This window comes from Medicago sativa, chromosome 5, assembly GCF_051527215.1.
Source record: "Medicago sativa cultivar Bolivia chromosome 5, Bolivia_mono, whole genome shotgun sequence".
In the NCBI taxonomy this organism is placed as follows: domain Eukaryota; kingdom Viridiplantae; phylum Streptophyta; class Magnoliopsida; order Fabales; family Fabaceae; genus Medicago; species Medicago sativa.
Genome location: NC_140753.1, coordinates 56,530,783 through 56,674,961, shown reverse-complemented (window position 1 = coordinate 56,674,961; position 144,179 = coordinate 56,530,783). Strand labels below are relative to the sequence as shown.

Below are 144,179 nucleotides of genomic sequence, written 5' to 3'. Positions count from 1 at the left end.
TAGGAGTGACGCTGAGATGCCTTTCATCAATCATTATACTAATTGTGTGAAAGATATATTATTGTTCATCAATTTCGTCTCATTTATCTTTGATTTCTCAAATACTCAAATATCATTAGCTTTATAATAAATATAATTTTGCTTGTTCAAAAAAAATAATAAATATAATTTTTTTTTTTGCTAAAAAAACTATATTTAAACTAAACAATTATATTGATTATTTTTTTTTTTGGGAAGGATTTATAATGATTTGTGAAAGATATTGTTCATCAATTTCGTCTCATTTATCTTTAATTTCTCAAATACTCAAATATCATATTAGCTTTATAATTTGGTTTCATTTATGGCGCAACATCTTAATGAAAATATCCTCTAAAAAAAAAATCTTAATGAAAATATACAAGTGATGAAAAAAGTGATGACACATAAAACAAAAAAAAAGCATCTACAGTTACCATTTTTTTTTTCATTTATAAATGAATATATTTTGCATCCTTACGTGGAAAGGGTGGACTAGTATCAAAACTAAGGATGCAAACCGACCCATGAGTTTTATAATACAAAAATTATATATAATTTCAAAGTTACCCTCGTAATTGACATGTATTAGTATTTTTTTTTTAAAGAATGTATTAGTATTTTTTTGAAGGAAAAGAATGTATTAGTATTCTTATTTATTAGATTAATAAATTAACGATTATTTTTATGAAATATATATTTATTTATCTATATTTTTATTTTGAAAAATAGAATTTAATTAAGAAAAATAGAATTTCATTATTTATAATAATCATATTTTCTTCAAAAAAAATAATCATATTAAATTTTTTTTCATTTTATCGTAAAAAATACTCAATATTCTCAATTATGAATATATATTTTTTTTTACAAAAGTTTTATTTCATTATAATGAGATTGAATCTAGAAGATTTATTATATTTTTTAGGGGGAGACCTGTTTAACTTAACAATGTATGTACAATAATTCAATAAACAAATGTACAACAGAAAAGTCCCCACTAAATCCAACAATCTTGTGATACTAGAAACAAAAAAAGCCACATAAGTCCAACAGAATCCATCATATCATATAACTTCAACTCTCCAACAGTTACTATGTGATTCAGCCATCGACGATCTATTCCAGATACCTTGAATCATTGGTGAAAGTGAAACCATAGCTATCTGTGAAGTTTGGTTTGATACGTATCTATTATTCAATTATGTAATGACATGTTATATTTTTGTATCAGTTTATTTGAAAAACAAATCAAATTTTGAATGAATTTTACTAAGATACTAATATTCAACCAAACATTGGATGCCTAAAAATTCTCCTATAAGTTTTGGCAACGAGAAATAAAAATGAAGAAAAATGTAAAAACATTTTTTGACGGCCATTATACAAGCTATGACGTGTGAAGGAAACGTGTGTAAATTGCGAAATTTTTCTTTCATCAAAAAGCTGATGTTATTTTATGGTATGTTTGGTTCAGTAGATAGGAGTGAAGAGATTTTAATCGAAGGAAGGGGAGGAAATTCTTTAAAATTTTGTTTTTTAAACAACAAATGTTAATATGTTAATTAATTAGTATTTGTTTGCGATGAAAATTGAACTCGAGATCATTCGTATCACTTTACTCTTTTTTTTTTTGGGTACAAAAGAGGGCAAAAGCCTACGTATCACTCTACCTTTAATTCTTCAACAAGAGCAACCAAGCCAATTTTTTCATGGACCTTTTTTTTTTTATTTTTTTTTATTTTTTTATATTGTATATGTTTGCTTTAAGGCACTGTTTGGTAAGGCCACATAGCTAGCTTATAGCTTATAAGCTCGTTTGACAAAATAAGTTCTGTTTGGTAACATTTTTTACAACGAGCTTATAGCTTATTTCACGAATTTCCATGAGCTTATAAGCTATTTTTCAGAAGCTACTTCAAGTAGCGTTTGAGCTTATAGCTTATAGCGTCTCACTTTTAATTCCAGTTTTACCCTTATGTTTTTATTTAAAGTCCACTTTTATCCTTTTAACTCAAACTAAAATAGTTATGAAATAATTATCAGTTGCGCTTCCGTCTTTTTTTTCTTTTGAGAAAATGCCTTCCATAGTTTTTTTTATAGAGTACGTTTCGATTTTTTTTTTCCTATAAGAATGTTACTTTCATTTTTTTTAAAGCTGAATATTACTTTCGTTGTTAAGTCTTGTTACGTAACTTCCTTCAAAAAAAGTCTTATTAAATAAATGAATCTAAAATGTAGATTTTTGCTTATAATAGTGACCGGAGGGTGTAAATGCATTAGTTGATTTCAACGTAAGCTAATTGTGATACAGATAGTCGAAAACCTATGTTTTTGACTTTACCAAGGTTAGATCACACTTTCTCTAGTCACATTTATAAACATCTTTTACTTTTTCAGATTCATTAAATAAATGATTTATCTGAACTATATTATGTTTTAGATATACCAATTATTTAATTAATTTAAAAAAGCAAAAAATATTTATAAATATGATGGAAGGAAGTACTCATTTCTTTAATGACGGTTATATTTTCTCCGCTGGGCATGTCACAATGAATCAAAGAGAATCTTGAAGTGTTCACTACCTTTGAAAGTTGAGACATTATAAAATCCATAGTTGGGAGCGAAGAGGCGGCTAAAATAATGTTGCAGTTTTAAAAAAATAATATATCTTAATTATTGGTTTTAATATAATGATGAATATTAATGAAGGTACTTTTCATTTGAAAAACTCCTTATTAAATGTATTAGACGAACGTGGAATCAATCTCATAAACAATATTTCTCGTGAGCTTAGCTCAGTTGGTAAGGACAATGCATAATATATGCAAGGTCTGACATTCAAACCTCGACCACCACAAAAAAAAATCTCATAAACAACAAAAAATGATCATAAAAAAATTGATTACGAATCAAAGTATAGTTTTTTATTTTTACTAGAAAAAACTATTAAGTTTTGAGTAAATAGAAAATTAACCCCTGAAATTGTAAGTTTCGTCAATTAACCCCGTGAAGTTAACAAAACATCAATTACCCTCCTGAAATCGCACAACCTTAATCAATTTACCTCCTCCGTCAAATTTTTCTGTTAGTCAACATGACATTTTGTAAATACCCCCTGAAGTTTTGCACTTATGTGCAAAATGCCCCCTAAACTTAAAAATTTGTATGTTTTTTTTTCTTATCCTTGACTCAAAAGATATTAAAGACAAACAATTAACAGTTATCTTTAATATTTAAGGTTACAATAATAATATATCCTCTAAAAATAATGCAGAATTAATAACTTCATATTACTTTAGCAAAATGCATGTTTAGTTCAATTTTTAAGATAGAATAATTTTATTCAAACTTATCTTAAGAAATTGCTAGAATTAATTATTCATGAGGAATGCGTGTCTCTAGCTTACTTTGTTGTGAATTGGCGTGTCTCTATTTAAATAAGTCATAAGTTATGGAGAATTGAACAATCAAATGACACAACAGAAACAAAATAAAATAAATGAAAGAGCAATGTAAAGTATTAAAGTTAACTGTTAATTGTTTGTCTTTAATATCTTTTGAGTTAAGGATAAGGAAAAAATATAAATTTTCAAGTTCGGGGGGAATTTTGCATATAAGTGCAAAACTTAGAGGGGGGTATTTGCAAAACATCATGTTGACTAACAGAAAAATTTGACGGAGGGGGTAAATTGATTAACATTGTGCAATTTCAGAGGGGTAATTGACGTTTTGTTAATTTCAGGGGGGTAATTGACGAAACTTACAATTTCAGGGGGTAATTGCCTATTTAGTCATTAAGTTTTTATTGGATACATGTATTACAAAACTGGCTATTAAAATGAAAATTATATGTTCCTATAAGCTTAGCTATACATAACATATACAATGTTCGAAGTTTGAATGTCGGAAAAAAAATTGAAAATTATCTTCTAAAATAATTGAATTAAAAATTGTCATCATATGTAATTATATCAATGAAATTTTACATTAATCTAAAATCATTCGTTGAAAAACGTAAGATAACATCACAATAAAAGTGTATATGGTGAACTTGTGCTAAAACAAAGTGTATAAGGTGAACCAATGGGAGTTAGGTCAGTTGGGTCTAGAGGAAGGGCATAGGCTCTTATTGTGTGGCGAATCAAAGTTAAAAATTCAACTAGTAGAAATACCTATGTTTAGCGATTGACACACCTTAAAAAAAAATTACATAGTTTAAAGAATCTATAAAAAAATGTATATAAGACGATGATCATTCTTGACATATACCAATAATAAATCAAATGATTTTAGACCATCGTAATATAAATAAGTATTGTAAACCAACAAATTTGATTTTACCCAATACATAATTTTACATTTATAATTTAAGTGATCATAATCTTCAATGGAACAATGAGTTGTGTAATGCATCCCTTAAAAAATTATTAAGTGATATATTATCATCCAAATGTTGCCTCTCTCAACTCTGACATAGCACCCTCCACTCCCTTAATATTTTCCATAAATATGTGTGTATTCACACACATGCTCATAAGATTACCATAGCTGAATAGCTATCCCTAATTCATGAACCAAAACATGTCACCCCTTCTTCTTTTTCCTTTTGCTCTTTTGCTATTCTTCTTCTTGTTCAAAAAACACAAAACATCTAAGAAATCAACAACTCTTCCACCAGGTCCTAAAGGCCTTCCTTTCATTGGAAACTTACACCAACTTGATAGTTCAGCTCTTGGTTTAAACTTCTATGAACTCTCAAAGAAATATGGCCCTATAATCTCCCTTAAACTTGGTTCAAAGCAAACAATAGTTGTTTCATCAGCTAAAATGGCCAAACAAGTAATGAAAACACACGACATCGAATTCTGTAACCGACCCGCTTTAATCAGCCATATGAAATTCTCATATGATGGATTAGACCAGTTTTTTTCACCATATAGAGAATATTGGAGACACACCAAAAAACTTTCCTTCATCCATTTTCTTAGTGTCAAACGTGTCGTAATGTTTTCCTCGGTTAGAAAATACGAGACAACTCAAATGATCAAGAAGATATCAGAACATGCTTCTTCCAACAAAGTTGTTAATTTGCATGAGCTTCTCATGTGTCTAACAAGCGCGGTAGTTTGTAGGACCGCGTTCGGTAGAAGGTTTGAAGATGAAGCAGCTGAACGTAGCATGTTTCATGATTTGCTTAAAGAAGCTCAGGAAATGACGATTTCGTTCTTTTACACGGATTACTTGCCTTTTGTTGGAGGGATTGTTGATAAGTTCACCGGATTGATGAGTCGTCTTGAGAAATTGTTCAAGATTTTGGATGGTTTTTTTCAGAGTGTTGTTGATGAACATCTTGATCCAAATAGGAAGAAGTTGCCTCCACATGAAGATGATGTAATTGATGCTTTGATTGAATTGAAGAATGATCCTTACTGCTCAATGGATCTAAAATCTGAACACATCAAACCCTTGATCATGGTTAATGGTTTTTTTAATTTTGTTTTCTTCACTCTTATTAAGCCTTAATCTTGGATCAATTTTTAAAAGCTTTTACTTTTGCTGAACACTTCATGATCTCTACTTCAATTTTAAGCCCTAAACTGTTGAGTTAATCTAATAACTTGTGCAAGATCTCTACTTCAGAAAGTTTAATTATTGACTGAAATTTAAGAAAGAAAATGAAATTAATTTATGTTCAATTTTGGCATTTTAATCTAATAATCAGCGAAAAATTCATTTTTATATTGTTTGTTTTCGTCGATAATTCAATTTTTTCTTATAGTTGAGATTTGGTTAGAGGGGATGGAGAGCTGGAGAACCAAGTTTGTTATGTTTGTTTACATTGGTTTTGCTTTCTTCTATTTGTTAGAATTTTGATCTCTATGGCCTGCATCTCTTTCCATCAAAATCTCTAGTTTTAATCTAGCAGCAGTTGATCATGATCAAAGTTGCTATTTATTACTAGGTAATATAAAAATGATATTGATTTGTCTCTTTTGTTGTTTGGTTATTTTATTCATTTATATAATATCATAATATGGTACTGTCTTGTCTCTTTTTTGGTTCTAGCCTTGGCACATCTTGTGCTTGGAGTTAGTCACTATCTTTTTTTTTTGGGAAACTCTGTATCCGGTCAATGACCGACTAATTCGAGGGGTCTAATCCTACCGTCCACTTGATCTATGGAAATTTCTCTTGTTAATATTTATATTTGGTATATTTACTAATGAAACATATTGTTAAGATAGTTAGAGTTAGTTAATATCAGTTGGTTAGTTACATTAGTTAGATTTAGTTACTCAATTAGTTAGTTTAGCTGAACTCCATAAATATTAGTATTATGTACACAAATCACAATCTTTTGATCAATACAATTTTATATGAATTTTATTTCCACTTGAGCTATAAGCCTATAATACTCTTTTTTCTTCTTATCTCAAAATCTAAATACATGGTGAATATTGCAGAATATGTTGTTGGCGGGAACAGACACAATTGCAGCCGCGGTAGTTTGGGCTATGACTGCACTAATGAAGAATCCAAGAGTGATGCAGAAAGTACAAGAAGAGATTCGAAAAGCATATGAAGGGAAGGGTTTTATAGAGGAAGAAGATGTCCAAAAGCTTCCATATTTCAAGGCAGTTATAAAAGAATCAATGAGATTGTACCCGTCATTACCCGTACTTTTACCAAGAGAAACGATGAAAAAGTGCGACATCGAAGGGTATGAAATTCCAGACAAGACATTGGTGTACATTAACGCGTGGGCAATCCATAGAGATCCGGAAGCATGGAAGAATCCAGAAGAGTTTTATCCCGAGAGATTCATAGGTAGTGATATAGATTTAAAAGGACAAGATTTCGAGTTGATTCCGTTTGGTTCGGGGCGAAGAGTTTGTCCTGGCTTAAACATGGCAATTGCTACTGTGGACCTTGTACTTGCTAATCTTCTCTATTTGTTTGATTGGGAAATGCCTGAAGGAGTAAAGTGGGAAGATATAGACATTGATGGTCTTCCAGGACTTGTCCAACATAAGAAAAATCCTCTCTGCCTTGTTGCTAAGAAGAGGATTGAATGTGTTTGATCTTTGTTTTTCAAGTTATGTTATATTTATGCTAAGAAAATAAAGCATGCTTGTTGTAACTAAGCCATTACTATATATACCATTTCCCTTGTATTATATGTTCAAATCATTCCTTCCTTGGGGTTCAAGGAAGTGTTACATAGAACATATTTGATCTGACATGTTGTGTACTGTGGGCAGTGTGAGGATCAAGTAGGGGATTAGGAAGAATGGTGTATAACATTAATGTTTTATTCTATCAATGGTTTTTGACTTGGTCAAAGCCGAGTCTTTTTTTGAAATGAAACCAATTTCATTAAACTGGTTGAGGCAATAAATCAAAAGCCACAACCGTCAAAATACACGATGGAGTTTCTTCAATCCAAACAAAGTCCGAATTGGATGAAAGAGCAAATTTTGCTAAGTGCTGCGCAGCTTGGTTAGCTACACGCCTAACATGAGCAAAGCTAATAGAATTAAAGCTAGGACTTAGTTTGATGCACTCATTTACAATTGTTCCTAAATAGGTCGATACATGAAGCTCGTCTTCAATTGCGGTAATCACACTCGTTGAATTTGACTCTTCCTATACATTCAAGAAGAACAGATCCTTTGCAAACTATAAGCCTTTCAACAATGCCATTGCTTCTGCAACATCGGAGTCGGGTAGAATCGGCATATACCAACAACCAACCAGCTGCTGCCATAAACTCATCAGCTGCTGCCATTTTCCATTCTCTGAAGGGCCCGCAGCGTCAACATTAAGTTTGTTGGATCCTGTAGTCGGAAGACACCATCTGATGTTACTGTTTGGAAGTGATACCTGTTGGTTTTTTCATCTGCAAGATTTGAAATTCTGCACTATTGTAGCAGTGTATAACTTTTAAGGCATTATTGTAGCAACTGACAGCACAAGGAATATCACTCCCCTCAAAGCATCTCTTGTTTCTATCCACCAAATTTCATTACATATAGATAACACCAATTGAATCACATCATCTTCTTCATTACAAATTATTTGTTCCAACCATCCAAATAAGGACATCACTGCGTAACCTCACACCTAGTTTTGATGCAAACCACTGTTTTTACCCAATCACAATGCATATTGGACTGCGTAAGTGTTCAGCAGTCTCATTATGTTTATCACATAAACAACATATTGGACTGCAGTGAACCCCTCGATAAAAAAGAGCCATTCTGACCAGAATGCGGTTATGTAAGGTATGCCACATCAAATGAACACTGTCTTTTCTTTGCTTCAAGAAATGATATGCTAATTTCACCGAGAACTCACCATTTTTATTAGCCCACCACACAAATTCATCTTTCTGATTATATACAACGGGTATTTGAGCTATCTGTTGCGCTTCAAAAGGTAGAAACATATCATTTACAAGCTGCATATTCCAACCATTGTGCTCCTCATTCATTGATTCTGCCACGTATTCTACCTCACAATTAGCTGGTTTTGGCGACCAGACCTTATATCCATTTTGGTAAGGGAGCCAATTATCACTCCAAATTCGAATATTCCGACCATCTCCTATCTTCCCCAATCCAGCATGATCAATAACCTCATGTCTTGCTTGAAGGATACTTCTCCAGGTGAAGCTCGGATTATATCCCAGGGATGCTTGAAGGAAATTATTTTTCAGGAAGTACCTTGCTTTTAAACAATTGCTTAGCACAGTTTCTTCATTCTGGATAATCAGCCATCCTTGTTTAGCTAACATAGCCATATTGAACTCTCTCATAGTCGAGTCTTTGTTTCTATGAACGATGTGTTGATCCTGAACGTTATTTGATGATGTTCTTCTTTTGTTTCAGTTGTTGCTTTCTTGCTTCAAGACTATTTTATTCTTAACTTACTTCCTCTTACTTCTCAGTAAAATCTCTTGCCTCTCAGTATTGATGATTTGAAAGAGAAATTCTATACTTTCACAAGAAATATGAAATGAGAACAAACATTAATTAGCCTGTTACATGCACAAGCCAGATTTGATGCAGTCTAATGAAGTTAATCAAAGCAAATAATGGAGCAATTTTGATTGGGACTAGTCAATATAAAATATGATCATACAATTGATTAAGAAGTACAAGATTATGATTATTTAGCCTTTCCATATTTCCTATTTTTCCCACCTTTATTCTTGTGCATCCTATTTTCAACTTGCTTTCAAGTCATTAGCAGGCTAAAATATCTCCAAGTTGAATCAACACCTAGTTCATGGAGGAAAAGTAAATTGACATCCATTAACATCTGAAAAATTGTAGTTTGTTCTAATTTTGCGACATTACCGTGCTACATATCCGCTATTTGAAAGAAGACGAAAAAATTGTACTAAATTGCGTATTGCAGAAGAATAACAATTTCTTCAAATTTCGCTACACTAGTGTCATTATAGCTGCTATATGACAACAACAATGATTCCAATTAAAGGGCTATTTGGATTGACTTATTTGAACTTATTGAACGACATAAATATTATGAGACTGATTGGGAGAATTTATGAAAACAACTTATGATATATTCATAAGCTGTTTTCAGCTTATTTGCTTAAATTCTCCAAGATAGCTTATGAAAGCAGCTTATAGGTTATATTTGTTATAGAAAACAATTTAACTTTTTTTTATCTTTTGAAATTGAATTAGCTTATACATAAGCTGCAATTAAACTGTTTATCCAAACAAGGCCTAAAACTTACAGTGATGGTACCAGATACTCCATGTTAATCTCCAACTACTCAAAGAAAAAAATCAGATTCAATAAAATATATAAAAATACAGATGTGATAAAAATCAAAAGTAGCTTTGATATTTCAAAGCAAGAACACCATCATATTAGTGTAAAGTCCAAGAATATAACAGTAATTATTAAAGAATTGCATTTTCAGATCAATATTTGCATAAATTCTCAAAGAGATTGCATAATTTGTGCAAAAAAATAAAATAAATAGATTGCATAATATTCTGAAAAACCAAACTCAGACACAAACTTATAGATCTTATACATCAAAATGTAAGAGATCACCAATACTTCAGTTCAACTCAAACCCTGGGAACTATCAAGCAGCAATATCAAGATTTGTATTCCAGTGCAATTGTGGCAGTATCAAAAGTATTTCATCGCAACTTTTCGCACTATCAATAATAGCAAGCGCAATTGTGGCAGATTAAAAGTATTTGATCACAGATTTTCGTAATATCAACAATTATGATTCATGATCACAGTTGTGCCAGGCAACATACAAGGTTTTAAATAATAGTCATGGTCGTGGTCGCGTTAAGGTTTTTGGTTTTCCAATAACAACAAGAGCTCGACAAAGTCGAAACACATTGACATCTAGTTCTTTGTGCTAGAAAGAGTTAACAGTGGACATGATTGTGGATCCGCTTACTAAGAGATTGATGTGACACCCACATCCTAGACCCCAGATCATAAAAAATTAGAAAATGTAAAGGTTTTTCAAACAATGTAGTGGCTCAAAGCAGATTATAAAAATTTCTTTTTGACTACTCTTCATTTTTATGTGAATTTCCATTAGCTTTTAGGTTTAGCACTTAAACTGAAATAACACCTATTTAGGGTTAGCACTAAGGAGTTTTAGTCAACTATGGTAAAATAATTCAAGTTTGGGAAAAAAAATTACAAGGGGGATTTGCCAGTGTTTCATCACACGGCTGGCAGAGGACTGGCCACGCAAGGCGAAAACTTGAACTACTTGCCTCATTGCACCTGGTGGTGAACTTGTCGCATCAGGCTTGAATTCAAACGTCTTATGTTGTTTATTAGGTACTATGGAGGGGGTATCTCTACAATGAATATCCTGCAAATCTTATTTATGTGTATTTATAGGCTGATATAGAAAGAATAACAATCCATTTATAACCTTGGTTGGAGAAACCATCCTAGCCTTTTGTGGTTCAACCAGAGTAATACTTTGCAAGGTGGACAAGGAATGCAAGCTAGGGCTACTTTACCAGCAAGATTTAACACACCTACCCAAACATCAATCGCTGCACAAAATCAAGGAAGCTGCTTCTCTAATGGCTATTTTAAAGGCTTTTATGAATGAATCCAAAACATTTTTTAGTGAGACAAAAGCTCATACACAAAATCAAGGAGTAAGTATGAAGAACTTGGAGGTTCAAATGCACTAACTAACTTCTTCCCTAACTAAAAGACCAAGTGGTATATGACATAGTTTAACAAAAACACAAGGTCATGTTAGATAAGAAAATTGCTTTTCTCACCTCAATAGTTTCTTAAACACATATCGAAATGATGCAAATACCCCCCGGCGGTAGTTAACTACCGCTGAGCAAACCGGCAGCAGTTAACTACTGATGGGTCAACTACACTTAACCACCGCTGGGACAGAGCATCAATTGTGAATTTGCGCGTTTCGGTCGAAAAATCAAAATAAATCGAGGCTTATTTGGAATGCTACGAAACTTTGCAGACCCTCTAAATGTATTTTTATAGAGTTGTCTATAACGTTTTGTAGCATTCCGACTAAGTCTCGATTTATTTTGATTATTGGACCCAATCGCGCAAAATTACAATTTTTTTTCCAAGTGCGCGTCCGAAAAAAGTTACCTTGAGGTGTGTAATAAAGCGGGGATCTTTAGGGAAAAGGGTTTGCGCGGCTATGTATAATTACAGTGACTTTAGAGTAACCCAAAAATCTAGAGCACAAATAGTGCCGGTTCTGGTCTCACCACGTTACCATGGAATCTCATGGGAGCCGACTTGGAAGGCTCTGCCAACGGATCGTAAGCGACCTGGTCAGTCTCGCTGTTTTCACGATTTTTTGCGTGCATGTTTAGGACAAAAAAAACATCTCCAACAAAAAAATTAAATTTTTCGACAAGAGACAAAAAAATAAATTAGTGTATTTCAATGCCAAATTGTGTAAAAAAATAGTTAAAAACCGGCAGTAGTTAAAAATTCATATTTAACCTGTGTGTTGTCGGAAAATTCAATTTTTTGTGGGAGTTGTTTTTTTTTCCTAAACATGCATGCAAAAGATGGTGAAAAAATTCAACTTCTAGGTCACTTTTCCAACGTGCACTTGGAAAAAATTGTGATTTTGTGCGGTTCGGTAAAAAATCAAAATAAATCTAGACTTGGTCGGAATGCTACAACACTTTACAGACAACTATATAAAAATACATATAGTGGGTCTGCATAGTTTCGTAGCATTCCGAATAAACATCGATTTATTTTGATTTTTTGATCGAAACATGCAAAATCACAATTGATGCTCTGGCCCAGCGGTAGTTAACTGTAACTGATCCAGCGATAGTTAACTGTTATTGGTTTGCTCAGCGGTAGTTAACTACCGTCAGAGGTATTTGCGTCATTTTGATGTGTGGTTAGGAAACTTTTGAAGTGAGAAAAGCAATTTCCGTTAGATAGTAGGTTAGTATGGGCCTATGATATTGAACCCTTTAAGTTTCTAAGTTAGTAGAATTTGGGGGTTTTACTACATGACTATTTCTTTTTCCACCCTATGCTATTCTCGCGCGCCCTATTTTTCTTCCAAAATTACCCTTTGTTCGGATTTTAGAACCCGAATTCAGTTTGGATTCTAAAATCCGAAATGTGTCAAAAAAAACTGGGGAAACTGAAGGCCATCATAACATACAGACATCCTTGACATAAATAGGGTGAAACAACCTTCAGATTATACAATCCAAATTTTATTTATACATTTCAAAATGTATAATCCGAAATATCGACTTTTATAAAGTGGGAAAAGTATCAGATTATTTTGAATTCTATAATCTAAAATATATATATATATATATATATATATATATATATATATATATATATATATATATATATATATATATAAGGTGTGTCTAGGACCTAGCTGAAGTTCACTACCTTTATCACCAAACACTCCCTACCCCTCTAAAAACACACCATTTTGAGCGAAAACGTGATTTAGAGTAGCAATCTGGTCATCAAGAGGCGTTTACAACAACATTTTCATTTGAATGCTAAGGTAATGTTTATATAAAACCTCCCTCATTCGATTTCTAGGTGTTTTCCTTTTGATCACGTCAATGAATCTGTACAGACACATATTGGAATATCCAATATGAAAACCAACAATCTGTTTAAAATAGTATAATCCGAACAACACCAGTACAGAAAGTGCTTGCATTTTCTGACCATGCTTTCGCACTATTTCAGTAATGGATGTTTCTGTTGATGCCTCCAATGAATTGCCACCTAATATTGAACCACCTAATGTGTTGCCGGTTGTTGCACTTGAAGTTATAGATGATTCCGAAAATGCCAAACCCGAGGTACCTCCACCGAAAGTTGACATTCCTTTCGGCAATGCGAAAGCAGAGAATTCTCCTTCGATTGTTGTACCTCAAGATGTTGTTGTTTCTATTGATCATCAAGAAAATTTTACCATCAAACAAAAGTTTGCTACGCATAACGATTTTTTGAAGTGGCTTCGAGAGGAAGCAAGGATTTTCAACTGTTATTGGTAAATTAGATAGAGGCGGAAATGGGAGAAATGCATTTGTTATTGTGATATGTGAAAGAGGAGGTTCATACACGGAGTACAAGAAGTTGACGAGGCACAAAATATCTGGTTCGGTTAAATGTGAGTGTTTTTTTTCGGCTGAGAGGTTATTTGTTGATTGTTGGTGATTGAAGCCTCCAAGTTGGTGACGGTAGACACATCCATGACATGGAAGAGGTGTTGAAAGGTCATAAAATCGTCGGACGTCTCAACCCAAATGAAAGCCTATACCTTCATGAGTTGACGGACTCAAATGTTCATCTGAGGGAAATTCTTACCAACTTAAGGAAAAGGAACAGTAAAACTTCAACAATTATCGAGCATATTTATAATGCTTGTCACAGGTATAGGCAGTCCATTAGGGGTACGAGAACGGGCATGCAACATCTTTTGAAATGATTGGTTGAGAATGAATACATTTATCACGTAGGAAGTATCATGATTCCGATGATGTAAGTGATATTTTCCAAGCACATCCAAATGGTATCAAGTTGTTTAACACGTTGTCTACGGTGCTTGTGATGGGTTCCATTTATAAGGCCCACACGTATCGTCTTCCGTTACTTGAGTTTGTTGGTATCACTTCTACCGAGTACATGTTCTCTATTGGATTTGGTTATATGATGTATGAGAAGGAAGATAATGTTACTTGGTCTCATGACAGGTGTCGTGAACTGTTGCATTCCAAAGATATTTCACCCAAAGTAGTTGTCACTAATCAGTAAAATGCTTTGATGAATGTTGTGTATATTGTTTTCCTTGAAGCTACTGCTCTCTTGTGTGAGTATCACATTGAAAAAAATGTTAGAGCAAAATGTAAGATGGATTGCAAAGTTAAGGATTTCAAAGGCAAGGATGGGAAAGAGATCAAGTCAAGAGAGGTGGTGAAGACGGTTATGGTTGCATGGGAGGATATCGTTAATTCTGATACAGAGCAAGCATATGTTGATAATTGCAACCGGTTCAAAGTTGTATGCCACAAATTTCCTAAGTTTTTGGAATATGTTGAAAATACAATTTTGGGTTGGGTGAAGGAATAGGTTGTGAAGTTTTGGTTCAATAAAGTCAAGCATATGGGGAATACTACAACAAACAGAGCAGAATATGCACACAGACGGTTGAAAAAGTATCTTACTATAGTAGTATGGGTGAATTAAGTACAAACTGGAACTCCGTTCACAACATACTAGAGTCGCATCATACTCAAATACATGCTTCCTTCCAGACGAGCATGATCATGCTTGAACATAGGTTCAAAGGAAAGTTGTTGTAGCTAGGTTGATTCGAAACATATCAAGGAACACTTTGCATTATCTCGCAATCGAGGTTGATCGAGTAGTTGGTTGTAGTACAGATAAATCCAAGTGTGGTTGTTTAATTTTCATCGCTTACAGATTTCCATGTGCGTGTACGATTGCAATGAAGATCAAGAACAACAACCCCATTTGTTTGGATGACATCCACACTCACTAGAAGAGATTGAGGTTCGAGTAAGAGGGTGATCTTAAGGATAGGAAGGCAAACATCTCTATGTTACCATAATGAGATTTGCTTCAGGTATTTTTCTATAAAAATTGTGTTTGGTTCTACCCAGGATTTTACTTCCTGTTGCTATACTGGTTGAATTCAGATTATATAATATGAAAAGCAATTAAATGAATTTTGGATTATATAATCCGAAAATTTTCATTTAAGCACCATGCAGACGTACTTGGTTTGCATGATTTTGGATTACATAATGCATTATTTTCTTAGTTTTCAACAACATTCCACCTGATAGATTTTTGTACGCATTGTAGCCCGATTCATGGACGTTGATTACAACATGAAGGTGCGTATCAAAGAACAATTTCGACAGTTTGCTTTGCAGGAGATGACCTCTATTCGTCCACCGCAAAAAAAAAGTCACCTATAAAGGAGCTCCAAAGAAAAATAAACATATCATTTAGTCAAATAAGTGATCGCCTTTGCTCTGGGAGATTGTTGACTCCTAGGATCAACAAACACGTGCTTCTCATACAAATTCAACAGGGACAAGTAGAGAAAGTGCACCGAAAAGCAACATGTCTCCTAATCCTCCTAAGCCAATTCTGTTTAAAGTCCACATACCACAAAGACCAAATCCCACATTGGATGCATGAATTTATTGAAAAGGAGGTGGATGTAGCTGGTGATGGCCATTGTGTGTTTCGTGCCGTTGCGGACCTACGTGACATGTATGTTGATGATCGGCAGATGATATGTTACCAACTTCACAAAGAGCTTATCGATGAAGAAAATGCGTGCTATCGACAGATGATTGGGGTAGATAGGCGATATAAACAGGTCTTAGGCGCTCTAACTTATTCTGATATTGGTCCTGCTCCACCGGATAAATGGATGGCCATGTCGGATATGAGTTTCCTCATTGTATAGAGATACAAACATGTGGTGGTTCTACTGTCTATTGTGAAAGGGTGATCAGAAACCTATTTCCCTCTATGTGGTGCACCGTCACATAGAGGCCGATTGATGTTTCTGACACATGTGAATGACAACCATTTTATGATAATATATTTGAATGATGGTTGTCCATTTCCTCCCACTTGCCCGCTATGGAGACAACACTCTCGAGATGATGCAAAAAGATGGTCTGATAGATATATCAGACGGATGGTTAACTATAATGAACTACCTCGGGCGGCAGGTTATGAGGTGATAAGAGATGACGAAGATTTGTACATTATTGAAAATCTTGATCCTGTAAAGAAGCTTGTTGCAGAGAAGAAGGTTGAAGATGGTGTAAAGATTGAAAAGGATAAAAGCTATAACCTTGATGATGTTAGCATAGATCTTGGGGCGGATTAGATTAAATGTATATCGTTAGTTGAAATGTATATCATTAGGTGAAATGTGTAAAGATATAAATTCAACTTTTTTGGTATAATGATATATATATATATATATATATATATATATATATATATATATATATATATATATATATAGGGTTAATAGGTATATGTCATTTCCGGTTTTCCCCCTGTAAATTTTTTTTTTCGATTTACCCCTTTGTAAATTTTTATTTTGTTTTGATTTACCCCCCTAATAGGCCAAACAAAAACCAATTTTATTTTTCTTTTCAAGAAATTTTCGTTTTTGTTTGGCCTATTAGGGGGTAAATCAAAAAAAAAATTACAGGGAATATATATATAGGGTTAATAGGTCTTTACCCCCTGTAATATAGGTCATTTCCGGTTTTCCCCCTGTAAATTTTTTTTTTCGATTTACCCCTTTGTAAATTTTTATTTTGTTTTAATTTACCCCCCTAATAGGCCAAACAAAAACCAATTTTATTTTTCTTTTCAAGAAATTTTCGTTTTTGTTTGGCCTATTAGGGGGTAAATCAAAAAAAAAAATTACAGGGTATATATATATATATATATATATATATATATAGGGTTAATAGGTCTTTACCCCTCTGTAATATAGGTCATTTCCGGTTTTCCCCCTGTAAATTTTTTTTTCGATTTACCCCTTTGTAAATTTTTATTTTGTTTTGATTTACCCCCCTAATAGGCCAAACAAAAACCAATTTTATTTTTCTTTTCAAGAAATTTTCGTTTTTGTTTGGCCTATTAGGGGGTAAATAAAAAAAAATTACAGGGGAAAAATCGAAAATGACATATTTTACAGGGGGGTAAAGACCTATTAACCCTATATATATATATATATATCTATATATGGTTTTGCTAGAAGACACACTTTATGAAGGTATCTTTTAGCAAGTTATCCTATAGACATTTGCTAAAAGACACCAACTAATTTTTATTAAAGTTTCTTTTAACAAGTTATAACTAAAAAGTTGATAATCACACCTTAAAGTGTGGATTGCTAAAAGACACCTTCATGAGTGCTTTCTAGCAAAACCCATATATATATATATATATATATATATATATATATATATATATATATATATATATATATATCTGTGTGTGTGTGTGTGGGTTCGCTAACTTAGACCAACAAAAAACATGAATGTCCAAGTTAGCAAAAGTGCACCTTTTCATTTGGACAAAAATATCATTCATTTTTATTATTTAAAACTAATAGCTTGAGAGTAACTTTAGTAATTTTCATTAAAACTTATTTGTTAACTTGCACCAATTTGCTAACTTAGACCCACTTTTCTTTTATTACAAATAGTTTGAGGGTTACTTTAGTAATTTTCATTAAAACATGTTTGTTAACTTACACCAATTTGCTAACTTAGACCCACTTTTATTTTATAACAAATAGCTTGAGGGATATTTACTAAACTATCCCTTACTTTAAATTTGTTTACACTAGTAGATATTTAATAAAAAGAGAAATAATATTTGTACAACAATTTTTAACAATTTTTGAAACAATTGTTATTATTGCATTGGAAACTGAAAGTGACATTCATTTTGAAACAATTTTTTTGGCTAAAACGACACTCATTTTGAAACGGAGGGAGTAATAAATAGTATTGACTGGCTGATGTTTGCTTTTCGTGTCTATATTCGTCCCATACTGATGTATTCAAAAAGTTGTTTACTCATTTCAAGGGTAGTAATAAATAATAATAAATAGTATTGACTGGCTGATGTTTGTTTTTCATGTCTACATTCGTCCCATACTGATGTATTCAAAAAGTGGTTTACTCATTTCAAAGGTAATAATAAATAATAATAATAATAATAATAATAATAATAATAATAAATAGTATTGACTGACTGATGTTTGCTTTTCATCTCTCTCTCTCTCTCTCTCTCTCTCTCTCTCTCTCTCTATATATATATATATATATATATATATATATATATATATATATATATATATATATATATGGGTTCTCTAACTTAGACCAACAAAAGACATGAAGGTCCAAGTTAGCAAAAGTACACCTTTTCATTTGGACAAAAATATCATTCATCTTTATTATTTAAAACTAATAGCTTGAGAGTAACTTTAGTAATTTTCATTAAAACTTATTTGTTAACTTGCACCAATTTGCTAACTTAGACCCACTTTTATTTTATTACAAATAGTTTGAGGGTTACTTTAGTAATTTTCATTAAAACATGTTTGTTAACTTACACCAATTTGCTAACTTAGACCCACTTTTATTTTATAACAAATAGCTTGAGGGATATTTACTAAACTATCCCTTACTTTAAAATGGTTTACACTAGTAGATATTTAATAAAAAGAGAAATGATAAATGTACAACCATTTTTAACAATTTTTGAAACAATTGTTATTATTGCATTGGAAACTGAAAGTGACATTCATTTTGAAACAATTTTTTTTGGCTAAAACGACACTCATTTTGAAACGGATGGAGTAATAAATAGTATTGACTGGCTGATGTTTGCTTTTCGTGTCTATATTCGTCCGATACTGATGTATTCAAAAAGTTGTTTACTCATTTCAAGGGTAGTAATAAATAATAATAAATAGTATTGACTGGCTGATGTTTGTTTTTCGTGTCTACATTCGTCCCATACTGATGTATTCAAAAAGTGATTTACTAATTTCAAAGGTAATAATAAATAATAATAATAATAATAATAATTATAAATAGTATTGACTGACTGATGTTTGTTTTTCGTGTCTATAATCGTCCCATACTGATGTATTCAAAAAGTGGTTTACTCATTTCAAAGGTAATAACAAATAATAATAAATAGTATTGACTAGCTGATGTTTGCTTTTCGTGTCTATATTCGTCCCATGCTGATGTATTCAAAAAGTGGTTTACTCATTTCAAGGTAATAAATAATAACAAATAGTATTGACTGGCTAATGCTTGCTTTTCGTGTCTATATTCATCCCATACTGATGTATTCAAAAAGAAATGAGACAAAAACAATCAATCCTTATCCCAATAAGTACAGTCAGCTGCATGGATCAAATTATGACGTAATGTTCTTATCCAAAACTATAAGTGAAGTGCCTTAAAAAGAGTTGGTGGTGTCTATATATTACAATAGCTGAATAGCTATCCCTAATTCATCAACAAAAACATGTCACCCCTTCTTCTTTTACCCTTTGCTCTCTTGCTATTCTTCTTGTTCAAAAAACACAAAACATCTAAGAAATCAACAACTCTTCCACCAGGTCCTAAAGGCCTTCCTTTCATTGGAAACTTACACCAACTTGATAGTTCAGTTCTTGGTTTAAATTTCTATGAACTCTCAAAGAAATATGGCCCTATAATCTCCCTTAAACTTGGTTCAAAGCAAACAGTCGTTGTTTCATCAGCAAAAATGGCCAAAGAAGTAATGAAAACACATGATATCGAATTCTGTAACCGACCCTCGCTAATCAGCCATATGAAAATATCATATAATGGATTAGATCAAATATTTGCACCATATGGAGAATATTGGAGACACACAAAAAAACTTTCCTTTATTCAATTTCTTAGTGTCAAAAGAGTCTCAATGTATTACTCAGTTAGAAAATATGAGGTGACACAAATGATCAAGAAGATATCAGAACATGCATCTTCCAACAAAGTTATGAACATGCAGGAACTTCTTACTTGTCTTACAAGTACTATAGTTTGTAAGACCGCCTTCGGAAGAAGGTATGAAGGAGAAGGAATTGAGCGTAGCATGTTTCAAGGTTTGCATAAAGAAGTTCAGGACTTGCTGATTTCGTTCTTTTACGTGGATTATTTGCCTTTTGTTGGAGGGATTGTTGATAAGCTCACCGGAAAGATGAGTCGCCTTGAGAAAACGTTCAAGGTTTCAGATGAACTTTATCAAAGTATTGTTGATGAACATTTTGATCCTGAAAGGAAAAAGTTGCCTCCACATGAGGATGATGTTATTGATGCCTTGATTGAACTGAAGAATGATCCTTACTGCTCAATGGATCTCACTGCAGAACACATCAAGCCCTTGATCATGGTTAATGTTTTTTTTAATTATTTTTATTCTTCACTCTTATTAAGCCTTCATCTTTGTTCAATTTCAAAACATTTTATTTTTGCAGAACAGTTCATGAAACATATTGATCTTTTCCAATATTGCAGAATATGTCGTTTGCTGTGACAGAAACAATTGCGGCCGCGGTAGTTTGGGCTATGACAGCACTAATGAAGAATCCAAGAGTGATGCAGAAAGTACAAGAAGAGATTCGGAAAGCATATGAAGGAAAGGGTTTTATAGAGGAAGAAGATGTCCAAAAGCTTCCATATTTCAAGGCCGTTATAAAAGAATCAATGAGATTGTATCCAATTTTGCCTATACTTTTACCAAGAGAAACAATGAAAAATTGCAACATTGCAGGGTACGACATTCCAGACAAGACATTGGTGTACGTGAATGCATTTGCGATCCATAGAGACCCAGAAGTATGGAAGGATCCAGAAGAGTTTTATCCAGAGAGATTCATAGGCAGTGATATAGATTTAAAAGGACAAGATTTTGAGCTGATTCCGTTTGGTTCTGGGCGAAGAATTTGCCCCGGCTTAAACATGGCTATTGCAACCATAGACCTTGTAATTTCTAATCTTCTCTATTCATTTGATTGGGAAATGCCTGAAGGAGCTAAGAGGGAAGACATAGACACTCATGGTCAAGCAGGACTTATTCAACACAAGAAAAATCCTCTCTGTCTTGTTGCTAAGAAGCGAATTGAATGCGCGTGATCTTGAACTTGCATGTTATAGTTAAGTGAGTCTTCATGTTTAATATTATAATAAAAGACTCATAGAAATAAAATTCATCTTTCAGTATAGACTGTTCCTTTGTAATTCAGGGGAGTGGTAAGTAGGACGAGTTTGGTCTGATATGTCGCGTTGTATGAAGTCTGAGAGTCGAGAAATGGTGAAGAACATTAAGGTTTTATCCTATAAATGACCTTGTTCTCTGTGTTGATTTTGAATGTTATTTTACAAAGTAGTTCCCTTTGATTTCAGCAGTTGTTTTTCTTTCTTGAATCTCACTAGATTTTCCTTCTTTCAATAAAAGTTGTATTAAATCAGCCTCTCAGTATTTGATGATTTGAAAAAGAACCTGTAAACATTCATAAGTGCTTTAAATTGAGAACAAATATTGACATTATGAAGCAAACAACTAAGTGACTAGAATAAGTTGATGGCTTGTGTAAGCTTATAGATAATCACTTATCGTGATAAGCACATGCGCTATTAGCTGCAAATAAGGGGTATATTAGCATGTACCAAAACAATTTAATTTTATCTTTTGCCATCGAAACAGCTTATGTAAGCTTATAGATAATCACTTATCATTATATGCGCTCGTGTTATAAGCTACAAATAAGTGGTTTAATAAAACAAGGTTTAAATGATGGCTTCTATAAAAATAAATGGATAAAATGATGTCACTGGAGCCTATTGAAAACCCAACCAAAATTTTAAAATTTATTTAGAGCAGTATTTTAAAAAAAAAAAATTATTATTCACTAGTCTTCTTTTTAGTCAATTTATATTTCCCAATGATTGGTTTTTTAGTCAAGACAGCACTGATGTATATTTCCCAATGAGAACAACTTGCTTTCGGAATATCAGTTGAATTTGTAGCATTACAATCAATAGAGAAGAAATCTGTTACATCATTTGTTTGTCTTTTATGTATGTGCAGCCACCTGAAGTTCACTGCATCTGTCTGTTTTGCTCCTTATAGCTCTAGCTATATTGTTTATAATTTCTTCTGCAATCATTATGCATTGTATATCCACAAGTTTAATCAATCATTATATTTGAACAACTCATATTTTTCTACGCTCTTTGAACATCTCATTTTTTCTCTATCTCTTCCTTCCTATCATATCATCAATATATCATATTTATCACGTCTCTCTCTTATCACTTTATATGTCAAGGCATATACATTCAATATAGATGTACACCAAAAAATTTCCAATTTTAATTACTACATATTTATTGAATAGTGGTGATGAACAATATTCTTAACTTTGGGGTGATCTTAATACTTATGTGTGTGATATCACTAGGATTTCTCTAGCTGAACATATTGGTTGTGACAGTGTTTGTTTAAAAATAGGGTAAGGCTGCGTACAATACACCAAATGGTGGGACCCCTTCCCAGACCCTGCATATGGGGGAGCTTTAAGTGCATCGGGTTGCCCTTTTTTAGTGTAGTTTTTCATGATATTCTATATGTTGATTGTATGGGTTTCTTACCGTCACTTTTTGGTTATTTTTTTACATGAAGTTGCATACAATTTTCTATGAATAAAATTAATGAATTAAAGAGATATATAGTTTGCCTCATATGATTTTCAATAGGAATTTGCCTGAGCTCGACTCAGTAAAAAATGGTTCATCTCAAAACTCAACTCGAATTCGAACCAAACCTTTTTTTAGTTCGAGTTCGACTCGTTTAAAGTTCAAGAGCAACTCGGTTCAACTCGTCTAGTCGAGTCTAAAGGCAAATCCAATGTGCCCTAAAATATAAAAAAAATTGCACTAATACTGTTATGATAATTGCATTTGACAGCCCTGCTTTTTTTATTTAGACCTCAAGGACATAATCAAAACGATTAACATATAGCAACGAGTCATTCCCTCAGCTAAAAGATAATGAAAGTTGACAACTCTCTTATTATATAGCCAAAGCATCCTCTTAATTTCTTATACCTGCTCGATGTAGGACTATTACAACTTGTTAGTTTTATAGCTTAAACAAAAGAAAGTTTTATAGTTTTATAAATTGGTTCATGAACCAAAAGAAACTTAGTGACTAGGTAATACGTTTGTTTAGAGAAAGTAGCTGGGTAATAAACTGTTGTATTTGTTCGGTTATTTGTATACAAATACAAATTATTCTTAGTTGCTGGATTGTTGTTTTTGTTTATTTTATATACAATAATCGAGCTAAACTCAATCAACAAGTCAAACTATATATAGTTCAAGTTTAACTTATTTAGTTAACGAACTTAACTTTCAACTCAAGTTCAACTCATTTGGTTCATGAACCAAGTTCAACGACTTAATTGCTGAGTCGAGTTCCAAACTATTTTCGAGTTGTCTTAGTTCATTGTCATCCCTAATTGTCAAGAATAATCTGTATTTTATTACCTATCTCTATTACAAAAATAGTTTGTCTTTTATTAAGATTTCATCCAATTTATTTGCGAAAATAATATGTATTTTGTACACACAATCAATCAAAATATTTAAAATCTTTATATCAATTTATATTTTTAATTTAAGTGGTAATTCAAAATATTTTGATTGATTATGTGTGTGCAAAGTTGTTTTGAACCGTAAACCTACCATCATTAAACTCATAATAAAATAGCATTAATATGTTTTTTTTGAGAATCAAATAATAAAAAAGTGTGTTTGGACTAACTCTGGTGTCTTTATTCAACCGCTATTACTATTACCCAAAATCACACGAGTTGGAAAAAAAATTAAAAAATATTTTATTTCAATAACAACAAAAATAACATAATAATATTGTAACTTTTGTGTTCATGATTTGAAAAGTTGATATATATGAGAAAGTCTTTGAAGTTCAGATACATCAAAATGGATGACGTACTGTAATCGATATGTATTCTACATCGATACCTGTCGATACGTCCTGATACGTATCAGAAGAATATTCGAAGAATAAATATTTTTTTAATAAAACAATTATCTGATATTTTTCTGATACATCGAGAATACACTAGGGATAGGCGGTGGGATACCGATATGCGCGGGCTACCTGATGTTTTTATTATATTTGGTATATAATAGAAACATCAGGTAGCTATTGTTGATTGTTGTGTGAAGACAATTTAATTGTTGTGCATTATCGTATTTTTATGTCTGTTTGGTCTAGGTTTTGCGCCATTTTTTTTCTTTTGAGTTCTACTCCATATTTTTATTTTGAGTTTTAATATGTAGTTTAAATTTAATTTTTAATTGAAGTATACTAATCATATTGTATCTTGAATTTTAAAAAAATTATGTATTGATATCATGTATCTGTATCGTATCATATTAGGTATCATGGCTTCATAAGAGAAAGTGTCTTAAAAGAGTTGATGGTGTATACATTAAAGGATTTGAAGTGTGATAAATAAATAATAAATGTATTGATATGCTGATGTCTGCTTTTGAAGTGTGACTGATCAATATCAAATAATAAGTGTGATTGGATTGCTTTTGGTTCTATATTCGTCCCATACTTGTGTATTCAAAAATGGAATGAGACAAAAACAATTTAAAAATTATATTGTAACTTTTATCTTATGTTAATGATATGAAAAAGTTGACACATATTAGAAAATGCTTTAAAGAAGTATGAGGTGTTGTTTCATCAGCAAAAATGGACAAACAAGTAATGAAAACACATGACATCGAATTCTGCAAGAGACCCTCGTTAATCAGCCACATGTAAATATCATATAGAGAATATTAGATCAAGTATTAAGCCTTAATCTTGGTTCAATTTTGAAACATTTTATTTTTGCAAAACACTTAATGCCTCTCCCGAAAAATCTTAATCGTTGAATTAATTTAATTTATGCAAGATCTCTGCTTCAGAAACTTAAATTACTGACAGAATAATCTTCTATGACCTCAGTGAATAATGACTGGCAAAATTGGGTGGTGCTACGTGGAAGTGAGGGGACCAAGGTTGAGGACATACAAGTAATTGGTAAAGCTATTGGTGTCTCTTTTGAGGAAATTACTCATAACAAGTTTAGTGTGCTATCTCGGCCTAGAAACATTGCGGTAGGCCCGGTGTTGACGCCTGTGGAGGATGGGGGAGGTGCAGTGGAGGGGGATGTGTAGGGGGCGGTGTGTTAGTGGAGGTTGTGTAGGGTGGGTGTGAGCAATGAAGCTTGTCTCTTGGAATGTGCGGGGGTTGGGTGGTGTACTGTAGAGAAAAGGAGGGAAGTTAGGAAGTTTGTGGGAGAAAAAAGTCCTTTAATTCTTTGTCTTCAAGAAACAAAATTAGTTGTTTGTGAAGAGTCCTTGTGTACTTCGATGTGGGGTCATTCAAATTTTTCTTTCTCTTATCGCCCGTCATTGGGGGCGTCAGGGGGGTTGTTAACTATGTGGGATACTGAGGAAGTGGAGGTTTGGTCATCTGTTAGTAAGGATCATGTGTAATATCCCGCTTTTTATGATATGATGATTTACCCGACGACGATAGATTATTCGCGTTTAAGACTAAGGGTAATTTGGTAAATGTTCATGGAAGGGCTATAAAAGAATTTTAGGTCCAAAATTCCTCATTATTCTCTTCACTTTCTCTCTCTAGGGTTAAGACATAAATTTTGCTCTCCCTTCTCTCTAAGAAATCGGTCCACTCTCTCTCTCTCTCCTTGCTTGATTTTTGCTTCAAACTTCTCCAAGTTGGAATTCTTCCAAGAGTTGGTGGTTGTAGCAAACTTCTCAACTTGTTTTCTTGTTTGCTAGAGGTGTAAATAGTTAGGGTTTGGTTGTGTTGAAGCTTGGCAGCAACTACAACTATCTAAAGGTGAGTTCTAGGTTAGATTCTACCCAAGGGTTTAGTGTGTTTATGCTAATAAGAGAGTGCTTGAACTTTTAGGGTTTTACATAGTGTTATGTTACCCCTTTTCATTATTATGCTTTCTATACTTGTGTATGCTTGCTTCAAGACTGTTTTCAGGATTCCTATGGTTACTAGAGATACCATATGCCTTGGGTCACTTTGTGATGAAGATTTTTGGCTCAAAACATCTTTTATGCAGGTGTTGTTCTGCACCAACTCGCCACAGCGAGCATGGAGCTCGCGAGGCGATCAAGAAGAGCAGAAAAGGGGGGGGGGGGTTGCTCGCCCCAAGCAGGCACGGATCTAGTGTGGGGGCAATGGGGTCAAGCGACCCCACTTGCCTCCACATGTGTATTGTATTTTTAACCCAAAAGTAGATATATATATATATATATATATATATCTAGTTTGACCCCTGTTTATATAGTATTATTGTCTTCACATAGTCTATTTATTACATTATAAAAATTACAAAACTAAGAAGGATCATAATGGGTGTTCTAAGAGCACTAGTTAATAAATCAAAAAAGTAGTTTTTTTTTGTTTTATAAAAAGTTATAATTATTATATCGATCCAAATAATGCTTATTTTTAAGATAAAATTTTCTTTTATGAAATCTTTAACCAATTATCTCAGAGCATATCGTTGGCAAGACCATACAACTACTATTATAATATAAACTATTTTTATATTTGTTGAAAAAATGTTGTGACTGACGCTACGCGTTATAAAGTTTTATATGATTTTCGCACGCTTACGCGTTTATAAAATTTTATATAATTTTTTATGAGATAACTTGACCCCACTGATTAAAATTTCTGGATCCGTCACTGGCCCCAAGCTCGCCAAGGCGAGTAGCTACTCGCCACTGCGAGTAAGCTCACTCGCGAGGCGAGTGAATGGTGGCTTCTGCCCTGTTCGCTCGTTTCATCTCTTTTGTCGTACTTTGGTTCGGTTTTCGCTCATGCAACCTTTTATAAACGTAAACCCTTCATGACTAGTCCCCAAGGCATATGTTTTTAAAATAGTCTCTTGTAGGGTGAAGCAAGTATTCAATCATATAGTAAAGCATGGCTTGTGGGATATAAATCAAGTAATGATTGGGTAGCAAGCAAATATCTAGCAAGAGGGAACAACTAGAGCCTCGACTTAGTTGTCGAGAATTATACTGTTTAGCCTGAATGTTAAGTATGTGTAAGTTGCAAAGAATTTATTCTACGCCCATGAACAAGAAAAACATGTATGTGATTTACCCTAGGGGATCGATCAAGGATCCGAGGTAAAGGAATTAACTTGAATAGTTTAACCTTTCATGTATGCATATGAATTTGATTATTACAAGACGTAGGTGCTCGTGTCTCTTGTTATCCACGCTAGGGGGATACGGGAGGTTCCCGAACCAAGGGGAACGATTCAAGTCGTAAGGGACCCGTACGACACCGAGGGAGTCCGATGTGCGTACATCGGTCATGTATGGGAATGTTCTCGGGGTTACTCCACCCGGGGCTTTCCGTAAAATGAATCAAGATAATGTTTGTTTTAGCAACGCTAACATAATGATTTAATGAATGTATTCATGCATGATTATGATATGTAGTTAGTTATGAAATATGCCAATGACGAACTTATGTTTCCCTAATCGTCTGGCTCAGGTTGTGTCATGAATATGTTATGTTTAGGCCTCGATGCGTATAGTGTATCTTGGTAACGCGGTATTAGGTTCCCCTTATCCACCATGACACATATGTTGTTATTAAAGCCTACAACATGTTACAAAGAATTTAAGACGGATTCTAGTATGCACATCCATCTAGATAAGAATGGCCACACACGTATAATCAACCGGCAGGTTGTAATTTAGACACGTGATAACCATAGGTTTCTCCCCGAGGTTATCACTAGCCTAGGGCTAGAAAGAACTCACTGAGGCATTATGTCTCACCCAACTCCTTATTTGTTCAGGTTCTCAGGTTGTACGAGGAAAAGGTAAAGAAAAAGTCTTGGATTGAACGAGTCTTTGTGGAATCTTCTGGTTGTGGATTAGAGATGCATATGTTATATTATGTGATGTGATGTTCAAACTTTGTATTTACTACTTCGTTTGACAAACTTTGGTGTAATAATGTAACATATAGATACTTTGGGATGTTGATGTACCTAAACTCTCGACTTAATGTCGTTTTCTGTATTGTATAATTAATGTATCCAATATCAGTTCTAGCGCACATTAAGTCTCTCGTCATATGAAGAAAAAAAACATAGAAACATGGGTTTAATTGAGAAACTTTTTACAAAGAAAAAGAAATAGCCTATTATTTTTTGTGATGGCCGGGGTTCGAACCCCGGACCTTGCATATTTTATGCATTGTCCCTACCAACTGAGCTAAGCTCACGAGGACAAAGAAATAGACTATTTTAAAATATTGTCAAAAATTTCTCAATTAGACTCATGTTTCTATTTTTTTTTCACATACGAGGAACTTAATTGAGAAATTTTTGACAAACACAAGGACTATTTTAAAATATTAATAGAGTCAGAGACTAATTAGAGAATCACTTATAAAGACTAAGACAAAATTGATGGTTTACTCGTTTAAACTTATAAAGATTAAGACAAAATTGGTGGTTTACTCATTTAAAGTGTGATAAATAGATAATAAATAGTATTGACTTGCTGATGTTTGCTTTTCGTGTGCCTATATTCATCCCATACTGATGTATTCAAAATGGAATAAGACAAAAACAATTTAAAATAATATTGTAACACTTTAATGGTGACGGCACATATTATAAAGTGCCTTAAAGAAGTCAATGGTGTGTATATCTTAAGGATTTAGAGTGTGATAAATAAAGAGTAAAATAGTACTGACGCAACAACAACAATAATCAAGTCTATCCCATTAAGTACAGTCAGCTACATAGATTAAATTATGGATAATGTTCTATCCAAAACCAAAGCAACAACAACAATTGAGAAAATTGTTTAACTGAGAAAACTTTTCATATCAACTCGTTAACCTCTAAATCTTTTCTAATAGTTGATAATGTCTATATATTAGCGGATATACATAACACACATACCATGAGATTTCAATAGCTGAATAGCTATCCCTACTTCAAGAACAAAAACATGTCACTCCTTGTTCTTTTACCTTTTGCTCTTTTGCTTTTCTTCTTGTTCAAAAAACACAACATCTAAGAAATCAACAACTCTTCCACCAGGTCCTAAAGGCCTTCCTTTCATTGGAAACTTACACCAAATTGATAGTTCAGTTCTTGGTTTAAATTTCTATGAACTCTCATGGGCGCTTTCTAGCAAAACATATAGGTTCACTAACTTAGACCAACTAAAAACATGAAGGTCCAAGTTAGCAAAAGTGCATCTTTTCATTTGGACAAAAATATCAATCATCTTTATTATTTAAAACTAATAGATTGAGAGTAACTTTAGTAATTTTCATTAAAACTTATTTGTTAACTTGCACCAATTTGCTAACTTAGACCCACTTTTATTTTACAGCAATGATAACTGAACACAAAAAACTATACACAATACAGACACTATGGGTAGTTTGGACATTTCAGACTTAAAAGCAGGGGCATTTTTGTCAAAACAGCACATTCAATCTTCTTCCTCTCTTTTCTGCGTCCTTCTTCCCTCAATATTCTTCCACCGCCTTTTTTTTCTGCGTCCTTCTTCCCTCAATATCCCACCACCGCCGTCCTCTGTTTCATCACCACCGCCATCTCCCACCACCGCCGTCCTCACCACCGCACACTTCTTCCCTCGGATATGGAACTGACTGCGTCGGCGATCTCCTCTTTTCGCTCACGCCGCCGGAAATCTGTTCAGATCATCCTCATCAGTCGCGAATGTCGGCGTCCTTTTGATCCGTCCAGATCTGGAAACGTCACGACCATCCTCACCACCATCGAATCGTCACTGAGAAAACAGATCTGTTCAAAACTCCGACGAGCAGATCCGTTTTCGCCGCTGCAGATCTGTTCATAACTCACGATTTTAAGACTGACAGAAGTTACGACGGCGGTGGCTAGAGAACCGGCGAGCAGCGGCGTTGAACAGAGATAAGCGGAGAGATGGTCTTGAAGAAGGAGAGAGAAGGAAAGGAAATTAAAAAAAATAAAAAAATTGAAAAAAGATGTATAAAGCTACAGTGACATATGGTGTCTGTATTGTGTTTAGTTTTTTGTGTTTGCTTATCATTTCTGTTTATTTTATTACAAATAGTTTGAGAGTTACTTTAGTAATTTTCATTAAAACATGTTTGTTAACTTACACCAATTTGCTAACCCACTTTTATTTTATAACAAATAGCTTGAGGGATATTTACTAAACTATCCCTTACTTTAAATTGGTTTACACTAGTGGATATTTGTTTTTTTGTCCAGATGAAAAAGTGCATTTTTCTAACTTGGACCATCATGTTTTTTTCGTGTCTACATTCGTCCCATACTGATGTATTCAAAAAGCGGTTTACTCATTTCAAGGGTAATAATAATAATAAATAATAATAATAATAATAATAATAATAATAATAATAATAATAATAATAAATAGTATTGATTAGCTGATGTTTGCTTTTCGTGTCTATAATCGTCCCATACTGATGTATTCAAAAAGTGGTTTACTCATTTCAAAGGTAATAACAAATAATAATAAATAGTATTGACTGTCTGATGTTTGCTTTTCGTGTCTATATTCGTCCTATACTGATGTGTTCAAAAAGTGGTTTACTCATTTCAAGGTAATAAACAATAATAAATAGTATTGACTGGCTGATGCTTGCTTTTCGTGTCTATATTCGTTCCATACTGATGTATTCAAAATTGAATGAGACAAAAACAATCAAACCTTATCCCAATAAGTACAGTCAGCTGCATGGATCAAATTATGACGTGACGTTCTTATCCAAAACTATAAGTGAAGGGCCTTAAAAAGAGTTGGTGGTGTCTATATATTACAATAGCTGAATAGCTATCCCTAATTCATGAACAAAAACATGTCACCCCTTCTTCTTTTACCCTTTGCTCTCTTGCTATTCTTCTTGTTCAAAAAACACAAAACATCTAAGAAATCAACAACTCTTCCACCAGGTCCTAAAGGCCTTCCTTTCATTGGAAACTTACACCAACTTGATAGTTCAGTTCTTGGTTTAAATTTCTATGAACTCTCAAAGAAATATGGCCCTATAATCTCCCTTAAACTTGGTTCAAAGCAAACAGTCGTTGTTTCATCAGCAAAAATGGCCAAAGAAGTAATGAAAACACATGATATCGAATTCTGTAACCGACCCTCGCTAATCAGCCATATGAAAATATCATATAATGGATTAGATCAAATATTTGCACCATATGGAGAATATTGGAGACACACAAAAAAACTTTCCTTTATTCAATTTCTTAGTGTCAAAAGAGTCTCAATGTATTACTCAGTTAGAAAATATGAGGTGACACAAATGATCAAGAAGATATCAGAACATGCTTCTTCCAACAAAGTTATGAACATGCAGGAACTTCTTACTTGTCTTACAAGTACTATAGTTTGTAAGACCGCCTTCGGCAGAAGGTATGAAGGGGAAGGAATTGAGCGTAGCATGTTTCAAGGTTTGCATAAAGAAGTTCAGGACTTGCTGATTTCGTTCTTTTACGTGGATTATTTGCCTTTTGTTGGAGGGATTGTTGATAAGCTCACCGGAAAGATGAGTCGCCTTGAGAAAACGTTCAAGGTTTCAGATGAACTTTATCAAAGTATTGTTGATGAACATCTTGATCCAGAAAGGAAGAAGTTGCCTCCACATGAGGATGATGTTATTGATGCCTTGATTGAACTGAAGAATGATCCTTACTGCTCAATGGATCTCACTGCAGAACACATCAAACCCTTGATCATGGTTAATTTTTTTTTTATATTTTTATTCTTCACTCTTGTTAAGCCTTCATCTTGGTTCAATTTCAAAAATTTTATTTTTGCAAAACAGTTCATGAAACATATTGAACTTTTCCAATATTGCAGAATATGTCGTTTGCTGTGACAGAAACAATTGCGGCAGCGGTAGTCTGGGCTATGACAGCACTAATGAAGAATCCAAGAGTGATGCAGAAAGTACAAGAAGAGATTCGAAAAGCATATGAAGGGAAGGGTTTTATAGAGGAAGAAGATGTCCAAAAGCTTCCATATTTCAAGGCCGTTATAAAAGAATCAATGAGATTGTACCCAATTTTGCCTATCCTTTTACCAAGAGAAACAATGAAAAACTGCAACATTGCAGGGTACGACATTCCAGACAAGACATTGGTGTACGTGAATGCATTTGCGATCCATAGAGACCCAGAAGCATGGAAGGATCCAGAAGAGTTTTATCCAGAGAGATTCATAGGCAGTGATATAGATTTAAAAGGACAAGATTTTGAGCTGATTCCGTTTGGTTCTGGACGAAGAATTTGCCCCGGCTTAAACATGGCTATTTCAACCATAGACCTTGTACTTTCTAATCTTCTCTATTCATTTGATTGGGAAATGCCTGAAGGAGCTAAGAGGGAAGACATAGACACTCATGGTCAAGCAGGACTTATTCAACACAAGAAAAATCCTCTCTGTCTTGTTGCTAAGAAGCGAATTGAATGCGCGTGATCTTGAACTTGCATGTTATAGTTAAGTGAGTCTTCATGTTTAATATTATAATAAAAGACTATAACCTTGTATTATATGTTCAGAGAAATAAAAATCATCTTTCTGTTTAGATTGTTCCTTTGTAATTCAGGGGTGTGGTAAATAGGATGAGTTTGATCTGATATGTCGCGTTGTATGAAGTCTGAGAGTCGAGAAATGGTGAAGAACAATAAGGTTTTATCCTATAAATGACCTTGTTCTATGAATGATGTGTTGATTTTGAATGTTATTTTACAAAGTAGTTCCCTTTGATTTCAGCTGTTGTTTTTCTTTCTTGTATCTCTATAGATTTTCCTTCTTTCAATAAAGTTGTATTAAATCAGTCTCTCAGGTTTTGATGATTTGAAAGAGAAACCGTAAACTTTCATAATTGCTTTAAATTGAGAACAAATATTCACATTATGAAGTAAACAACTAAGTGACTAGAATAAGTCGATGGCTATCCAATAATTTGCCGATGTTGCTCTTTACTCCTGTATGCCCGCAATTCTGCAAAAACATAATACTCAAATTGAATTTTGGAAATTGTTACCATGTTCTACACACAAAAGCCAAGCCTATGGGGGCATCTGTGTTAGTCAAGAAAACAGTTCGGTTCGCAAAGGTAACATCTCTGTTCTATAAAAGCTGCTGGGCTGTGGCCGATGTGTGGTCTGTTTTTGAGGCTTTTCGGGAGTGAGGTGGGGGTATGCTTGGTTCATGCAAGTATACTTCAGCCTCATTGCTTGATGCCATATTGGTTTTTGGGGTGGTTAGGTGTTCCGTATATATGCGGCATCTTGTTGTATTTATTTTTCGGTCTTTCTGCGAGTTTCTAGTGCGTCTTGCACATACTCGACGTGAATAAAATTTGCCATTTCAATTTAATTTTATCTTTTGCCATAGAAACAGCTTATGTAAGCTTATAGATAATCACTTATCATGACAAGCGCATGTGCTATAAGCTGCAAATAAGTGATTTTTTCAAACAGGGCTTAAATGATGGCTTCTTCTAAAAAAAGTTATGGATAAAAATGATGTCACTGGAGCCTATTGAAAACCCGACCAAAATGATGTCACTAGAGCAGTATTTTTCCTTATGTTATTGCACACTATCTCTAATTTAATCCATTCGATGAAATTCCATGTATCTGTCCGGAAAAGAACCAATATATGTTTCCCAATGAAAATAACTTGCTTTCGGAATATCAATTGAATTTGTAGTATTACAATCATAGAGAAGAAATTTGTCATGCAACGCACCTGTTACGTTACATCATTTGTTTGTCTTTTATGTATGTGCAGCCACCTAAAGTTCACTGGATCTGTCCCTTTTTTTTGTTGGTCGGGGTTATTTGCATATAGTATGCATTATTCATACCAACTGAACTAAGCTTACAACCAACTGAGCTAAGTTTACGAGGACGGGATCTGTCCGTTTTGCTCCATATAACTCTGGCTTTATATTTTAAATATTTTTAATTTACGTGGCGATTAGAAATATTTTGATTGGTTGTATATTCAAAATTGTTTTGAACCGTCAACCTACCAACATTAAACTTATTGTAAAATAACATTGATATGTTGATATTTGTTTGGAGTGTGAGAATCAAATAATGAAAAAGTGTGTTTGGACTGGCTCTAGTGTCTTTATTCAACCGCTATTGCTGTACCCAAAATCAAAGGAGTTGGAAAAAAAATTTAATAATATTTTATTTTAATGTGTGTTGTCTTGAGTGATGTTGAATGTTAAAAACTGCAACAACAAAAATAACATTATAATATTATAACTTTTGTGTTCATGATTTGAAAAGTTGAGAAACATGAGAAAGTTTCTCTATTTAGGATATATCATATATGTAATTGACTAATTGTCGTTTTCATTATTATCAATACTACTTATATTTATATTGTTGTCCACCGTTTGTTTTGTGTTTCTTAGTTTGTTTTAGAACGCTGCTATTGTTGATTGTTGTGTGAAGGCAATTTAATTGTTGTGCCTTCTCATTTTTCTATATCGGTTTTTTCTAGGTTTTGCGCAAATTTTTTGTTTTTGAACTTTAGTCCATATTTTTATTTTGAGTTTTAATATTTAGTTTAAGTTTAATTTTTTATTGAAGTATCTCAGCCGTATCATATCTTAAGTTTTAAATTTTTTCCGTATCTGTGTCGTATCGTATCATGGCTTCATAGGAGAAAGTGTTTTAAAAGAGTTGGTGGTGTGTACATTAAAGGGTTTGAAGTATGATAAATAAATAATAAATGTATTGATATGCTGATGCTTGCTTTTGGAGTGTGAGGTATGAGGATCAAATAATAAATGTGTTTTGATTGCTTTTGGTGTCTATATTCGTCCCATACTTATGTATTCAAAATGAAATGAGACAAAAACAATTTAAAATGATATTGTAACTTTTATATGTTGATGATTTGAAAAAGTTGACACATATTAGAAAGTACTTTAAAGAAGTAGGATGTGTGTATATTTTGAGTCAGGATCCGTTTATACTAGATGTCAATCGATTCGTTTGACATCAAATTTTAACTGTTGATTTCTTTTGATATGAAGGCTTATATTTGTTGATTTAGAATATCATGTGAACCACTTTCATAGGATTATTGAGTGGGAGGGGGAAGAAAATTAATTCGGTGAAGTGGAAGTCGGTGTGCCAAAAAAAAATGAAGGTATTTGGATTAAAAGATGTGCGGGTAATGAATGTGTGTTTATTGGCTAAATGGAGATGGGTGTTACTAGATGGGGAAAATGCATTGTGGAAGGATGTGCTTGAGGAAAAATATGACTCATGTAAGGAGTGTGTGTTGGAAGGTGGTGTTACATCTTGGCCGAGGTTCACTTCGGTTTGGTGGAAATACGTAGTAAAGTTAGATGATTTTGGTAGCCTAGGATGGTTTAATGGTGAGATTTTGCGCAAGGTGAGGAATGGTTGTTATTCGATGAAAGAGGCTTCCTTGAAGTTGGAGGGATTAATGTTGTGTGAAGATATTTGGGGAGTAGTGGAGAAACGGGTGTTTGAAAATATGTGGAATAGTCCGGCTCCGTCAAAGTGGTAGCGTTTGGATGGAGGGTTCTTCTTAATCGTATCCCAACTAGAGTTGATCTTGCTTTAAGAAATGTTTTATCACTGGAAGCGTCTAGGTTGTGTGCGATGTGTAATAAGAAGGAAAAATCGGCTTTACATCTTTTTTTAAATTGTGATGTGGCGTGTTTGGTGTGGCTTAAATTGATGTTGTGGTTGAATTGTTGGTTTCTAACCCCATCAAATTTCTTTGTGCATTGGGAACGTTGGAGTGTAGGGGGGAGATCTAAAAAGGTAACTAAGGGTGTGTTTGGATGGAGGATTTAGAAGGGGAAGGGAGGGTTCATTTTTCATTTTTAAATTAGGGAAACTATGAAATGTTTTTTAAAGAGTTAACATATTAACATGATAAATGATCATATAATACTTCAATCACACTTAATTTATTTTAGAAAAAACATGTTATATAGTCCGTAGTTTAAAAATGAAAATTAAACCCTCCCCTCCCTTTCCCTCGTAAACCCTCAATCCAAACACACTCTAAATGTTTTCGGTTAATTTGGCACACAGCTATTTGGGTTTTGTCTAAAAGGAGAAATGACAAGATTTTCAAGGGGATAAACTTTGAGATGGAGGAATTGGTTGAAGAGATTAAGGTGTTGTCTTGAAAGGTGATGTTGGAAAGAATGCACACATGCACACACCGTCTTGTCTTTTTTATAAATGGTGTTGGAATCCAAGGTTTTGTTTTGAAAGATAGTGATTTTGGGTTTCTAGCTGTGAGAGTGCATGCTGGTTTTAGACAGTTCCATTTAGTTTTCTGGTATTGAGCTCCGCGTGGATGTTATGTGCTGCTGTCATTGTTTTTTGTGCATGTAGTGTTGCCTTTTCACAGTTAGCCTTTGTTTTGGCTTTATTGGTGTCTTGGTATTCTATTAGTACCTATTTTGTAAGATTATGGGGAAGGTAGTGTATTGTTGCTGTTAGGTGTGAACTGTGATGGGTGATGATACCTAGGATTTGGCAGCGATGTTGTGTTGTTTTTTTTTTTTTTTTTGGTACTTGGGACTTCATGCAATTGGGATAGTGAGGCATGGGTATGCAGATAATTCTTGTCCGTATGTATACTCAGGCCTCATTATTTTGGAAGTTTAGGGTGTTTGTTTTGGAGGTGTTCCGTATACATGCAGCGCTGATTGTATCTGCTTTAGCTTTTTCCGCAAGTGTTTATGCGTCTTGCATCTCAAAACTAGATCTCAAATTTTTTGTTCTTCCATTCTACGATACCTTCCAACCTAAAATTCATGGTTCATATTTTGTAATATAAATTCAATCTAATGTTATTGTGGTGCCAAGTTCCAATTTTGTATTCCCTAAGCGTAGAAAAAACTGCAATGCAATGAAAGAAAATAGGATTATTGCTATACGAAAGGAGGATTATAGTTAAGTGAGTCTTCATGTTTAATATATAATGAAAGACTCTAACCTTGTATTTATATGTTCAAAGAAATAAAATTCATCTTTCTGTATAGACTGTTCCTTTGTAATTCAGGGGAGTGGTAAATAGGATGAGTTTGATCTGATATGTCGCGTTGTATGAAGTCTGAGAGTCGAGAAATGGTGAAAAACATTAAGGTTTTATCCTATAAATGACCTTGTTCTATGAAATGATGTGTTGATTTTGAATGTTATTTTACAAAGTGGTTCCCATTGATTTCAGCAGTTGTTTTTCTTTCTTGCTTTGAGACTATATTTATTCTCAATTTAATTCCTCTTTAAATCTCAAGAGGAAAATCTCTACCTATAGTTCTTCCAATAAAGTTGTATTAAATCAGTCTCTCAGTATTTGATGATTTGAAAGAGAAACTGTAAACTTTCATAAGTGCTTTAAATTAAGAACCAATATTAGTTGGTGTTTACATACAGAAGCCAGATTTGATGCAAGCAAATGAAGTTCATAAAAAAATAAAATAATGGAGTAACTTAGGTACTAGTCAATATAATTGTAATAATATCATTGACTAAGTACAGTATTTTTATTAATTTACCCTCCCCATCTTTCCTATTTTCCCACATTTATTCTTGTGCATCCTATTTTCACCTTGCTTTCAATTTTTATGTCATTCACAGGCTACATCTAACTTATAAAATATACCTGTCTTCAAATTGTATCACTAAAATGATATGATACAAAATCCTTTGAACTGCCAAGATGGGTCTGCTGCTGGAGTATTCACATGTTGCATGCGAAGCAAACAACTAAGTGACTAGAATAAGTCGACGGCTATCCAATAAATTGGCCAATGTTGCTCTTTACTCCTGTATGCCCGCAATTCTGCAAAAACATAAAACTCAGATTGAATTTTGGAAATTGTTACCACGTACTAAAGACACAAGCCAAGCCTATGGGGGCATCTCGGTTAGTCAAGAAACAGTTCGGTTCGTAAAGGTAACATCTCTGTTCTATAAAGATAGAACCTGTTTGGTCAAAACAGTGTTGTGAGTTGTCGATGACGGACGGTGGAATATGGCAGAAAACCCCAATAAACACACCATTGCAGCCTATGATGGCACCATGGCAGGCATCCCTTCACAAATTTCCTATGGAGACTGTCAAATAACTCGCCATGGCCTCCATTTAACAATATTGGTCCAAAAAAGCACATAACCCGGTGCACTGAACCTTAAAACCAGTTTAGTTCGGGATAAACCATGAATTGTTCGGTTTTTCCAAACTGTTTTTACGGTTCAATTTGGTTTTCCTTCTTGAAACAAAATCGTGAAAAGTTGTACAAGTTATCCCACTAGGGCCTGTTTGGATTGGCTTATTTGAGCTTATCTACTAACATAAGTTTTGTGATACTGTTTTGGAGAACTTATAAAAACAGCTTATGGCATTTTTCATAAGCTTTTTTCAGCTTAATTTTGTAAGTTCCCCAAAATAGTTTATGGAAACAACTTATAGCGTATACAAAAACAATTTAATTTTATCTTTTGCTATAGAAACAGCTTACGTAAGCTTATAGATAATCACTTATCATGATAAAACTTGTGTTACTTTCTGCAGTTTTTCAACGAGGGCTTATTGAAACAGGGCTTAAATGATGGCTTCTAAAAAAATAAATGGATTAAATGATGTCACTGGAGCCTATTGAAAACCCAACCAAAATTTAAAAAAATTATTTAGAGCAGTATTTTTCCTTTTATTATTGCACTATCTTTAATTTAATCCATTTGATGAAATTCCATGATATACAGAAATCAATCAAATTCTAAAGAGATGTAAATTTTGCATTATCGAATTTCGCTGATTGGTTTTTTAGAATATCCCATAGTTTGACAGTAATGCAATAACCTTTATGCCATATTGCCTTTAACCGGCTATAACAGGTCAACGGATAAATCTAGAAATTTGAACGAATAGAAGCACCCTTTATTAGATGGAATGTTTCAAATTGCAAATGCAACATAGCAACACCAATGTATATTTCCCAATGAAAAGAACTTTCTTTCGGAATATCAATTGAATTTGTAGCATTACAATCAATAGAGAAGAAATTTGTAATTCAACATACCTGTTACATCATTTGTTTGTCTTTTATGTATATGCAGCCGCCTGAAGTTCACTGTATCTGTCCGTTTTGGTCCTTATAACTCTAGCTTTATCGTCTATAATTTCTAGAACCTGGAGAATAAGAACACAACACAACTGTAAACTACAATAACTACTGGTTGTAGAATGAACATGTGAAGACTCACGTAGGCCTTTGATTTACCTCAGGTCTTGAATTAAGGACTCCACTGGACATTCCAACATCTACGCGCCATATGCTACAATTGTATTTACTGTAGGAAACAAAGAACTGATTTAAATGAATAGAAGAAATCCATCCATAAAGCACTAACTGACCTAGAAAAAGCATCTGGCATTTATGCTGCAATTCAAGAACTATAGCAATATACGATTTATAATGTAAAGATTGTGGCAATTTTTCTTTAGTATAGATTGTGGCAACTTGAGATGTAATAATTCCAAGAATGCTTAAGGAAATGTCTTCTCTTACCAATTTACCCCAACAGTTTGAGGAGTATGTCCCACCACCATTGCCTTAGCATCAACTGCTTGCAGTGTTTCTTCAAGAATGGAACATACCTGAATATTATATTATTGAGTTTCAAGAGATATCAAAACAATTCATACTGAGAAGGAATTTCATTAATTTACTAAATATCTCAAAATAAGTTGAATAATGTAATTAAGACGAAATCTGAACTAAACTAAAAAAAACATTTGATAGAACAGCAAAAAAAGTCCCAATACCATGTTAAATTTGTTGACTTAATAATGAAAAGTTACAGAAAGGTGGAGTCACGAAGCTAGTTTTCAGGGAAAGGACTACATGTCGGTGCAGTGTCGTGTCTGATGTCTGTGTCGGTGCTTTATAGCTATTGAACATATAATATTTTTAGCTTAAACAAGGGAGAGGGGTATTTATCATGTTTTCTATTAACTCCACACAATACCTTCATATTAATCACATACTGTACAAATAAATTTTCTTGAGTATATTTACCTGTTTAGCCTCATAATCCATCAAATCTGGTGAGTCTCTTGAGTATAACCGATTCCAAACAACACTGTCATAACCCCTAGTGGCAATGAAAGGAATTTGGATAGTACTGTCATTCTCACTTGGATCTCTCATCCACTCAGACACTTCTTTGTTCATCCGCTCTAAACCATACGCAACTACAGAAAATGAAGAGACAAAAAGGATGAAGATAATATTACCAGGCTTCTGAAATTAGAGAAAGGTTTGATTCAACAAATTTGAAACAGGAATGTATAGTATGATTCAATCAATTCAAGATACAGATGGGGATTGGGTAGCTCAACTGTTTTGAGCTAAGGGTAAAAGGAGTTAAAATACCGCAGTAAATTCTAGTGAAGGAGAAAATACTAACATAATAACTAATATACTAGCATTTGTCTATCCAAATACAATTCAAGATAGTGATCGTAGACACTATATAATATTTGATACTGATCAATTATATATTCAAGATCATGTTAAACAAAACCAAAAGGACAGTAAAATACTGACCGTGGTGAGGAAGAAGGCCGCCATGACAAAAGACCCAGTCATTAACCTTGAGTGCAACACCATGCCTTGCAAGCTCACACGCCAGTGGCCCACCAGGCCGAAAGAGGATTGATCGGGCAATGACTCCCTTTTGTCTCTGTCCTAATAATCGGAAAACTTCATCAAAAGAACAATAAAATATCATGTTTTGAATAATATAGAACATTTTGAGACAACAGAAATAATACTCTACTTCCGAAATTTTGTCTATATGACCCTGTAACTTATTCCAGCACGTTGATTTGGGAGTTAGGATGCAACTTTAATTTTGTAATTTTGCCAAATTAGTTTGAATTAGGAATTTATTCTTGGTGACAAAAGTACATGTTAATGAAAAGTGTGTCAGAAATTTATAATACCTTCACTAAATTCCAAGGTCCCCAATGACTTCTTGACTTTGTTCGATCTTCTTTCCACTTCTCAGATACATCAACCCAACCGGTAAATGTTTCTTCCCAGTCATCTTCAGAATTATTGATATATTCCAAGAAATCACTACATTCATCAAATCCTCCAGAATCAACATATCTGAAATCCCCTTCCACATTCATGGTCTCATGGTTTCCATTTACCTAGACAAAGCAGAACCATTTATTGAAAATTAATTGAAAAATGCTAAAGTGACATATCAGATTTTTCAAAATTCACTCATAATTTCTACTTAATTTAGATAAAAATGGAAACTTCATAATAATAACATGGGAAATGACAACATAATGCGTAATGAGTAGGCATATCCTTAGCGGTGTACTATTGTTGTCTTTAACATTTGGTAATTAGGCCTTGTTTGGCTAAACATCTTAACTAAGTGCTTATGTATAAGCTATTTTTATAACAAAATTAAATAAAGTCAAGTTGTTATCATATAAGCTATAAATTGTGTTTCCTAAGCTATCCTGGAGAGTTTAAGGAAATAAGCTGAAAATGGACATATCATAGGTTGTTTCTACAAGTTGTCTCAGATAGTTTCACAAATGTATACTCTGGTAGATAAGCTCAAATAATTCATTTCAAAAAAGGCCCTTAGAGATAGCAGCTTTAATGCTTTAGAAGTCTGTAGAGCAGTGACTGAAACTGTTTCAAGTGTCAAATCCACAAATTACAAACCTGAAACACAGCTCCACCTTTCAATTTCGCTTGTTTATCCAATGATCGCAGCAAGGACAGGATAGCAATTTCATCTTCACCTCGATCTAATATATCTCCAAGTTGAATCAACACCTAATATACGGAGGAAAAGTAAATAGACAGGCATTAAAATTAGTAAGAAGCACTGATTATCTTTTTATCTTTTACTTCTGCTACAAGATACAAAACGACATAATATTTCACTGATTATTTTTACTTTCACTTTTCAACAACTTTAGTACTATAAACAGTAAGAATGGAGGCTAATGGCCCCAGTGTTCAATCACAGATTGCAACAAATAACAGTTTGTTTAAATTCCGCTATATCGCCGCTATTTGACAACACTTTGTACAAAGTAATATATCGCAGAACAATAGTTATTTGATCAAATTTCTCTAAGCTATAGTGTCGCTATAGCTGCTATTTGACAACACTGATGATTCCAACTAAAACTAACAGAAATCCATTTTGAAAGACAGTAAGCATACATTTTCGCCACCAGTCCACAAGTCTTGACCATCAGAGCTCAACACACCAGCCATTTCAAGTGCATATCTAGCTTGCTTAAGATCTCCATGTAAATCTCCAACTACTCAAAGAAAACAAACAACTTCAATAAAATATATAAAAAAACAGATAACAGGTGATTAAAATCAAAACTAGATCAGATAATGTAATGAGAATTCCATCGTATTAGTGAATTAAAATTAAATGACACCATTCTGTTCACAGAAACTTTCATCACTTTTACTTCAGAATTTAAAGTGAAGTTGTGAAGTCTAAGACTATGAAATAGAGAATGAAAGTAATTACACATACAGATTACCAAAGCAAAGCCAACAAAAACTGCTAACAGTAATTACTAATAAGTAAAGAACTGCATTTTCAGTTCCATATTTCTAGCACAAAATTCTAGACAGATAGCACAAAATTCTAGACAGAGAGATTGCATAATAATAATGATTCTGAAAAACCAAGCTGGCATAATAGTTTATGGTTATACATCAAAATTCAAATTGTAAAAGATCAGTAATACTTCAGTTCAGCTTTTTTTTTTTTTTTTTGAAGAAGCTAAATTAGCCCACCCAAATTGACACCGGTGAGAATCGAACCTGAGACCTCGAGGAGGAGCACATTCCCAGGTCCCAAACCAATACCACTAGGCCAACCCAAGTGGGTCCTTCCATAAAAACATTACTACGCCATTCTCCATTTGATCCTAATTCGCGTAAAAGGTTTTAAAAAAAGTTCTGCAACAGCGGGTGTGCACAATATCAAGATTTGCATTCCACTGCAATTGTGATAGTATCAACACTATTTGATCACAAATTTTCGCAATATAAAGATTCACAAGCACATTTATAGCTGCATCAACTGTATTCGATCACACAATGTTTCGCAATATAAAGAATTACTAGCATAACTGTGGCATCATAGGTCTTCTATAGCAACTATGCGCAATAGCAAGGCTTATTTTTCGCAGTATCAAGAATCATGACACGCAATTAAAATACTTCATTCTTCTAATCATGTAAATAAATATAATTCAATGACTAATCCAAAAAATAAGCAAAATTAAGATATGGAAGAGGAAAAGGACAAACCAGCGAGAATAGTGCGACCAGGAGCAGAAACAAAAGTAGGAGGGTCACCAATAACAACAATAGGTTTCAAACTAGTTGATGATGTTTTAAGGCTATTGTGATTATTGTTGATGTTATTATCAACAAGCAAAGAAGAAGAAGAAGAAGAAAGAGAGGTGTTGTTACGAGGATGAGGGTGAGAAGATGGTGAGAGTGGTACTGTTGAGTTCATACATAGAGATACCATTGTATGTATTTGATTTATGATAATGCTATTGCTATGTTCCCATTTACTATGAAAAGATTGAGAAAATAACGAGAAAATTTTGAAGAAATGTTTTGTTATTATACCCAAAAAGCTCCTCAGCCAAGCAATTTGTTATAAGATTATCGATGATGGGCTTTTGCCACGTTCACTCAATTTTCAATTACTTATCAAAATAATCTCTTTTAAGTCTTTTTGTTCTGATTATGAGATTTATTTATTTTTATTTTATTCTTTGACAAAATTATGAGATTTATTTTTAATTTTTTATCAGAAATTTAGTAGCTAGAAATTCACGAGGATAATTTCTAAATTGTAATTTGCGCTAATATGGAGTATAATGACAATTCGACCTTAAAAAAAAAAATTAATTTGCACTAGATAGTTCGTTGCAGAAAGTTACCATAATTGTAGCTGGTTTTTTTTATATATAATGTTATATAAACCACAATAAGTATAAGAGATACTCAACCCGTTACCGATTACAATAGAGTCAAACAATACTTACAACATTTTTTGATATAGAATGGATTTGAGCACCGGGTTGAGAAGTCAAAACCTATGTTACCTCCTATTTTCGATAACACCCAATTCTAAGATAAGGTCTTAATATTTGATCTGGTTGGTTTGAAATCTTGAAGTGTACTTATTTTAAATATTTTATGTTCGATTTTTCTCGGTGTCAATTTTGATGGACTAGTTTAACTTTCTCAAAAAAATATAAGGTGTTAATACTTGCTATTACCTCTCTACAATAAGCAAACAACACCTAAAAACAACATTATTTCTTACATCCCACAGTATCCATACGACACCACCAAAACATAACGATGTTAAAATAAGCCTGTCTGTATGGGTCGGTCTACCAAATCCAATGTTTTTGCAGGGCTTAGACTTAAATATTTGACCTGAAATTTTGTAGGACTTTTTAGCACGTCTGAAAAAATTTACTATCTATTTGGGTTAGCCTGAATGGGTTGCGTGTAACCCATTTAGTCTGCATAACAAAAAAAAAAACCTAAAAGTTATATATATTTTTAAATAGTTCCTTACTTGGTTTTTTTTTTTTTTTACAAAAGTTCCTTACTTAGTGTATTATAAAAGTAAAAAATAAAGTGAAAAATGCAATGAATCAACTTAACACACAAAAAACAAAATTCATTCAATCAAATGAACTCAAAAAACGTTTATAGTCATATTTGTCAATTTTACTTTGTGTGATCATTAGAAACATTCTTATTCTAGGAAATGCAACGTTGTTTTTAATGACTAGAAATGTATTACAGTCTTGAAAACCGTCGTCAATGTTCACTTCTTCTTTCTCTGTGTCGTTGCTGTTTGTTTCTTTTTCCTCTGCACCGTCATGATTCACTTGTTCTTCATCAGGTTCGTGCACTTTGTCTATTGTCTGTACACTGTTTCTTGAGACACCGCACCCTCTCAAAGGACTTAAGGCTCATTAGAAACAGAAAAAAAAAAAACAAGAAACTCCTAACAAAAAATCTTAGCCTCCAAATAAACTAGCACAAACCAAAATCAAACACATTGTCTACACCTTGAAAACAACACAAGTTGGGCACGTGCTGCACAACTAATAAAGGCAGCCAAATTAGCCAGCAGTCTTTCCAAATACGCATTTTTCCCGCTTCCCCACTTCAACAAAGCCAACGAGTATACATATTTGGAGGAATTATGTAACTAAATTCAAGTTACCTCATCAAATTAACCGACATTACAATGAAGAAAAATGTGGCTTGACAATTCACCCATACTGTCACAAAGCATACAAATTGTAGAACTATCAGGAGGCAAAACATTCCATCTAACTAGATTCATCCTCGTTGGAATCCTCACTATCATGACAAACATTCATCCTTCGTTTCTTGGTTCCTTTCTTTTGTACTAGCGAAAAAACGGGCACTCACGTGTTCGTCTTTCCGCTCTTTTTATCACGCTAATGTTTGAAAATTATAAACGGTGTTTTTTTTTTATGAAATTTTGATTTTGATTAAAATTAAAAAAAATATAAATCTTTATTGCTTTCAAGTTATAAAAAATCAAACTAACAATGATTATCTATTTCAACGACACCGACAATAATACAATATAACAAAAAAATATAATCTAAATTCTTTTTTTTAATGACACCAACAACAATTTTATTATAGAAAAAGTTGTTTAAGGGTATAATTGGAATGATGAAAAAGTAAGTATAAATATACTCATCTAGTTTGTTACACTTTTTAAATGATAAAGGAAAAAAAACAAAAAAATATATATTCATATTGTGTTTGTTATATTTGTTTTAATATTTAAATTTATTTTTATCTATTTGTTACATGTGTTATTTGTATTGAAAATTGAGGGAATTTTTTGAAAGAAAAATTCAACTCAAAAGTGCAGAAAGGGGTAGTTTTTCTTTATATATAGTATAGATCTAGTTTGTAACATTTTTTAAATGATAAAGGAAAAAAAACAAAAATAAAATATATTCATATCGTGTTTGTTACCTTTGTTTTAATATTTAAATTTATTCTTATCTATTTGTTACATGTGTTATTTGTATTGAAAATTAAGGGTATTTTTGGAAAGAAAAATCCAACCCAAAAGTGCTGAAAATGATAGTTTTTTTTTTTTTATATATATAGTATAAATTACGATCCTCTTCCTCTTCATTGTGGTTCTTTTTCTTTATTTTCCTTTCAGATTTGAGTTTATTCCCAACTTTAATGTCAAATTTTAAAAATATTATGGAGGCTACAAGTGAAAGAAAAGTTGAGTTTGTTTAGAGATTTCAGAAATGTTTCAATATTAACTTTGCCAGTTTTAGTAAAATTTTATGAAAACTAAAAAAAGTATTTACCATTTTTCAATTCATTACTTTCTTTTAGTAAACAAATTAAATGTTTCATATAAAGTGTGAAAGTTATAGATATTAAAAAAAAAAAATAGATTCTCTCTCCATCCCTAATTATAAAAGCATTTACAACAAAAAATATTATCCATAAATATAAGATCGTTGATAAATTTAATAACTCAGCAAAAGAGTGGGAAAATTAAGAGAAAGAAATTATGTAAAGTCCTCTAAAAAAAAAAGAAGAAGGTAAAGTATGAGAAATATGTAAAAAAATGTATTTGGAAGATGGAGAGCTGCAAAAAATCATGAGATGCAGATATACAAGTTCCTCTTCATTGTGAAGATGTAAGAATTTTATATGAAAAAAACATGAGATGTTTGAGAATCCAATAGAGGGTAACATTATATGAAGTTGGGTGGGGTCAAATGGATGAATCAACTATCAAATATAGCAATGAGTTTCTTGTGATGGGTCAACTGGATAACTCAACTATCAAATATATTGATGAAGATCTTTTTGTCAATGAGTTTTTTGGGATGTGAGAATTCGCATGGCTAGCTCATGAGGGAAGGAAGTTGGTTCATGCTATCAACCAATGGCGGAGCTAGGAAATTTATCGAGCCTGGGCGAAAAATTTATCGCAAATTCACAAGTGACATAATCTATATATATAAATAGTCATATATCAAAATAAAATAGGATCACCATTTTTTTCTACAAAAGTACATGTTGAAATAAGAGAGATGAAATATAAACTGTCAATGGTGTGCTAAATAAAATTAGGAGGTAAATGCCCTTTCTGAGACCTCTTTCCGGTGAATGTTCGAATAATATCAACATCATCAAGTGACTTGAATATCTCCCGCTCGGTGTAACATATCATCAAGTCATTTAACCACACATTGTTGATCTTGTTGCGCAATTTAGTCTTGATAATCTTCATTGCTGAAAAGGCTCTTTCAACGGATGTTGTTGACACCGACAATATCAAAGTCAACTCAATGAGTTTGTAGACCAATGGAAATACCAAATGTTTCTCAGTTTGAACAATCTTCATAGCCAAACTTTGAACATCTTCACAAGAAGAAAAGGAAGCATGCCTTTTCACTTGAAGTACATAAGTGTCAAGTTGCTCCCTTATTGTTCCACGGTCATCATCAGAAAAGTCTGCATGATAAATATCAGCAAGACGAGCAAGCTTATCAACATCAAACTTGAAGAAAGAGTTCCTGGGGTCAAGACATGAGAAGCAATTAAGCACCATGTTACTTCCTTCACTAAAGCGATGATCCATATCCACACATATTTTGTCAATAGCAACATAAAAAATCTCGGCCCGGTAATGGTGAAGATTAGTGACCGTCCTCCCTTCTAGTCTTGAACGACCCCGTACCGGTATTTCTTCATCCATATTTGGCACCGGAATACCTTTAGCAACACAAAATTCTTGTACATCAACAAATAAATTATCCCAACCACTGTCTCTCAATGTGGCCAACCGAGTTTTGCAACATTAATTAATTCCATGGCAAGCACAATATTAAGATCTTTTCTTTGCAAGATTTTTGAAAGCTTGTTTGTGATACGAAACAACTTTAACATTAACTTCAAAATGAAAGCAAATTTAAAGCTCTCCATTTTTTCTATCAATAGATATCAGTTACTATATAACCATATCAGGAAGCTTACTTTAAAAAAAAAACATATCAGGAATCTATATAACCAAATAGTTACTATCAGGAAGCTATATAATCATATCAGGAAGCTTTCTTAAAAAAAAAAAAAAACCATATCAGGAAGCTATATAACCAAATCAGTTACTATCAGGAAACCATATAACCATACATTTAAGCTACTGAAACACAAAACAAAATGAGGAAAATACAACTACTATTACTAACTAACCTTAACATTACCGCCATTTGCTCTTTGACGGATATATCACATGACTCATCAATAAGCACAGAGAATTGTCTATCACCAAGCTTTTCCATAATCACCTGCATAACTTCATGTGCACAACACGTTGCAAGCTCCTTTTGAATATCACCAGAAGTCATTTTGCAATTTTTTCCACCACAATCAAAAGCATCTCTCACTTGTTCATTATTTGATTTTACCCAATCTATCATCTCTCTAAAATTGCCCTTGTTTAGAGAATTAGACTTTTCGTCATGGCCCCGGAAAGCAATGCCTTGTGATACGAGATATCTAGTACAATCTAGAGCACAAGTCAAACAGATTTTATACAATTCTTCTGATTCCCTAGTTGCTCTAGCAAACTTACTTATCACACTTTGTCATTGATTCTTATAATCATCATAGTGCTTAATACATCTTTTGTGCATACTATCATGACCACCAATATGATCTTTCAAGGCTTGAGATGCATGCTTCCAATCTTTAAATCCGTCTTTGGTGAAAACTTCATAACCAAAGTGCTCAGCCCTCCCAGGTTGCTTAAAGAGAAAACAATAAAAACAATAAGCTGCATCCTTTAACTCACTATATTCAATCCATATATACTTGTTATACCATGATTTAGAAAATGCTCTTGTATCACTCCCAAATGGAGTACGAGGAAAACTTGTTAATTTTGGTTGCATTGGACCCTTCAATACATATGCCCTCCTCACATCGTCTTAAATATCCGGAGTATACAAATGAATTTGTTTCCTAAGACCTGGATCACGCACAATCTCATTTGGATTAAACTCATTGGCCACATTAGGCGGTGGTTCTTCTACTCCGGCTTCCGGTTGGACAACATTCACATTCTCAATAATTGTTCTATCTACCAAAAACCTCCTAATCTTTGATGACTAAAACTCTACAAATAAACAAAAATGATCAAAATACAGGACTGTTGAAAAGCCAGACATTAAAACAGAGTATAAGCAGAGAGATGCCAACATTTTTTAACATCAATTTTTACAAAATCACAATTTTTCAATTCATTAACCCCAATTCATCAACCATTAACACCATTTCATCTACCATTAATCAATTTTTCAATTACAAAATCACAAATAATCAATTTTTCTAAAACCCTAAAACAAATAAACAAGGAAGGAAGGAGAAGAAGAGATTACCTTAAGAGTGAATGAGAAGAGATTAGAAATCAGAGAAGAGATCATCAACCATAGCTATTGATGGAGAACGAGACAAATAGAGAGGCAGAGAGCGATAGCTGAGAACGGGAGAGAGTGAGAGATGGGCAAATTTGCTGAGAACGGGAGAGAGTGAGAGATGGGCAAATTCTCAAAATTGTGTTAATGGGCTTTTCTGTTGGGCCTAATATGCAAAAAAAATTGATCGAGCTTGGGCGACTGCCCGGGGTCGCCGGGCGGTGAAACCGCCCCTGCTATCAACAATTCTTGTGATGGGAGGTGTGATGTATATCATTATTAATCATTTTATAAGTAATGTTTTGTGTTTTAAAGCGACTAATGTGATGATATTTGTGTCAAACACAAGTTCAAATATGTAATTCTCCACTTCTCAACACTTCATGTGTGGGATTCTCGCACTAGGCAATTTGACTTGAAGGAGGAAAAAAAAGACAAACCAGAATATATATATTTATTTTTTTGGTTTCTCGTTTCAATATGTATTGAATTAAACCAAAAACAACTGTACTCGTGAGCTTAACTCAATTGATATGGACAATTCACAATATATGCAAGGTTCGGGGTTCGAACCCTGACCACCACAAAAAAAAAACCAAAATCAACTTGAGCGTTAATAAAGAGATGAAACCAGAACAAAAATATGGAACAAGAAAAAGACAAACCAGCAAGAATTGTGCGACCAGGAGCATAATGGTGAGAGTGGTACTAATGAGTTCATACACAGTCCATAAAGATGCCATTGTATTGATTTCTACTATGTTAAAAAAAACGAGAAGAAAGATGCCATTGTATTGATTTCTACTATGTTAAAAAAAACGAGAAAAAAAAATTGAAAATAGTTTTATTTCTAAGGAAGAAAATAGGTTTGATATACGCATAAGAGATCCACAACCAAGCATTTTGCCACCTTCATGGATTAGTTAAAGTCTAAACTCTGATAATAATGTTTTATTTAAAAACTTCAATATTTTTATTATTTGAATTAAAATTTGTGGATGAATTTTAATTGCTTTATCAAAATAATTTTCTGAACGCTAGTCTAAATAAGAAGATTTATCAAACTAATTTTTCTGACCTCTACCGTTTTACATAAAGGATGCTTAATTCACGGGGACCGAAATTGCAGTTGTACAAAATAAGGTGACCAAAGCTACATTTAAATCATTAACTAATTATTAAGTTTCAATATAATTTTTTTAATGACAAATATTAATAGTTAATTGTTGGATTAATATTTACTTCTTCGTCCGGTTTTAAACATAGGGTCTTCAATTTCTTATCTCTTAATTTAAACGAGTTGAGCTATCAAATCCCCTTCACAAATCCTTCGAAGAAAGATAAAGGTTTAAGGATGAAGTTCATGCCGAGGTCTCTTCTCAAGATCCCTCCAGAAGTATCACATCTTAATTCAAGTGCACTTGATGGAGTTTATATTTCCTCAAAAATCGTTGGTGCCTCCTAGAGCTTTTCATGTTATTTTTATTTCTAACCAAGCCCTCAATAATTACCTATGATTTAGCCCACATTAACAAAAATGGAACAATTTGAACTTCACAAATTAACTTTAACCGTTTAGCCCTCAGTATTGAAAAAAATGAACATTTTAAGATATCAAGTGAGAGATTATATTTATAGACGAAAAATTGAGTCTAATCACTTCTAAAATATTTAATCACAGTTAAAGTTCTTCACCTTTCATTAAAAATGTGTCTCTAACGAATCAAATTGAAAGGCGAAGAACATTATACACAACAAACTTACCTAAACTCAATGGACTAAACTTTAGGCTAAAATTATTTATGCTGAAGGATTAAACCCTATTACAATGATGCAATATATCTTACTCTATGGTTTGGATCCATGTAATATATTACCAAGAAAGGCTTTCATATTATTTTCGGATGACCCTCCACTTGCAACTGCACTTTGGCATATTTGTTGAAGATCTCTTCCTCTTTTCCTCATTTCCTTCACTTCATCATCACCCAAATCCATAAATCTTCTAACAAGTCTAGCAATTTCATCTCTTCTTATCAAAACATCATCTTTAACCTCTTTCTCCACTCTCCACCCAACCTTCCAATCCTCAACTATATACTTACTATTCAAAGGTTGGTCCATCATTATTGGAGAGGTAAGAAAAGACACACCACAAAACAAACCTTCTCTTGTTGAATTCCACCCACAATGGGACCAAAAACCACCTATAGCACTATGCATCAACACTCTCAATTGGTCACACCATGGCAAAACAAACCCTTTTTCCCCACAAATATCTTTCCACTTAGAACTTTCTCCACGCATTATCCACAAGAATCTAACACCACTTTCGCGCAAACCATTCGCGATTTCATTAATTTGTTCACTTGAAACCGAAAGAAAACTCCCTTGTGAGACATATAGAACAGAACCAAAGGGTTGATTATCTAGCCAAGTTATATAATCATGTTTAACATCTTGGTTGGTGCTTAGAGAGGCACTTTGGCCGTGACTAAAATAAGGTATGGTAGGTCCAATTGTGTAAATTGGTATAGAAAATTCTTCTCTCAAAACATCAATTGCTTGAGGCTCAAGTTCATATATGGAAGGGAATAATAGATATTGTGCTTTCTTCATCCATGGTATGGTATTGAGAGCTAATTCTAACAATCTACGGGTGCGTAAGCTCGCATCATGAAGTGGAAAATCTTGGAGACGAATTGATGAGTTCCCCGGAATGTAATCCACACGTTTGTCACCAACTTCTGTTGCAGCATTTTAAACAACACACAAAACACTTAAAAATGTTTATAAACAAATTCTAATGTGAAAATCGTGTTTTTTTGGCACTAATAAATTAAACTATAGAAGAGACATACCGCCACATGATTAAAAATAATACCAACCTCAACTGATTAATACGAGAAAAAAATAGATGGAATATGTGTCGAATAAACCATTGATTTAGTCCATAAACTATACCTCTCTCTAATTCGGTTCCTAAATTATATATCAATATAATAAGTAGCCCCTGAAGCATACCAAGTTTTTGAATTTTTCCTAAAAAATGCAAGTAAAATGGGACTAAAAGTGTTTTCTTTCTTTCTAAAGGAATATTCCCAGGTAGCTAAATCATAAATGTCTTTTCTTTTGAAGTGGTGGTAAATAAAAGAAAAGTACCTTAAATTTAGTAAAAAAAAAAAAAAAAACAGAAAAGTAACTAACCTGAAACATTTACCGGGTAATGACCATTTTCCTCCAAACGACGATAATGTTTAAGCACAAGAAAAAACGACGCCGACATAGGCCAAAACGACGCAACAGGAACATTCCTCTTATTCGCAACTCTTATAACCCAAAACAAATAGCTATCATGTATAATCACACTCGGCACTCTCTCAAACGAATCAAGTAGTTTCTCAAATGGGTCTTCCATTTTAGTCATAACAGCTTCAAGAAAATTAAGAAAATCTTTGCCTCGACCTTCTTCGGATGGAATAACGTTTGGGATGGTGGCGAATTTGATGTTGTTGTTGTTGTTTGGTTTTGGTGGGTCGGAGTTGATGATGGTGAGCCATTCTTCCGTGACAACAAAGGTAACAAGGATGTTGGGGTTGTTGGAGATGAGGAGTTTGCATAGGTTCATCATTGGGTTGATGTGGCCTCGACCTGGGTATGGTACGGCTACTATGTGGGTGGTTGGTGGAGGAGGATTTGAAGGTTCCATGGACATGGTGATGTTAATGTTGAGTATTTTGGAGAGTGAAAGATGATGGAATATAAGTGTCTATGTAAAGTGTATATGAAATGAATAGAAAGGACAAAATTATACTATTTTATTGTTGAGTAATAGTGAAGGAATTGACCATCTAGAGTAACCACACAAAAGTGTATGAATCCTCTCTACAAAAGTGATGAAATCCAACTAGCTAACACAGCCAGAGCAAGTATTAATTCCACACAAATATAAATGAAAAATGTTTTAAAGCGCTTACATAAATGTTGAAAAATAAATGAGAAAAAATTTAGTTACATCATTTAATTATTTTTTTAAAATTTTTTTTTCAATTTATGTATGTGTTTAAACATATTTTATTTTCGGTTTATGATCAAGTAAGTATTTCTCGACAGCCAGACCAACATACCGCAAGTGTGTAGGTAGAACGTATGAAATGAATAGAAAGGACAAAATATAATTTAGCTTTGTATTAAGGGGTTAGACTTGGCCACTTGGGTGACTATGTGGTTGGTGATTTTGGTAATTTTGTCTATATCTCTCTTCTAATCAATAAGCATCTTTCATTCAAATAATTTATTTTAATCATTCTCTTTTATTCAAAGTGTCACTCAAGCATTTTTTTTGTGTATCAAAAGTAAAAGACTCATTTTGGTGTTCGAAAATTTTAAAAGAACCGAAAAACACTCGGTGATCCAGTTTGTGTTCTTTCAATATTAAGATCCAATTTCTTCTTTCAATATCACGTCACGAGCCTGTTTGGTTCAGCTTTTGGCTTGCCAAAAGCAATTATAAACAGTGTCAAAAGCAATTCTAACCAAAAACAACATGTTTGGTTTGGCTTTTCAGAATTGCTTTTATCCTCCAAAAGCAATTCTCCATGAAGCTACAAATCCTAGCTTCTAGCTTTTCTAGAATCAATTATAAACAGTAAATTTTATATTTTATTATTACAACCTATTATTTTCCTTTATTGCCCTTTATCAATTCTCCTTCTTTATCAATTCTCCTTTAGCTATGTCTATTTTAGTAATTATACATTCAAAAGCAATTCTACATAATTGTATTCAAACATAAATCAGTTTGTTTAATCAATTCTACATAATTGTATCCAAACATAAATCAATTCTCTCAGAATCAATTCTGCCAGAATCAATTCTATCAGAATCAATTCTGTCAGAATCAATTATATTCAAAGCTGAACCAAACACACACTAAGATTGGATAATAAATAAAAAAAAATCGATAATAAAAAAATCATAAGTTCTTGATCAAACCATCACAATATCCCAAATAAGTGGAACATCACATCTTTTTTTTTATTTTTTTAATCAGCTTATATATTGAACAACCACGTACTGATAAAAAAAACCAGCAGCTATGATGGACTAATGCCATAAAAACAGCAACAGGAAAAGGCTCCCAGGCCAAAAAATAAATCTACAAAATCTAACTAGCATGATGGTTTCTCTTTCTCCTCCAAAATGATGTAAGCAATGACATATCAAATTATGGCCACATGAATAATCAAATTTTGACTAGAGAGTGAAAGTTTTTGAATTTTTTTTTTTCTGCCCCTATCACAAAAAAAAATGATATGTCTGCCCCTAGTTGAAAATTATTGTTGTAAATGCCCTTGTTCTTCTTTTAACTTGGCGAGCATGTCATTTTTTCAATCATCCTCTGCAAGCTTGCAGGCTTTCTCTGTACAACTCTGTGCGTTCTTAATTTAAGTTGACGAGCAGGAATTTTTTAAGTTTTTTTCTTGTTCTTTATTTCAAATGGCGAGCACATTAATTTTTTTCCCATGTTCCATATCTTAAATGGCGACCATGGGTGATGTAACATTTAATTTGGCGAGCAACATTATTTTAAGTTTTTTTCCATGGTTGTTAATTCAATTGGCGAGCATGCTGTTCCATATAATAAAGAGCAGCATTATGTTTAATATATAAAATGGCGCCATTTTAGTTTAATTTTGTTTTTTTAAGGAAATTTAATTTTGTTTTTGAAAGAAGGTTCATCAAGTATAATATAATGCAAACATTGTGTATTATTTTTTAATGAAATTAATATAAATATTTTTAATTTTAATAATAATTATTATTATATTAATTAAGATAATTTGGAATAAAATACATTACGAAGAAAATTAACTACTGGTGATTAACAGTTGGACAAATTCTGCGAATATGACCGGTCTTGGAACACAGTCCACATTTTCTCGGTGCTTTTTCCACAACATCCATTTCAGTCAAGATGCGAGTACTGTTTGGACGACCTTTCTTTAATCTTCGCATGGTTGGATCGTGGCAAAGCTTTGGACCTTCATGCAGGGGCCAATAACTTTTGTCATGTGCTACATCGAACCTTGTGTTATAGATTGCGTATACACTCTCATTTGTAAACACAGCTGGTATAAGGGTTCGATAATCATGACGAAAACTAGAACACACAGCTATAACATGAGAACAAGGCAAATGTAAAGCCTGAAATTTTCCACAATCACACCACCCTGCCTGTAGGTCTACCTTGAATGTTCCCATCGGTCTTCCCTCCCTATAATTGATTGTTTCACGGACAGAGAAATTATACCTTTGTCTGTCGAATTGATCAACTTGGTGAGTGTTGGACTTAATCACAGATTCTTGAATCTCCTTCATACAATGATCCGTGAATGGATCACCAGAACCTACCCTTGCATACACCTTCTGTGCTCTATTGGCAAATAGACACGCCAACCTATAGTAGGTTGATTGGACAAGAGTTGTGACAAGGAGGTTGCGACGATAGTGTGACGGTGCATATAATGGGGTGCATGATATAATGGGATGCACAATATTAATACAAGCATGGGCTTATTCGAGAATTACGTGCATGACACCTAAGCCAAGGACTAATATACCAGATAGGTTCCCTCTCTTTAACAGGCATGTACAATAATTTTTTTAATTTTTTTTTAAAACACAAGCGTGCTTATATTTTTTATGTTACTAATTATTAAATATTTTTCAAACTTTATCAGATGGTGTGATACTGGGCTGGAATACGAAGAGGCAGGCCAACACAATCTTATCACTTATCGGTGGAGGATTGATATGATGACAGACAATCAAGTAATTTATCATCAAAATAACTTTTTTTTATTTTTTATTCAAAATATAAAAACTAACACACATTTTATTTTATTTTCCAGTTCATTTGGAGACCGTATCTCAATTTACAAACTCCCACACAAGAAGAAAGTGAAGTATGGTCTGCAACCACCTATATTATCTGCTTTCACGTTGTAGAGATGCACCAAGCAGATAGGGTGAAACTACAATTCGGCTTCCCTCAAAACCAACCAGACGCTCCACGTAATTTGAAGGGTTACCATGATATCACTATGAAGATCATAGGGAAGGTATCCTTGTCAACCAAATTTCAACAAGAAATTGCTACGTGGCACCAACGTTGTCAGCTAGTATTGACCGGGGTCCCCTTTATCCATGAAGTGCGACCAAATCGTCACTATATACGTTGGTATTGGGGATTTTTCGGAAACAATTTGTTTGTCTCTAGAGCTTCGCTATTGGGAGACCCAAGGGCACGTCTAAGGGTCATTCCACAAAACCAACCAGATTACCCACCCACACCACAACCCAACACACAATATTCACAACCAGAACACCTATTACACCCCACAACCCAACACATTTAACCAATTTCAAAACACTTTCCAATACACACCACCCATGTATCCATCATTTCAAAATTCTCCCATTCAATTTGGAAGCTACCCCGAATCTAGCCACCATAGCTAACATTCCCATCATTCATTCACTCTCCAGGCAGAATCTAGCCACCGCTTCCACCGACCATCATCCAATGAAAGCTTTAACCTACCACCAGCATACATGCAATCCTCCTTTCCAGAATCATCCCAACAAACACAATGGTCTCGACCACCAATATTCACAACGACACAGATGGGCAATGATGCGATGAACAGTCTGTGGGCACTTCGTCGTAATGAACCTCAGAGTGAGGAAGATGAAGAGGTAGTAGTAGAAGAAGAAGAGGTAGAAGTAGAAGACGAATATGAAGACGTAGTACAACAAGAAAAGGATGTACAATTAGAAAAAGAAGAAGATGAGGAGGAGGAGGATGAGGATGAGGACGAGGAGGAGGAGCCACAACTACAAATAGCGCCACCCGGTCGACCTCAACGAAAAATCAAACCTGTTGGATGTGGTACTTATGGGCACAAAATTAGGAGAAGATAAATGTAATAGATGTTTAGGTTTGTAACAATGTTTCATTTTAATGTATTTTTGTTTAATGTTTAATAAAAAAATCATTTTAGGTTGTTTTTTAAAATTCAAGAAATATGGTATTTTTAATAAAAAATTGTAAAAAAAATTTAAAACCGCAAAAAAATATTACAAAGGCATGTTCGCATTTTAAAAAAAAAAATGTCCTTGCTCGCCATTTCAAAGGACTAGCAAGAAAAAAATACTTAAAAAATATGTATGAGGTTAAAAACAATAATGGCATGGTCGCCATTTTAGATATGGAACAGGGAAAAAAAAGTTAATGTGCTCGTCATTTGAAATAAAGAACAAAAAGAAAACTTAAAAAATTCCTGCTCGCCAACTTAAATTAAGAACAAACAGAGTTGTACAGAGAAAGCCTGCAAGCTTGCAGAGGATGGTTGAAAAAATGACATGCTCGCCAAGTTAAAAAAAGAACAAAGGCATTTAGAACAATAATTTTCAACTAGGGGCAGACATATCATTTTTTTTGGTGATAGGGGCATGAAAAATTTTTTTTGAAAGTTTTTCTCCTTAGTTCTGCATCATGCCCATCAACACTCTCTCTCTCTCATCGATTTTTTTTCTCCCATTCTCTCCTTAAATATGTGTTTAGTTTTATTGGGATGAAAATTCATTTTGAATAATTAATTTTTTTAAAATTGATTTAGTTAAAATTGAGTTAGTTATCCTCCAATACATATAATAAAAAAAACAATCATAGATACAAAATCAATTCCACTCAAAAAATATCCAAGCATAACAAAAAATTATACACCTCTAAAATAAATTTCAAATTTTTAGCATATCTAAGGTGGAACCAAACACATTAATAATAGGAGCCAATCTTGCATGTTTTATTCTTTTTTAAAAGCAAAAGTCTAGGTGTTACTTTAACCTTAAGTTTTGGGAAAGTGTAACATTCACTTTTGTCAAATAGACATAAATAGTGACGTGGAGTTCACATAAATTACTCTATCATCATTGAGAAAAATGATATTTATATAATTATTTTGTAATAAGTTTTTAACAATTTTTACTCATTCATTTAGGGTGCGTTTGGTATAGAAGAGAAGTTGTGAAGAGAGAAATAGGTGAGAGAGAGTGTGGGAAGAGAGAAATAAGTGAGAAATAGAGTAGATTTGATGTGTTGTTTGGTATAAAAGAGAGAAGAGAGAAATAGAAGAGAGAGAAGTGTTGATTATTTATAAAAATACAAAGATACCCCTACAATAAAAAAATATCTATTAAATTATTTATTTAATCTTTTATTCAAATTTATTTTAATTAATTAGATTATTTATTTAAACTTTATATCAATTAAATTAATTAGTTTAACTGAATTGAGATAAAATAATTAGTTTTTATGTAATTTAATCAATTATTAGATAAATTTAAAAAGTTTACTTACTCACTGTATTTGTACTACTAGGCATAAAGTATATTAGGAAAGGAGTGCATTATCACTTGCGTTTCGTCCGTGTCATATGTTTAAACTTGCAACAATTTCACAAGGGTATTAGTGGAATAAAAATAAAAAGTGGGCTTTCTTCTCTGTTTCTTCCCTACTTTGGAGAGACTAAAAACAGGCGTGGGTCCCATGTGTTTTTATCTCTCTTCTCTCTTTCTCGTTGCAACCAAACAGGAGAAGTTCTGAACTTCTCTCCTTTTTCTCTGCCTGATCTTTCTCTCTTCTCTATTTCACCTCAACCAAACACAGTGGTAATGTGCCACACGAGGTTGTCTAACAACTGATCTTAACAAAATTTTGATCGTTTCTTTATTAACTTGAGGAGCAAAATTACATTGTTAATTTGTAAAAGTCAAGATGAATTTTATAAAAGATTACAGATTCAAGGGCAAAATTGACTTTTCAGTCATTTTTCATACAATCTCTCTCTCATCAACCAAAAACAAAGTGAATCAACCGAAAAAAATACAGTATTTTACTCGAATAAATAGTGTTTTACCTCCGGTAATATAGATTATTTCTGATTTCCCTCCTGTAATTTTTTTTTATTTACCCATTTGTAAAAAAAAAAATTGTTTTGGAATACCCCCTAATAGAACAATCAAAAATGAAAATTTCTGCAAAAAAAAAAAAAAATTGGTTTTTGAATGACCTATTAGGGTTTATTTTAAAACAATTTTTTTTACAGGGGGTGAATAAAAAAAATTTACAGGAAGGAAAACCGAAAATAACCAATATTAAATAATAAAGCATCATTAACCCAATAATTTATTTCAATGTATAACAAACAAGAATGGACACGAATACAACATGAACATTTCAATAACACACCTCTTCAATAAAGACTGCACTGCTGGAAGTGGACCTTCAAGCATGTGTGTACTGTGAACAATGCATTACTATGTCACCAATGAAGGCATTCAAATCATTATCAGCAGACCCACCATTGCCAATTGCATCACCACATATCTTTTTGAACTTTCTACTTTTTTCCCTAATATCCCTTGTAAGGTCACTATCAAAATCCATAAATTCACACACCAACTTTACAATTTCAAATTTCTTCACCAAAATATCTCCCTTAACATCTTCCTTCACTCTCAACCCAATCTTCAAATCCTCAACTATCATCTTACTATTAAATGGTTGGTCCAAATTTATTGGAAAAGTTAAAAAAGGTACCCCAGAAATAACACCTTCCTTTGTAGAATTCCAACCACAATGTGACCAAAATCCACCAACAGAAGAATGTGACAACACTCTCAATTGGTCACACCATTCTAAAACCAATCCCATGTGCCCACAAATTCTTTCAACCTTGTAGCTTCTCCACGAGCTACCCATAAAAATCTAACATTGCTTTCACGCACAGCATTTGCAATCTCATTAATTTGTTCATTTGAAGCTGAGAGAAAACTACCTTGTGCTATGTAAAGAACAGAACCAATGGGTTGTGAATCAAGCCACTCAATGTAGCTATTTGTAGTGTTTGGTTTGGGATTGTTTTTAAGATTAATATAGTATGGTATTGTAGGACCGATGGTGTAAATTGGTAAGGGGAGTTTCGTTTTTAAGGTATCAATGGCTTGAGATTCAAGCTCATAAATTGAAATGAATAGAAGATATTGTGCTTTGTGAATCCATTGAAAACCTTTCAAAGTCATTTGCATTATTCGCTTGCTTCGGCTACTATCATCGTTTAGAGGGAAATCAGCTAGGCGCGTTGAGGAAATTCCAGGAATATAACTTACTCGTTCATCACCATTTTCTGCATTGCATCACTAAATCTCATGATTTAATTCATATCAATCAATCATAACCATTACATTATTATAAAAATAAATAACTTTCAACATATCAAGTTAACAGTAATTCGAATAATGGTTTTTGATTGATCGACAGTCCAAAGCATCTTAACAGTGAATGCAGAGAACTTAATTAATATCACCCAATTTTAAAATAATATCAATAAGTATGGATATTATTTTATTTTTTTGTCTATAATTGTGGTCATGATTTCAACATTTTGCTAATATGCAAATTGTATTTTTTTTCTCCTTTCTACCCAACCCTCCAAAATGCATTTCTATTTAATGATCACATCATACGGATAATGTATTGATATGCCTTTAATAATGCTTTCTATACAAATTTTGCTATATAATTTAGAGACTAAAAATGAAAAATGAGTTGTTTATATTAGCAACTAGCAGTTTAAAGGATTTTTGTAAATTTGCTTCTAAATCGGTTGCAAACGGTTGCAAACTCATTCACAATCGATTTAGAAATCAGTTTCTAAATTGACCGCTACATATTCATATTCGATGTTAAATTGCTCCATAAATAAATAAATTATAGAAGAACTTGAGATATGTTCATTGCTATTTGTTGGTTTTGTTTACCTGAATTTCGCAGAGGGTAGTGACCATTTTGTTCCAACAGATTGTGGTGTAAGAGAACAGAGAAAAACGAAGCAGACATTGTCCAAAACGACGCTACCGGAATATTCCTTCGATTTCCGACGACAACAGCCCAATACAACATAGTATCATATACAATCATTGAAGGAGGTTTATCAAGTTGGTCAAGTAATTCCTCAAAGGGTTCTTCCATCCTTGTCATTATAGCTTCCATGAAGGCAGGGTGGTCGCGACCGCGAATGAGTTCGGAAGGAACAACATTGGGTATCGAACGGAAGCTGATGTTGTCGGGTTTTGGTTCGGATGATATTAAGCTTAGCCATTCTTCCGTGACAACAAAGGTAACAAGGATATTGTTGTTCTTGGAGACAAGGAGCTTGCATAGGTTCATCATGGGGTTGATGTGGCCTCTTCCAGGGTAAGGCATAGCTAGTATGTGGTTGAAGGAATTTGGTGGTGATTCCATTGCAATTTTGGGTAGAAGATAAAAGTGAAGATTGATGAAAGTTTGAGTCTTCTTCTTGTTTTTGGTTCAAGTAAATTTCTAATTCCGTGCATGAAATAGTTGTGTGTGGTTAATGGCATGAAAAATTGGTTTTGAAGAGGAAAGAGATCTTTACAAGTGTGACTCATGTCTATCCAGAATTTTGTTTTATTATGATGAATTAAATAGCTAGATAAACTTAATATACAAACGTAGTATAGAGATGATTAGGTCTTTTATTTTAAACTTTTAAACTTTTTTTTTGACAGAAAACTTTTAAACTTTTATCATGTGCAAATTTGCATATAATAGAAAAACCTTTAAGATTTTATCACAAATTAATGCATATGTTGAAGAAAAATCGATCTCTTAACTAAATTTCAATATTTCAAATGATTCTTCTTTAGTTGTTGATAAATAAAAGAAAGGATGTGATTTGAAATTTGTCTTAGGCTTATATTTGCGTCGGACAGGCCTGGTTTCAAACGCATTTAATTGGTCTTCATTTCTTGCCATTGGCTATGAACAATTAATTTATATTTTCATGTCATATAATTGTCATATATCTTTACACCGAGTAGTATGATTACAAGATCAAATCTATAGTGTTTAGACGTACATATATAATGAGACATTTTTTCCCAAAATTTTAAATCAATTTTCATTGCGAGTGCCTAAACACTAGATTTAATTTTGTGACTGTTCAAAACTACGGTGATGGCGTACTTTTGACTGGAAATATTTTGATGAATGCTGAGGATTATCATCTCAGGCGCGAATTAACCCTCGAGGACAGTGTGTCTTCACACACCTTAGACTATAAAACTCTAGTGTTCACGCACATGACTCGTTTGTGGATCGTGATTGATGGTACATGAAGAGTTCACGGTGATTGTTCTGATTTTCCGAGTTGGTGGACACCATTTTCCAGCCTATAAAATTCTAGTGTTCATAGCTTTGTCCGTTGAGCATGTTTAAGTGATGCGTAAATGGTATCTCCCTTGTACAATTAACAAAGTCTGTGCCATTCAAAGCATTATCTTCACCAATTATGTAACTATATGCTTCTAAAACAAATGTATCCCTTCTATTAAACATTGATAAGAAAACACTCATAATGCTACATATATTCTGCAGTTTGCTTATATAATCAAACTGCTAAATGTACAAGTACAAATTCATCCATCAAAGAGCATTTTAGTCAGAGTTTTATGACATTTTACAATGATACTTATCTAAATACATAATTACAATATTCTTCACCCCATTTGTTCATTGCTTATTTGTATAACTGAACCAAAGCTACTCGACACATCAATGACCTTAAAAAAACAATTATCAGTAAGTATCGAAATCGGTATCATGTGGTTTACAACACTCACACAAACTACACACTAACCACTTATACTAGACTTTGGTGGTATCGATAGCCTTCAAGAGGAAATGTCACTGATAAATGCGTCGAGGTTCCTATCTGAGGATCCGCCTTTAGCAATAGCTTTATGACAGATAACCTTAAGTTCTCTTGCTCTATCTCTAATTTTCTTTCCCTCTTGGCATTCAAGATCCATAAACCTCTTAACAAGCTCTACTATATATTCTTTTGGAAAAATCACATCACTCTCAGACTTTGATGATTTCTCTACCTTCCACCCATTTTTCCATTCATCAGCAATTTTAGTACTATTAGGAAATTGATCGTGGGCAAGAGGGAATGTCAAAATTGGTACACCAGAAAAAAGAGTGTCCAAAGTTGAATTCCATCCACAATGGCTCCAAAATCCACCTATAGAAGAATGAGACAACACTTTGAGTTGATCACACCAAGGTATCACCATTCCCTTATCTCCACACTTTCCTTTCAACCTCGATGTTTCCCCACGAGCCACATAAAGGTATCGAACTTTACTATTGTTCAGTGCTTCAATGATTTCGTCAATTTGGGCCCTAGACGCGGAACTGAAACTGCCAAATGAAACGTATAACACGGATTCAGATGGTTGAGAATCTAGCCATTTTATATAGTCGTGGCTATGATCAGTGTTTGCCGTTTTATTTTCTTCAAGGTCTAAATAAGGTACTGCAGGACCAATAGGATAGACTGGAAAGGGGAATATAGATTTAAGGGTATCAATTGCTTCAGCTTCTAACTCTTGCACTGTGGTGAGAAGAAGGTAATTTGCTTTGGTAACCTTGGAAATGCACTCCAATGAGAGCTGCATGTTTTGAGGATTGTTTCTGCGAACAACAGTTCGAAGGTCTTCTATATGAAGAGACGAAACTCCTGGGACGTTCTCTGCACATATTAGATATGCAGTCATGTACAATTGCATTAATATTCGGCAGATGATGATATGCAATAAATAAAAGTATCACTTCATATTACTAGTTAGCAAGAGAAAGAAATGGAATGAATCTTTAAGCTTTGTATAGCTCAAATACAATTTAACACAAATATTGGTTACCATAATGCATGATTAAGGTATTTGAAATTACATATGCCTTAAACTTGACATGCTTAGTAGCTTACACAACTTAAGAGAAATTTCCTTACCCCTTTTCTAAGGTAAAAAAAAATGAAGGAACTATATTTGTTACTGGTTTAACATATATTTAACATCTCTAATTGGATTCAAGTCAAATTCGCTAATATCTCGAGTGACTACGGAGTATGCTATGAGAATCCATAAGAGCACACCCATGTGAATTCGTTGATTCCATCAATGCCACATGATGGCAATCGAACGATGATCCACATATCACGCCGAGAACAACCCAAAGGGTTTGGTAGGTTCCACCTAGAAAACCCTAAAATCAAGTTAAAAGTACACGTTCTCTAAATACTAAAACCTTACACTCTCAATCACAAACTAACTTGATAGTGATTGCAAGTACACCCTCACCCCCGCTATGAGGACCTGCCTCTGTCGTGCTTCCACCACTCCGACCTTCGATCTAGATCCACTCTGGATCAAAAACTATTAGTTGATGTTTTACCTTTTAATCTTTGTAGAAAACTTGTTAGATAATAGCGATTAGCAATATATAAAGCGGGATGTCTCCTCTAACCAAGAAACCCCTAACCACACTTATTTATCGTACCAAATCCATTACTACTCAAAGTAACTGTATGTTGGAATAATTATAGAATTTTAAAATGAGAATAGAATATTTTTTGAAAATAATTCTAATCCACGGTCAACTTAAAATTTTGTATGCTGTCAACAAAAATTAAAATCACAAATCATATGACTTAAGTTAAACATTTTTAACTATAACATTAAGACTTATGAGTAGGGGTATTCACTAGTCGGACAAACTCGTAAACTTCCAAACAACTCGGGTTTCGACGAGTTGTTCGTATTGGATCCAAACTTGAACAAATTCGGTCAAATTTGGGTTGGATAATCGGTTGAACGGATCACCTAGACCCGTGAACACCCCTAGTTACGAGATTGTGGGTGATGCATATTATTTAAATTTATGTTTTTTTTCTCCAAATATAAATAAATTCGTAACTAAAATTAACAAACTATTAATTAACTAGCAAGACAGATTGACCACGATCGTTAATTTGATGCAGTCATGCAATCAGTACAATGTAGTTATTGGATCAAGATCAGACGTTCAACTTTCAAACTCAATATTTTACATTTAAAATTGGAATCGTCTCTGATCTCGATCCAACAATCATGGTTGAGCCAACCAACTACATGAATGTCACTTTTTTACTACATGAATTCCTATTTCTTACCTAGCTTATCATGAGTTAAGTGTTGATGACGTGAAAAGACCTCAAGATGATGGAACATGGAGTAAAATGACGCGGACATGGTCCAAAGAGATGCCACCGGAATATTCCTCCGATTACCAACGTCAACAGGCCACCGCAGCTCAACATCACCAACAATCACATTCACCGGCAACTCAAGTTGATCAAGAAGCTGTTCAAACGGCGCTTCCATCTTTGTCATGGCAGCTTCATAAAACCGATGAAAATTACCTATAGTTTTCTCCCGCTCCGGTGGAGCCACGTTGGGTATGGTGGCGAAGCGGATGGATTCCGGCTTTGGATCGCTGCCGATAAAGCCAAGCCATTCTTCAGTGACTACAAAAGTGATAAGAATGTTGTTGGGTTTTCGTGAGATTAGGAATTTGCATATGCTTAGCATGGGGTTGATGTGTCCTCTTCCTGGAAATGGCATCGCCACAACGTGACACACAGCATCACCGGAGATATTCATTGCCGGAGAATTGGCTACTGAGAGATGAGATGAGTTGTTTGTGGTTTGATTCTTGTGATTAGTCAATGTGTATCTAATGCAAGACTCTAGAGATAAGTTCTGTATAAAACAACAAAGGAAATGCTTTAAAAATTGTTTTGTGTTGGATTGATGAGTTGTTCACATATATCATAAACTATTAACATAAACAACTCTTAGTAGTATTTTATTACATAGGATCAAGCATGTGAATATTAAAGTACGATTCACGATATTAGATGGATAAATAAACACTCCAATACCATGTTAGTTTAGTTGACTAACCTACATATTATTCTCTTCCTGCTTTATGTATTGTGGTAGGTGGAGAAGATGTATTAGCTGAAACTCAAGTCAATCCTTTACCCTAAAAAACTGGAATGACTTTACCATAACCAAGTATGAGAGATTGCGGCAGAGATCTAGAGATTTTACCTTCGAACACAACTCCTATTTCTTTTTCAAGTGATTAGGTGTTTGGTTTCTTTTTTAAGATGTGAAATTCAAGACTTACAGATTAATAAAATAGACACGGTTAAATGTGGACATTTTAAAATTATATAGCTTGTTGTCCATCTACTTTATATAAACTAATTTTTTTTTTTGAAGTAACTTTATATAAACTAATAAAAGTGTTTAGGTTGATATTTAATGTTAAGTTGATAGGTCTAAGTTTATCACTCTCAAAATTAGGATTTATGAGTGTATTATTTAGTCTTAATTTGAGATAAAATTGATCGATTACTTAATTTCTAACGTTGTTGATAAAATATTTATCTATGAAAATTAGGCTTGAATTCAAAAACAACAACAAGAAGAAAATGTGTGTGAGTAATCATATTTGATGTCATAAGCACTTTTGAACCTACAACATCAATTTTAAATGATCCATAAACACTTTTTAACGAAGTTGGCTGAAAGAATGTTTAACGGTATAAATATTTTCATGACTTAAATCAGTGACAGAGCCATAAAAAAAAAGTTGGGGTGGGCCACTAAAATTAATCGTTGGAAAATTGCTTAAAGTCTCGCAAATTAGACCTATAATTGAATTATTTAAATTTTTCGGGTGGGCCACTACACCACTTTGCAGGAATTTGGATCAACCGAAACCTAAAACCGACATAAAATTGTATAAAATATCACAAAATATACCTATAATTGAATTATTTAAATTTTTCGGGTGGGCCACTACACCACTTTGCGGGAATTTGGATCAACCGAAACCTAAAACCAACACAAAATTATATAAAATCTCGCAAAATAGACCTATAATCGTTGATTTTTTTAATTTTTCCGCCACTGACTTAAATGACTAATTTGTAACAAAAAAAAATATAGGATTAACTTGTTATAAACATTTAACTTTTTTGGTGTGAACAGGGTATCCTCCATGCGCACAACTGACGACACTAATCCCTCGAGTCTTGTGGGACCTAAATAGACGTTAAACTCTCGAGTTTTAACGCTACTACATGTCCAATGTTGGATTCGAATCCAAGACCTTTGGTTAAACTAGAAGAGACCTGTTATAAACATTTATCTTAAAAGATCCCATGATATTTGGCCTTTATATATAATATATCAAAAGTTAATAGTTTTATTTAACTATATTTTTTTTTAAGAAAGTTTATTTAACTATATTAACATGAAATTTATTTAAATTCTTTTAGCTTGTTTTCATTTTAGGAAAAGCATACCTACTGATCAGGCTGTTTGAATACTTTAGACTTTCTAATTTCTATATTTACTTGGAATTTTATCTAATTGATTAAATTTGGTTAAAACATTTTAAAATCAAATGATTACTCTTCATCTTCACCGGTGACAATTCTAACAAACCTTAACCTTAAACTTAAAATAGACAGCAATTACATGAACTAAGATACATTCATTTATTATTTTATGATTAGTTGATACTTGATAGAATCATACTTAAGTCACGGGATGTTGGAAGCAAAAACCAAAAACACTGACAATGAACACATGACATCCAGGTTTTACTTTGACTTGGGAAGCATGGTATACTAGCATTTTGAGAGTAATCAATGACAAGAAAAATTAGTTTCGGACTCTGGAAAAGATTTTACAAGTGTGACTCATATCGATCGAGAACTTTATTTTATTGTCCATTTTTATGATGCGTATATGAAATAAGTATTGCATCCTGCACAAAATAATTTTTATCATTGAATCAAAATCTTATTGTAAGTTAAAAGAAATATGATTTGATTTTTTTATCAAATGTGAAAAAAAAAACACTTGAGTATGATGCAAAGATCATTTTATTAGTGCATGTTAGACAAGATCTATTTTACCATAGAAGAATTAATTGGTTAGATACGAACTTAGTATGGTGTCGTTGGTAGAAATGACCGGGTATCTCTTAAACATGAAATTAAAAGTTTTTCATAGATCAATCCAGATGTTGAAGTAAAAATGATCTCTTAAATAAATTTTAATATTTCGACTGGTTCTTCTTTAGTTTTTTAATAAATAAAAAAAGGATGAGATTTGAAATTTGTCTTGGGCCTATATATACAAACACATAGTTTTAAGAGTGTTACTTTTCCCACCCTATGACCTTCTCGCGCGTCCTGCAAAAATTCCAAAAATAACCCTGGTCCGGATTATGTTTTCCGGACAAGATTGTTAGTAACTTCCGGAATATACAATCCGGCCATATACGATATGCATATTTTGTGTCTTTCTTTGATGTCAAGGGTCTCTGTTGACCGTTATATGAACCCCACACAAGCTGAAATGCTATTGCAAGGTTCATAGGAACGGTCAACAATGACCATGACACCACCGACACTCCTACAATACTTAAAAAATTTGAAGAAAATGGAAGGAAAGAGGTGAAGTGAAGAATGAATGTATTTGTTGAAGATGGAAGCCTATTTATAGCCTTAAACAAGTCTTAGGTCATTAATACAGTCAATGAAAACGTGTTAGTAGTTGTAACCGTCCAACCACTAATTGATGGCACTCTTTCAAAAGAAGCCAAACTCTCTTTCAAAAGAATCCAATGCTGAAGCATTCCGGATTATACATTCTGGAATGCCCTTAGCCCTACAAAGAAGTGCAAACGTTCCCCTTGTTCACCATAAGAGCACCATAATCGCACTAATCCGGAAAATATATTCCGGAACTAAAAGGTGCATTCCGGATTGTATATTCTGGAACGCTTTAGTGCCATGGCCGGTGGTCTGCACCACACGCATTTGTCGGTGGTCAAGTCAAAAAAACGTGTTTTACCACGTTTTTTGACTGCATTAATGGTTTCCCAACCATTTTTCACCCACCCCTCCCTATAAATACCCTTCCAAACCCCACCATTTCTCACACCATCCCTCTCCTCCTCTTCTTCCTTCTACAACCATGGTTTTCCATCGTTGGCCTTTCATAGATAAGGGCCTCGTTGAAAACTTTCAGGGTTTGTATGAACGGTCAATGAGGATGGAACCGCGCTGCAACGAAGGGCGGTTCATCTGAGGGTCATGTGGGTCAGTGTGGTTATTAGCTTCGCCTGTCGGGGCGTAAGTCTGAGCACCCCCCACCTCCCTCAGGGGCATTTGTTTCTTCTTCCCGCCCTCCTCTTCCCTCCTCCTCCAGTTTTCCTCCAATAGGCAAACTACTGGTATGTCCCATCACATACCAGTGGTTTGGCACTTAGGAGATTAGAATTAGGCTCTTAGGAGATTAGAAATAGATTTAGGATGTTATGTAATAAGCTTAAGAAGCTTGAAAATTATTGTAATGTATTGTTCATATATTAATAAAATGAGTTGTTTTTATGTTTGTTTCTTTTCATTTATGTTTTTTATTTTATTCGCATTTTATTTTACGAATTGTAGAGCTTAAAATTGCAAAAGTTCTGCTAAAATACTAATCCGGATTTTAAAATCCGGAGACATCTGAAAATTACTAACAATGCATTCCGGATTACGAAATCCGGACTAGGGGTAAAATTGGAAAAAAAAATAGGGCGCGCGAGGAAAGTCATAGGGTGGGAAAAGTAACACTCTAGTTTTAATTGGTCTTCATTTCTTGCCATTGGCATTGAACAATTAATTTATGAGATTTACTTTTCCCACAATGTTGCCTTCTCGCGCGCCCTGCAAAATTTCCAAATATACCCCTCGTCCGGATTATATAATCCGGACACGATTGTTAGTGATTTCCAGAAAACAAACTCCGGACCAGATATTATGTGCTTTTTTGTGTCTTTCTTTGATGTCAAGGGTCTCTGTTGACTGTTATATGAACTCCACACAAGCTGCAATGCAATTGCAGGGTTCATATGAACGGTCAACAATGACCATGACACCACCGACACCCCTAAAAAACTAGAAACATTTGAAGAAAATGGAAGAAAAGAGGTGAAGTGAAGAATGAAGGTATTTGTTGAAGATGGAAGCCAATTTATAGCCTAAAACAAGTCATAGGTCATTAATACAGTCAATGAAAACGTGTTAGTGGTTGTGACCGTCCAAACCCACATTAATGGCTCTCTTTCAAAAGAATCCAAGCTCTCTTTCAAAAGAATCCAATGCTGAAGCGTTTCGGATTTTACATTCCGGAATGTCCTTAGCCCTACAAGAAGTGCAAACTTTTCCCTCGTTCACCATTATCGCATTAATCCGGAAAATATATTCCGGAAACCAGACGTGCATTCCGGATTGTATATTCCGGAATGCATCAGTCATGGCCGGTGGTCTGCACCACACGTTTCTGTCGGTGGTCAGGTCAAAAAAACGTGTTTTACCACATTTTTTGACTGCATTTATGACCTCCCAACCGTTTTTGACCCACCCTTCCCTATAAATAGCCTTCCAAACCCCACCATTTCTCACACCATCCTCTCCCACCCTCTCCTCCTCTTCTTCCTTCAACAACCATGGTTTTCCATCGTTGGCCTTTCATAGATAAGGTCTCGTTGAAAACTTTCAGGGTTTGTATGAATGGTCAATGAGAATGGAACCGCGCTGCAACTAAGTGCGGTTCATCTGAGGGTCATGTGGCTCAGTGTGGTTCTTAGCTTCGCCTGCCTGGGCGTAAGTTTGAGCACCCCCCACCTCCCTCAGGGGCATTGTTTTCTTCTTCCCGCCCTCCTCTTCCCTCCTCCTCCGGTTTTCCTCCAATAGGCAAACTACTGGTATGTCCCATCACATACTAGTGGTTTGGCACTTAGGAGATTAGAATTAGACTCTTAGGAGATTAGAAATAGATTTAGAATCTTATGTAATAAGCTTAAAAAGCTTGAAAGTTATTATAATGTATTGTTCATATATTAATAAAATGAATTGTTTTTATGTTTATGTCTTTTTATTTCTGTTTTTTATTTTATTTGCATTTTATTTTACGAATTGTAGAGCTTAAAATTGCAAAAGATCTGGTAAAACACTATTCCGGATTTTAAAATCCGGATACATTTGCAAAATTCTAACAATTCAATTCGGAAAACGAAATCCGGACAAGGGGTAAAATTGAAAGAAAAAAATAGGACGCGCGAGGAAAGGCATAGGGTGGAAAAAGTAATACTCTTAATTTATATTTTCATGTAACATAACATAATTGTGATATTCTTTGAAACGAGATAATTTAGTATGATCATAAGATTTTTTTTTTGACATATGTATGATCATATGATTTTGTTGAATTCTGAGGATTTTCATCTCAGGCGAATTAATCTTTGAGGACAGTGTATCTTCACACGTCTTAGACTATAAAACTCTAATGTTCACGCACATGACTCGTTTGTGGATCGTGATTGATAGTACGTATGAGTTCGCAGTGATCGCAATTGTTCTGATTTTCCGAGTTGGTGGACAACATTTTCCAGCCTATAAAATTCTAGTGTTCACGCACATAGTTTGAGATATTACTTTGAAAATCCGTAACTCATCCCCTGAGCATGTTTAAGTGACTACTGGTATATGGTATTTCCCTTGTACCATTAACAAAGTATGTGCCATTCAAAGCATTGTGCAACTATACGCTTCTAAAACAAACGTATTCCTTCTATTAAACATTCATAAGGAAATATACATATATACTGCACTTTGCTGATATGATCAATTTACTGAATGTACAAGTACAAATTCATCCATCAAAGAGCATTTCAGTCACAGTTTTATGACATTTTACAATGTTACTTATCAAAATACATTCTTACAAACAATTACATTATCCTTCACTCCATTAGTTCATTGTTTATTTGTGTAACGGAATCAAATCTACTCAACACATCAGTGACCTTGAAGAAGAAAAAATATTATCGATAGGAATCGAAATTGATGCTTTACAATACTCACACAGACTGCACACAAACCACTTGCACTAGAATCTGGTGGTATCAATAATGCGTCAAGAAGAAATGTCACTGATAAATGCGTTGAGGTTCCTATCTGAGGATCCGCCTTTACCAATAGCTTTATGACACATAACCTTAAGTTCTCTTGCTCTATCTCTAATTTTCTTTCCCTCTTGGCTTTCAAGATCCATAAACCTCTTAACAAGCTCTACAATATATTCTTTTGGAAAAATCACATCACTCTCAGACTTTGATGATTTCTCTACCTTCCACCCATTTTTCCATTCATCAACAATTCGAGTACTATTAGGAAATTGATCATGGGCAAGAGGGAATGTCAGAATTGGTACACCAGAAAAAACAGTATCCAAAGTTGAATTCCATCCACAATGGCTCCAAAATCCACCTATAGAGGAATGAGACAACACTTTGAGTTGATCACACCAAGGTATCACCATTCCCTTATCTCCACACTTTTCTTTCAACCTCAATGTTTCCCCGCGAGCCACGTAAAGGTATCGAATATCACTACTGTTCAGTGCTTCAATGATTTCATCCGTTTGGGCACTAGATGCGGAGTTGAAACTGCCAAAAGAAATGTATAATACAGATTCAGTTGGTTGAGAATCTAGCCATTTTATACAGTCGTGGCTATGATCGGCGTTCAACGATTTTTTTTCTTCCAGGTCTAAATAAGGTACTGCAGGGCCAATAGGATAGATTGGAAAGGGGAGTGTAGATTTAAGGGTATTAATTGTTTCCGCTTCTAACTCTTGCACTGTGGTGAGAAGAAGGTAATTTGCTTTGGTAACCTTGGAAATGCATTCCAATGAGAGCTGCATTGCTCGAGGATGGTTTCCGCGAACAACAGATTGAAGGTCTTCTATATGAAGAGACGAAATTCCTGGGACGTTCTCTGCAGAGATTAGATATGCAGTCCATATTAATAATGTCCAATCACCAAAAATAGAGATTGAAGAATAATTGCCAAGACGACTAATCATTGATAACCATCTAAAATACCAAATTTACCATTTATTCTGTGGCTATCTTAGATGGTTAGTAGTCTTTTGATCAATGCAGCAAGTAGTTTAACATCTTCGCAACGTTAGCAAGAGAAAGAATAGGGATGAACCTTTAAGCTTTATATAGCTCAAAGTCAAATGCAATTTAACACAAATATTGGTTTTTACTACATGAATTCCTATTTCTTACCCAGCTTATCATGAGTTAATTGTTGGTGTCGTGAAAAGACCTCAAGATGATGCAACATGGAGTAAAATGACGCCGACATGGTCCAAAGAGACGCCACTGGAATATTCCTCCGTTTACCAACATCAAGAGGCCACTGCAGCTCAACATCACCAACGATCACATTCACCGGAAACTCAAGCTGATCAAGAAGCCTCTCAAACGGCGCTTCCATCTTTGTCATTGCAGCTTCATAAAACCGATGAAAACTATTTGTAGTTTTCTCCCGCTCTGGTGGAACCACGTTGGGAATGGTGGCAAAGCGGATGGATTCCGGCTTTGGATCAATGCCGATAAAGCCGAGCCATTCTTCGGTGACTACAAAAGTGATAAGAATGTTGTTGGGTTTTCGTGAGATTAGGAATTTGCATATGCTTAGCATGGGGTTAATGTGTCCTCTTCCTGGAAATGGCATCGCCACAACGTGACACACAGCATCGCCGGAGATATTCATTGCCGGAGAAATGGCTAGTGAGAGAGAGATGAGATGAGTTGTTTGTGGTTTGATTCCTGTGATTAGTCAATGTTAGTGTACTCTAGATAGAGATAAGAGTTGTATATATCAACAAAGGAAATTAATGCTTAAAAAATTGTTTTGTATTGGATTGATGACTCTCTCATATATCATAGAAAATTGCTTTTTTGATAAAGAAAGTTTTCTATTGACACAAGTAAAATACTAAAATGTCCCCAGCGGTTGTTAACAACCGCTCTGCAAATCGCCGGCAGTTAACTGTGAATATATACCACTTCCCCATCAACTCCTTAGACGGAGGGACTGATTTGGACGGAGGGACTGATTTGATGGACGTCTGCAAAATTCAGGGACTAAATAGATATTTCGATAAATTCAGGGACGAATTTGATGGATTGTTGATAATTCAAGGACGAATTTGAGGTATTACTCATTTTATTACATAGGATCAAGCATGTGAATATTAAAGTACGATTCACGATTATTGTGTCTGTAATAAAGTTTTAGATGGATAAATAAACACTCCAATACCATGTTAGTTTGGTTGACTAACCTACATATTATTCTCTTCCTGCTTTATGTATTGTGGTGGGAGAAGATGAAATGAGCCTTTACCCTAAAACTGTAATGATTTTACCATAACAAAGTACGAGAGATTGCGGTAGAGATCTAGAGATTTTACATTGGAATTTGGAACCATGGTTATCAAAATCGGGATTTTGCTTAAGGTCCAAAGGGAAGAGCAAAATTGAAAATCGTAAAATCGCAAGTTGCAAAATACTTGAAAGACAACTCCTATTTGTTTTTCAAGTGATTAGGTGTTTGGTCTTTTTTTAAGATTTGAAATTCAAGACTTACATATTAACAAAATAGACACTAGCTACATGTGGACATTTTAAAATTATATAGCTTGTTGTACATCTATCTATATCACTTCAAAATTAAGTATGATAACATTTAAATCAGTCCAATTATAGCCGATTGTAATCCACCCTTATGGATTTTTTTTATTATATAAAAATAGTGCTAAATGCCAATCAAAACATTATCTTCAGCAAGTATGCAACTGTATGCTTCTTTAAGAAAAGTATGCTTACCCTACTATTCAACATTGATGAGTAATTACACATAATGATAAATACTGCAGTTTGCTTATATGATCAAACTGCTAAATGTACAAGTACAAATTCATCTTTCAAATAACAATTCGGTTACACTTTTTTATGCCAATTTTCAACATTACTAAGCCAAATACATTCAATTACAATACCCTGCATCCCATTAATGCATTGCTTATTTGAGTAACTAAACCAAACCTACTCAGCAAATCAGTGACCTGGAATTTTGTTTCATTCGTCGGAATCAAAATTGGTACCATATGGTTTATAACACACACTACGCACCAATCATTTGCACTAGACACCGGTGGTATCAGTGACCTTCAAGATGAAATGTTACTGATAAATGCGTCGAGGTTCCTATCTGAAGATCCACCTTTACCAATCGCTTTACGACACATAACCTTCAGTTCTCTCGCTCTATCTCTAATTTTCTTTCCCTCTTGGCTTTCAAGATCCATAAACCTCTTAACCAACTCTTCTATATCTTCTTTTGCAAGAATCACATCACTCTCCAACTTTGATTGTATCTCTACCTTCCACCCATTTTTCCATTCATCAACAATTTGAGTACTATTAGGAACTTGATCCAGGAAAAGAGGGAATGTCAAAATTGGTACACCAGCAAAAACAGTTTCCAAGGTTGAATTCCATCCACAATGGCTCCAAAATCCACCTATAGAAGAATGAGACAACACTTTCAGTTGATCACACCATGGTATCACCATGCCTTTATCTCCACACTTGTCTTTTAATCGCAACGTTTCACCGCGAGCCACATAAAGGTATCGAATTCCGCTATTGTTTAGTGCTTCAACTATTTCGTCCATTTGGGCATTAGACACTGAAAGGAAACTACCTAAAGAAATGTATAATACTGATTCAGATGGCTGAGAATCTAGCCATTTTATATAGTCGTGGCTATGATCACTGTTCGCTGAATTTTTTTCTTCGAGATCTAAATAAGGTATTGAAGGGCCAATAGGATAGATTGGAAAGGGGAATATAGATTTCAGAGAATCAATTGTTTCAGCTTCTAACTCTTGGACTGTGGTGAGAAGAAGATAATTCGCTTTAGGCACCTTGGAAATGCATCCCAACGCAAGCTGCAAAACTCGATGATCGTTTTTGCGAAGTACAGTTTGAACGTCTTCTAGATGAAGTGAAGAAATTCCTGGGATGTTCTCTGCTTGTTCACCTGCATAATTTTAAAACAGCACAGATCAGACATGCACTAATGTACAATTGCATTATAATTATAATATTATGTCCAATCACCACTTATAGAGATTGAAGAGTAAATACTAAAATAAATATCCTTGTCATTACTTACTAGCTTATTGCTAAATAATTTCCTGCTAAATCCCTAATTTACAATTCATAATTTTGTGGCTTTTCTACATTGTTGGTACACCTTGACCAATGCAGTATTTAGTTTAACTTCATGTTTTAAAAATTAGCAAGAGAAAGACTGGAATGAATATTTTGATTTGAAATTACCTGTCTTAAACATGACAAGTTCACACTTAACCTAAATTTTCCTATCTAAGAAAAAAGACAAAAGAAAAATGAAGGAACTATAAACCTTAACTAAGTATTAACACATTAATACTAAGGCTCTGTCTGGATAAACAACTTATTTTGCCGCTTATAGGATAAGTATTCATCATATAAGCGCTTATGAATAATCTATTTCTATAATAAAACATAAAATAAAGTCAAACAGATTTTAAATAAATTATGAACTGGTTTCATAATCTATCTTGAAGAGCTTATGAAAATAAGTGGAAAAAAGTTGACAAACACTAACATGTCATAAGTTGGTTTCATAAGTTCTTCATAACAATGTCACAAGTGCTTATGCAAATAGACAAACTCAAATAAGCCAATTCAAACAGACCTTAAATAACACTAATCATAAGAATCATATTTAACACTAAATATTAAATATTAGTGATGTTTGACCTTTCATTGACTTGTTTCATCTAGTGATGTTCCATTTTTTTTTTTTTTCTAGAAAAAGATTAGTTCCTATATTAAGCATAGTTCTACTTCTACAAATAAGTAATTACCCAATTTATCAACTGTTAAGTGATGATTTCTTGAAAACACATCAAGATAATGCAGCATAGAGTAAAACGAAGCAGACATAGTCCAAAACGCCGCCACCGGAACATTCCTCCGATTACCAACACCAACAGGCCACCGCAACTCAACATCACCAACAATCACATCCACCGGCAACTCAAGCTGATCAAGAAGCTTCTCAAACGGTGCTTCCATCTTCGTCATGACAGCTTCATAGAAACCAGGAAAATCTCCAGCTTTCTCCCGCTCCGGCGGGATCACGTTGGGAATGGTGGCGAAGCGGATGGATTCTGGCTTTGGATCGGCGCCGATGAAGGTGAGCCACTCTTCTGTGAGTACGAAGGTGATGAGAAGGTTGTTGGGTTTATGAGAGGTTAGGATTTTGCAGAAGCTTAGCATGGGGTTGATGTGTCCTCTTCCTGGAAATGGCATCGCCACTATGTGACATACGGCGTTGCTGGAGTCGGAGATATTCATTGCTGGAGAAATGGCTTGGTGAGAGTTGAGTGGGTTTGTGATTAGTTGATTTATGTATATACTATACTAACAATTATAGATAAGTGTCTAATCTAGTTTTTTTTTTTTTTTTTTTAGCAAATTTAATCTAGTTCTTATTATAATCTGACTTTAAGACAGCTTTGGATCTTACTGCGGATACTAATCAAAAGAGCAATGATATACTAACATCCAAATTTTTACAACTTTCTTTACACCGTATGCTTAGAGCAATAAAAAATTATTATTTTCTCTTTCTATGTTAAGTAAGTTCCCGCCCTCTCCAATTTGCCCCTCTATATTCCCGCTCTCTCCAATTTTTATTCTTTAATGTCAATCAACACTTTCCTCTCTCATTATTTTAGAAAGAAAAAAAAAATCTTCCTCTCTCATTTACGGTTTCTTCATTTAACCCATCCCTCTAGATTTGTTAACCAATCTTCCACTCTCTTCACCAATAGCTCCAAGTGAAGAACTATGTTCATGTACTGGTTTTTTTTAGTTAATGTTACTTGTTGAAGATGTTCAAGTCTAACTTTGTTACAAGAGGTTAGTATTGTATATAGATCAATGTCTTTATTCCAATTTTGCGACTTTTTCTATATATTTAGGGATGGTATTTTTTTTCAGCAAAAAGAAAAAAGAGAAAGGATTTAGAAGTTTCTTTTGATGATGACATTGGTTGGGGAAAAAAATCATAGCCCCACTTCCCTTTTAAGAATTAAATGTTGTTTTTTTTTTTTTTAGGGAAGAATTAAATGTTGTTATTGACATGAAAATGATATTTTGAGACATAAATTTGTTGCTATTGAGATTGAAATGATTTTTTGAGACATAATTTGTTGTTATTGAGATGAAAATGATTTTTTCAGGCATAATTTATGAGTGATCTAATTAGGGTAATTTGTGTAGATTTGGTTAGCACTCATTATTGAAAGTTTATGGATAGTCCAAACAATTTTGATGTTTGTGATGGTTTTGATGGTGAAGCTAATGGAGTTTATAGCTTTAGTGGTGAACAAGCAAGTTGCGAGCCTTCATCAGGGATGTCCTTTTCATCTGTAGAGGAGGTGAAATCATTTTATAAATAATATGCTGCTAAAAAGGGTTTTGATTGGAAGATTAGAACATCAAAGAAAGGAGAGGATGGGAATCTCAAGTACTTCATGCTATCTTGCTCAAGAGAAGGACATCATGTGTCAGGAGTACCATGTACATTGAAGACACTTCCGACTAAAAGGAAAAGTTGTCCTGCAAAGATTACTGCTAAGTTGGGAAAAGATGAATTATGGTATATTAAAAAGTTTGAACCTAACCACTCTCACACAATTAGCCCCACTAAGTCAAGGTTATTCAAGGCAAACAAAAATATGAACATGCATGCAAAGAGAACAATCCAAATCAATGATGAAGCAGGCGTGAGGATCAACAAGACTTTTCAGACTATTGTTAGAGACGCTGGAGGTTATGAAAATGTAGCATTTTGTGAAAGAGATGTTAGGAATTATGTTAATAGAGAAAGGCGTATCATTGGAAAAGGAGGAGACGACAAAGCATTGCTAAATTATTTTTGTCGAATGAGGGAGCAAAATACAAATTTCTTCTATGATATAGATTCACTACTACAAAATATGGAAAAAATAGCGCCTTGTTAATAGCGCTTTAAACACTAAAGAACTATATATTGAAATACGGAGGTCTTAGATAGCACTTTTTTACAAAAAGCGCTATCTTTAATACTAACTATATATAGCACTTTATTTGCAAAACGTCAGCATATGCTCGTTTAAAAAATAATAAATTTTAAAAAAATTCTGGATTATTTAACAGTAGCGCTTATTATAGGAAGCGCTATTTATGGCTCAACCTTAAATAGCGTTTTCAAAGCGCTAGCATATGTTTGACTAAAGGCAGCGTTTATATTTGAAGAAAAGCGCTATATATTAATTGATTTACTTCAGCCTAGCGGTTAAGTTTGTTCGGCTTAAGTTCCAGGTCGCTTGTCACCTTGGAATTCTATGTTTTTTTTTTTTCGATCCTTGGAATTCTACGTTTTTTTTATTTTTTAAAAACACTATAATTAACTAAAAGAGCTATTTTTCTTTATAAAAAAAAACTAACTTTCTTTATAAAAAAAAACTATCGGAGCTATTTTGTTTGATCGTCCAAAATTTTATGTTTTTTTTTATTTTTTCGATCCTTGGAATTCTATGTTTTTTTTATTTTTTAAAAACACTATAATTAACTAAAAGAGCTATTTTTCCTTATAAAAAAAAAAACTAACTTTCTTTATAAAAAAAAACTAACGGAGCTATTTTGTTTCATCCTCCAAAAAAATAGAAAAATTCAACTAAAATCTTTTTTTTAATTACTTCCTCAAAAACTTTCTTAGATCGTGATTCATTCCGTAACCGCCTCTCTGCTTCCATTCAGTCATCACTCTCACCATCCATTCATTCCAGAACCACCATGTCTCTCCCCTTCGATTCATTCATCACATACAGCCTATGGTACGACCACCACCTCTCACCGTTGTGCCGTCGACCGGTTTCCGTCTTTTTTCATTCAATCTTAATTCTTTCCTTACCATTCCTTTGTCAATTCAATTTCACTCAATTAATCTTCAATTCTTCATATTTGATGTTTTAGAGTTTTAGGGTTTAAACTAAAGTTAAGACTGCAGTGTTAGTAGTTAGGATAATTTATCAATGGAAACTGAAATTGTGTTGTGAAACTGAATTTGGGCTTTTGATTGACATAACTTTTGTTTCTGTTTAACAAGCTGCTACTATTTACTTAGTTGCTATACTTATTTTATTAATTTTGTTCTGCTAACTTTTGCCCTCAAGTACAATTTTTGTAAACTGAGGCCTTAGACATACGGCTTTTTGGAGTATAAAACACGTGAGTTAGATCATGGTCATGGTAACCAACACTTTATCTTTTGTGTCCATTATGAAATAGTCCTGCTAATCCTATTTCATTGATCAATATGATCTTATTGAGTTGACAATAGGCCATGCAATCTTGGATTGGGTTTCTCATTCATCTTTTTGGCTAATGACATCAATCTCTATGGCTGCAATTTCATATAGGTCCAATCGCCTACTTATATGTCATTGAGGATTGAGTCCCTTTCTTGTGTCATTCTATTGACCTATTCCACAATTGATTTGATGAAACAGTAGTTCCTTCAAGCAATTAAAGTGTTAATCTTTTAGGGAGTTAGGTTGATAGTAGAATGCCTAGACAAGTTTGACACGTATGTGTGTGTGTATATATATATATATATATATGTAACCTAAGTTTACATTAATTTAACAACATATCATGGGTCCGAGTACATGTTTAATAATATAACATAGCAACCTTAAAAAATTAGTGTATGAATAATCTAAATAATTTTATTGATACAATTACTTATTTTATTTTTTGTAGTGTCTTTGCCAAGAAAATGGTATAGATTGCGGGTACTTTGTGATGAGGTTTATGAAAGAGAATCTCATTTCAAAACTAAATGAGATTCCAAAGCTGGTATGTTATTTTTATATTAAAGTATAATATTTGTATATAATTAAGTTTATTAAGTAACATGGTTATTTTTTCTTATAATATGCAGTATATTGATGGTTTCAAGTGTGTGACATACTTAAAACATAAACTAAGTGAAATCCAAGAAGAATGGTGTCAGTTCATGATCAACCTAAAAGTTATATGATATTTTTTTATGATAAGGTGGGTTTCATGTTTCTAAATATATTTGCTAGAAGTGGTAATTGTTTTAATTTATAATCTTGCTTTAATTTGTACAGTAGTACTTTGAATTTATCTTTAATGTAATTGATAGATCTCTGGCAAGTGCACCAAATACTATCGAAGTAGTAAAAATATCGTTCCCACGAGGACTGTTTTTAACTTCAATAATTCAATCGCGTTATAAAAGTAGGATGTATAAAGGTTTATTTTTGTTTGCCACTAGGCAGTAGATTGGGTTTGATTTTATGAAATCAAATAAAAGAATAAGATTTGATTAAGAAAATATGGAGAGAGATGAGATCAGGTCTTCGAATCCTCTATGTTTCCCCTAATTGGTTACTGCACCTATTATTACCAATGATTTTCTAGTTTCACGATAGTTAACAAATTAGCCCTAATCAATCCCTTGAGTTAGGACCCTCTTCTTAAACTACAGCCCCTAATTCCTTAGGTGGTCTAATAATCCTTGAAGGTTTTACGAACGTTAACCTAATATCACTAACAAACGATTATCTATTCCTAGATTAACCATATTTATCAGAACAATTCAATTAGGTCTAAGTCGAAAGCTATGGTCAGTAGTCATTCGTTCTCACAAAATCATGTTTATATTTGATCAGGATATAAAAAGCATTAAGAACAATTGAATTGAATAAAGACTAGAAATTCATTAATAAACAATAGAGTTTCACAGCAACATAATATCAATTAGGGTTACATAGGTTCATCTCCGACCTAATCTCTAAGAGATTTAGCTACTCATAATTGAGTTTACAAATAGCATAATCAATGGAAGAATTAAAACATACATAAACTGGTTTAGAGATGATGAAATCCTCTCCGCTGCAGCCTTCTGGGTGTTAAAATCGCACTTTAGCTCTCCAAAATCGTAATCCCCTTTGTTTGAGACTGACTTCAGCTTAAATAGGCAAATCTGGATCGCCCACAATCGCACCACGATTGTAATAATCGTACTACGATGGCTTCATTACTCCTTAAATTACTTTCTGCTCCTTCTTGAAATCGTATCACGATTAGCTGGATCGTATTGCGATCCAGCTTCTTCAAAAACATGGTCTCTGACTTCAAGAAATCGTATTGCGATGCTGAAAATCGCAATACGATTGGCAGCTTCCAGATCTTCCAAATTTGTTGCTTTTATCATCTCCTGGGCACTTAATGTTGCTTAGAACTCTATCAAAATGTCAAAATAAGTCCTAAAAATTACGTAATGACAGCATGTCATCACAACCCCAAACTTAAACCATTCCTTGTCCTCAAGGAATTTGCTTGCAACAGTGACAAACGACAGTAAAATAACAGTTACCTGACAAAACGATAGTACCCAAAAGTTCATTCTCCTTCTAGCTAAAGATGAGCTAGTTTGACTTGTTCGCATCCACCAATTCACAACTCCACGCATCAATATGAAATAGGGTTCTACCAGTCGACATGCAGGTCTACATATTACCATACGCTTGAAAAGTTTCTAAACATCAATCAAAGTCAATATCATTACACACTTTTGAGGTCTTTAGGGTTATAACGGGGCTTAGGTGAAAGGTGGGATATATTTGGATAAGTAGGCTACACAAAATTTGAGTTAGGCATTCCTACGGAAGTTAAAGCACAAAATTCAATCCTTCGTTCATTCACCTTGTGGAATAACAATCAATGCAAAGGTACTAGAGAGTATTTTTAACATTTAGGGATATTCGAGTTTGAAGTTACTCGGATTTTCAATGTTTTGTCCCTTTGTCCTCATTCAATCTCTTTTTTTTTTGATACACCATTTTTGTGTGTATTTTGCATGACAATTTCTTCTCTTTTTTTTTTTTTTTTTTTCATTTTTGTTCTCTTATTCTCTAGTACCCCCACCCCAAACTTAGTTGGTTGCAAATTCCAATAGCAACCCCAAACTTAATCTTTAGCAACATTCTACAATGCCTTAACTCAGAAAATACATTAAGGGACAAGTCCTAAAAGTCTCTAGGCTTGTAATGTAGTTTGTCACCGAACAAAAAGTTCTAATCCTACCGGCTCACAATTGGTTAAGAAAGGATAAATTCAACAAATTAAAACAGGGTAGGCTTCAAAAAGGCTCACAGGACCAAGCACTTTTGCCTCAGTGTGTAATTGACAAAGACCAATCAATAATAGAGAAACAATGCAAGTTCTAGAAATGTAGTTGCATGGAAAACTAATCTAAATATATAAGTAAATTGAAAAACAAGTTTGGCAATGAACCTTATGGCTGAGATTTGTGGGAGTATGTGACTACCTAGCAACGCCGTACACTTCGCCTTTGAATCAAGTCACCCCTCCTTTTGAACTTTTAGAATACCGTTTCATCAGACAACTGTTACTAAACTGGAATAGGTCACATGAAGCAAAACAAATTCGTCAATAATAAACAAGTGCAGGAGCAATTACAATAGGGAGATAAGTTCAATGGACTTTGACATTAAAACGAAAATAAAAACTGAAAGCATTGAAAAACAAAGTAAATCTAGTGGGTTGCCTCCCACCCAGCGCTTCTTTATCGTCACTAGCTTGACTGCTAAGGATCTTCAGAGGTCCTTCAGAATGAGTGCCACCCTTCCTTTAGGTAGGTCGCCACCTAGGTATGGTTTAACTCTTTGTCCATTTACTTTGAAACTTCGGTCTCCTTCAGGTGTCACTAGTTCAACAGCTCCATATGGTGACACACTTTTGACCAAGAATGGTCCAGACCATTTTGACTTGAGCTTCCCAGGAAACAGCTTCAACCTGGAATTATATAACAAAACTAGTTGTCCACAGTTAATATCCCTAGGCACTAAGTTTTTGTCATGATACCTTTTTGTCCTGGCTTTATAGATGAGTGCATTTTCATACGCTCTAAGCCTCATCTCCTCAAGTTCATTAAGTTTCAAAATTCTTTTCTTACCAGCGGCTACTTGATCAAAATTTAAGGCCTTAATGGCCCAATAAGCTTTATGTTCTAGCTCGACTGGAAGATGACATGCCTTCCCATATACTAACTGATAGGGTGAGAACCCAAGATGGGTCTTAAAGGCTGTCCTATATGCCCACAGTGCGTCATCTAACTTCCTAGACCAATCTTTCCTATTTGACGCAACTGTCTTCTCCAGAATCTGTTTCAGCTGTCGGTTTGAAACCTCTGCTTGACCACTAGTTTGTGGGTGGTAGGGAGTTGCAACTTTGTGCTTAATGTTATACTTTTTGAGCACATTTTCAAGAAAATTATTGCAAAAATGCTTCCCCCCATCACTGATCAATACTCTAGGGGTTCCAAACCTAGTGAAAATATTCTTTTGAAGGAAGTTGACAACCGTTTTGGCATCATTAGCAACACATGGTATCGCTTCAACCCACTTTGTGACATAATCAACACAGACTAGAATATGAAGATGAGAGTAAGAGGAAGGGAATGGTCCCATAAAATCAATACCCCAACAATCAAATGGTTCAACTTCAATGATTCCTTTTAGGGGCATTTCATTCCTCTTTGATATGTTACCTGTCCTTTGGCATCTGTCACATCTTGTGACAAAGTCGTGGCAATCTTTGAAAAGGGTGGGCCACCAGAATCCACTTTGCAAAATTTTTGCAGCTGTTCTTTCTCCACTGTGGTGGCCTCCATAAGCTGAGCTATGGCAGTGCCACATGATACTATGTGCTTCCTCACCTGCAACACAGCGTCTAATCAAACCGTCAGTACCTACCTTAAACAGATAAGGGTCATCCCACAAGTAGTGGTTCGCATCTTTGAAGAACTTTTTCCTCTGAGGATAGGTCATATCATCAGGAACTATGTTACCGGCCTTAAAGTTTGCCATGTCAGCAAACCAAGGTCTTTCTCCAATAGCAAACAGCTGTTCATCAGGGAACTCGGCCTTGATGGCCTTCTCCTTCTTTGTTACCTCATCATTTTCCAGCCTTGAGAGGTGGTCAGCTACCACGTTCTCGACTCCCTTCTTGTCACGAATTTCAAGATCAAATTCTTGCAATAATAGGATCCACCTCAACAGTCGAGGCTTTGAATCCCCTTTAGTTAAGAGATATTTGAGAGCTTCATGATCTGTAAAAACAATGACTTTGGAGCCTATTAGATAAGAACGAAATTTTTCCAATGCGAAGATTACAGCAAGCAATTCCTTTTCAGTTGTGGAATAGTTAACTTGATTTTCATTCAAAACCTTGCTTGCATAGTAAATTGCATGGAAAAATTTGTTCTTGCGTTGGCCTAGTACTGCACCAACAGCATAATCACTTGCATCACACATAAGTTCAAAAGGTAAATCCCAATCGGGTGCAATGATTATTGGTGCAGTCACCAACTTGTTTTTAATCAAAGAAAAAGCATTTAGACATTCAGAATCAAAATTAAACTCGTTTTCTTTGACCAAGAGGTTACAGAGGGGTTTGGAAATTTTAGAAAAGTCTTTTATGAACCGCCGATAGAAACCGGCATGCCCCAGGAAACTCCTCACTCCTTTAACATTGATTGGTGGAGGAAGTTTTTCTATAACCTCTATCTTAGCTTGGTCCACCTCAATGCCTTTAGCACTTATTTTATGCCCCAAAACTATACCTTCAGTTACCATAAAATGACATTTTTCCCAATTCAAAACAAGGTTAGTTTCAGTGCATCTTTTAAGTACAGCGTTTAAATGGAACAAGCATTGATCAAAAGACTTACCAAAAACAGAAAAGTCGTCCATAAATACCTCGATGTTCTTTTCTATCATATCAGAGAAGATGGAAAGCATGCACCTTTGAAAGGTTGCTGGCGCATTACACAGCCCAAAGGGCATCCTTCGATAAGCAAACACACCGAATGGACAAGTGAAGGCAGTCTTTTCTTGATCTTCCGGAGCCACTGCAATTTGATTATACCCTGAATACCCATCCAAGAAGCAATAAAAGGCTTGGCCAGCCAATCTCTCAATCATTTGATCCATGAATGGTAATGGAAAGTGGTCTTTCCTTGTTGCGGTATTCAACCTCCGGTAGTCTATACACATTCTCCAACCAGTGACGGTGCGGGTAGGTATCAATTCATTCTTTTCATTTGCTACCACCGTCATTCCTCCTTTCTTGGGTACCACATGAACTGGACTTACCCACGAGCTATCTGAGATAGGGTAGATCATACCTGCATCTAGTAACTTCAGCACCTCTTTCTTTACCACTTCCTTCATTGTTGGGTTAAGTCTCCTTTGAGGTTGAACCACCGGTTTGTATTCAGCCTCCATGTGTATTTTATGCATGCAATAAGCTGGACTAATACCCTTTAAATCAGAAATGTTCCACCCCAAAGCTCCTTGATTGTCTCTTAACACCCTCATTAATTTTTTTTCTTCCAAAGGTGTCAAGGTATTGCTGATGATTACTGGTTTAGAGGCATCCTTAGTGAGAAAAACATATTTCAAGTGAGAAGGGAGTTCTTTTAATTCTGGATTTTTCTCTCCTTCTCCACTCAAAATAGGAGCATCTATAGAGTGCTTACCCATTAATTCTTCTATTTTTACCGGACCCAACTCTTGCTTGCTTGCTGCTAGTTGCTTCACACAATCACTTACTTCTGGATCTTCATCATCTTCACCTTTTGCTATAGAATTCACAATTGCACGTTCAAGAGGGTGTGTTGGTTGATGTTCACAAGAGTCATCTTTAACTATTTCTTCAACAATGTCAATCCGATAACACTTTGGATTTTCATCTTTGTGCTTCATGGCCTCAAATATATTAAACACTACTTGCTCCTTATGGAATCTCAACATTAGCTCTCCTTTCTCAATATCAATCAAAGCACGGCCAGTTGCAAGGAATGGTCTTCCTAGAATGAGTGGCATATCTTCATCTTCAGCCATATCTAAGATCACAAAATCTGCTGGAAATACCAAGTCATTAACCTTGACTAGCACATCTTCAAGTATACCGAAAGGATAAGAGATTGACCGATCAGCTAAAGTGATGGTCATTCTTGTTGGTTTTGGTTCCCCACACTTAAGCTTCTTCATCATTGAAAGAGGCATCAGATTTATACTTGCTCCCAAGTCACATAAAGCTCTTCCAATGTCTACCGGTCCAATTGAACAAGGGATAGTAAAAGCACCAGGATCCTTCAGCTTAGGTGGCAGCTTCTTTTGAAGAATAGCACTACAATTCTCAGAAAGTGCTATGTTCTCATCATCCTTAGGCTTCCTTCGTTTAGTCAACAAGTCTTTCATGAACTTAGCATACAACGGCATTTGATCAAGAGCTTCACCGAAAGGAATGTTCACCTGAAGTTGTGAGAAAAGTTGCATGAACTTCTTGAATTGGCCTTCATCCTTTTCCTTCTTCTTGGATATGTGGGGATATGGAAGCTTCACATATGATGGAATAACCTGTGGTTTGTCTCCATCTTTCAAAATTTGACTCTTCGACTTCCTCAAGATTGAATCTTCATCAATTAACTTCTCACTTTTTTCTCCCTCTGTTTTTTTCTTCCTTTCGTTTTCAACTACTCCATGATCATTTTCTTTTTCAACTACGCCCTCATCATTTTTTTCAACTACATCATTCTCCTCCACCTCAACTACATCATCAACCTTCTTTGGAGCTTTTGGAACTAAAGGTGCCAAAACCTTTTTGCTCCTCAATTCAATAACATTACAAGACTCATTCTTAGGGTTGTCTTTAGTGTTACCTGAGAATCCGCCTTTGTTTTGTTCAGCCAATTGCTTAGCTAATTGCCCCAGTTGAGTTTCTAGCAGCTTCCTAGAAGCTTCATTGTTCTTTCTTTCAGCTTCTTGACTCTTCTTCATCTCTTCAAAGTTGCCTTGAGTCATCTTCATGAAATTCATCATAGTTTCCTCAAGAGCTGATGGCTTTCTTTGCTGTTGTTGAGGAGGAGTGAGCATCTGAGAGTTCAAAGCATTGTTATTTGAGTAGCTTAGATTGGGATGCTTGTTGATGCCTGAATTGTAGTATTGATTCTGCCTTTGATAACCTCCCATGAAGTTAGCTTCTTCATTTGATCCTTCTGGAACACATTCACCGTTGGGATGTTCTTCACCACATAAGTCACACTTGATTGCAGCTACTTGTTGTTGCTTTTGAGCCAAAGTGAAGCCTTGAAGCTCCTTAGTTAGAGCTTCGATCTGTTTGTTCATAGCTGCTTGGTTAGCAAGGATAGCAGTTTGTTCACTCACTCCAAACACTCCTCTTTCCTTCTTCTTAGCTTCAGCACGATACTCATTTCCAGCCATGTTTTCTATCAAAGCTTGGACTTCATGATCAGTTTTGCTCTTGAGACTACCTCCCGCGGAAGCATCTAAGAACATTCTTGTGTTTGGTGTCACCCCCTCAGTAAAGATTTGGAGGTATTGTTTCTCGGTGAACTCATGATTAGGGCATCTCTTAAGAAGCAAATTGAATCGCTCCCAAGCATCATACAATGATTCACCTTCTCCTTGCTTGAAGTTAGAGATCTCCATCTTCTTGTCCCAATATTTAGACATAGGGAAATATTTCTCCAAGAACTTCAGCTCTAACTCTTCCCATGTTTGGACAGTCCCGTTTGGAATTGTTAACAACCAATCTTTTGCTCTTCCCGTCAAGGTGAAAGGGAATAGCCTTAACTTCTTTTGTGCTTCAGTCACGGTGGCTGGTTGCACACAAAACTCGCAGGTTTCAGCAAAACGGCTCAAGTGTTCATGAGGACTCATAGCTTCAGTCCCATCGAATTGCTTGTCCCTCAAACCGTTGAGGACAGTTGTCTTGATGTCGAACGCTACGGGGTTAGCTGGTTGAAAAGTGTGGGTCAGTTGACCGCGATGAGTGGCTAACCCGTAGTCTCCAAGCTTAGGTCTTGGTGGTACAACTCCTTCCCCTTCCATAGTTGCAGATTTAGGAGAAGAGATTGTTTCAGATTCACTTGAGAGTTGCTCCGGTACTTGTTCTCGAACACCCGGTGGAACGGACTGAGCTAACCTTTGCGATCGGACAGCTTTCCGAAGTGCTCTAGCAGTCCTTTCAATTTCCGGATCGTACTCTAAGTCGTCAGAGCTCTGTTTACCTCGCATAAACAGCAAAATACCTTAGTAGCACTGCACAACGCAAAGTAATCAAGTGAATATGAAAACAGAAAAATAAAAATTAAAAACAGAAAAGTAAATTGCAAAAACCCTAAATTATAACGTAATTGCCTTGTTGAAATAATTCAACAGTCCCCGGCAGCGGCGCCAAAAACTTGATAGATCTCTGGCAAGTGCACCAAATACTATCGAAGTAGTAAAAATATCGTTCCCACGAGGACTGTTTTTAACTTCAATAATTCAATCGCGTTATAAAAGTAGGATGTATAAAGGTTTATTTTTGTTTGCCACTAGGCAGTAGATTGGGTTTGATTTTATGAAATCAAATAAAAGAATAAGATTTGATTAAGAAAATATGGAGAGAGATGAGATCAGGTCTTCGAATCCTCTATGTTTCCCCTAATTGGTTACTGCACCTATTATTACCAATGATTTTCTAGTTTCACGATAGTTAACAAATTAGCCCTAATCAATCCCTTGAGTTAGGACCCTCTTCTTAAACTACAGCCCCTAATTCCTTAGGTGGTCTAATAATCCTTGAAGGTTTTACGAACGTTAACCTAATATCACTAACAAACGATTATCTATTCCTAGATTAACCATATTTATCAGAACAATTCAATTAGGTCTAAGTCGAAAGCTATGGTCAGTAGTCATTCGTTCTCACAAAATCATGTTTATATTTGATCAGGATATAAAAAGCATTAAGAACAATTGAATTGAATAAAGACTAGAAATTCATTAATAAACAATAGAGTTTCACAGCAACATAATATCAATTAGGGTTACATAGGTTCATCTCCGACCTAATCTCTAAGAGATTTAGCTACTCATAATTGAGTTTACAAATAGCATAATCAATGGAAGAATTAAAACATACATAAACTGGTTTAGAGATGATGAAATCCTCTCCGCTGCAGCCTTCTGGGTGTTAAAATCGCACTTTAGCTCTCCAAAATCGTAATCCCCTTTGTTTGAGACTGACTTCAGCTTAAATAGGCAAATCTGGATCGCCCACAATCGCACCACGATTGTAATAATCGTACTACGATGGCTTCATTACTCCTTAAATTACTTTCTGCTCCTTCTTGAAATCGTATCACGATTAGCTGGATCGTATTGCGATCCAGCTTCTTCAAAAACATGGTCTCTGACTTCAAGAAATCGTATTGCGATGCTGAAAATCGCAATACGATTGGCAGCTTCCAGATCTTCCAAATTTGTTGCTTTTATCATCTCCTGGGCACTTAATGTTGCTTAGAACTCTATCAAAATGTCAAAATAAGTCCTAAAAATTACGTAATGACAGCATGTCATCAGTAATATAGTGTTATTGTTCAATGGTGTTTTCTGGTATATATTCAGGTGGAGGATTCAGGTGGAGGAGAGTGAACGAAATTTGAAAAATGAATGATGATTTGTCTGCTTGTTTTGAATAAAAATGTTGAGAAGACCAAGAAGATAAATGAAGACTGTATGATACCATAGAAGATTTTGATCTTTGTGTTAACTAATTAGTTGTAACTCTTAGAGATATCAATGTTACCATATTAGAGGCTATACATTTATGACTTTTATGCTATATATACATACATTTTTTATGATATGGTTAAGTTTTATTGGATAAATAATAGTCTCAATTATAATGTGCCAAAATTATATATATTTCCCTTTAAATTTTTGACTTTATATATATTTTACTTTAAATTAATAAAAAATGATATCTGCAAAGGAAAAAAAATTGACAAAAAAATAAAAACAAAATAAATGCTTCTTCTAGCGCTTTTTTTTCCTTTATAAAGCGTTATCTAAACATATTGTTACCTAGCGCTTTTAAAACAAAAACGCTGTTTTTAAACCTGTCTTAGATAGCGTTTTTTTTCCGAAAGCGCTATCTAAGGAGAACCTCTGCTAGCGCTTTTTGACATAAAGCACTATATAAACCCTACTTTAGCTAGCGCTTTATACAAAAAAAAAAAGCGCTATATTACCTTTACCAGCGCCATTTACAGTAGCGCTTCAAAAGCGCTATCTAAAGCAAAAAAAAAGCGTTGTATAAGCTCATTTTTGTAGTAGTGATTTGGATGAATATTTTCATGTACGAAACGTGTTTTTGGGCTGATGCAAGAAGCAGAGCTGCATATGAATATTTTGGGGATGTTGTGACTTTCGATACAACGTATTTGACCAATAAATATGATATGCCTTTTGCTGCATTTGTTGGTGTGAATCACCATGGTCAATCAACTTTACTTGGATGTGGTCTGGTTTCAGCTGAAGACACAGAGTCTTTTGTGTGGCTTTTTCAATCATGGCTTCGTTGTATGCAAGGGAAGGTTCCTGCAGGTATTATCACTGACCAATGTAAGGCTATGCAAAATGCCATTCAGTCAGTATTCCCTACTACTAGACATAGGTGGTGTTTGCGGCGCATAATGACCAAAATCCTTGAAAAGCTTAGTAGATATGGTAAATATAAGAATATTAATTTTGCAATGAAAGAAGCAGTTTATGATTCACTTACACCATTTGAATTCGAAGAAAAATGGTGTTATTTTGTTAACAAATTTGAGCTGGAACATAATGATTGGATGAGTGGGTTGTACAACGAGCGCCATAGATGGGTGCCAATTATGTTGAAAAAATCTTTTTGGGGTGGTATGTCGACAACACAACGGAGTGAGAGCATACATGCTTTCTTTGATGGATATATCAATTCGACAACCAGTTTGCATCCATTTGTAAATCAATATGATAATGCTCTCAGAAGTAGAGCAGAAAAAGAATTTGAAGCTGATTTTCAATCAATGGACACAACAATTCCTTGTGGGTCAAGCTCGTCGATCGAAAAGCAATTCCAAGAAGAATATACTCATGCGAAGTTTAAGGAGGTTCAAGCTGAATTCAGAGCTAAAATGAATTGTGTTACCTCCTTAAATATCGTGGAAGGTAATCTTGCTATTTACCACGTGTTGGAGGAGATGTTAACTGGGGATAGAAGAAAAGATCGTATCCTTAAAGTTTCTTTTGATCGTGACAGCCATGATGTATGTTGTGAATGCTCATTGTTTGAGTTTAGAGGTATTGTATGTCGTCATTGAGGTGAGAAAAACACAAGAAGGGGGGTTGAATTGTGTTTTTGGAAAATTCTTCGTTTCTCTTACAAACTGAACACACTGGTCAGAAGCTAAGTGAGACAGCTTATGAAGTGGTAATCAGAATCTAAATGCAGCGGAATAAAACAGAGAGAGAGAAGAAGAACGACACAAAGCAATTATACTGGTTCCTTCCACAATCCGGAAGTAGTCCAGTCCCCCTTGCACTTCCAAGGAGATTTCACTAAGAGTAATATCTGATTACAATTGCTCAAGCACACAAGCAAGAGACTTCCTTTGCTCAAGCACACAAGCAAGAGACTTCCTTTGCTCAAGAACACAATCAAGAGACTTCCTGCTTAAGCACAACTGCAAGAGACTTCAAACTAAACAAAATTACACAGAAAATTGTTTAAGGTTGAACACTTGATATACAATCAGAGGTGCTCACAATACAAATCAGATACAGACTCAATGACTTAAGAATTTCTAAGATATGGCTTTGAGACACAGAAATTCTAAGTGAATGCAGAACAATTTCAGCAGAGGTTTGACACTTGTAAAAATGTTGTGTGTCTTTCGTTTAGCATTACCAATTCTTTAAGTCTTCACTCCTTTATATAGAGGTGTGAAAGAAACGTTGTGAAATTGCCAGCATATCAAAGAGTCGTTGTTGAAGCTTGATCTTTCACCAATGATCTTTTGCCTGATTTGGTTGTTGTCCTATGAAGAACCAATTTGAAATCCATTCCTTATCCAAAGGAACATCTATGCAGGCGAAACCGTATTCTGGAGCTTTTTTCTTGTCTTGTAGCGTGGACACAAAACAGAGTAGTGGAGAAGGTGGTTGTACAGTTCGTACAATAGTACAATGTCAACGCTTTCGTCCAAATTGCCAGCACATGCCTTCAAACACCTTTGAAATGACCGTTGCAAAATTTCACTAATCTTTTGTTGTGTTTACGAATCCAATAGGCAGCTTTTGCAGTGATGATTCTTCAATCCTTGAATCTTTGCAAATCCAGTTGATCTTCAACTTCTGGTGAAATGACTTCTAATGAGGCAGCTTCTGATAATGCAGCTTCTGATGATGCAGCTTCTGATGACGTGGCTTCTGGACCTCTTGTCTTCAGGAGCACTATTCTTTAGGAGCACTATTCTTACTTCAGAAGCGGCTTTACTTCAGGAGCGCTTTTTCTCTTCAGTAGCACGTTGCATTCAGGAGCGTTTAAGCTTCAAATTGTTGATTCCTTTTGCTCTTTATTTGCTCATTCAGAATCAATAAATGATGTAACTTTTTAACTATGGTCCTGTACACTTGAACAAATATTAGCTAGTCCAATTTACAATTTTTAATATCTTGTTATCATCAAAACTCTTTAAGGTTCATTGTTAAACACATTTTGTTGCAACAATGTCCCCCTTTTTGATGATGACAAACAATAGTATTTAAAATTGATCAATTGTTGTTAATCTAATTAACAAGTTGACTTTGGGGTTCTGAGGTTTGTAAGCTCAGAATCTGAGGTTTGTAAGCTCAAACTCCCCCTGAGTCTGATAGTCTTTAAGGTGAGGTTTGTAAGCTCCCCCTAAGTTCTATCCAGGTTAATTAAATTCATTTTAGCGCGTAACAAAAAATATCAGAGCAAAATTGAAAGAATTAACTTATAGATAAGAAGAATGGTTCAATTAATTTTATTTGAAATTTGATACTCATTCTTTCGTTCATAACTTATACCTTTAAGGTAAAAATGATAGAAGTTTTTCAAAATAATTTTCAAATATCATTAATGGGGCTCAGAGCCTTTAAATACTATCACATATACTCCCCCTTTTGTCATTATCAAAAAAAATAACAAATAAACATAAAAGACAAAAAGATTTGAGAAAACCTCAAACAAGAAGAGAGTATAATAAGTAAACTCAGAGCCTATAGTCTTATCAACAATATAATCAGAGCATAAATGACTACATAAATCAAAGTAATGAATAAATCATAAATCATAAAGTCAGAGCAATGAGTGTAAACAAAAATATCCAGGCATTGTTAGTCAGAAACATTAAGTATTCAGAAGCAGTAAGAAACGTAAAGACAAGAAGCATTCAGAAGCAAGAAATAGAAAAAGATTAAAACAAACAACAAACAAAAATAAAACACTAAGGTGTGCAACTAAGGTTTGGTTTGCAGTTGTTTCCTCATCTTCTCCATTTCTTCAGCTTGCTTCTTCAACTGTTCTTCAAGAAGTTGTTGCTTCTGAAGAAGAGCCAATTCCCTTGTCTTAGCTTCGTGTTGTTGCTGTGCCATCTGCTGCCTCAGAAGCTTGAACATCCTTGCGTCTCTGGTCATGTAGTCCATTTCTGAGAAGAATGGCTGGTTTGCCAGAAGCAGTCTAGGACTTCTAACTCTGAGTCTTTGCTTCAGATTCTCCATTAATCTTCTGACATAAGCTCCCTTGATTCGGATACACTTGTCCTTTACAGCTTTTATCAACTCAATGGCTCTCTCTTGAAGTGATGCCCATGCTTCTTCATATGCATTGGTGAGATCAATTGTCCTTCTTTGATCCACCAGATCATGCATTTCAGAGAGGATCTTGAGTAGCTCAACGTCAATATATCCAGATTCCAGGATGTCCAAGGGTGGTTGTTCAAGGGTTTCAAGATCAGAATCACTGAGAGTAAGGTCTTGAACAGGGCTGGATACTGGAATGGTGATGTGTTGAGATGGAGTTGATGATGATGGCTGGTCAGAAGCAATTTGTGAAGTTGAGGATGAGGCTTGGACATTGACTTGAGGATTGTCAATATCCATGGGAATAGGTTTGGGTAAAGTTTGTTTTGTTTGATGGTTTGGTTGAGAGTCAGTTTCGGTTTCGGTTGGTGGTGGACGTGGTGAAGTTGATGTTTGAGTGTGGAGTTGAGGGTCAATGTTAGCTACTGGTGATTGTTGTTGTGGGGGTGATGTGGGTTTGTGTGGTTCAGGTGGTTGTTGATGGGGGCTTTCTGAAACAACTTTTTCAGAAGCAGCTGCTTCTGGAGTTGTCTCAGAGGCTTTTTCTGAGGTGGGTTCAACATTTTCTGGAGGAATCATGTTGAGTGGTTGAATGTTAAGAGGTTGAGGGTTAAGGCGGAAGATAGTATCAATGACTCTGTTTCTCTGCTCAGCCATTTCTTCTAATTTCTGATTGATTATATGACCAACTGGTTCATACGAGCTTGGCTGAGAGGGCTTTTTGTTGGTCTTGGTTGATGTTGGATGGCTTTTTACTGGTTTGCGAAAAAGGAGTCCTATGGGTATATCATCATCAGAATCTGATGATGATGGGGATGCGGAATCTGATGATATATTGACTACCTCTTCTGGTTCAGACTCAGAATCCTTCTTAGCAGACTCACTTACCATTAGCATCAGTTATTTGGCTTCTGAAGCTACAGACTCTTGTAGCTCAGATGCAATCTTCAAGACTTTTTCAGCTTCTGCCTTCTTCCCTTGTAAATCCTTCAAAGCCACATTAGAAGCAGCTTCATCTTTCTTGGTAACATGAGGAAAATCCTTTGTCCTCCTCAAGGCTGGCTTCCTCTTCCTTTTTGGTATAGCAGGCTGTTCAGGAGCAATACCAATACTCAGGGCCACACCTGAATTGATATCTTCAGCTACTTCTTCAATTGATGGCATTGCAGAACCACCAATTTTAAGCTTGTCAGAATTTTTCAACTTAGCAGATTTTTCAACTTCCATATACTCTTCTGCAGTCATTTTTCTTTTTGATCTTCTGCCTTTTGCCAGAGGCACCGCACCACCATACATTTCCTCAGGTACCTCATCCAAACTGATGACTTCGTTGGTTGCCTCATAGTGATCCTTGATGTAGTACATCTGCAAATCAATAGGATCCTTTTTGCAGATGGGTGGAAAATCCCTCATAAGATCAGACCTGACATGGGATTCACTTAAATCAGTTTGAAGTTTGGTGACCTCACTGATTAGCTTCATATTCAAGAGTGTATGAGCATTGATGAACTTCCCAGTCTTAGTGTCAATCATCTTATCAGTGAAGGCTTGAGCACTGCTTAGGTTGTCCAAGACACCACCTTGATAGAATATCTCTGATAAGAGTCTTCCATAAGGAACCCAGGGCTTTGGTTTATCCTGCAGCTGACTCTGTTTCAGACACTCTATCAAGTACTTGAACATGTATTTTGGCACGTTCACCTTTTCCTTCTTGATGAAGTGCTGGAGAAAGACTTTCTGTGCCAAATTGGGTTTTTCACATCCACCACATGGTAGTAAGTTCTCATTCTGAATCTTCAGAAGCATCTTAGTTACCATGCCCAATTCAGCATATTTCCCTTCCTTCTTGGAATTGTATATAACCAAATTAGCTCTTTCTTTCCAAATGCGTTCTTCAGTAGCATTTGAAAGATCAATTCCAGAGTAATATCCAGAAGCTTTTAGACCAAGTACAGCTTCTATCTGCCATTGTGTAATTCTCACTGGAATACCACAGATGCTAGACCTGATTTCATCTTCAGTAAATGGCTCAAGTCCCATTTCTTCTCTTGTCTTCCCCTTCAGTTCTGGATAAATCAAAACTATTTGATTTTCTTCGTCTAGGGATGCTGCTTTGTTATAAACTTTTGCTCTTACCTAGAAGTGCCTAACCAATGCTTCGTATGTCGGCCCATTCAACATCTTGAAGTATTTGAGAAGACCTTGCTCCTCATAGTAGCTTCTGATCCAACACTTATGAAATGCTAGTGATTCAAAATCGACTGGATTCTCTATCCGAACCTGTAAATCCCATTCTTCCAATTTCATGCTTCTTCCTCTGTAGTCATATTCAGAACCTTTCGTGCAGTAGATTCTGAAACTTCTCTTTGAGAGCTTGATGATACCATTTGATGATGATTGAATAAGATGATGATTTTAGGGTTCTAGGGTTGAGAGAATGCGCTTACTTCGCAAGAACGGTTTGAAAGCAAAGTGTTTGTTTGTGAAGTGAGTAGTGAGTGAATTGTCAAAGTGTTAAGAGTAAAAACGATTGCAATTCAAAAGAGACAAACAAACATAACATTAATGACATTGGGGGCGCGTGAAAGTACTTTTAAAGCTATTTAATCATCATTGCCCTTTTAAGTTATACACCAATACAGACAGGCCATGTCAGAAACTTTCAGAGTAACAACCAAGTTAGTGGGCTAGAAGTTATCATAAAAAGTAACTCCCAACGTTTCCACTAACTCAACTATTCAGAAGCATAAAATCCAGCTTCTGGACTTCCAGATGCTGACGTCATCATCAGAAGCGAGTTTTCCTCAGAACCTCAATAAAGAGCTTCTGACGGATCACTGCTTCCGAACTAACTTCAGAACCTAAAATCCTATTCAGGAACAAGCAAGCTTTAATCAGACACGAAGTGCATGTTCAAATTTTTCTTTATAAAATCAAATCTTTCAACAGTTAAAGGCTTAGTAAATATATCAGCCCATTGATTCTCAGTATCAATGAATTGTATATCTAAAACTCCTTTTTGAACATAGTCTCTAATAAAATGGTGTTTGATTTCAATATGCTTAGCTCTTGAATGCAAAATTGGATTTTTAGACAAACAAATAGCAGCAGTATTATCACAATAAATGGGAATACTGTTAGCAATTATCTGATAGTCTTCCAACTGATGTTTCATCCAAAGTAGTTGTGTACAACAACTTGCAGCTGAAATGTATTCTGCTTCTGATGTAGACATAGCAATAGTAGTTTGTCTTTTGCTAGCCCAGGATATAAGATTATCGCCCAGAAATTGACAATTGCCACTGGTTGACTTTCTTTCAATCCTATCACCAGCATAATCAGCATCACAAAATCCAATTAGCTTATAATCTAAGGATTTCCTATAAAGGAGTCCAAGATTAGTTGTTCCTTTCAAATACCTGAAGATTCTCTTGACAGTAGTCATATGAGATTCTCTAGGATCTGATTGAAATCTTGCACACAAGCATACACTGAATAAAATATCTGGCCTAGATGTAGTGAGGTATAACAAAGAACCAATCATACCTCTGTACAGCTTCTGATCTACTTTAGCTCCTTCATCTTCTTTGCTTAAGTTGCACGTAGGATGCATTGGAGTGTTCATCACTTTACAATCTTCAAGCTTGAACTTCTTCAGAAGCTCCTTTGTGTACTTTGATTGATGAACATAAACTCCATCTTTGCATTGGTTGATTTGAATGCTCAGGAAGAACTTCAGTTCTCCCATCATGCTCATTTCAAATTCATCCTGCATTAACTTAGAGAATTCCTTGCAAAGAGATGCATTCGTAGAACCAAATATTATATCATCAACATATATTTGCACAACAAGAATATATTTCCCAAGGGTCCTTCTGAAGAGTGTTGTATCAACCTGTCCTCTTTTAAAATCATTTTTGATTAAGAAATTACTTAGTCTATCATACCAAGCTCTGGGAGCTTGTTTCAAGCCATATAGTGATTTCTTCAGTTTAAAAACATGGTCAGGATATTTAATATCCTCAAATCCAGGAGGTTGCTTAACATACACTTCTTTTTCAATGACACCATTGAGAAATGCACTCTTGACATCCATTTGATATAATATTATGCCATGATTAACTGCATAGGAAAGAAGTAACCTGATTGCTTCCAATCTTGCAACTGGAGCAAATGTTTCAGTGTAATCAATGCCTTCTTGTTGACTATACCCTTGTGCAACAAGTCGGGCTTTGTTTCTCGTTACTTCTCCTTGCTCATTCAATTTGTTTCTGAATACCCATTTTGTTCCAATAATGTTCTTGTGCTGAGGTTTGGGTACCAGATTCCGCACATCATTTCTTTGAAATTGATTCAACTCTTCTTGCATAGCTAAGATCCATCCATCATCTGAAAGTGCTTCATCAACTATTGTAGGTTCAATCATTGAGATCAGTCCAATCATTGATTCTTCTTGTCTGAAGTATGATCTTGTTCTTCTTGGACTATCTTTGTTTCCAATGATTAGCTCCTCAGGATGTGAAGACTTGTGCTTGAATGTATTTCTGGGAGGATCTGCTTGATGTGAGCCATCTTGGGCTTCATCAGAAGTAGCTTCATCTTGCGCTTCTGATGTGGGTTCAGCTTCTGGACTTTCTTCAGATTCAGCTATCTGATCAGGCTCTGGAGTAACTTCAGGAACCTGTATCTCTGCAAAACTTTCACCTTGCTTTGAAGTTTTATCTTCAAGCTCTTTGTCATCAAATCTAACGTGCATAGATTCTTCAACACAAAGTGTTTCTGAATTGTACACTCTGTATGCCTTTGACCTTTCAGAGTAACCTACAAAGATTCCTCTTTGGGCTTTGGCATCAAATTTCTTTAGGTAGAGCTTGTTATTCAAAATGTAACATGTACATCCAAATTGATGAAAGTAAGAGATATTGGGTTTTCTTCCTTTAAAGAGTTCATATGCTGTTTTCTCCAAAATAGGTCTGATATAGATCCTGTTTTGGATATAACATGCTGTATTCATGGATCATGGTTCTGGCCATTTCTTGTAAAGTTCTATTCTTTCTCTCTACAACCCCATTTTGTTGTGGAGTTTTAGGAGAAGAGAATTCATGGACAATTCCATGTTTTTCACAAAAAGCTTCAAATGGCTCATTTTCAAATTCTCCACCATGATCACTTCTGACTTTCTAAATCTTTGATTCTTTTTTAGAGTGAATTTGAGTGCAGAAACTACTGAATACATCACACGCAACATCTTTACTCTTTATGAATTTCACCCAAGTCCATCTGCTGTAATCATCAACAATGACTAATCCATATTTACTTCCATATAAGGATGCAGTACTAACTGGTCCAAATAAATCAATATGGATTAGTTCTAAGGGTCTGGAGGTTGAAACAATGTCTTTGGTTCTAAAAGATGATTTCACAATTTTCCCTCTCTGACATGCACCACAGAGTGCATCTGAGTGATAATCAATGTCTGGTAGCCCTTTGACAATTTGTAACTTACTAAGCTTAGAGATTAACCTCCAGTTAGCATGTCCCAACCTTCTGTGCCACATCCACTTCTTGTCATTCACTGATAGAAGGCAAATTACCTTCTGATCAGCCAGTTCAGAAAAATTGATTTTGTAGACATTGTCAACTCTCTTTCCCTTGAACACAATGGATTTGTCTTCCTTGTTGATTACAGTACAGTTGGTTTTCTCAAAAAGCACATCATAACCATTATCACAAAATTGACTAATGCTCAAAAGGTTATGTTCAAGACCATCTAAAAACCATACATTATTAACTGAGGTAGATGAGTTACCAATAGTTCCTGTACCTATGATCTTGCCTGACTGGTTGCCTCCAAATTTCACATTTCCTCCCTCTTTCATTGTTAGGCTGAGGAACATGGACCTCTCTCCTGTCATGTGTCTTGAGCAACCGCTGTCTAGGTACCATGATCTTTGTTTTGGCACTGCTCTTAGACATACCTGCATTATTGACATTTTTAGATTTAGGTACCCATTGTCCTATGGGTCCTGGAAGGTTAGTACTTAAGGCTTTACTCTTCACTTTTTGTACCTTGTGCTGTGAGTTGGGTTGCTTCTGATTAACCATCACCTTAGGTTTTGGTACTTCAGAAGCAGTAACTGTCTTCTTCTGAAACTTAGACTTCATAACCTCAGATTTTGGTTTCACCAGACTCTGAGGAATAGGTTCTGATCTTTTCAGGATCCTAACCTTTGAAGTCTTGGAATCAGATTTGATCATAGCCTTTGACTTAGAGTTCTTTGGCTTTGAAGTAATCTTAGCCTTAGAACTAGAAGCTTCAGGTTCTGATTGAACAACAGTTTCCAACTCAGCACCTTCTGGTACAAAGAAGGTTTTCAGACCTTCCTTGATGCATTCACAACAAGATTTTAGATTGGTTTTCTCAAGTTTCACTTCTGGAAAACCAATTCCTCTGCCATTGTTCTTGTAAATGCTATAGATCCTAGAAGCCACTCTGCTTCTGTCAATGCCAGATATAATAAAATATTCAAGAGCAATTTCATGGTTACTTAAAGGTTTTTCATTACACTTTTCTTGTAGCTTCTGACATAAGAACCTGAGCTGATCTTCATATGTTTTACACATGAAGTCAAAGCCCCTAAGTCCTTGTTCAGAAGCTTTTAGATCCAATAGAGTTGATTTTTGCTGTTTTACCAAATCAGCATATTTTTCTTTTAAATCCTTCAACTCATTGGTTCTTACTTCAAAATGTGTAAGAAGTTCTTTAAGTGACTCAACAAGTTCATCTCTGGGAATTTTGGAATATACCTCGTTTTCATCTTCTGAGTCTGAATCTGATCCAGCTTCTGAAGTTGCTGTTGCTACCAACCCAACAGCTACCTTTGCATCTTCATCAGCTTCCTCTTTATCAGATCCAGATTCACTACCCAAATCATCCCAGGTTGCCATTAAACTCTGCTTAATCTGCTTCTTGTATTTGCTTGGTTTGAATGTTGACTTTTTTGACTTGTCCTTTGATTTCTCCTTTTGAAGATCAGGGCATTCAGCAATGAAGTGTCCAGGCTTCCTACAGTTGAAGCATCCATTTTGATCTTCTTTCCTTGAGCTTCTGGAGTTACTCCTTCTGTCTAGAAACTTTCTCTTCTTCTTGGCCAAATACTGTAGTCTGTTGGAGAGCATGGCCATTTCAGCAGCATCTGGTTCAGAATCTGAACTTGATTGTTCTTCTTCTTCAGATTCAACCACTTTGAGAGCTTTTGATGACTTGCCTTTGGATGGAAGAGCTATTGATTTACTCTTCTTAGTAGACTCATGTTCATTAAGACTTAACTCATGAACTTTGAGAGAACTAACAAGATCTTCGACAGTTAAAGTGTTTAAATCTTTAGCTTCCTCAATAGCAGTCACCTTTGGTCTCCACCTGGCAGGCAAGCTTCTGAGTATCTTGCTCACATGGTCAGAAGCAACATAACTCTTCTTTAGAATTTGTAGCCCAGAGACTAAGGTTTGAAACCTTGAGTACATCTCCTCAATAGTTTCATCTTCCTTCATCTTGAATAACTCGTACTGATGTACAAGCATGAGAGCTTTAGCTTCTTTGACCTTCTTGTTGCCTTCGTAGTTTGAACAGAGAGAAGCAAACATAGCTTTAGCAGTGGATTTGTCACTCATCTTCATGTACTCTGCTTTGGGTATGGCAGTGACAAGAGCTCCTCTGATAATATGATGCTTCTTGTAGAGTTTCTTCAACTCAGGAGTATGTTTCTTTCTATCTGATAGATCTCTGGCAAGTGCACCAAATACTATCGAAGTAGTAAAAATATCGATCCCACGAGGACTGTTTTTAACTTCAATAATTCAATTTCGTTATATAATTAGGATGTGTAAAGTTTATTTTTAGTTTGCCACTAGGCAGAAGATTTGGTTTGATTTTATGAAATCAAATAAAAGAAATTAGATTTGATTAAGAAAATAAGAGAGAAAGATGAGATCAGATCCGTCGAATCCTCTAAGTTCCCCTAATTGGTCTACTGCACCTATTTGTTATGAACCCTCTTCTAGTTTACGATGATTAACAAATTAGCCCTAATCAATCCCTTGAGTTAGGACCCTCTTCTTAAACTACAGCCCCTAATTCCTTAGGTGGTCTAATAATTCTTGAAGGTTTTACCGAACGTTAACCTATTATCACTAACAAACGATTATCTATTCCTAGACTAACCCTGTTTATTAGAACAATTCAATTAGGTCTAAGTTGAAAGCCATGGTCAGTGGTCATTCATTCTCACGAAATCAAGTTATATGTGATCAAGATATAAAAAGCATTAAGAACAATTGAATTGAATAAACTAGAATTGAATTCATAAACAAAATAGAGTTTCACAGCAACATGTGTCAATTAGGGTTACAAAGATTCATCTCGGATCTAATCTCTAAGAGATTTAGCTACTCATAATCGAGTTTACAAATAGCATAATCAATGAAATAATTAAAACATACATGAATTGGTAAAAGGATGAAGAAATCGCCCTTCTAGCCGTCTCCGATGTCTCAAAATCGCACTTTGCTCTCCAAAATCGTAACACTTGTTCTTCAGATTGAGTGCAGTATTTATAGAAGTCATGGGCCTGACCCATCAAAATCGCGCCGCGCCTTGTTAATTGGCGTGCCGCGATTTCCCCTTTACAGGAAGTGTGTATTTTTTGCTTCAAAAATCGCAGCACGGCTTGAAATTGGCGTGGCGCGATTTCCTTCGAACAGACTTCAAATTTTAAGCTTTTTGCACTCCAGAACAGTATAAATTGCATGAGAACTCTATCAAAATGTCACAATAAGTCCCTAATATTACGTAATGACAGAATGTCATCACAACCCCAAACTTAAACCATTCCTTGTCCTCAAGGAATTTGCTTGCAACAGTGACAAACGACAGTAAAATAACAGTTACCTGACAAAACGATAGTACCCAAAAGTTCATTCTCCTTCTAGCTAAAGATGAGCTAGTTTGACTTGTTCGCATCCACCAATTCACAACTCCTCGCATCAAATTGAAACAGGGTTCTACCAGTCGACATGCAGGTCTACATATTACCATACGCTTGAAAAGTTTCTAAACATCAATCAAAGTCAATATCATTACACACTTTTGAGGTCTTTAGGGTTATAACGGGGCTTAGGTGAAAGGTGGGATATATTTGGATGAGTAGGCTACACAAAATTTGAGTTAGGCATTCCTACGGAAATTAAAGCACAAAATTCAATCCTTCGATCATTCACCTAGTGGAAATACAATCAATGCAAAGGTACTAGAGAATAATTTTAACATTTAGGAACAATCGAGTTTGAAGTTACTCGGATTTTCAATGTTTTGTCCTTTTTTCATCATTCAATTTCTTTCTTTTTTTTTTTTTTTTTGATACACCATTTTTATGTGTATATTTTGCATGACAATCTCATATTTCTTTCATTTTTGTTCTCTTATTCTCTAGTACCCCCACCCCAAACTTAGTTGGTTGCAAATTCCAATAGCAACCCCAAACTTAATCTTTAGCAACATTCTACAATGCCTTAACTCAGAAAATACATTAAGGGACAAATCCTAAAAGTCTCTAGGCTTGTAATGTAGTTTGTCACCGAACAAAAAGTTCTAATCCTACCGGCTCACAATTGGTTAAGAAAGGATAAATTCAACAAATTAAAACAGGGTAGGCTTCAAAAAGGCTCACAGGACCAAGCACTTTTGCCTCAGTGTGTAATTGACAAAGACCAATCAATAATAGAGAAACAATGCAAGTTCTAGAAATGTAGTTGCATGGAAAACTAATCTGAATATAAGTAAATTGAAAAACAAAATTTGGCAATGAACCTTATGGCTGAGATTTCTGGGAGTATGTGACTACCTAGCAACGCCGTACACTTCGCCTTTGAATCAAGTCACCCCTCCTTTAGAACTTTTGGAATACCGTTTCATCAAACAACTGTTACTAAACTGGAATAGGTCACATGAAACAAAACAAATTCATTAATAAAACAAGTGCAGGAGCAATTACAATAGGGAAATAAGTTCAATGGACTTCGACATTAAAAAGAAAATAAAGAAAATACATCAAAAGAAAAATAACTGAAAATAAAATACAAAGCAGAAAATGCTAATCCATCAGTAGATCAGCCCATGTCTTGATCATCATCCGAGTGTCCAGCCCCCGGTGTCCTCAATCCTTCGAAGATGCCATCCCCTTGATCTTGCTCGGTGTTGTTGAAATCATCAGTGATTTCCCTCCTCATGCGCAGCCCATACTCTTCTTGATGTGTAAAATATTGCTCCATGCGCTCACGGGAGCCTCCAAACCTCTCATAAGACCCACTAATTGGACCCATATGCAATTGAGCCTCCGCAGCAAACGCAGCTGAGAACCTAGGACGGTTCACCCACAGCTGGTCCGAAGTCTCATTCATCCAATTAGCTTGCACATGCATGAATTCCTCAAGCTTTGGATGAAGAGGAGCATAACCCCCTTGGCTACTACTCCCTCCTTGCTCCATTTGTTGTTGCCTTGCTGCCTCCCTCTCTCTCTCCTTGATGTAGCCTTCATATTTCTTGACAAACCCATCCATGACCGAGTCGGTGATCGGCTTCATATTGCTTGTGTTGAGATCACTATCATAAGCCGGCACCAACTGTTGCTCACACAACCAATTAATTAAGCTTCCATGTCCCAATTGTGTGGTGTTCCCGGTTGCTAGATCATGAAGACTATTGGCCAAGAGGCGGCCAATATCTATAGGGTGCCCCTTGATGATGGCATAGGCAGCAAGCACCCTCTTGAGAGGAATTTCAGAAGTGCAAGATGCACTCTCAAGAGTCTGGACCACATATGATACCCACGCCTTGGGTACCGGCAGCATCTCCGCATAGGTAAGCATCCGGGACTTTTTCCAAGTCGACCCAGGCCTACACATGGTGGTGATGATCTCATCAAAAGTATCCTCCGTAATAGCAAATCTCTCCCTCCTCAGTTTTTCAACCCAACACTCTTCCGGTGCTTGAACATTCAGCCATGCGTTGAGAGCATCCGGGCTGAAGTCAATGTACTTTCCTCGAACAAAAGATTGAAAGGGTGTATCGGACACCCTTGCATTTGCAAAGAATTCGACGATCACCGTTTTGTTGTTTGCCTCGTCGATCATCTCATTCAATCTCGTCCACCCCCTCCTTCGTATTTCAGACTCAAAGAAAGGATATTTCACTAGTTTTGTGAAATCAAACTTCCTCTCCCCTATAACTTCGAAACTCTTCATAGATTGATGGAACTCTTGGGCTAGGTCATTGATGAAATGGATGGCGTTTTCTGGTGGTTCGGATGCGGCACGAGGACGTTTGGATTTGCTTGTGGAAGGTTTGGGGTTGGTGGCTTTCTTTGAGCGGGTGTTTCTTTGGTTGGAGGCCATTTGTGGTTTGGGAAGATGGTGAATGATTGTGGTTTGATGGTGGTTTGGATTGATGAATTTGTGATTGGGATTTTGGTTTGATGATGGTTAGGAGGTGAATATTGAGATGAAGATGAAGAGAATTCGTGAATGGAAGTTTAGGGAAGTTTTGGTAGAGAAAGGTAGGAAGAATGGAATGAAAATGATGATGAACAGTGAAGAATTTATAGTGCTGTAGGGGCAAAATCGCGGCACGCCAATTTGCAAGGCGCGGCGCGATTTTGTGTGTAACGGCTAGTAACGGGCAAATTTCTAACGGTAGGGAAGTTGGTGGGTTTGTAACGGCTAGTTTTTGCAACGGTTAGGCAACTTTCAAGCAAAATCGCGCTGCGGCCAATTACAAGGCGCGGCGCGATTTCTTTAAAACAGGGAAAGTGTTCTCCTATTCTTCAAAATCGCGGCACGCCAATTTGCACAGAGCGGCGCGATTTTGAGCAACAGGGAGTGTGTTTTTGCTTTCTCAGGCAAAAAAAAAAAAAAAAAAAAAGTTTTTGTTTCCTTGAAAAATGCCTGAGTTCCTTTAAGTTCTGAAAATTTTTGAGGAGAGAATCATGCAAGACATCAGTACCTTGCATGATTTTCTTGGCAAGAGGTATATTTGAACAAATTTATAAAACTTTCCTGCCTTGTATTAAAAGAAAAGAAAAATATTTTTGTGTTTTTGTTTTTGAAAGCAATAAAATCATACCTGAAAAATAAATAGTGGGTTGCCTCCCACTCAGCGCTTCTTTACCGTCACTAGCTTGACTGATGACTATTTCTAAGGATCATATGATGTGGCTCCCTCTTCATTGTTTGGGAGTCCTCCTTTACGGTACCGTTTCAGCTTTTGTTCCTTACCCTTGAAAGTTCCTTGTGCACCAGACTTCTTTAGGTCTACAGCTTCATCAAAAGGCTTGTTTCTTGCCAACCCTTCGTCACAGTACCTCCTAATTCTTTCCAAAGTATCAGAGAGAGTTGAATGCATACACCATCGAAAAGCAGCCGGCCCATTACGCATCCCATAGGGAATCCTTCTAGAAGCCAATTTACCACCTGGACCAGTGGTAGTAGTCTTTATTTCATTTTTACCAGCTGTCAATCCCCCATACTTGTTGTCACGGATGTCTCCTAATGATTGCTGTTGCATCTGTTCTTTGCTTACTTCCAGTTGCTTAACACCCTCTATCTTTCCAAGATCTTCAATCACTTCTTGTCTATCTATAGATTCCACACTTTCCACCTCCGTAGATTGAATAGATTGAGATTCAAGTGTTTTATCTTCGACAGTTTCTTCCACAACATCAATCCGGTAACACTTGGGATTCTCATCTTGGTGTTTCATTGCCTCAAAGATATTGAAGACTACCTGCTCCTTATGGAATCTCAACATTAGCTCTCCACGCTCAACATCAATCAAAGCACGACCAGTTGCAAGGAAAGGTCTCCCTAGAATGAGTGGCATGTCTTCATCTTCAGCCATATCTAGGACCACAAAATCTGCTGGAAACACCAAGTCATTAACCTTGACTAGCACATCTTCAAGTATACCGAAAGGGTAAGAGATTGACCGATCAGCTAAAGTGATGGTCATTCTTGTTGGTTTTGGTTCCCCACATTTAAGCTTCTTCATCATTGAAAGTGGCATCAGATTTATACTTGCTCCCAAATCACATAAAGCTCTTCCAATGTCTACCGGTCCAATTGAACAAGGGATAGTAAAAGCACCAGGATCCTTCAGCTTAGGTGGCAGCTTCTTTTGAAGAATAGCACTACAATTTTCAGAAAGTGCTATGTTCTCATCATCCTTAGGCTTCCTTCTTTTGGTTAACAAGTCTTTCATGAACTTAGCATACAACGGCATTTGATCAAGAGCTTCACCGAAAGGAATATTCACCTGAAGTTGTGAGAAAAGTTGCATGAACTTCTTGAATTGGCCTTCATCCTTTTCTTTCTTCTTCGAAAGGTGAGGGTATGGAAGCTTCACATATGATGGAATAACCTGTGGTTTGTCTCCATCTTTCAAAATTTGACTCTTCGACTTCCTCAAGATTGAATCTTCATCAATTAATCTCTCACTTTTTTCTCCCTCTATTTTTTCCTTCCTTTCGTTTTCAACTACTCCATGATCATTTTCTTTTTCAACTACACCCTCATCATTCTTTTCAACTACATCATTCTCCTCCACCTCAACTACTTCATCAACCTTCTTTGGAGCTTTTGGAACTAAAGGTGTCAAAACCTTTTTGCTCCTCAGTTCAATAGCATTGCAAGACTCATTCTTAGGGTTATCTTTAGTGTTACCTGAGAATCCGCCTTTGTTTTGTTCAGCCAACTGCTTAGCTAATTGCCCCAGTTGAGTTTCAAGCATCTTCCTAGAAGCTTCATTGTTCTTTCTTTCAGCTTCTTGACTCTTCTTCATCTCTTCAAAGTTGCCTTGAGTCATCTTCATGAAGTTCATCATAGTTTCCTCAAGAGCTGATGGCTTCCTTTGTTGTTGTTGAGGAGGAGTTAGCATCTGAGAGTTCAAAGCATTGTTGTTTGAGTAGCTTAGATTTGGATGCTTATTAATGCCTGAATTGTAGTATTGATTCTGCCTTTGATATCCTCCCATGAAGTTAGCTTCTTCACTTGATCCTTCCGGAACACATTCACCGTTGGGATGTTCTTCACCACATAAGTCACATTTGATTGCAGCCACTTGTTGTTGCTTATGAGCCAAAGTGAAGCCTTGAAACTCCTTAGTTAGAGCTTCGATCTGTTTGTTCATTGCTGCTTGGTTGGCAAGGATAGCAGTTTGTTCACTTACCCCAAACACTCCTCTTTCTTTCTTTTTAGCTTGATCACGATACTCATTGCCAGCCATGTTTTCAATTAGAGCTTGAACTTCATGATCAGTTTTACTTTTGAGACTACCTCCCGCGGAAGCATCTAAGAACATTCGAGTGTTTGGTGTTACCCCCTCAGTGAAGATTTGGAGGTATTGCTTCTCGGTGAACTCATGATTAGGGCATCTCTTGAGAAGCAAGTTGAATCGCTCCCAAGCATCATACAATGATTCACCTTCTCCTTGCTTGAAGTTAGAGATCTCCATCTTCTTGTCCCAATACTTAGACATAGGGAAGTATTTCTCCAAGAACTTCAGCTCTAACTCTTCCCATGTTTGGACAGTCCCGTTTGGAATTGTTAGCAACCAATCTTTTGCTCTTCCCGTCAAGGTGAAAGGAAACAACCTTAGCTTCTTTTGTGCTTCAGTCACGGTGGCTGGTTGCACACAAAACTCACAGGTTTCAGCAAAACGGCTCAAGTGTTCATGAGGACTCATAGCTTCAGTCCCATCGAATTGCTTGTCCCTCAAACCATTGAGGACAGTTGTCTTGATGTCGAACGCTACGGGGTTAGCTGGTTGAAAAGTGTGGGTCAGTTGACCGCGATGAGTGGCTAACCCGTAGTCTCCAAGCTTAGGTCTTGGTGGTACAACTCCTTCTCCTTCCATAGTTGCAGATTTAGGAGAAGAGATTGTTTCAGATTCACTTGAGAGTTGCTCCGGTACTTGTTCTCGAACACCCGGTGGAACGGATTGAGCTAACCTTTGCGATCGGACAGCTTTCCGAAGTGCTCTAGCAGTTCTTTCAATCTCCGGATCGTACTCTAGGTCGTCAGAGCTCTGTTTACCTCGCATAAACAGCAAAATACCTTAGTAGCACTGCACAACGCAAAGTAATCAAGTGAATATGAAAACAGAAAAATAAAAATTAAAAACAGAAAATTAAATTGCAAAAACCCTAAACTATAACGTAATTGCCTTGTTGAAATGACTCAACAGTCCCCGGCAACGGCGCCAAAAACTTGATAGATCTCTGGCAAGTGCACCAAATACTATCGAAGTAGTAAAAATATCGATCCCACGAGGACTGTTTTTAACTTCAATAATTCAATTTCGTTATATAATTAGGATGTGTAAAGTTTATTTTTAGTTTGCCACTAGGCAGAAGATTTGGTTTGATTTTATGAAATCAAATAAAAGAAATTAGATTTGATTAAGAAAATAAGAGAGAAAGATGAGATCAGATCCGTCGAATCCTCTAAGTTCCCCTAATTGGTCTACTGCACCTATTTGTTATGAACCCTCTTCTAGTTTACGATGATTAACAAATTAGCCCTAATCAATCCCTTGAGTTAGGACCCTCTTCTTAAACTACAGCCCCTAATTCCTTAGGTGGTCTAATAATTCTTGAAGGTTTTACCGAACGTTAACCTATTATCACTAACAAACGATTATCTATTCCTAGACTAACCCTGTTTATTAGAACAATTCAATTAGGTCTAAGTTGAAAGCCATGGTCAGTGGTCATTCATTCTCACGAAATCAAGTTATATGTGATCAAGATATAAAAAGCATTAAGAACAATTGAATTGAATAAACTAGAATTGAATTCATAAACAAAATAGAGTTTCACAGCAACATGTGTCAATTAGGGTTACAAAGATTCATCTCGGATCTAATCTCTAAGAGATTTAGCTACTCATAATCGAGTTTACAAATAGCATAATCAATGAAATAATTAAAACATACATGAATTGGTAAAAGGATGAAGAAATCGCCCTTCTAGCCGTCTCCGATGTCTCAAAATCGCACTTTGCTCTCCAAAATCGTAACACTTGTTCTTCAGATTGAGTGCAGTATTTATAGAAGTCATGGGCCTGACCCATCAAAATCGCGCCGCGCCTTGTTAATTGGCGTGCCGCGATTTCCCCTTTACAGGAAGTGTGTATTTTTTGCTTCAAAAATCGCAGCACGGCTTGAAATTGGCGTGGCGCGATTTCCTTCGAACAGACTTCAAATTTTAAGCTTTTTGCACTCCAGAACAGTATAAATTGCATGAGAACTCTATCAAAATGTCACAATAAGTCCCTAATATTACGTAATGACAGAATGTCATCACTATCCACAGCAGCTCCTTCTTCATCAAGAACCAAGTCACCAACTCATTCTTCTAGTATATCCCATAGTTCTTCATCTAAGCTCATGATATAACTATAGAAGTTGGTTTTCCACCAAGAAAATTCTTCAGCATCTCCATTGAACTTTGGAATCTTTCCCACACTGGATTTCTTACTATCACTATAATCATGTGAAACATTTTTATAGCTAGTATCACCAGAACTAGTAGGAGGAGGAGTAGACATGTTTTTCTCAGATCTTTGACTGTTGCACGGTTAAGTGTTACACAACAGACCAAGGCTCTAGATACCAATTGAAGGTGAGAAAAACACAAGAAGGGGGTTGAATTGTGTTTTTGGAAAATTCTCCTACAAACTGAACACACCGGTCAGAAGCTAAGTGAGACAGCTTCTGAAGTGGTAATCAGAATCTAAATGCAGTGGAATAAAATAGAGAGAGAAGAAGAACGACACAAAGCAATTATACTGGTTCCTTCCACAATCCGGAAGTAGTCCAGTCCCCCTTGCACTTCCAAGGAGATTTCACTAAGAGTAATATCTGATTACAATTGCTCAAGCACACAAGCAAGAGACTTCCTTTGCTCAAGCACACAAGCAAGAGACTTCCTTTGCTCAAGAACACAAGCAAGAGACTTCCTGCTCAAGCACAACTGCAAGAGACTTCTAACTAAACAAAATTACACAGAAAATTGTTTAAGGTTGAACACTTGATATACAATCAGAGGTGCTCACAATACAAATCAGATGCAGACTCAATGACTTAAGAATTTCTAAGATATGGCTTTGAGACACAGAAATTCTAAGTGAATGCAGAACAATTTCAGCAGAGGTTTGACACTTGTAAAAATGTTGTGAGTCTTTCGTTCAGCATTACCAATTCTGTAAGTCTTCACTCCTTTATATAGAGGTGTGAAAGAAACGTTGTGAAATTTCCAGCACATCAAAGAGTCGTTGTTGAAGCTTGATCTTTCACCAATGATCTTTTTCCTGATTTGGTTGTTGTCCTATGAAGAACCAATTTGAAATCCATTCCTTATCCAAAGGAACATCTATGCAGGCGAAACCGTATTCTGGAGCTGTTTTCTTGTCTTGTAGCGTGAACACAAAACAGAGTAGTGGAGAAGGTGGTTGTACAGTTCGTACAATAGTACAATGTCAACGCTTTCGTCCAAATTGCAAGCACATGCCTTCAAACACCTTTGAAATGACCGTTGCAAAATTCCACTAATCTTTTGTTGTGTTTACGAATCCAATAGACAGCTTTTGCAGTGATGATTCTTCATTCCTTGAATCTTTGCAAATCCAGTTGATCTTCAGCTTCTGGTGAAATGACTTCTGATGAGGTAGCTTCTGATAATGCAGCTTCTGATGATGCATCTTCTGATGATGCAGCTTCTGATGATGCAGCTTCTGGATCTCTTATCTTCAGGAGCACTATTCTTCAGGAGCACTATTCTTACTTCAGAAGCGGCTTTACTTCAGGAGCGCTTTTTCTCTTCAGTAGCACGTTGCCTTCAGGAGCGTCTAAGCTTCAAATTGTTGATTCCTTTTGCTCTTTATTTGCTCATTCAGAACCAATAAATGATGTAACTTTTTAACTATGGTCCTGTACACTTGAACAAATATTAGCTAGTCCAATTTACAATTTTTAATACCTTGTTATCATCAAAACTCTTTAAGGTTCATTGTTAAACACATTTTGTTCCAACACCATATGTAAAGAGATGGTTGATTTTTTGGTGAAATGTATATATAATCTTATGTAAATTATTCTGTTTAAATGTCAATGGATGCTACTTGGTCAATGAATGTGATTATTTAGTGATTTATTTGTGTTTTTTATGCTCTTTTGAATGTTGAGAATATTTGTAAAATTCAGCTCACTTCTGATTTTACTTGGCTCACTTCTGATTTTACGACAGCAGAGTTTCATAGTTTCATTGTACACAGTGGAGAATGAAATATGGGGCAACAAAGTTCAATTGTCATGGCTTAGAATATGTTTTTTATGTTCTGATTTAATATGTAAGGATAGTATATAGACAAATTAACCAAGTCATTCTTCATTGTCGATTAGAATTTGAACAAATTTGTTCAATTGAAGTTGTGTCAAATAGTATGTTTTAGAGTATGAAGCCCTTAATCCTTCACCTTCAGCAATCATATGGCTTAGAATTTGTTCAATTGTCATGGCTTAGAATATGTTTTTTTTATGTTCAATCAAACTAACCAAGTCATTCTTCCATTTGATATTTGTTATCAATTGTCTTCTATTTTATTTTTTTGACAATAAAGTAAAGACAACTTTCATTAAGTTAAAACAAAGTCATTACAAATGATATGGTTAATTTGGTAAGGGACATTTCCCACCCAAGATTTACTACCAACAGAGGATGATACACCAACTAGGGTGTGAGCTGCTAAATTCCTTTTCCTGCTAACAAAAGAAACATAAACTTTTTCCAATTCTGCTAATAGAGCAAAACAGTCTAGGATGGCATTTGAAATTTCTGAAACTTAGATTTGATTTCCAAGACATTTAACCACCTGTTCAGCATCTGTTTCAATGAGTTCAGCCTGTCAACAAAAATAGCACAAAAAGTGCAGCAGTTAAAGCTCATCAAGAAGTTGCTCATAGATATTTTTGCAGCATAACAGAATCATGATTACCAAAGTAGTAAAAAAGAATCTTATAATACAATTTTTTTCTTAGAATTCTTATACTTTCCATAACAGAAACTTCAGCATCAGTGTTCAACAATGTTACCTACACAAAACTATAGCCATATCAGCAGCAATAACATAACACAGTAAGCTCTAAAATACAAAACCATCCAAACATCATAAGTTTTCCTAATTTTTCCAGCAAAACATCATATACGGGTCCTTGCATCATGTATTTTAACTCCTTTTTGAAGCCTGTCAACAACCAATCACAAGAATTAGATATAGACCTCTTCTCTTCTTCACAATCGAATTTTCAATCAAGCTAAATGCCCAAACAATTTTTGCACAATTCATAATCACCGGCGTAGTTCTTCCTTCGCCACCCTCAACCTATTGCTGAAGCTGTACGATTTTGAACAAATTTTCCTAATAGGCGGTGTCGTTCTTCCTAATCACCGTCGTCGTCGTCGAACTAATCACCGGCATCGTCACCATCACCGTCGTCGTCGCACAGATTTCCTTAATGTCGTCATCACCGTCACCGTCGTCGTCAGCGGTGGTTTGGATTGAACTGAGGGGTGGAGAAGCGGTGGTGGTGCTATGTTAAGGCTCAGTGAAGATGGTGAGAAAGGAAATAAGGAGAAGAAAATCGATCTGCAATTTTTTTTTTCATTTGAATTTTTGGGTAGAGAAAGCAAACGGAAATGTAAAGAAACAAAACAAAAGAAAGAGAAAATAATAATATTTTATTGCTTTAAGAATACGGTGTAAAGAAAATTGTCAAAATTTAGATGTTAGTATATCATTCCTCAATCAAAATGATTTTCATCGCAAATTTGTTTTCTCTCTTTGGAAAACTCTCTTCTCATTTTTTTTTGAATGGTCTCCTTTAATCATACCTTGAGATAAGACAATGAATGTATTGACTAATTGGTCAAATTTGATGCTAAAATTGTTGATTCATTAAAGATGCCGATGTCTCATCCACCTTAGCTAAATACAGTACCACTCTACTGACGGATTACCTCTAGAATATTTAGAGAATGGATTGCTTAGTTTTTTTTGTTTTCCCCTTGATAAAAAAAAAGAGAGAGAAAAGGTAAGAAAAAAAAATTAACTAACCACGATTCTTTTTTTTTTTTTTTTTTGGGAAGGAACTAACCACAATTCTTTATTTTTTACATATTCTTCAAAATTTCATTTTCATGTTATCTCAATTTTTTCATCAATTCATCGTATTATCACTCTGTTTCATTCTATTAATCTCTTGATTTCATTCTTTCAAGATGTTTATTAAATGTATGAGTGTACATAAAATATTTTCTTTATTTTATTATTACATTTCATATTAATATACATAAATGTTTTTTAAGACATTAGAATTTGAATGCAACACATTATTTACTGTCTTTATTTTACATTAATTGTATCTCTTCTTTTCTTTCTTTTTTTTCCTAATAATTTTTTTCTCTCTTTTGAAAATCCAAACACAAAGAAAATAATACTCCCTCCGTTCCAAATTATATATCATTCTAGGAATTTCACATGTATTAATAAATGCAATTAATTTTGTATGAAAAAGAGTAATAATGAGTTATTTTACAAAAATATTCCTCGTTAATGATATGGAAAAGAAAATTAAAAGAATTGGAAAAAAATAGGAGTAAATAATAAAGGGCATAATGAAAAAATAAGCATTAATTATTCATTGATATTGTAAAATGACATACTTTAGAATAATTTCTTTTGCTAAAATGACATAAAATTTGGAACGGAAGGAGTATACTTTATACATTCTCGGAGCGAATTTTTTTGTGTACAAATATCAATGTTGATTAATCTACTATTTATGATCACTGTGTCTATTACTTCTATTTAGAAGGCTTAATTCTACTTATTTTTAATTTTTTTATAATATTAAAATATTGTTGTTGATGGACAAATTTAATTATTTTTTTCAATAATAATATAATATAAATGAGCAATAATAAAAAAAATGTAGGTAAATTACAAGAGAGGCTTGTAAACTTAGTGCATAAATGAAAAGAGATAAACTTTACGCAACAACGAAAGTTGTTGACAACAAGAACTTACGATCCAAACTCACACGTCAAGACAAAGTTAGATCTACATAACTATGCAGTATCTAAGACGATTAGTCATCTAGAACACGTGGCAAACATGCATGTCCGTTGAAGTTACCGTATTTTTCTATAAATAAGAGTTTGGGACAATGTCATAATGGTTACTTATAATGCATTCAAAGATCACATTTAGTACATAAACAATCGTCGATAAATGTACATGATTAAATATATCATTTTTTTCGTTTTCTTTGTTTAAATTTCTAGTCATTTATCTTTTCAACACTTTATTTTCTTCCACATCTATCTTTTATGCACTCTTATTTTTCTTTGCGTTTATATTTCTGCAATTCATTTTACTTGCACATTTACTTTCAAGCACTTTACTTTTCATTCACTTACTTTGAGCATTTTATGTTTCTTTTCAAAACTTAAAACTTCGAGTTCATTGTAAAACATAAAGTATTTTCATTATAAAAAATACATGAACAAAAAACATACATTTTTCAGCACTAAAACCACACAAAAGTCCCCTATTCATGTATTCAAAGACAATGTTTAATGTCGTTAATTTCCACGACACATGCGAGCAACGAAACAACACATGCATTGACTCATTTTTTAGTTGAACACATCAGAATTTTATACTTTTTAGCTTGTCTAAAATTCACATTTAAACATTATATTTGTTGGTGGTTAATCTATTCAGTGTTCAATAAGTACTTTAATATTAAAAATAATAAATATGAACTTACTCCAGTAATATTTATAAAAATTTGCACTGGTGTTTCTATGGCTTCTTCTAGTAAGTTCTCCACCAACCCTTTTAGACTTGTCTCAATATGCTTGTTTTTTTAATAATCACTCAACTTAAAGGTTTAAAACCTATTTTTTATATGAGTTTCATCATCCTATATATTACTTTTTGTGTTATACAATCTCGGTTGGATCAGTAAGTAGGAAGATTGAAGTTTTCCTTATTCTAAGAGCTTGTTCTATGTTATTTATCCTTTCTCTGCATCTTGGCAACCCTGCTGTATTTCGGTATGAGGCTCATTTTGTTGTCTCTTTGTTTGGGTTGATATTTTGTATTGGCTGTAAACTTGTATTTTTTTTCTTGGTTTTGCGCTTATGCTTAATTTTTGAAGTTTCTTTTTTTTTGGTTCAATAGCCTAGTGGCTAGATCACACACTTTAAAGTATGGAGAAGTGGGGAATCCAGGGTTCGAACCCCGGCCCCTACCGGTAAACTTGTATTTTTTTGCTTGGTTTTGCGCTTATGCTTAATTTTTGAAGTTACAACATTTTCTTTTTTTTTTTGGTTCAATAGCCTAGTGGCTAGATCACACACTTTAAAGTGTGGAGAAGTGGGGAATCCAGGGTTCGAACCCCGGCCCCTACAAACATTATCCCTGGTAGCTACCAACTGAGCTACACTTACGGGATGTTACAACATTTTCTTAATCTCAAAAGATATTTTTTTAGTATGAGAAACTTACATTCAAATTCATTTTGGTTGGTTATCCAAATATGCCTTTTTTTTTCCTTTTTCAGAAAGGCAAAAGAGTCATTTGATGGAATTTGTTCAAGAGAAACATGACTCATTCAGAACAGATAGTAAGGGCCTAGAATATCATGCACCTGGGCAGCAGGGCCGGCCCTGTGCAAGTGCATCAAGGCCCTTGGCACAAGGCCTAAAATTTAGAGGGGCCTCAAAATTTGGAAAAAACGAAAAAAAAAAACTTGTACCTACAGCCAAAATCCGTCACTAAATGACTTTTTTCCGTAGGTAAAAGTCTAAAAGACAACGATTTTGCTGTCAATTATGCATTATCCATAGGCAAATGCCTATTTGTCTGTGGGTAAAAGTCTTAAGATTTTTTTCAATTATTTTTAAATGAAAAATTTTCAAGATTACAACGGGGCCTCCGAATTGTCGGGGACGGCCCTGCTGGGTAGTGGCAAAGCTAGCAAAAAAATTACGCAGGGACCAACTATAAAGGAACAGTAAAATATTTTTAAAAAGAATGTTAAATTTAAGGATAAAAATGTTTTTAGTCCCATAGATTATAATTTAAGGATAAATACTTTTTTAGGTTTAGTCTCTTTTGCTTTAAATCATTATATGTCCTCGTGAGCTTATATCAGTTGGTTGGGACAATGCATAAAATATGCAACGTCCGGGGTTCAAACCTCGGCCACCACCAAGAAAAAATCATTATGTGAAAGCAAAAGAGTCATTTGATGGAACTTGTTCAAGAGAAACATGACTCATTCAGAACAGATAGTAAGGGCCTATAATATCATGCACCTGGGCAGCGGCGAAGCTAGCAAAAAAATTACGCAGAGACCAACTATAAATGAACAATAAAATATTTTTAAAAAGAATATGTTAAATTTAAGGATAAAAATGTTTTTAGTCCCATAGATTATAATTTAAGGATAAATACTTTTTTAGGTTTAGTCTCTTTTGCTTTAAATCATTATATGTCCTCGTGAACTTATCTCAGTTGGTTGGGACAATGCATAAAATATGCAAGGTCTGGGGTTCAAACCCCGGCCACCACCAAGAAAAAAATCATTATGTGAAATTTAGTTGATTTATTTTGTTATTTTATTCAATTATACATGTGTTTAATGTTATTTATGTTTACATAGTATTCATAAATTGATCTAAATCTAAGGACTACTAACCCTATCCCTTATATTAGAATTCGTATAAATTGTTCGGTGATTGCTTAACATAGTCAATTCTATGAGAACTATATTCCTTTTTTTTCGAAGAATAAGCTAAATTAGCCCACATAAATTGACACCGGGAGAATCGAACCTGAGACCTTGAGGAGGAGCACACTCTCAGGTCCCAAGCCAATACCATCAGGCTATTCCTAACTTATGGTTACACATTTAGCTTAAGAAGGTAAATCCGACCTGATCTTGTTGCTTTTATTTTATATTACGGACGACGAAGACACTGCGATAATGAAGATGTGGTGATTGAGTAAGACTGGGATGTTGGTTCGGTCAATTTTCCCAATATCTTGGAATTGCAAGATGGACAAGTTCAACCAACCCTAGGAAAACGTGTTGTTGTCGGCTTGCTATATGCGCATCCTTTATTATAAAAGTTAGACTTGGTTAGCAAACATGTTTCCCTAATTTACCCTAATCCCTAGCATTTTTCCCTCCTTACATGCTAATCTAATCTCACTTGTTGATTCGATCTCTATTCTCAAACTCCTCATTTTCTCTCATATAACTTAGTTAATGCTAATTGAAAACGAATAACACACTTTTAATGCAATTGAAAACAAATAACACACTTTTAATGGCAATTGAAAACGTAGTTAATGCCGCTAATCTAATCTCACCCGTTGATTCGATCTCTATTCTCAAACTCCTCATTTTCTCTCATATAACTTAGTTAATGCTAATTGAAAACGAATAACACACTTTTAATGCAATTGAAAACGAATAACACACTTTTAATGGCAATTGAAAACGTAGTTAATGCCACTAATCTAATCTCACCCGTTGATTCGATCTCTATTTTCAAACTCCTCATTTTCTCTTATATAACTTAGTTAATGCTAATTGAAAACGAATAACACACTTTTAATGCAATTGAAAATGAATAACACACTTTTAATGGCAATTGAAAACGTAGTTAATGCCAATTCGATTAACAACCCCCTACAAACTTTTAAACCATATCCCCTCCTCATGTTAACTTGAGAAAATTTCAATATTAACGATTGCATACCAATTATCCTCTACTACCCTCATTTTTACATCAAAACAGTTTAGATTTAGCAATGGAAAGTGATGCACTAACTCTCTTAGCATTGCACAGCTTGAAGGGTACAATGTTTCATCTTCTTTCTTGATCTCTTATGTGTTGTTTCCTTTATATTTTTCAGCTTGCGCTAATTTTTTTGAATCTTTGATCTTTTTCAGCTCCATTAGATCCAAATCCTATAACGGATTTGGACAAGTTTGTTAACAGATTGCGAGTTCAATATAGAACTCTTCGACTTGAGTTCCATGTAACAGATGTGAGTGCAAGACTACTAATACTGTGTTTTTATAAATGTAAACAATTCAAATTAAAAGTTCATTTGATCATTTTTGTCGCTTACAAATTTCGGATGTATATGTTTTCCAGGGTGCACTTATGTTGCCAAAAACATTTGTCTCTGATTTTGGTGCATCGCTAGGTGATTACGCAACTTTTATCGACCCCAACAACAACCAGTTTGAAGTTATGGTTGTAAGGATACGTGATAGCGTGTTTTTAACTACTGGGTTCAATGCCATACGCGACTTTTATGATGTCCGTTTGGGTGGAACTATTGTGATGGTGTTTACCGGTGCTGGACAGTTTGGGATTAATGTGATTAATCGATCAGGACGTGTTGTGGATCCTCCTCTTTTTATTCCTTCTATGAAATTTGAAATTGAAAAAACTATCATGCCAGCCTTTGCATATGAAGGTTTTCCGGTCACAAGTGAAATCCTCACATTCCATCATGATGACAGAAATTTTCAAATTTGGTGGGAGAAGTATTTAACTGGTTTTGATGTCACCGGATAGAAGTATTTCAGAGAAGTATTTAACTGGTTTTCATAAATATTTTCAAATTTGTTAATGTTCAAACTTTTTTGTTATGTATGCTACCATTTCATTTTGTTGTTATTGTTGTCTTAGAAGTGAACATATTTTTAAAACTGATATAAAACTTCTATCAACTATATATGTTTACATTATTGCGATTGATTCGATTAACTTCTACGTGGTATGACCCGCGCGGTAGCACGGGTCAAGAGTCTAATTGTCTAAATCATTAGCATGAGAAGGGATCGAACCTAGGACATGGTATTTATGTCTTATAAACCTTTACTGCTCGGTCGTAGTGTGGAGCCATTTTATTAACTCGCAACAGTGATATCTATTACAATAATCCTAAATATATTGTATTATAATTTGATAATTTATATTATATATTAATTATCAAATTACTATTGTATATATGATTTTTTTTTTATTAGAATTGTATATATGCTTTTACAATTTTTTTTTAACGTTGAAAATCCATTATGCTACATATATCAAAAACATAAGCTACCACCCACAGGCAAATATAAAAAAGCAATATCCCCGTATCAAGGGAACAAGAGATGCTCACTTCTTATGCCAATCAGTATTTCAAACAACCTTAAAATGCATCAGTATTTCATAACCTTTTAACCAGTCTCCAAGACTAACCTCTCTTTCTGAAAAATTTTGGAGCTCGTTTATTCCGAGGTTTTTCTGTAGCAAGTTTGCTTGCTTTTTCATCTATCTTAACTTTCTTTAGCTCAACATCAACATCCTCAACATGTTCTTTCTTCTTATCTAAGTCAGTCTCCATTGCTTACATTATCTTCCAAAAGAATCTTCTCAAATACATCACCTTTTTATGCCTTCTTTTTCTTGTTTGGCAACTTTGTAGCGCCTCTAGTTTCGTAGTTTCGTGGCATGCATCCTCTTTTGGCTCAATTGCAGTAGATAAATCAGATATCTTTTGCTTTTTGTTCTAAGAAGATCTTGTTTTCCTAGAAGTTTCCTCTGATTTAACAGTTTCAGACTTTGGCTCAAGTGTAGGCACTTTAGATACCTTTTGTATTTTAGTTTTCTTTGTAGCTTCCTTTGGTTTCACAGTTTCAGATTTTTTGATTTCTTTGGATGTGTGCATATTTTCATCTTCCACCAAAGCATCGCTTTCTTCTTTTTCTTCCTCTTCATCTATATTTTCAAATGGTCTAACAATATAAACCTTAAATCTTTCCGTTTCAACCAATTCAAAAACTACTGCATCACCATCACCCAATTTATGTTCCAATGCAAATCCTCTCCAGCCACCACTAAGCCCAGTTCTAGCGGCAAGGTAAGCAGCATCATATTCTGAGCCTTTTTCATCCTTTAAAACCATTTTATAATCTATCTTTCGAAGATGCTCCTCACAAAATCTACTGGGAAGACCCAGCCAAAAATGTAACACCCCAACTTTCAATTTCTATTTAATTCATTGATATTCATTAGACGAAGTTGTGATTAATACTATTAGTGATGCTGCTTATGCTTGAGTGTTGTTTTGTTGTTGAGAAAATAGAATATTGATAATGATTGAGGAATAATATGAGAATTTAATTATAATGAAGGGATGAGTCAAAATAAAATAACGTAGAGTCGGGGGTGTAGAATATAAGTTTTAAATAAGCGGGGAAGGGAGGAGTAAAAGAATAGTGAGTAGAGGGGAAGAGAATCTTAACAAGTGATCGGCCCCAATATAAATAGAAAGGTTAGGAGTTAGAAGAGTTAGTATTGCTGAACGTGAAAAAAACAAAAAGGATCATTGGAGGAAAAACCCTAGCGGCAGCAAAGTCAAGCCACAAACCGAAATTCTCGAAGGATTCGAGGTAAGGGGGAGAATCTAATCATCTCTAGGGTTTATATTTTTATTATGGAGATATAAAGAGGTTAGAGTAGGATGTTGTTGTATGATGTGAGATTGTGATTGGAGAATGATGATGAACTAATTAAAAATGAAGTTGAAATAGGAGAATTGAGGGTTATTATTGTCGTTGAAAGATTAAAATTCAAAAATCAAAGTTAGGGTAATTGATTTGAGAATTTAATCATGTGAAGAGTGATGCAATTAGATAAATTGTGTGAAAAAGTAGTGTTTGAATGTTAGGGTAACCCTAAGTAGTGTTTCATATTAGTCTGGGATCATAAGAGCTCTTAAAGTGGACATTTAGGGCAATTTAGAAGCATTCACACAGCTCAAAAACGTAGAATTTGGACACATCACAGTGCTGTGCTGTAGTAAGGGCGCCTAGTGCCCACAACCCGAGAGTTGGCGCTTCAGGTGCTTGTTCCTGGCGCCTAGCGCCCACATATGGGTGTTTTTCATCCATTTCTGTTCCGAACTGGGTCTTGGTGTAAACATGAAAGTTGTAGGTATGGATGTTAGCTTTCCAATGACTTTGGTCTCACCTCAAGAGGAAGTCCAAAACGTGAGTTATGATCAAAATACTATATAAGGGTCAGCACGGCCATGCGATCTGCCTAGGTTCATGAAAACCAATCTTTCCACCATTCTCTTTACCGAATTGGATTTAGGTCTCTTTATGAAAGATGTAGATAAAGGTGTTAGATTTGATTTACCATTGGATGGAATCCATTAGTCCCTCTAGAACTTGAGTTATGATTTACGCACCGCACTTGGGTCATGATGCGTTGTTAATAAAATTTTACTACAATCCTTTTAGTGGACTCTCCAACATCTATAAAAGTAGTAGTGATTTTAAGAAATACATTAGTGTGTAAAGTAAATGTAAGGACCCCTAAATTGCATATATAGATGAGGGAGTGTGTTCGAGCATAAGTAGAAGTGATTACCTCAAGATAATAACAAGCTTAAATATGAACCGAAGATAATAGTATATGAGAAATTAAGAATGTCAAGATGACTTGGAAATAGGAAGTGAAAGATAATATGGATGACGCTACGAGGAATATTAGTAGAGAGGTAAACACTTAAATTAGAATGGAGAATGGGGTATACTATTAGAATGAAAGATGTAGTGATGGAGAGAACGAATGACGAGAGTAGATTCCAAATGTAGTAATGAATAACAAAGGAATGTGATGTGCACATATGCTCATGTAAGATGTTGTTTAATGATGAGAGGTTACCCGTATGATGAAGATCTATGTTGAGATGATAATTGTTGAATGGTTATGATGAATGATGCAATAAATGATGTTTGTGAATGACGAGTAATACCGATGACGTATCTTGTTTAGCGTGGCGAGTAAATGATAAAGTGGGTTATGTTGCGAGTAGGAGTTAAAACATTAGGAAGGTCGGTGGTGATAATAACAATGAGAAAAGATATCCAGTTAACTAAGGTTTATAGGACGAGAATTCATTAGAGCAAATAGTGTGGGTACGTGGTGAGTCTAAAAATACACGATTTAGTAAAAGGGGTATAAGACGATGATAAAAGAGGAGATGAAGTAGATGATTTTTCGAGTAACTGATGAGGTTATACATGATAGATTTTTAGCAAGTGAACTAAAAATGAATCGAAGTAATAAAATTTATAAGTTCGTATCCACAGGGACTGTTTCAATTTCTACTCGGCAAAAACGTTAAAATAAAGAATGTATTAAAATTTTGGTTGCTCTAGGCAGTTGGATTAAGTGCTAAAAATAGTAAATTGCAAGTAAATAAAACTGGTTGGAAATTATATGGAAAACAGATGATTAAGCTTTTGAATCCTCTATTGGTCACTGTGGTAGCTAGGTTCTCTATGTTCTCAATGTAATTTCAGCCTTCCCGACGGATTAACTTATCAACTTTGATCAATCTCTTGACTCAAAGCCCTTTCCTAGGTTATAACCTTTTAATCTCTTAAACAGATTGAATAACTTTGGAAGCGATGTTCAGTTCGTTAACCCTAAGTCTTAACTCTCAACTTCCTATCACTAGTTTCACATGTTGAGTTAATCACAATTACTATGTCCGGTTCAATAGCTAGGGTTAGTAGTCAATTGAAACCAAAATTCAATCCAAGCAATCGATAGAAGCTAGTGTTAATAGTCATACACACGATATTAAGAAAAGCATTAAGCAAGAATAATTATGAATAAAGACTAAATTATATTGATAACAATAGAGTCAAAAGCTACATGGATTCACAGATACAATAGATTCATCTTGGCTTAATCAACAAAGAAATTTAGCTACACCTTAATCAACAAAGAAATTTAGCTACACATGATCAAAGGAATAAAGAAAATAAACCGATAAAGTTTCGACATTGCCGGCGTTGCTCTCAATTTCTTTTCAACATGTGCCGCTGTTGTTCTTCCTCCAAACAGTGATGCTTCCTTTCTCCAAAACAGTGATGCGCGCGTGCCTTCTATGTTATGTTCCCACTGTGCGGCTTGCGTGATTCTTCTTTATATATATAACCTAATTTTATTTCCAATTCCATGACATGTTACGTTTTCAACAAGTCTTTGGTCAAAGCCCATTGTTTTCGAGTTCGGGTATGCTCCATTTAGGCTAAGTTCCATTTACTCTATTTAGGGTTTGGATGCAAGACATGTGGCAAAAAAATATGTGAACGGTTGAGATTTTAAATTAAAAAACAAATATTTGTTTAATAAAAATACATAATAATAACAAACAAAATCATGTTCCCTTCTTCTCTCATATCACAACAACTTTTTATTGTTTTTTAATTTAAAATCTCAACCGTTAGATATTTTTTTGCCACATGTCTTACATTCAAACCCTAAATGGAGTAAATGGAGATTAGCCTAAATGGAGCATACCCGAACTCATTGTTTTCTTAATGCTAGCGCCACCTCCATGGTATGCTTTCATCTTTTTATGGTGCCAGTATGATATATGGTTGCTTGACCCACTTTTCTTCCTTTGTTTAATTCACACCACAGAAAAATAAACACTTCCAGGGCATCAACACAATTGTTATTCCTTGATCATTAATACCAGATGTAATCATAGTTTTCAGACACAGCTCGGATCGGCCGGTCAGACCGGTTGGACCGTGAACCGGTGAGTAAGCCGGTTCGAGCCAACTTTTGGATCGGCCATGCAGTTAACTCGGTCAAAACCGGTCAAACTCGGCCAGAACCGGATTAAACCGGCGACTCGGAGGATTGAAGAAAACCGGCCGCGGCGACTCGGAGGATTGAAGAAAACCGGCCGGGTCAATAATTGTTCGTTTTTTTTTTGGAACAGAAACAAGGGCGCGTGTTATATTGATTTAAAAGAAATTCCAACTTGCCTTGAGCGGGAATCGAACTGGCAACATCAAGTTTAAATGTGGAATGCATTAACCACCACACCATGCCTTCAATTGTGTTACTGTTTTGATTCTTATTTATTATATTAAATTCAATTGCAAAATGTCACAATAATTCATATTTCCTTTTTATAAAACGTTGAAATTCATAATTATTTTTAATGATATATTTCATAATTTTGTTACTGTTTTGCTTCTTATTTTTAATGTTTCAATGATATTTTTCTTAATTTTAGCTTAATGATATATTGCAATTTATATTTAAACTTATATACAATTATTTTTAACACCAAAAAATTACACTTGCTTGTAAATATTGTTGTGATTAATAGCATATTTCTTTTGTCAAAAATAAAAATAGTGGAATATTTTTTTATAAAAATCAATTTTGTGCTTAAAATTAATTTTTGTATTTGATTGGTAATTGTATTATAGTCAATAGATTAAATTTGACTCGGAGAAAATCTACATATTATATTAATATATTTCCTGTCAACAAAATATAGCTGTACAAATATTAATATAGATATTACATGTCATTTTTTTTAGTTTTTAAGTGAACGAGTCATCGATTTAATCCGGTTAAATAGCTATATAAATTTAATCTCAAGACTGAGTTATCTAACCGAGTCATCCGAGTTGATCCGGTTCAGTCATGCGGTTCGACTAATGACTCAGTGGTTCGACCATTGACCCAGTAACCCAGTACCCCTGCCGAGTCGATGACCGAGCCGAGTTTTAAAAATATGGATGTAATGATAATATACTATTTGACTCAATAAATCAACAACGATAACTTATTTAAAATGACTCTAAATTACATACTAAACTAATAAAAATAGAATTAAAACTTAATTAAAAAGACTCTAAAAATGTGATATGACGGACTGTCATCAATACATAATATCCTTAAATGAATAATGAGTTTAGGAATACCATTAAGTTAAAGAGTAAAAGAGTCAAGGTAGTTAAAGAACTTAAGATGAATGTTAGATAGTAACATATAAGGTGTAAAAATGAATAGAGAATATAGTAGTCTAATGTAGATGATTGTAAACGATGAGAGGGTCGTTAAGACGAAATGTAAGGGAAGATAAGGAGTTGTATATTAAGTAATGAAAGATAATAGGAATGATGATAACGATGAATAAAACGGGGATTGATTAGAAGAGGGCAAGATGAATAGGAAAGAGGATAAGAGAGAATGAAACCTTGAATTATAATGTAGTCTTAGTGAGGAAAGTTGCTGAAGTCCAAATTAATGATAAGGTGAGATAATAACTTTAAGGGTCTTGCTAACAAGTGCCCTAAGGGCATTGTTTAAGGAACCCACAAAAAGAAACTATGTCTTGAAAATACAAGTCCAACACATGTTAAAGTCATAACCGTACAATTTACAATGCAAAATTTGCTACTTTTAAATGCTTAAACAATGCCCTTAGGGCACTTGTTAGCATTTTCCTAACTTTAAATTAGAATGAAGTTAAGATTAGGGGAATGGACGATGCATAGATGACTACGAACATCAGAACAAAGTAATAAGATATAAGATAGTTTTATTGAGGAGAATAAGTATGAAAGAGTAAATGGCAATGGTGAGGAAAAACCTAGTTATGTAGGGAGGGTAAGTTGTGTGCAATGATAATGAATAAGAAAACATCTTGAGACTAGGAATGAGGAATAGGATATGATATCAGGGATAAAGTTTATAGAGAGCCTATAATAAAGGAGAGAATAGAGTGTTCCCATAAAATGAATAATGAAATAAAATAGAGGGATGTTGACATAGAAATGAGTCATGCGTAAGGGTTAGATTAATAAATAGATAAGGTGGTGATATAAACGGTTGATAGAGAGTAATGATGAGGAATCCATGTTGTGACAAAGAGTGATGACGATTGATATTATATGTGTGTGTGTGTGTGTGTAAGTAAATATATACGATGAGAAATGATAATGTTTATATTTTAGTGATGATGAGGATGATGATAACTATATCATTATGATGATGAGAGTGATGATGTTTATCTATGACGAAGATGAGAGTGATGTATATAATGATGATGAGAATGATATACAGATAACGATGACAAGAGTGATATATGATGATGATGATGATGATGATGATGATGATGATGATGATGATGATGATGATGATTTGTGTGTTTGCATTAGAGTCGTGCATTAATATGTGAATTATTTGAATATGTGTATACTTGTGTTACTTGTCGAATTTATTTCTATGCATTCATATAGAGTCTAAGACTGATGGAGTGCATGACTGATGGAGAAGTCCAGTAACATACCTCTGGCAAAATGATGAGTATGAGTGGTACCACATTCATATAGGTCGATAGGAGAGTCCATGTGCATATATATGATGATGTTTTGTGTTTGGTGATTATAAGTGTGAAAGTAATGTGTCGTAGTGATCTGTGAAAAGAAGAGATTATGCATAATAACTGTTGAGAGTGAAGATATGGTGGAGATTATATTATTTTGATATTTATTTAATATGCGTGCTTTCCCTATTATTATGTTATGGCAAGATTTTTCACCCCTTATTTTGTTTTGTTGTTTTCTGTATGGTGGATGTACCTTGAGTACAGATACTCAGGTTGACAAGGAGTAGCTAAGGGATGTTTTAAAAGGTGGAGATGAGGGGATGCCCTCCGTTTAGTTCTGTCATTAGTAGTTGAATAAGCATGTAATTGCTACGAGCTCTGATATTGTATAGGGTTGGGGATGACGATTTAATTTTTAATTGCAGTTTGAGTTGAATCTTGGAAACTTTGTTATTTTCCTATTTATTATTATTGAACGACAAGTATGAATTTATTAATGTGATCAATAAATAATTATCTTCTTCTCCAGTGGATTTATTTTAAAAGAAAACATTTTATCGTTATTCTGTGATATAATGTCGAGTTTTGTAACATCCTTACTATTAAATATATTCTTTTTATTTAATAATTATCGTTGGGAAATAGGGTGTTACAAAAAAACAACTACAAACATGATACCGGAGCATTGATTTGATTGATAAATGATGGATTTGAAGTCTGCAAATTGATTTGGAGTGCCTCTGCTGCATCCCAAGCAAGCTTTCTTTCTTGATCTGTAGCTACTTTGATTTCATCCAGTGGCCTCGTAGCGTATGCGTAACTTCCCCATGATGATGACCTTGACCTTGACCTCTTCTGCAACTATGGAAGGTTTGTGCCAAACTCTTCAGCATACGAAGGAACTGAGTTTCTGGCACGAGAAGAGCGCCTAGGTTCCAGAACAACATTAGTCTTTGATTTTGGTCTGAAAAGACGATTCGTGGATTTCTTTGCTGGACTTGCTATTTTAGTCAATGTCTTGGAAAATTTTGAAATTCCTAAATCCTCAAACCTCTTCTTGTTTTCCTCAAGTCTTAGTTCTCTGGCCGCTTCATACTTGTTACTGGTAGTGGAACAACCCTTTGCCATCAGAAAATCTTAAAGAATAAAAATGAATGCTTTAAGCTTTTTCATTTCTTGATTAAAAAGAATGAAGCTTTTCGATTTTCTTTAACAAAAAAAAAAGGTTCATTCATTTCATATGCTTTTACAAATAATATCATAAGACATTTAAATAATAAAATTTAATTGGACATTATTGTAAAACTATTTTATGTTGATTGATATTGCATTAAAATTATAAATTATAAAGTAACTTTTATTTTATGTTTAAAAAAAAGTAACTTTTTTTTTATGTTAGTTACAAGGAGAATTGTCCTCGTGAGCTTAGCTGAGTTGATATGAACAATGCATAAAATATGCAAGGTCTAGGGTTCGATCCCCGCCCACCAACAAAAAAAAGTTACAAGGTTCGATCCCCGCCCACCACCAAAAAAAAGTTACAAGGATGATGTTATTTACGATTTAAATTAAGGATTACGTTTTTTTTTTTACCAAAAAACAAAGAAGATTTTTTTTGTGTGTTTATAATACGCAATTAGTAATAGTCAGTTAAAAATAATTTAGAATATTATATATTGTTTGACACCCATATTGATATATGAATAAAAAATATAATTTATAATATTATTAAAACTTACTTAAAATATCATTTTTTTTTAAATATCAATTTTAATTTTTGTAGAGAATATTGATGACAGTCTAATAAAATAGGCCGCCGTACATATATATTAGTGAAATTGTTTTTACTCATGAATTACAAATAAAATAGGTCTTCGTATTCATAAATTAATAAAAATTAGGCACCTATATTGGTATATGCGTAAAAATATAGACATGTGTATAAATTAAAAAAATTAGGTATCCGTGTTGATATATGAGCACATGTATAAATAAATAAAAAATAGGTACTCATATTGATATATGAGTAAAAAGATAGACACATGTATAATTTTAAAAAACGGTACCCGCATTGATATATGAGAAAATATATATAAAAAAATATGTATAAATTAAAAAAATAAAAAATAGGTACCCTTGTTGATACATGAGTAAAAATACAGACACATGTCTAAATAAATAAAAAATAGGTACGCATATTGGTATATGAGTAAATATATTGACACATGTATAAATAAAAAAATTTAGGTACACGTACTGATATACGAATAAAAATATAGACATATGTATAAATTAAAAAAAAAAAAAAAAAAAGGCATCTGTGTTGATTATATTGACACATGTATAAATAAAAAATTTTAGGTACACGTACTGATATACGAATAAAAATATAGACATATGTATAAATTAAAAAAAAAAAAAAAAAGGCATCTGTGTTGATATATGTGTAATAATATTAAAAGATATAATTGAAGCGTAATATGGAATTTACAAATATAAAATTTTGAAATTGGGTACCCATGGATGTAAAATTATATATTTTGTAATTTCACTTTTTTACCTTCTTAATCAATAAATTGAAAAATTGTGCATATATGATTTAATTAATGGTTAGTAATTTTAATGGTCTAAATCTAATATAATTAATATATCATAAAAAGTATTTTTATAAATAAGTATGTATTGACATATTCTTTAAAAAAAATAATCAATAAATTGAAAAATTGTGCATATATGATTTAATTAATGGTTAGTAATTTTAATGGTCTAAATCTAATATAATTAATATATCATAAAAAGAATTTTTATAAATAAGTATGTATTGACATATTCTTTAAAAAAAAAAATCAATTGATTAGAGAAGGTAAAAGAGGGAATGTAACACCTTTAATATTATATATATAATATTGACATATTTTTATTAATTTTTATGATGGTGTGCATTAGCATGTAACACCTTTTTAGTTGGACATTAAAAACCATTTTCTGTTCCTTCAATTGTGATATATTAAATGTCTCTTATAGTAATTTTCATACTCAACACCATTTTCTCTCTCCTGTCTCAGCCAATTTTTTTTTTTTTTTTACGTGCAGAGAAAGAAGAAAATTTAGTTCATGATCAATTTTTTTCCTAACTTGCTTATTCAACGGTTGAAATAATAACTGACATGTCTTGAGTTTTTTTTTTTTTTTTTACAAAGTTGAGTTTTTTTATGGTACAATATATGTGTTGAGTTTTTTTATATAGATGAAATAAAAATAATTATCAAAACTCACATATACAAGTAAAAAAGTGGAGTTTTAACTCCGATTGTCATGATGTTTGACCGAATAATTTCTACATTTTTACGAATTGAATTTGAACTTATGAACGACGTGTCGAGTTTTATTTTGAGTCTATGAAGTTTGAATTTGACTCTTTTAATTAATTTGGTTCAGTCATAAACTTGAGCACGCTTATTTAATTAAACATATATTTAATGTTAGAGTAAAAATAGTTCACGAATAGCTTGATTCAATTTTTACCTCCTTAACAGCAGGACAAAAGAGAGGAAGAAAAAAATTGACGTGAAAGAATGGTAAAAGTATGAAAAAGAAATTAGGCAAAGTATGAAAAAGATGTTGTACCAAAAAAACAGTGCACGAGAAAGACGGAGAACATGTAAAAAAGTTATGAGATACAGATACTCAAGTCCTTCTTCATTATGAAGATGTTAGAATTTTATATGGAAAAAACATAGGGTGATATTATATGAGGTCGTGTTTGGCGTAGGTGATGGGGTTCAAACGGATGACTCAACTATCAAATATATTGATGAAGATCTTCATGACAATAAGTTTGTTGTGATGTGAGAATTAACATGGCTAGCTCATGAGGGAAGGAAGCTGGTTCATACCTTCAACAATTCTTATGATGGGAAGTGCAATGTACGTCTCATTAATCAATTCATAAGTATTTTTTTTTTTGTCGAGGTTTGAGCCTCATTCCTATCAATTGAGTTAAGCTCACGAGAACATAAGTAATGTGTTTTAAAAACAACCACTTAATTCCTTAAAAAAAACGACCTCTTTTAATAAGTTAAGAGGTGTTAGTGTTTATGGAAAGATTTAACCGACGGAACTCTGAATTACTAGAGTCCTTTTTCCTGAAAACTGAATGGTTAATAAAAAAAAGCAGTAAATGCAATTTTCTCCTTTTGATAATATTTATTAGTTAAAAATAATATATATTTTTATGCTATTTTATGTTGTCCAAATATAATTAATACTTTTTTACTAGAAATATGATTAACACCGGTTTTTTTTTTACACAATTAATACTTTTTTTTTTGAGAGATACACAATTAATACCTTTTTTTTTGAGGGAATACACAATTAATACCTGTTACTTGGTAAAACTAATTGTTAGTATATTGCACTATATGTTATATCGGATAAAGTTACAATATTTTATTTCATAAATGTCCTCGTGAGCTTAACTCAGTTGGTATGGACAATGCATAAAATATATGCAAGGTCTGAGGTTCAAATCCCAGCCACCAAAAAAAAAATTATAAAAAATATCAGATTTTTTGAAAAAGAAAATCAACATGAGCTAAAGTGGATGTTAGCGCAAAAATGATAAAATATTTAGCGATTTTCCTCAGGTTGGAATAAAAACCAAGGTAGTTCTAGGGTAAAAAAAGGGTGGTAATGTTACAAATAACATTGAAAACACAAAAAAAAAAAAAAAAAAAAAAAAAAAAGGGTATACTATGTTACATCCACCCAATGAACCTTGTGATTAAGTCCATCACTACGTGACAATTATAGACCACAATTTTTTGACAGAAAAAAGATTAACAACATCCTCAGAAAATTTGTAGCACAAGCATGCAAATTAAAAATATATTTTCGATTTAAAATTCAGAAATTCGATCCATATATTAGGAGTTGATATATATATATATATATATATATATATATATATATATTTTTTATTTTAAGAAGGAGTTGATATATATGTTGTCAGATGAATTCATTCTCTTCCAATTCTTTAGGAGGAGAAGGACAAATTGAATGGATAAATACAAGAATATTATAATTAAGATGAATTAAAAATACAAGTAGAGGAGTGGCCTTAGATATTTTGGAAGATATTTTAGGATTGAGATATTTCTCTTGACTGACCTCAATGTCTCTTCACAAAGCGACCCTACATCAAAAATATCACAAAAAAGATGTTTTCATTACAAAACAAAATGTTACAAAAACCCAATGAAAAAAAAAAGAAACAAAAAGTAATAATAATATTCAAAAAGTGTGACCTTGATTCTTGGTCTTTTATCAGCGTTTAATTTTCGAACTTGGTATCTTATCTTCTTTGAGAACAATCTGTTCTGACGTTTTTCTTTATACCTAAGAACACTTGCTTCTCTTCTTGCTCTCTCTTCTTCCAATATTGGCACTTCTCCCATCTAAACAAAAAATAAATTATAAGGTTTATATATCATAAATCATATCTAATGTTAATGAGATTCAAAATCAAATTTATTATTCTAGCAAATTCATTTTCAAGTGAGAGTGTAAATAAAATAATTACATAAATAAATAACTTTGAAGTTATATCCAAAATGAACTAAATATGTTACATTATCAATCACTCTTAAGTCATAACTATTACTTTATTATTACATAATCAAGTTCTCCAAGCATCAAAGATTACCTATCACCAAAAATTTAGTTATCGACAAAAATTAACCACAATTGAATAGATCGAATAAGTTCAAATTAACATAACATAAAACCTATTATCCAGAAAGCGATCAACAAGAGTTCACACACCATCTAAACAAAAGTCAACATATTACTTAATTGACACCAACGGGTAAAATCTTTATGCGCTTGACGACTCGATACTAATAACAAAGAGTGTGCAATATACACTATTAGCAAGAATAGTCATCAATTTTGGTCGATAATTCAACTTTTTCTACAAATATAGTCACTAATTTTAAATAGTAACAAAAGGAAGACTAATATAATAATATAGTTGTTATATGGCCTTAAAAGAATAAGAATTGATAGTTAGAAGTGCAAACATGTGCATTAAACATTATATAATATAAAACTTATATATGAAAGTGAAGATTGGATAATGAATACTAACATATGAGCCACTATTGGAGGAGGAAAATGAAAAAGAACAATCATTAGCCCAAAGAGAGCCACGGTCAGACCATGCATCCAAAACCTCTTGATAGTTCAAATTCAAATTCAAAGCTACACTCTTTTCATCATCCACTTCCCAAAAACCATCATTGTAATTTTCTCTCTTTATTATCTTCTTCTCCTCATAATTGCATTTGCTTATATTCTCATCTTTCCCTTCATCAAAGGGAAATCCCTCCCATTCCATGATATCCCAATGAAGCTCATTACTACTATTACAAGTGTTTTGTGGTGATGATACCTTTTGTTCTTCTTCTTCTTCAATGTTCAAGTACTCTTCGAGTTCGTCGAAAAGATAGAAATCTTCATTAGTGTAAGATTTGTTGAAGTTGGATGGTATTTGAGTGGTAGCGTCTGGTACTTCATGTTCTTCTTTCTTTGGACTTCTAAGAGATGAAGTGTATCTCATCTTATCTTTACAAAGTTGCTTCTCTTCTCTCTCTATCTCTGAATTTTTGCTACACCTTTTTGGTTTTTGTATTTTTTGAAATAATGCTCGTGATACTACAATGATATATATATATATATATATATATATATATATATATATATATATATATATATATATATATAACTACTAGTTTTTCCAACCCGTCCCATACATGTGGAGAATACCGTTTAATGATACACTTGTTTTATACGATCTCAATTATTAGTTTTAATATACTCATTGATAATTAATGACATTCACACAAAATAACAATTGAACAAAATAATTAAAACATTATAATTCAAAGAAGTTGTAGATATATTATCAATGGTTTTTTAGGGACAAATTAAAGAGGTTATCCGAAAACAAGTTATTGACAAATAAACAAACGCTAACATTATAATCTTAAACTAAAACTATACTATTAAATTCTTCCAAACATTGCATTGGCCAATCAAAATAGTGAATTCATGGAAACGTATTCATGTGTAGACTAACTTTTTGAAATGTCAATTTAGTCATTGTGTCATAACCCCCACATAGAGAAATGTATGCAATAATAGTATACATAAGTATGCACAATTAAAAGAAGTTTTTTGTAAAAAAAAAAAAAATTGAAAGAAGTTTCATAAAAAAAAAAAGTATACCGAAGATATTTTTTTTAAAAAAACATTAAAAATTATATATTGAAAATATATATATGGACATATCTTTTTTTAATGTTAACCCTCCGATTTTTAGAGGGCTCTGATAATCCTGAGTTCGGCTGAAAGATAAGTAAAGTCTAACTAAGAATTGTTACACTCATTTTTTTTATTTTTTTTTTTGAGAGAGTTACACTCATATTTAAACATATATAATATCACATTTAGAATATAGACATTATTAAAGAAAATAGTTTCCCATAAAAGGGCAAATTTGTGTGTACATAAGTTTAATAAAGATGTTACTAAAATAGTTGAATTAATATTATTTTATTATTATTTTAAAACTACAAGTGTAAAAGGTATAGGAGTTATTTTAAAATAAAAAGTGAATTAATAACAAAGAGCTTAACTAATTGAGACGATTTATTCATTCGATATAAATTGAGTATTTCTTTTTGCAAATGTTGATATTTATCTTTCAAGTCGGGTAGAATTGAATATGAGTAGAAAAACTATTCCTTAAAAATCAAAAGCTTTAATGTTATTGTATTCTTAGAGCTATGTTCAAATTCGAGACCACTTAAGTTGGGGGAAAAACCATCCTCTATTACATAGCTAGCTTCCACAATAAAATATCTCAAGAAAAAATAAAATATCTCAAGAAAAAAAAAAGAACTTATATAAGAAATTTGAATCTCAAACGTGAAGAAACTTATATTCTCTGCACGCAACTATGAAGATACTAATTTTTAGAAAATGTAGAGTATATTAGAATTGTCTCTCCCAAACAATGAATTTTCCTAAACATAAGTCAAAAGTCAAACCTTCAACTACATGCTTATGAGATATGTGCTGCTTACCGTCACCCTTCTTGTTTGGAAAAGGTAAAGGTTTAAATTTTAGTAGCTTGATAAATCGTACGGTTTAGCTCATTTTTATGACCGGCTAGTTTCAGTTAATCAGATATGACATATCTTGCCCAAAGCTTCTGCAAAAACATAGGGTCAACATGCATTTAGTGTCTCTTTTGCAAGTTGACATCACCACAGTACCATATTGATCTTTGATAAAACACCATCACTCAAGCACTCTTCATCAACAAAATATGCAATCAGACACAAGGATTTCGATGACATGCTGCATAAATTGGTTCATTTGGTTTTGCCTTTCATAGGGTTGACATTATCGAGTTATTCGACAAACTTCTAACCTGTGTTGGCCACTTCAATAGGCTCGACTGGTTTATGGGAGAAGACGACTTGGTTCCTAAGGGCCGTGCAGAATAATCGGAACCAGTGGAGTTTCCACAATTCAGCCATGACAGTAACCATTGGTTTATGTCCATGATTTGTTGAACTTGAGCACCAAATTTTGAAGAAAAACAAATGCGCTTTGCTATTTCACAATGCATAAATAAGTGTACATTATTTTCCTCTACTTTATGGCACAATGGAAACAACATTTCAATTTTTATACTCTTTTTTACTTAAATTAAATCAATATGGTGGGAATGGAAAGGATGTCTTTGGCCAATCTCCAAGTAAAATATTCATTATGGAGTTTGGGCTTTCTAGTTTCCTTACAAAAGTCTACCATGAGATGTGCTTTTATGGCTCCCTATCTGCTCTTTCTCTTGAAAAACAACCTTTGAAAGTTATCTATCGAAGCTTTTAAAACCAAAAAACGGCGTTTGGTAGTTATGAACCGAATGATGTTAGCATTTTTGGGGGACCAAAAGAGCACAGCTAGTCCACTATTCAAATCAATGGTTGGAAGTCCACACTTGCCTCCAAGAGAGACTATTTTCTTTCCAACCCTTAATTTCTTCCACACTCGTATGTTGACAATGAAAAAGACAACTTTTTTTACTTTCCAGAAACAATAGGCAAGCCTTTATATGTATTATAAGATTCCTCCGTCATTACTTTGATGCTCTTACAAGTTACTTATTTACATTTTTGACTAAGAAACCTCAAACTTGTCAATGTTTCCCCTTTTGTCCAAAAGCCAGCTAATTGTGAGAGAACATTAACAGTAGCATTTGCTTCCATAATAGAATACCATGTCGAGGTATTCTTCTATGGTCACAAACATAAATTAATGAGTGTGTACCCAAACACTAATTCATTTATGCTTGTGACCAGGGTAGAATTTCTCTACCATGTCTGGTTATCGTATATTACCTCTCCAATTTACATGCACAAGATAGAATAATAAGATAAGTTTCAAGACAGTTCACCAATAGCCAAATATTGAAAGTTGGTGAGCATGAGTTGGCCGATTTAGAGAAAATGTAAAGGGAGTAACAAGAACAAATAAATGTTGTTAGCTCTGTCATGTCTACTTCAAAGCAACCAATATCATTGTTGCTCATGCAAAATTTAGAATATATACATAATACCTGACGAATTTTTACCATTTTCAGATATCATCAAAGTTACAAGCAATCAGTTATTGAATATATAATATCAGGGGGAAAAATGTTCGCAATATGTTACAATGTTACATTTTTTTTTTCCTTTCACTTACATAAAATAAAGCATAGTCGAAAACCTATCTTGGCACTTGTGATTGTTGAAGGTCATAAGGATGATGTAATGTTGCTCCATATCCATACTGTGGATGAACCTCAACCCCACCTTGGATCTGAAAAGGTTTACAGATTTAAATTATTCATCCGCCTATCATTGTTTTATATATGCCTTGTGATTGTGAAAGAGAAGACAATCCAATATGAAAACAAGATATCCCATTTTCATGCATGCATTTAGCAGACATACTCTATAACCAAGTTTTTCTTTACTGGAAAGAATTAAGGGGGAAACGGAGCAAGGTTGTCAAACTCTCGAGTTGACTCTTAAACTCTTAAGAGTTGATGATTCTAGGTCACAAAAACTAGTTAACTCACATGTAAACAATGATAAACTCTTACATGTTCAAGTAAACTCTAATAAAATTGATAAACTCACAATTTTACTAGTAGTTTACGATTCTACATTGATTTGACCTTAAAATGTAAAATTTTGGTTACTGATATATCTGGTTTAGTTATTCATATGCTCTATAATATATATTGATTTAAAAAAGTAAAATTTTGGTCAATATTATTCTATAATAAATATTTATCTATTTAAAACTAATTATGCTTTGTTATAGAGATGAATTGCTGAATTATTTTTGTTTTAATGATATTATATTATTTACATTACATATGTCATATCTATGTTATGTTAATATTAGGTAAACTTTTACAAATTTATTAGTCAAGTTTACCTAGACTCTCGGGTTTGACAACCTTGAAACGGAGCATACTTGCTGCTGCTACCTTGTAAATTACCTATATCTTCTTAGAAGTAGGTTTAGTATGTCTCTTCTCTTTCAGATAAATTATGTTAACAAACATCACAATAATTTTCATTTATTAATAAAAAACAATGTTGGTCACATGATTACTTCGAGATTATATTTAACACATGAAAAGTAAATAAAATTAGTGAGTAATGTTGCAACATACTTGATGCATGCTATAAGAATCTTGAGGATATGTGATTCCACCAAACCCCATTTCAGGATTGTTTGCATGATATCCAGGACCTGCATAGAATCCACTCCACAGATTCAGAACACAACTTCAATCAAAGTCTCCATTTATATTTCTGTTGCATTATAAAGTAAGCACATCAAGGTGAATGAGCAAGAAATTCAGATTACTTGGAATTGCAGCAGCAACCATTGCAGCCCTTGCCCTCTTTTCTGCATTAGCCAGCTCAGCACGTAACTTTTCAACCTCACGGGTCATGATGATCATATTGTTGTCCATTACCCGATTGTGCTCAAGGTTATTGGCATGTGTCTTCTTCTCAAATTCAATAGCACTCCTACATGAATCAGTGAATCAAAGTTAAAACATGCCCAAATCGAAGTTAAAACATGCCCAATGGCAAAGACTGATTTTTTCCCTAGCATCTTACTAGGTGCTCCAAATATTGTAACAAGAAAAGACAGCAGGTATATTTGGGAAGAGCGCATTTACAACATCTAGATGTTCAAAATTTAATGTTAGTTTGGTTAGAGTTTGATAAGCAACAGAACAGACTGCAGTCTTCTATATTAAAAATCAGGGCAAACAAATAGTATGTGAAATAAATCAGACATGCTTCCACCGACTTAACAATAAGTCATAACATAAGAAATAGAATATCACATGAACTGGTCATTCATTTAAGGGGAGAAAATAGTTTTTCAATTTGATAGTATTAAAATAAGACAAAGTGAATAACTTCAACCATTAATCAGATAAATGAATCAAGACTCAGCCATGGTTCTTACAATGTGAATGAAACAAGCAAATGAATTTAGTCTACAGTTTTTATTGGTCTCCCTCTCCCTCTAACTATTCAACAAACCTCGACGTGAACTACTCTTTTCCTATGAAGCGCGGATACAGACACAGACACTGACACACCGACACCGCTAATAATTTGAGAAAATCACATAATTCAGTGTAATTATATGTGTCGGTGTCGTGCGACACCGGGACACGCTTAATCTGAGGAGTATCCGTGCTTCATAGCTCTCTTCTCTAGAATTTAAATAGGTCTTCTCAAAGCGCTCCATTATTTCATCCAGCTTGAATCCTATGGTTTACCTCTCCCTTAAATTCCCCATCATTTTGTATGGTTTCTTTCGGTAAGCAAATGAATTCATTGAGTTTTGAAAAAACTGAGCACAAGTGCCACAGAGCAGGGGACAATAATACAAAAAGGTGCAACTCAACAACATAACACAATCCCCACAAGCTAAAGTAACAACAAACAACGCAAAACTAGTCAAGTAAAGAAACCACTAGAAATGCTATAGCCTATGAAGACACCAACTGTACTGGGATATCAAGTCACACCATTGGTCTACATGGAAAATAAACACGAGAAACACCAGAAGCCATCCCACAGTAGCAAATACTTAATGATTTACATGGCCGAAACCACCTGCAATTCTATGGACCACTCAGATACAACCATCTAGACCACAAAAAACTACTCAGCACTCTAATTTACAGAAAACCCAATCCAAGCAACACATCTTACAAAACAAATTGAAAAATACCACTGTTGTCAATCGCGGATCGCAAAAAATAGCGGTTTGTTCAAATTCCGCTAAGCTACAGTGCTATAGATCAGCTACTTGACAACACTTTGTACAAAATAGAGTATTGCAAAACAATAGCGGTTTGTTCAAATTCCACCATGCTATAGCCGCAATTTGACAACACTGAAGAATATGGGATATTGGATTCATGCACCAACATGAGAAAGGTAATAAAGGATGATCAACCTTTACTTTGACACACAACCAAGTCCAGGATTTAATAAGGCTTAGTATATTAGTCATAGCAAATTTACGATCATTAAAAATGATATCATTCCTCATAAGCCAAAAGGACGATACTAATGCGTGCCATTTTGTATTGTGAGCCCAAGAATAAAAAAAAATTCATATATATTCCAATTGATTGTTAAATTTACTTTAAAGTTTAAACTAGCCAAGTAAGTTATCACTGTATCATAATTGACACTGCAAGGGCCCTTTCGAAGTTATGAAATGCATAGGCACTAGTCAGCTATCTTGGTATATTTATTGATAGTATGATACAAGACTACAATAAAAACCAAAATATTCATGTTAGCATCTAGACCAAGATTTTTCCCTAACTATAAGCAACGCACATAGTTTAGATTAAAGGCATGTTTGGTGTCTGACACAAGTAGATACATTCAATCACTTCTATTTTATAAAATTAATATCATCTCTACAGACTACGTGTCAGTGGAGTCGTTTGGTGTTCCTATTTGTGTTGGTGCTTCATAGCTAATTACTAAAATAAAATTAGTTAGAAAAATACTTCATTAATCTTGTTTAGTCTTTAGTCTGAAGCACCTCAAGAGTGAATTGTCCAAAATTTATACATACCCAAAATCACCAATGTTCATGCTTGATCATGTGAGGGGTACCTTGCCGGTGATGTACCGTGATCAAGGTCTGAGAAAACTGTGTGGTAAAAGGTGAATGGATTAGGGTTTGCTTAAGGACCCTGTCGTGGCCCTTGATCTCGGATAACTGCAATTGCCACTCACCCCAGTATTATCCGTGATCATTGCTGCTTGATTGAGTAAACAGCACATGCTTATGTGCTGGTATGACTTAGTCTCTCCCTGGGAAACGAGTCCTATGTCGGTATTGATATTATTTATTTCGGTAATGGGCCCGTATGGTATACCTCAGCATTGGGCCTATGTATCATGCTATGTAAGGACCAAGTAAGTTTATAAAAGGATATGCTAGTCCAAGTTCAACCAATGTTGACAATAGTGGATCACAAAAAAATAGCAGCTCGATCAAATTCTACTACGCTACTGTGCTATAGGGAAACTATAGCCGCTATCTAACAACAGTTTGTACTAGATATCATATTGCAAAATAATAGAGATTTGTTCATATTTTACTAAACTATAACCGCTACTTGAGAACACTGAGAACTGAAACAAACAAAAACCCAAATACATTCAACAATCAAAATCTAAACGCTTCAACTTTTGTGCTTCAATCCACTTTTGAAAGTCATTCTTTCTACATGCCACCAATGCACACACACAAAAAAAATTGTCCTCGCATAACAACACTCACAAAGCAAGTTCTCACTCACATTCACATTCGCATATGATTCAATTCAATATCAATTCAAAGCCAATAAAATCACTAACGCAACGAAAATTTTACCTTCCTCGTTGAATCTTATGGCGCAAAGCTTCAATATCCCCTTTAATAACCGGCAAAGGCTTCAAATCTTCCCTTGCCAAAGCAAGCTCACTCCGAACACTCTGCAAATGTTCCACAAGCTCCTTCCTTACCTCCGCCAGTTCCCTTACATCAGCCCTTACCTGATCAAGATCAGACTTCATCGCCGCAACAGCACGTACCTCAGCATCCATCTTAAGCGATTTCTCATAGATCCGACGGACCTCAGCGTCTCGTTCGGCTTTGACATCGGCGGCAGCGGCGGAGAGCTGACGAAGCTCTTGTTGAGTGGCGGTGAGGTCTTGCTTGAGGGCGAGGTGAGTTGTGGCGAGACGTTGGTTGTCGTGGAGGAGGGTTTGAATTTCGCGGTGGCGGGTGGTGATGCGGTCTTCGAGGGCGGTGGTTGAGGAGGAGGAGGAATGAGAGAGACGTGGTTCGTCGCGGCGGGAGAGGGAAGAGTGGAGATTATGGTGGTGGTGATGTTTGCGTCCTGCCATTTGAAGTTTTACACGGACGGGGTAGAATGGATTAGAGGAGTAACTCTGGTTTCAGGCTTCACTGCTACGGAGAAATTTCGTTATTTCATTCCCTTTCAATTCACCATGATATTCATTCCCTAAAAAAAAAAAAAAAAAAAATCAACGGTTTTTATAATTTTTCCATTTTACGTAAAACTCATTGATTACTTTGCACACAGTCGACCAAAACATGTTGAATTGTCTCGTGAAATAAGAATATTAATTGACGTAGTGATTCTAAGGGGGTGTATTGGATTAGGATTTTAAAAGACTATTTTAATAAAAAAAAGTCTTTAAGATTTTAAAAGACTGTGTGAGATTGTATTGATTCTGTGAG

At 34.4% G+C, this 144,179-nt stretch overlaps 12 protein-coding genes, 1 long non-coding RNA gene, 2 other non-coding genes and 6 pseudogenes across 18 annotated transcripts; 10 read left to right on the top strand and 11 right to left on the bottom strand.

Annotated features, from left to right (window-relative positions):
- Positions 1-4,559: 4,559 nt before the first annotated feature.
- On the top strand, positions 4,560-7,265 carry LOC146923327 (cytochrome P450 71B35-like). Of its 2 annotated transcripts, none has more exons than XM_085716087.1 (2): positions 4,560-5,499; positions 6,489-7,265. In XM_085716087.1, exons 1-2 carry the CDS (start codon positions 4,594-4,596, stop codon positions 7,104-7,106), a joined length of 1,524 nt encoding a protein of 507 aa, XP_085572213.1. In that variant the 5' UTR covers positions 4,560-4,593; the 3' UTR covers positions 7,107-7,265. The 2 variants fall into 2 exon arrangements, with proteins under 2 accessions (XP_085572213.1, XP_085572214.1); XM_085716088.1 differs by having other exon boundaries at positions 4,560-5,986.
- Positions 7,266-13,298: 6,033 nt separating this feature from the next.
- On the top strand, positions 13,299-16,489 carry LOC146923326 (uncharacterized; annotated as a pseudogene).
- A 3,171-nt stretch (positions 16,490-19,660) lies between these two features.
- On the top strand, positions 19,661-21,580 carry LOC146923325 (6,7,8-trihydroxycoumarin synthase-like). The gene is made up of 2 exons (XM_085716085.1): positions 19,661-20,568; positions 20,694-21,580. The coding sequence occupies exons 1-2, from the start codon at positions 19,678-19,680 to the stop codon at positions 21,309-21,311; spliced, it is 1,509 nt and encodes a 502-aa protein (XP_085572211.1). The 5' UTR covers positions 19,661-19,677; the 3' UTR covers positions 21,312-21,580.
- A 9,591-nt stretch (positions 21,581-31,171) lies between these two features.
- On the top strand, positions 31,172-33,115 carry LOC146923324 (6,7,8-trihydroxycoumarin synthase-like). Its single transcript, XM_085716084.1, has 2 exons — positions 31,172-32,079; positions 32,202-33,115. The coding sequence occupies exons 1-2, from the start codon at positions 31,177-31,179 to the stop codon at positions 32,817-32,819; spliced, it is 1,521 nt and encodes a 506-aa protein (XP_085572210.1). The 5' UTR covers positions 31,172-31,176; the 3' UTR covers positions 32,820-33,115.
- A 4,634-nt stretch (positions 33,116-37,749) lies between these two features.
- On the bottom strand, positions 37,750-44,048 carry SLP1 (Calcineurin-like metallo-phosphoesterase superfamily protein). The gene is made up of 10 exons (XM_085716083.1): positions 43,753-44,048; positions 42,637-42,737; positions 42,127-42,240; positions 41,379-41,591; positions 40,981-41,116; positions 40,450-40,625; positions 39,940-40,028; positions 39,652-39,721; positions 39,451-39,560; positions 37,750-38,210 (listed from the first exon to the last, which is right to left on the bottom strand). Exons 1-9 carry the CDS (start codon positions 43,976-43,978, stop codon positions 39,474-39,476), a joined length of 1,212 nt encoding a protein of 403 aa, XP_085572209.1. The 5' UTR covers positions 43,979-44,048; the 3' UTR covers positions 37,750-38,210; positions 39,451-39,473.
- A 3,575-nt stretch (positions 44,049-47,623) lies between these two features.
- On the bottom strand, positions 47,624-48,292 carry LOC146923322 (uncharacterized). Its single transcript, XM_085710882.1, has one exon. It carries the CDS (start codon positions 48,263-48,265, stop codon positions 47,624-47,626), a length of 642 nt encoding a protein of 213 aa, XP_085567008.1. The 5' UTR covers positions 48,266-48,292.
- Positions 48,293-48,701: 409 nt separating this feature from the next.
- Positions 48,702-50,725, bottom strand: LOC146923321 (uncharacterized; annotated as a pseudogene).
- Positions 50,726-51,586: 861 nt separating this feature from the next.
- Positions 51,587-53,766, bottom strand: LOC146923320 (UDP-glycosyltransferase 87A1-like). The gene is made up of 2 exons (XM_085716082.1): positions 53,190-53,766; positions 51,587-52,729 (listed from the first exon to the last, which is right to left on the bottom strand). Exons 1-2 carry the CDS (start codon positions 53,695-53,697, stop codon positions 51,831-51,833), a joined length of 1,407 nt encoding a protein of 468 aa, XP_085572208.1. The 5' UTR covers positions 53,698-53,766; the 3' UTR covers positions 51,587-51,830.
- Positions 53,767-60,221: 6,455 nt separating this feature from the next.
- LOC146923319 (UDP-glycosyltransferase 87A1-like) lies at positions 60,222-62,471 on the bottom strand (annotated as a pseudogene). Its single transcript, XR_015012889.1, has 2 exons — positions 61,869-62,471; positions 60,222-61,234 (listed from the first exon to the last, which is right to left on the bottom strand). The product of XR_015012889.1 is annotated as a UDP-glycosyltransferase 87A1-like (transcript).
- Positions 62,472-63,435: 964 nt separating this feature from the next.
- LOC146923318 (UDP-glycosyltransferase 87A1-like) lies at positions 63,436-66,661 on the bottom strand. Its single transcript, XM_085716081.1, has 2 exons — positions 66,125-66,661; positions 63,436-64,666 (listed from the first exon to the last, which is right to left on the bottom strand). The coding sequence occupies exons 1-2, from the start codon at positions 66,612-66,614 to the stop codon at positions 63,804-63,806; spliced, it is 1,353 nt and encodes a 450-aa protein (XP_085572207.1). The 5' UTR covers positions 66,615-66,661; the 3' UTR covers positions 63,436-63,803.
- A 6,055-nt stretch (positions 66,662-72,716) lies between these two features.
- LOC146923317 (UDP-glycosyltransferase 87A1-like) lies at positions 72,717-74,735 on the bottom strand. The gene is made up of 2 exons (XM_085716079.1): positions 74,167-74,735; positions 72,717-73,867 (listed from the first exon to the last, which is right to left on the bottom strand). Exons 1-2 carry the CDS (start codon positions 74,654-74,656, stop codon positions 73,005-73,007), a joined length of 1,353 nt encoding a protein of 450 aa, XP_085572205.1. The 5' UTR covers positions 74,657-74,735; the 3' UTR covers positions 72,717-73,004.
- A 1,016-nt stretch (positions 74,736-75,751) lies between these two features.
- Positions 75,752-78,429, bottom strand: LOC146923316 (UDP-glycosyltransferase 87A1-like). The gene is made up of 2 exons (XM_085716078.1): positions 77,868-78,429; positions 75,752-76,993 (listed from the first exon to the last, which is right to left on the bottom strand). Exons 1-2 carry the CDS (start codon positions 78,358-78,360, stop codon positions 76,119-76,121), a joined length of 1,368 nt encoding a protein of 455 aa, XP_085572204.1. The 5' UTR covers positions 78,361-78,429; the 3' UTR covers positions 75,752-76,118.
- An 890-nt stretch (positions 78,430-79,319) lies between these two features.
- On the top strand, positions 79,320-80,033 carry LOC146923315 (protein FAR-RED IMPAIRED RESPONSE 1-like; annotated as a pseudogene).
- Positions 80,034-82,018: 1,985 nt separating this feature from the next.
- LOC146923313 (uncharacterized) lies at positions 82,019-91,883 on the top strand. The gene is made up of 2 exons (XR_015012888.1): positions 82,019-82,113; positions 91,590-91,883. It is a non-coding gene; the product is annotated as an uncharacterized LOC146923313 (long non-coding RNA).
- LOC146923314 (small nucleolar RNA R71) lies at positions 89,527-89,633 on the top strand. The gene has a single exon (XR_015013036.1). It is a non-coding gene; the product is annotated as a small nucleolar RNA R71 (small nucleolar RNA).
- A 542-nt stretch (positions 91,884-92,425) lies between the features above and the next one.
- LOC146923312 (protein FAR-RED IMPAIRED RESPONSE 1 pseudogene) lies at positions 92,426-93,325 on the top strand (annotated as a pseudogene).
- Positions 93,326-110,293: 16,968 nt separating this feature from the next.
- LOC146923311 (small nucleolar RNA R71) lies at positions 110,294-110,400 on the top strand. The gene has a single exon (XR_015013038.1). It is a non-coding gene; the product is annotated as a small nucleolar RNA R71 (small nucleolar RNA).
- A 10,427-nt stretch (positions 110,401-120,827) lies between these two features.
- On the top strand, positions 120,828-121,606 carry LOC146923310 (uncharacterized). Its single transcript, XM_085711685.1, has 3 exons — positions 120,828-120,873; positions 120,970-121,067; positions 121,178-121,606. Exons 1-3 carry the CDS (start codon positions 120,828-120,830, stop codon positions 121,604-121,606), a joined length of 573 nt encoding a protein of 190 aa, XP_085567811.1.
- A 588-nt stretch (positions 121,607-122,194) lies between these two features.
- Positions 122,195-130,584, bottom strand: LOC146923309 (B3 domain-containing protein Os05g0481400-like; annotated as a pseudogene).
- A 3,578-nt stretch (positions 130,585-134,162) lies between these two features.
- LOC146923308 (CCT motif family protein) lies at positions 134,163-135,952 on the bottom strand. 2 transcript variants are annotated; one of them, XM_085716068.1, is made up of 3 exons: positions 135,391-135,952; positions 134,549-134,698; positions 134,163-134,436 (listed from the first exon to the last, which is right to left on the bottom strand). In XM_085716068.1, exons 1-3 carry the CDS (start codon positions 135,859-135,861, stop codon positions 134,413-134,415), a joined length of 645 nt encoding a protein of 214 aa, XP_085572194.1. In that variant the 5' UTR covers positions 135,862-135,952; the 3' UTR covers positions 134,163-134,412. The 2 variants fall into 2 exon arrangements, with proteins under 2 accessions (XP_085572194.1, XP_085572193.1); XM_085716067.1 differs by having other exon boundaries at positions 134,302-134,698.
- A 2,918-nt stretch (positions 135,953-138,870) lies between these two features.
- On the bottom strand, positions 138,871-143,985 carry LOC146923307 (protein FLX-like 1). The gene is made up of 4 exons (XM_085716076.1): positions 143,307-143,985; positions 140,241-140,407; positions 140,044-140,123; positions 138,871-139,175 (listed from the first exon to the last, which is right to left on the bottom strand). Exons 1-4 carry the CDS (start codon positions 143,819-143,821, stop codon positions 139,083-139,085), a joined length of 855 nt encoding a protein of 284 aa, XP_085572202.1. The 5' UTR covers positions 143,822-143,985; the 3' UTR covers positions 138,871-139,082.
- Positions 143,986-144,179: the final 194 nt, after the last annotated feature.

Bases quoted from the DNA above. Each gene is read 5' to 3' on its own strand.
- LOC146923322 (XM_085710882.1), bottom strand. From the start codon at position 48,265: ATGGATGAAGAAATACCGGTACGGGGTCGTTCAAGACTAGAAGGGAGG.
- LOC146923307 (XM_085716076.1), bottom strand. From the start codon at position 143,821: ATGGCAGGACGCAAACATCACCACCACCATAATCTCCACTCTTCCCTC. The intron at 140,124-140,240 runs GTAATCTGAATT...GATTCTATGCAG, and splicing joins GGTTGCTGCTGCAATTCCAA to GTCCTGGATATCATGCAAAC. The intron at 139,176-140,043 runs GTATGTTGCAAC...AAACCTTTTCAG, and splicing joins ATTCTTATAGCATGCATCAA to ATCCAAGGTGGGGTTGAGGT.
- LOC146923320 (XM_085716082.1), bottom strand. From the start codon at position 53,697: ATGTCCATGGAACCTTCAAATCCTCCTCCACCAACCACCCACATAGTA. The intron at 52,730-53,189 runs GTTAGTTACTTT...ATGCTGCAACAG, and splicing joins TTACCCGGTAAATGTTTCAG to AAGTTGGTGACAAACGTGTG.
- LOC146923316 (XM_085716078.1), bottom strand. From the start codon at position 78,360: ATGAATATCTCCGACTCCAGCAACGCCGTATGTCACATAGTGGCGATG. The intron at 76,994-77,867 runs GTAATTACTTAT...AAAATTATGCAG, and splicing joins CTTAACAGTTGATAAATTGG to GTGAACAAGCAGAGAACATC.
- LOC146923327 (XM_085716087.1), top strand. From the start codon at position 4,594: ATGAACCAAAACATGTCACCCCTTCTTCTTTTTCCTTTTGCTCTTTTG. The intron at 5,500-6,488 runs GTTAATGGTTTT...TGAATATTGCAG, and splicing joins ACATCAAACCCTTGATCATG to AATATGTTGTTGGCGGGAAC.
- LOC146923317 (XM_085716079.1), bottom strand. From the start codon at position 74,656: ATGAATATCTCCGGCGATGCTGTGTGTCACGTTGTGGCGATGCCATTT. The intron at 73,868-74,166 runs GTAAGAAATAGG...TAATCTCTGCAG, and splicing joins ATTAACTCATGATAAGCTGG to AGAACGTCCCAGGAATTTCG.
- LOC146923308 (XM_085716067.1), bottom strand. From the start codon at position 135,861: ATGAGATACACTTCATCTCTTAGAAGTCCAAAGAAAGAAGAACATGAA. The intron at 134,699-135,390 runs GTTAGTATTCAT...TTTTTTGTTTAG, and splicing joins CCTCCAATAGTGGCTCATAT to ATGGGAGAAGTGCCAATATT.
- LOC146923310 (XM_085711685.1), top strand. From the start codon at position 120,828: ATGGAAAGTGATGCACTAACTCTCTTAGCATTGCACAGCTTGAAGG. The intron at 120,874-120,969 runs GTACAATGTTTC...GATCTTTTTCAG, and splicing joins AGCATTGCACAGCTTGAAGG to CTCCATTAGATCCAAATCCT. The intron at 121,068-121,177 runs GTGAGTGCAAGA...TATGTTTTCCAG, and splicing joins TTGAGTTCCATGTAACAGAT to GGTGCACTTATGTTGCCAAA.
- LOC146923324 (XM_085716084.1), top strand. From the start codon at position 31,177: ATGAACAAAAACATGTCACCCCTTCTTCTTTTACCCTTTGCTCTCTTG. The intron at 32,080-32,201 runs GTTAATTTTTTT...CCAATATTGCAG, and splicing joins ACATCAAACCCTTGATCATG to AATATGTCGTTTGCTGTGAC.
- LOC146923318 (XM_085716081.1), bottom strand. From the start codon at position 66,614: ATGAATATCTCCGGTGATGCTGTGTGTCACGTTGTGGCGATGCCATTT. The intron at 64,667-66,124 runs GTAAGAAATAGG...TAATATGTGCAG, and splicing joins CTTAACTCATGATAAGCTAG to AGAACGTCCCAGGAGTTTCG.
- SLP1 (XM_085716083.1), bottom strand. From the start codon at position 43,978: ATGGTATCTCTATGTATGAACTCAACAGTACCACTCTCACCATCTTCT. The intron at 40,626-40,980 runs GTCAGTATTTTA...CATTTTCTGTAG, and splicing joins CGGCCTTCTTCCTCACCACG to TTGCGTATGGTTTAGAGCGG. The intron at 40,029-40,449 runs GTAAATATACTC...TATAATATTCAG, and splicing joins TGGATTATGAGGCTAAACAG to GTATGTTCCATTCTTGAAGA.
- LOC146923325 (XM_085716085.1), top strand. From the start codon at position 19,678: ATGTCACCCCTTCTTCTTTTACCCTTTGCTCTCTTGCTATTCTTCTTG. The intron at 20,569-20,693 runs GTTAATGTTTTT...CCAATATTGCAG, and splicing joins ACATCAAGCCCTTGATCATG to AATATGTCGTTTGCTGTGAC.